Source organism: Bombyx mandarina, chromosome 09 (genome assembly GCF_030267445.1).
Source record: "Bombyx mandarina strain Sakado chromosome 09, ASM3026744v2".
Taxonomy (NCBI): domain Eukaryota; kingdom Metazoa; phylum Arthropoda; class Insecta; order Lepidoptera; family Bombycidae; genus Bombyx; species Bombyx mandarina.
Genome location: NC_143216.1, coordinates 1,287,434 through 1,421,675, shown reverse-complemented (window position 1 = coordinate 1,421,675; position 134,242 = coordinate 1,287,434). Strand labels below are relative to the sequence as shown.

The window sequence follows — 134,242 nt, the reverse complement described above, 5'->3', positions numbered from 1 at the left end:
AAAAAAATGGAATCGCTTCTTTTTAGCATCTTTCATATTAAAAGTCTCGATGATAATTTAAAAAAAAAAAAAAAAAATATTTTTTCGTTTCGTTTCATTTCGTTTCGTCGAGTTTGAATAGTTCTAAAGAAGTTTCACTTCAATATATACTTTTTACTCACAAAAGTTTCATTTTTACCCACCAAAATTTCATTTTACCCCATTTGGGGTAATTTACCCCGGTTCCCCGACCGCTGGTTTAGAGTGTAGACTTACGTGGATCATCCTGGAAGACGGCATCCTACCGGAGGGCGAGGGCACGACGTCGCCCGTCACGTAAAACCTCTCCAGTCCCTGCATCACGGTGCTGAACAGCATGCTGCAACAACACGCGACCGACGTTAATCACAACGCAACGTGATCTCGTGCTACAGACGGCGTTAGTGTAGTCGTAGCCATTGTGGGTCTGTCTGAATCGCGCTAACGATATTTTCAAGATAAACTCGACCTGCCCTTGGTTTTTTTAATTTTTTTGCCAGTAGAAATCATCGTCGTCCGTACATATCGACGATTACAAATCAAGTCGACTTTAGCGATTCTACTTTCATCTATAGTCATCGCTTAGCTCCAGACAGGCCGTGAGTTCGTTCTAGCTGAGTAAAAAACACAACGCGAATACACTTACTAGCTGTCGTGCTCCAAATAATCTTCGTCGAGTATAATTTTTAATTTGTCACTGAAACAAAAATAGAAAAACACTGCGTTATATAAACATAGTTAAAGTGGGGACTTCCCCGATTCGCGCCATCTGTTGACGCTCCAAGCGTAACTAAACGTACCTCAATAATAATAAAAAATGCGATAAATAATTAAAACGCAATGTCGCCGCCAAAAGTTTAATTTACGAATTTAAATTCATTAATCCAGTTAAAATACTCTTTAGTGTTGATAATCGAAATTAGATCAAGGAGTTTTCGAAACGAATCGACGAACTTATCATCTTCTCACTCTCATATCTATACTAATATTATAAAGAGGAAAGATTTGTTTGTTTATTTGTATTGAATAGGCTCCGAAACTACTGAACCGATTTGAAAAATTCTTTCACTGTTTGGAAGCTACACTATTCTTGAGTGACATAGGCTATAATTTTGTTTGAAAAAAATTAGGGATCCTTACTAAAACTCCAATAATGTAACCCAAGATGTAAAAAAAATCCCTAAAATATTCTTTACATCGCGTGCCCTGCGAAAACTATTGATGATAGAATAAAATAATGTACTACGACTTTGTAGAACACATTATTATTTACAAAAAGTGTCAGGACAGCATATGTCGAACTATTATAGTTATGTCACGATAAGTGTTCTTTTATTAAAAAAAATAAAAGTACTTTAAATTTTGTTGAAATTTTTGTTAAAAACCCGAGCGGAGCCGGAGCGGGCCGCTTATCAAACATAAAACTGTTAAATGAATTCAAAATTATCTGGTTGTTATTTAACCTGCGCTGTTGAACACTTCTCTCCCCACTGTGATGCCGTGACACAAACGAGGTCTGGACCTCAAGCCACAGCAAGCGAGTCCAGTCCTCGGAGCGGTACCCACCTGATGGCCCGGGGCGCGAACTTCCTGTCCAAATACAGCTCGAAGAGTAGCGGAGCCAGTATCTCGTGCATGCCCTGTCTGTAGCCCACGTGCGAGTGCGAACGCGCCCAATAGAAGAGGACTCGGACCTGAAATGATATAAAATATATGTTAATTCATATAATACTAGCGGTCCCCCGGTAGTCGAAATTCGACTACAATTAATTGAAATTATAACTTTACTAGCTGTACCCGTCCGCTTCGCTGGGCATTTAAAATTAACATTATTATTTCTCACCCCCACAAAGAATCTCATCATTAACGCCCCCGTAACTGTTTTAGGGAGTCCAACACTCATATAAATATTAGCCTATCCATTAAATACATGTATTTTCTACATGGATACCAAGTTTCAAGTCAATTGGATGCATGGTTCAGTAGTTATAACGGAACATCCGTAAAAACCATTGTAGATTTATATATTAGTATAGATTATGATTCTATTGTCAAAGACTATTTACTATACTTGTATTATCACAAATTTCGCCAAGACTACGCTTTAGACAAATATAAAAACAAACAATATTTAATCTATTCTCTATTTGACCACAGACAGTTTGACGATGAACAAGTAGTCAAATACATGGTATTGTGTGTAATGTTTTTTTATTGATGTAATGTATTTTTTATGAATAATTAAAAAAATGTTAACATTCTGCACTCCTTCTCCATATTCTCTATAAGTTCTCTAAAATTTCATACTCCTCCGTCAGCGAAATTTTCGTAAAAAGAGGTGTAAAGTTTTTGCTTCACGTATTAATTTAAAGATATATCAATTGATAATATATATGTAAATTGATATTATATTTGTAAATAAATAAAATATATGTATTTTGACAAAAAATATTATTATATAGTTTAATAAAATATGTATAGTCTGAAAACTAATAGAAAATAACGCTTTAATAGTAAACCGAACTAAAAAAAAAACCATGGCTCTTAATCCTATCTGTTCTGGTCTGGATATTAAGGCAAATTAATAAAATTATTGTCACTGTCATCGTCGATGAGATTCGGTGACTAGCTCTTTTCTATTTTATACGCCATTTTTATATACACAAATATTATCAGAAGGTGTCAATAAAAATGCATGGTACACAAACAAAAAAACAAATAAAATGCCGCGGATAAGTGCACAAAGGATGAGAACCGCAGCTGATCTCCGTGAAACATAGGATCCAAGTTATTTGCATTAAATTTGTGGGTACCATCACCACTATCCAACCAGCTTCTGCCGCGAAGTGTTTGTGAATAGACTCAGACTCGTTCAGCATTTTAGTTTTCATTGCTCAGTGCGCTTAGTGCGAATTTTTTAACGTTCTCGATAGCGTATAAGTTAAATCAAAATTGTATGGAGTTGGAATGTTAGCCTTACTCTGACCGGGTTCTGACCCCGGACGGAGATCGGACGTCTGGATTTTTAATTATTAGTTGAATTATGGATGAATGAATGGTAAATTATATAATATTATAACTATGCACTGCACTAAAATTCGCATGTCAAATAATGACAAAGCATACACGCTGCTTTTAATTTATGTAATAACTCATTTTCACTATGCTTGGCGAATAAATGATTTCTTTCTTTCTTTCTTTCTTTCTTTCTGGTGTAAGAGTGCGGGGGAGTCGTTTAGTGCGGTAGGGCCCTAAAATTCCTTGGCCCCGTATTGACGATCTGCAAGGTGTTGGGGCAGCCAACACCTTGCAGATCGTCAATACCCCGCGCGCCCCCTAAGCGCGGCGACCTCGTAGGAGGATCGGCCCCCGGCCCGAAAAAAAACCGCTGCCACTAGGGGACGCTGTTCCAACCGCATACTTTCAGTTACTTTTACGCTATCGAGAACGTTAAAAAACTCACACAAAGCACACTGAAGAATGAACGGCTTTTAATCGACGAGCTATCGCGCGCTTGTGAAGCAGTTTATGTGACGCAACCACGTATTCAATTATCGCTTTTATCAAACAGAGACTAAATAATATTTAATTTACCATCAGATCCTGAACGTCTTTCTCCCTAAAGTAAAGTTCATCAGGAAACGTCCTCACGACGTCTTGGAGTATCACAGTTTTGAGTTCGTTGTCGCAAAAGTGCTGTCGCCAAGCGCTCTGTCGGGTGATACAACTAATTTTACACTAGACGCTTCCGGCTCGACAATATCGCGAGCGTTTTCACGAGAAGTCGCTTGTTCTAAAACGGCTTTAAATGAATTTGTTATTGTCTATCTGGTTCTGATCGAATGAACGGCCTGACTGTACTTTCCTTGTATAATTTCAAGGCCGTCATCGCCACTTTTACTGGTGGTAGGACCTCTTGTGAGTCCACACGCGTAGGTATCACCACTCCGCTTATTTCTGCAGTGAAGCGGTATTGCGTTTCGGTTTGAAAGGTGGGGCAGCCGTTGTAACTATACTGGGACCTTAGAACTCATATCTCAAGGTGGGTGGCGGCATTTACGTTGTAGATGTCTATGGGCTCCAGTAACCACTTAACATCAGGTGTGATGTGAGCTCGTTCACCTATCTAAGCAATAAAAAAAGTCATATCTCAAGGTGGGTGGCGGCATTTACGTTTAATCACTTAACACCAGGTGCGCTGTGAGGTCGTCCACCAATCTGTGCAATAAAAAAAAAGAACAGTCGAACCAAGTCATTATTGCTCCGTCGCAGAAATAATTGGGGTCGCGTTCCTACCCGTGCGGGCTCACAAGACGATCTACTACCAGTATTTACGTAAATTATAATTTATGTCGGTTTGATTTTTATTACAGGATGTTATTCCTTCAATTTGGAAGTAATTCGTGAACATTTATTAAGTACTTATTTCATTAGAAAAAATGGTACCCGCCTGCGGGATTCGAACACGGGCCCTGTCGCATCGCTCGATACGAGTGTACCGGGCGTCCTATCCTTTAGGCCACGACAACTTCTACCTTTCTAATCTTCGTGTGGGTCAGCATTGAACACCAAGCAGAATAACAACAAGGCTTTATGGAGATGCAGAATATAATTAAGCCAAACATTATACCTTATCGTTCTGAGAGAGTGGGTCATCCCCAATCACGGCTCTCGGATCCATCGATAATTTCACTTTCAAGTCATCGTAGAAGTTCCTATGGCACTTTAGGCTGAAAGCACAAATTGACATTTTATTTAGGTCTAATTTGGTCGGTAATTTGTTTTGTTTTCGTATGGAAACACGAGTAGACCCTTAACACTAGTATAATAGTCTAGTATAGTAGTAGTATTTAGTATACTTTAGTAAGAGGGCTGTTCCATTTTTTTAATCACAGTTTGACTTGGCAGTTGAAGTACACATGACACTGGTACCGTGCGCGCATATAATACACAATACAGAATATGATTCCCAGTGATTACGAAAAGGTTATAGAACGGCAGATTTATTTTTTATTGCACTTTATTTATCCCTAACCTATGCCGTTAAAAACGTTTTAAAGAAATGCTCAATAACTTTCCAATGAGCCAACTTAAAATGTACCTTCGACCAATTCTATTGATTTCAAACTCTTTGCTACACCACAATAGCTTTAGTTTGTTTCAGATAAATATAATACCGAGAAACGATGTCCGCATTCGGAGGTGGCAAAGCGTTCAGCATAATAGCCCAGGCCAGGCTCCGTGGACGCAGGAGTCGATGCTCAATAGCCGCTTTCTGAAGCTCCTCCAAACACCACAGCGGCTGTTCCAGGCTGGTGGAAGTATGTTATTGAGAAATCATTATTCATACTAATAATACAGATGTGAGAGTGTCTGTTTATTCTTCTTTTACATCTAAACGAAGCAACGGATTGAATGATATATATTTTTTACGTGACAACGTCTTATAATTCGATGGAGCTGACTGCACGCACGAAAATACATTACTAATGAGGCGTTCCATTTAAGGCTTGAAGTGCAAGCGAGAGCGCGCAACGAGCGACAAAGAGGCACAATCGGCCTCCGCGTTCGACAGCGTTCGACATGTCTCTCTCCTACTTGAGTGAGCGATGCATCCGCGTGGACAGCTGCTATACAGTAATAAATTTACATGTTTTCGTCAACTATGAAGTTCAGTGAAAAGTGGTGTCAATTGTTTATAGCAACGATAATTGCGATAATTGAAAAATTAAACCATTCCATCAGTATTTTCTTATGACATTGTCACGTTCAACTATCGTCAGTAAACCGACTTTACAGACAACTGATTTTTTTCTTTTTTTTTCTTTTTTAATATTGATGTATGTGTCCCTAGCATTTCTGATGCCCATGAGCGTCAGTAACCAGTTATGATTATGTGGGCTGTGTGTTTGTCTGTCTACAAATGCTATTCAGAGTTCAGTTCTATTGAATCTTTCCTTATTTCTTGAAGTTAAAAAGTAGCAATCACGCTGCAATGTGTCTGTTTGCTTTCTTTTACACAAGAGAAAATTTATAACAACTGGATATGTTTTACATATAATTGAGAAATAAATAGCAAAATCGCCAGAACATAAGTTTTGTAAATTTAAATCATTAAACTAACCTGCAGATTGTTACGCAAGCTAAGATTTCTGTATATTTAGGTAATACAAAGAAAAAAGTCAAGGTCATTCTATTTTTACTTGCAGATGAAATACAATTTAGAAAGGCTATTCACCCATATCTTTTCAATGTTATAATGTCATAATCAGTAGAATTAACACTTTTTTAATTTAATATTTTATAAATCAAAATCAAACGCATAACTGCTTCCTGGCAGGAATAGACAGAGTGGTGGTACTTACTGGCCTCATAAGACACTCTACCACCAGTGTTTAAGTTTTCTTCTTTTCATTAACAGATTTTAGTGCTAACTCCAATGAAAAGTTAAGCTTACAAGCCTTTTGCTGGTAGTTTGCTTTGAGTTTGAAGTCACACATTTATTACAACATAAGTTTCTACAACCAGAATGCATAAAAATATGATGGACAGAAAATCAGTACTCAAGATGTTATTGGAAGAGGTAGTTAGGTATTAAAATATAAGGATACAAATATGATGGACTGATGATAACTTAACTGAATCTACCCTTAAATCAAAACTAGCAATAAGTTATCCTGTCACTATGCTGCAGAGTGAGTATATTCTATAAATTACTCTATAAAATAGTCTATGTTCATATCAAAATATAAAAGAAATGTACTTTTGTGGTCCTTAGTCTTTATATTGTGCATCACGCATTGAATACAAAATATATTAGAAACATTGAATTGAATTGAACTTATATAAAAAAAAAACATGAATAGTAAACGACAATTTTTATCCTTGTAAAAATGTAGGTCAAAACTCTTTATGGTATAAGTATGAATCAGATTTTAAATGTATATCCATTGTTTAAAGTACTTTGGTAAGTAATAAGGTTTTAAATTCCTTATATTCTATTACTTAGACATGTTTCAGTCATAATAAAAATATTCCATACTTGAATTTATTACTGAATTGATACATACTTGTTTGAATTAAAAATAAGTCGAGTACTGATAATGAAAACTTACTCGAAATCAATCCCTTCCGTACCATTGTTTGGTAGACTAGGTGTTTTCGCTGAATTCAGGTCCTTTAAAGATAAAATATTCAATTTAATTTTATGCCAACGTTTTTTTTTGCTTATCTTTACTCCTTATAAAATTTCGAAGGTGCAATTCATTACCATGGTTTCTTTATTTAAAACTCGTTATCATTTTTAGAACGATTCACTTTTTAGAAAAACTAAATTTTGTACATAGTTCAATCTTTTCGTGAATAGATGCAAATTGTGTTCATAAAATCAGCTGCTTTAGTCAATAAACCCTCAATAAAAATACGCACACAAACAAAAAAAGCCAAACTAAACAATTTTAAACTTTATCCTGAAGTTTGGTCATCATAAACATGTCATTGTCTGTCAATGTCATATTAAGTAGGTTTCATACTTCAGTGGTCCAATCCAAAAGTATTATCTGTGCTGTTGCTAGAGCACCGTATGTCGTGGACGGGTACCTACCTTCATGGAGAGCAAAGTTTAGTGAATTGTTTGGTTTGTTAATGCGATGTTTGTGTTCAACATGTAATAGCAGTCGTTTATTAATGTTTTAGCATCTGTGACAGGGCAAAAATGAAACAAAATTGCAAAAGTGACTTCTCTTAAAAAAAAAATCATTGAAGTCTCAGTTTAAAAAAAACATCATTCTATGAGACTGTATTTCATACGACCTCATCTCGTTTCATTTAATTTCAATTTTCATCCTGTTGATTACATTCTTAAATAAATAAACTTCTCGGCACTGATTACAATGGCACCGATAGAAGCCAATCGCCTTATTAAAAAAAATTACAAGAATGTGTCGTAGCGATGAGCCCCATTCGGTAATACAGTGTATTAAATGAACCCATTAATTTCATGCACCGACCATTTTTCTAAAGTCCGTCTGTCTTTCAGTAAGGTCATAGTAAATTAAACAGCTTCTGGCATAGTCAGTATTGTCAGATTTTATAAATGTAAATTAATTAATGTTGTAAAACAATTAAAAAGTTTGCAAATCAGGTAAATGTAAAATACACCTTGCATGTTACCTTATAAAATACCTTGGAACCCAAATGCACATCGAAGTCGTCGAAATATGTGCATCGTGTTCCATTATTATTATTTGAACAGTGTCACCAATTACTCTTCCTACAATGTGGAAAGAAATATTAAGACAGTGTCGGAATGGGGCTAACGACATTTTCGATAAGTTTGCAATATAAAATTCAAGTTCCGAGTTCGAACCGTTATTATGTATATCACGTAAAAACGCGCTTAGTGTAGATCTCCCAAAAAAGAAACCCTCTTTACCTATTAGAAGTTACAACAATAATTAATATAATTGTTAATACAATTTACCTTGAAAGGAATTCAGCTTCGTACAGAAAGCGAGACCGTAGACAGTTGCTAGTTTAATTCTAAGTAGACTACGTGCATCCTGTGTGGACTAGAGCAATGTTGCCAATCTTTTCGAACGGTAAAACTGTTTTTCTTTTACATTACTTTACTGCTTGCGAAAAACTGTGTAGTTTACGATCCGATGTACAAAAAAAACAAAGTTATAAGTGTATAGTTTTACAAATATTACCTGATGTTCTACTTTGAATTCGAACAAAGTCAAATCAAAATCAATTACTACGATAGCACATTGATTCTTGTAGATTTTAGTTATATTTTAGCTAAAGTTGTACCGGATGGCTTTAAGGACCAATTTAGATGAGAAATGCATATGAAAACTGATGGGATTTGGAAAAAAGATTTAGATTTCTGTGAATGTGCAAGGCTGGCAACAGTCCGACTGATAGTTGACCCGATTTGGCCCCGTCCGCTCGTCACTTCGTATAGCAATCGCATTATTTTTCATGCGCATAGAAAATAAGTCGTAACAAAGTTTTATTAAGTCTGTGGATCTATATCTTTCTTTCTCGCTTTTGAGTTTTAAATGCATCGGACAAATGCTTTCTCGTTTTTATGATTCTTGAATTGGGAAACAATTCTCGTAATTTTGGAGGCAACTTCGTGTCAATGAAATTTAGTGACAGAACTTATGAATTGTGAATGTATAGCTTCAGCAGTGGCACAATGGTGTGCGCCTTCGTGATGTTCGTTTTAATATCGTTGAGCGGAATGAGATTCCAAGAAATGCTCCTCGTCAGATTTCGATGACCATAACAATAACTTACGGGAACGATGATCGCTAATCTGCCGTTGTTGTTCGCCAATGGCAATCCGATACCGCTTTCGAAGATCAGAGCCGGCGAGCTCGAGAGGTTTATAACATTTATGGTGACATGTTCCTGGGGTCACGATACAGCTAAGGATATTCGACAGCCTCCATGGTGGCCCAGCAACGTCGAGTTCACGCATCCCTTCGTGAGGCCTGCAGCTGTGCCCAACGATTGGGAGCTCAGGTTGAAAAATGTTGTCAAAAAATGCTATGAATACCACAAGAGTGCATTTCTGCTGGTCTTTTCAGCGCAACTGTCGCGATACCCCCGTAACCGTCTTTTGTACGTTGACAACAAGGATCACACAACATCCCTTTATTATATACCTAGTAACCGTCTATTGGTTACATTCAGAAATGAGAATATAAACTATGATAAGGATGTACAAATTGAAGACGAAGAACCTGTGGTGAGAGCTGCAGACATTTATTTGTGTGACAATTGTGATAGTCATTTTGATAATTTAAACAATTTACAAGTCCACGAGAGACTGTGTCATGGTGACAACTCTCCTGCTGGCACGAGTGGTGGTTTACCAGAGTTCTTAGCTGCATTGAAGTTAAAACAGGCTACAGATGTTCAATGCTCAGGGTCTGAACATATAGAATATGAAGCAAGACCTAAGAACACTAGGAACGCTGCAAATATTGACCGTGGGCCACCTTATCCCTTTTCATCATTAGCTTACATTAAAAATGCTAAAACATTAGTACAGAGAGATACAAGTTATTCAAGGGAGAGAATTGAACGATACTGTTGTACTTCCACTCCCCTTAGTAAAAATGTAGTTAGTAAAAATAAACATCAACAATTCCCTGTAAGATATAAGAGGCCTATAGATTATTGGCACAGAAAGCATGTGTTCCCCGACCAGAGAAATAAAGATATATTAGATCTTAAAGCTCAATTGTGTTTATTGAAATGCAGAGCCCTCACTGTTAATGTTGAAAGAATGTCTGAAGAAAAAATAGAAGACTATATTCAACAGTGCAAAAATAAATTGGAAAGTGAACTACAACAGAAACAAGAAAAAGATGTTATATTTGTGGACAATATAGACACTGATCAAGGAGAAGATGAAGAAACAAAGATTGCAGACCCGTTGAGAAGATCTGAAGTAGAATGTGAAGTGATTGACCTTTGTTCTGATGATGAGAGCAGTAGTAGTAATGAGAATTGTGACCCACGTGCAGGTGTGGCTTGTGTGATGAGAGGTGGAGCAATTTTGAGACGAGCAGCTGCATCGACACCACAAGCACTCCCTGCTGATCCATGTGGCGCCAGGCATCTCCCAGCAGTACTGCAACCTCACCCCAATCCTCAACCTATCATACTCATAGCCCATACATTTAATAATCTACAGACTATATCTTTAGAGTAATTTTTATTGAGTTATTGTAGGTATGTTGCTGATACTATTTATTATTCATAACATTTGTACATTTAAGTTTGTATACTAATTGAATTAATTCCACACCACTGACTAAGTTGAGTTGATTTGACTATGCTTACAGCAGTGATATTATTTTTAGTAAGAAAATGGTGGAACATCTTAACACAAGATGGCGTTTTGAAGCATGAATATAAAATGGCGGAAAACAAGATGGCGGCGTTTTGGTATGAAGCTTTGTATTTAAGTTATTGTCATACCTGTTTGAATTGATACTCAAAAATTTATACATAGCAGTTAACGTATTTTATGTATTTAATTTGTTTATTGTATAGCTCTAAGGACTAAAATAATGCTGAAAAATATTTTTCAAATAGTAAAATGTAATGATTTTGTATTTGTTCTTTATTTGTTTGAAAAGAAGATGTAAAAAAAGAACTAATAGTATAATATAACCTCAGGAATATCAGAAGCACAGTTCATGCATATAATTTATATGGGATATAAATTACATATATGCATGAACATTATGAAAGCAATATTGGGTTGCCAATTCTTATTTTAAAAAACCTAATAATAATAATAATAAAAAAAACTATGTTACTCATATGATGATGATCTATGAAGTTCAATGTGAGCTACTAGTCCAAAAGTGGGCTTAGTTAAAAAACGATATTACGTTTCTTTTTGTCATACTAGTATCAAAATCACTTAGGAACGTCCATAAACTCAGCAACTGGTATGTTATGATGTCAATTATAAGTATGAAATCTATGTTTCACATATAAAATCTATTTTTCTAGTTAAAAACTAGCGCACACAGTTTTTTATTATGCCGTATCATAGGCCATAGGGTTGACTCTATCACATTAAAATCGTATTAATATGAATTTAAAAAACAAAAAGAATGATATTAAATCATTTCATAAATTCATAAGTTTAAGAACATGAAGTCTAGTTGTGGGGTTATCTGTCGAATCACAAAAAAGGAATGCATGTAATGTTTCATGACGACACCGCCATCAACCGTATCGCTTCGCTCAAAAATAATTATTGATGCTGACTTGGACATTGTTTCTAAGGATTTTTTTAAAATTTTATTTATTCTTTATTAGAGCCATACACCTATTAGGTTAAGTCTGCTTAAGGAAATTTTAAAGAAAAAATTCCAAGTCGTTCTGCCTGGGGTAATAGTTACTGTAGTAGAATTATTTTGTTCGTGCAGTTTGGGTCATAAATTATCGGAGCGGTGAAGCGAATGTTTCGCTCTCTCTTCCACTCACGAGCCTTATAGACGAGCATAGTGATGCGCATTATTTTTTTCGATAAGCGATATCGATAGTGTATTTAGTTTTGTCATTTTGTGGGTTAGTGATAAAAATGAAAGTAAAAATTTATACTTTGTAACTTTTCGGGATCTATTTTCATTTCAGTGAAAATTTTTAACACATTGTTGATAACAACACGTGGAAATATTATTTTGAATAAATTTACCGTTTTGGTACAAAACAAAGGAGTAGCCATGGTGTCACTAAAGAAATTCAGAGAGCGAATGCATAAAAACACATTTCTCTTCGACAGCAAATGACTCATAACGTAACATGTCTCACCACCCTTCGTATACCGCCCCGCCGCCGTGTACCTGCCTTCGATGACTCATTTGTTTTTATCTTTTTTTTTTTTTTTTTTTTTTTTTTTTTTTTTTTTTTTTTTTTTTTTTTTTTTTTTTTTTTTCCTACCTAAGCTGAGAGCCTTGAGAGGCTATGTCAGCGTAACCCTAACTTTAGTAGGTGAGCTCACGGGGCTCAAACCTGACGATGTTGCTAACACGAACCCTAGCAAGAGTCGTGCTTCGCAGAATCTACCACCGGATCGGAAACGCGACCCACTGAGAAGATCCGGCGAGAAACTCAGTGGGCTGTGTCTGAGAGTTAATTTACTCGTCGAGCCCTTCGTCGCAAGCGACGGGTTCGACGAGAACGGTGACCGGTGCTTGAAGTACCTAGAAGCACCGTTAGTGGATCGGGCGGATCCGAGATGACGTGTTTTGGGCGACGTCGACTGCTTTCCATTCTGTCCGCAGGATCGGGAATGTAGTTACCGGCGGCCACGATGAGAGGGTTCTCGTGTCGTGCCGCTTTATCGAAGTGGCGCATGGACGCCGACTGCAGATACTTACTGATGGACTCTAAGTCCAGGTCGTCATGGAGGTCGACGTTCCTGACGAACCACGGGGCTCCGACGGCTATCCTGCAAAAACGGGATTGAATAATTTGGAATGATTTCAAGTGTATGCGGGCCGCGTGAGCGAACACTACACTTGCATAGGTCATGACGGGGCGTATGCAAGTTTTGTAGAGTGTCACCTTATTTCTAAGGGACATTTTACTTCGCCTACATATCATCGGGTAGTGTTTTTATCGATAATGACGTTGCGCCCGCGCAACATGCTCACCGCCCTAGCCGGGCTATGTTTTATGACCCAAACTGCACTGACAAAATAATTCTACTATAGGGTAAAAAAAACACCACACTGAATACCGCCGACCTTGAAAGGTGATGTTGAAGTTTCGGTTGCATTGTTTTTAACTCTGGATATTCATTGTCTGCCACTATTATTTTTATCTGCTACGCAACATTATAGTGCTGCCAAATTTATAAAAATCATGCCATCTTGTTGAAGGAAACTGTAACGTGACTGATTAATATTTATATCTTGTAGAAAGTGTTTAAAAATTCCCTATTTATTTCTCACGTACATAGGTTATTTATTAGGGGATTTTGAAACAACTGAATTGGTGTTAGTATTAAAAACACGTTTAAGTTCCTCGTAATATGGGGTTATTTAATTTTTTTATTAACTTGCAACATTATTCATGTTTTGTGTTCCAAATACTGTTCAGTGTGCTTAGTATGAGTTAACTTTCTCGATAGCGTAAAAGCTAACTCAATTTTGTATGGAGTTGGGACATTTGCCTACGTTTGCCGCTAGGGGCGCTGTTCCAACTGCATACAAATTTGAGTTAACTTTTACGCGATCGAGAAGTTAAAAAACTTGCTTTTTTTGTTTTTTTTTGCCTACCTATGCTGATAGCCTTGAGAGGCTATTTCAGCTTCACCCTAACGTGTGTAGGTGGGCACACGGGGCTCTAACCGGATTTTTGCTAACACTGACCCTAGCAAGAGCAGTGCTTCGCAGAATCTACTACCGGATCGGAAACGCGACCTACTGAGAAGATCCGGCGAGAAACTCAGTGGGCTGTGTCTATGGGTTAATTCGCTCGTCGAGCCCTTCGTCGCAAGCGACGGGTTCGACGAGGACGGTGACCCGTGCTTGTGGTGCCTAAAAGCACCGTTAATGGATCAGGAGGATCCGTAATGACGTGCTTTGGGCGACGTCGACGGTTTACCATTCGTAAAAACTTGCACTAAGCACACTGAACATTGAAATTCCAAAACTGAAACACTGTTATTGCGTAATTAAACAGCTATGATTTTGAAAACACTTCGCAATAGAAGCCAATCTTTCTAAAATAAATGAATTTAATCTTGAGTAATAATGTAAGACACTCATGAGTTCCTATACGAATGGTAGGACAGACGTTTCAATATTAGGCTTTCGGTCTCATACCTCAAGGTCGAAAACGTCTTGTCGTTGTGATATCCACCGCTTGTCTATGTGCTCACTTAAATTGAAAATGTTTGCGTTAAAGATAGATTTATGTGTTAAAATTCGCCCATTTTTATTTAATTGGTAATTAATATTTTTTGGTTCTTTTTTTTTATGAAAAATTCCGTATTTTTCTTACCGTTATGAAAACGAATCACTTGATTACTGAAACATCTATAATATATACAGTGCAAGCTATACAGAAGGTTTACTGATAACCAGAGAACATGACACATCTATAGATAAATGACCAGCCTCGGAGATATCTATGCTATGTAAAAAAATAGGGGTTCCTAAATTGTTTATTTAAATTGAGAAATTAATTAATTGTTTTTAACAATTTTAATTTTAATTTGAGACTATAGCTGTACTCATTAAACCTTCTTTGTGCTGTTGAATACAAAAAATCGGTACCTTTTGCTGCCTTTTTTAGTATTAGTTTTTAATTTACAAAAAACAAACATGTTTTGTATATAAACATATATACGACATATGACTTAGTAAAATTTGTAAATATAATATGATAGTAAAGTTTAAATCCTCGTTGGATTAATGAATATTGTTTAATTTCTTCCATACGTGCGTAATTACATAGTAAAGGTTAACACGATTGTAATTGATTGGAGTTGAGTCTTGTAAGTGTCCACTGACCTCTTAGCCAGCCAACGGATGAGAGAGCATTAGACACAAAGAAAATAATTCAGTATTTTTACCCAATAATATCTCACCTGATAATATTGAAACTTGACAAATGTATTATTCGATTTTGTCTAACAGACTTGACAACTGTCAAATCTATAAATCGAGTATTATTTTGTCTGATAATAATAATTATCAAGTTGTTAATAATACTTTGGAAAACGTTAAATTTCAAGCATGTAAACAGAAGCAGAACTAATAGAACAGAATGCGTACCTATCAACTGATTAGGACGAATTATGTACCGAACGCCTGTGAAGATAATCTAGTTTATTTTGGTTTTTAATGGAAATATTTTCAGTAGAATTGAGGAGTGATCAGTCTCCACATGAAATAACCGTGAAGCCACGGGGACAAGGTTTTTCAATCGAGATTAATCGATAAATTATCAATCGAATAAAACTGGCTTAAAAATCACTATTTATTAATATGATTATTTTATTACAGAAAAGTTAATTTTTGAAAATGCTGATATGAAATAAATCTGAAATGTTTATATAAAATATATTTTTTTGGTGATGAATTCAGCGCTAATCTTATTATAGACTATATTAACTTTTCACTTCGATTCACGGAACTAACTTGTACAACAATAATAACAATAATGTAACAATAATCCGAAGAAAAAAATCGGTATGATTTTGGTTCAAGTAATTTCAAGTTCAGTAATTGGAAAACTACCATTAAGTAATGGTTAATTACAGAGCATAATGCGACTCAGTGACGCACAATGCCGAATTATGCTGAAGCTTAGTTGAGCATTATGCCGCATAATGCGCTCTTGTGCTGTAATTGGATAACGGCCGAAGTGAGCGAGATAGCGGGCGAAATTAAGTGTATTTATTATCTATGGCGAAATGTCTGCTTCTGTTAACACGCTTGCGACTAAGAAGTATATTTTTGAAAAGGTCTTAAGAAGAACTGATTTAGACATAAATGTATATTTAAGTTCGTAAATAATTTATCCGTATTTTTACTAAAATAAAACGGCGTCACTAAAATTGTCTGTCTTTATTTTATTTAATCAAAAAGTGAATTGTAATATCGATTGCGATGCATTTTCACCACAGTTTATTTTTAGTTAATTTTATTAGGTATAGAGGTTAAATGGTTGGGTGCCTTATCTAACCGCGACGGGGCAATGCAAAGCCGCCGTCGCCCGAAAAATGTTTCGTCAGATTCCCTGGATTCACTCTCCGTGCTTTTAGGACCCTCAACCACCGGTCACCGTCCTCGTCGAACTCTCCGTCGTAATCGACGAGCGAACTAACCCATAGACACAGCCCAGTGAGCTTCTCGCCGGATCTTCTCAGTGGGTCGCGTTTCCGATCCGGTCGTAAATTCTACGAAGCATTGCTCTTGCTGGGGCTCCCTGCGTGCGCCGTATTCCTCAGTGCTGAGGGTCGTCACCTTTACGGAGCACTTTTGTTAGGACTATGTTCCTCCCTTCCTCCCTGTCCACGCAGTGGATAGCAACATTGATACTTAAGTCCAAAGTCGTCTTAATTTGATCGGACTAGCGCATGGGACTACGCCCTTTAGGCCCCTTTCCTTCCACTTTACCGGTGATGAGAAGTCTTTCGAGATTGTCACCCTTTTTCCTGGCAACGTGACCGAAAAACTAAAATCCTACGTAGGCAAATGGTGGAGAGTCTAAAAGAGACGCTTAGTTCTTCCAGGATTGATGCGTTTGTCCGATGCGCCGTCCAGGGAATCCGCAGCAATTTTCTCCAGCACCACATCTCAAACGCATCGACCCGACTTCGAATTATTGCGGGGGCTAGTGTTAGCAAATTCTTTCAAGTTAAGCCTGTGCGCTCACTTACCCGTCCGGGTGTATCTCGAATAGCTTTTATGCTACCAGCGAATATGTAGGAGAAAAAATGGGTGTACTGGTTAAAAGTTTTTATCCGAGCCCCTAGATGTCACAATGAGAATGTAACCACTCACCTTGAGACGTTACATATAAGTCTCAACTATAGCTGCTGTCTCATCGTTCAAATGTGACTCTTTACAGCTTCTCTAAATACATTCTCAAATCAATGAGCGATCGATTTGGAGGACCTGTGAGCTCAAGATGTCTACCACCAGAAAATCAATAAATTTATACGTTTTAAGATAAATAATTTAGAAAATATAATGATTCGTAGCAAACAAGGGTTGAAGTTCAAATCTTGAGGCAGGTCATCTATACTAATATTATAAAGAGGAAAGATTTATTTGTTTGTTTGTTTCGAATAGGCTCCGAAACTACTGGACCGATTTGAAAAATTCTTTTTCCATTAGAAGCCGACATTGTCCCTGATGAACATAGGCTACTTTTTTTAATTTTTTTTTAATATTTTTTTTTTTGTTTCATATGTGTTTTAATGTTTCCGAAGCGAAGCGAGGGCGGGTCGCTAGTTATTTTATAAAAATGAAACTTTAAATCTTTTAGTGCTGAGCTTAGTTTCACATATTTTACAGAAATTGCTAAAGGATTTTTGAAAAGAAGTACTTTAAAAAGAAATGTAACTCAACAAACATTAATGTTAAATTCACAGAAAAATAATTTTAAACGGATTATAAATGTAATTAACTTATTAAAAATGTTATACAAGCGCGCGCTAAGAATGTCCGTATAGGTACCGATAACTAATACCTACAATCAAACTGGGTAAATAGTCAGTATTCCGACGCTGTGCACTTTATACGCATTAATAGAGAGTCGATATATCAACAGTTCGTGCTCAAAGGGTAAATAAGGTTTTTTTTCTTGCAAAGCGTTCGGTCAGGTTTGAAGGATGGAATAGTTGTTTAGTGAAATCTGAGACTCGACTTCTTGTCAACGCGAGTCGGCCATGGGCTGCGATAATCGCAATGCCAGGTCAAGGCCAACTTTGATCTACTTTGCCCGTCTGAGTTTGTTTTCATTTTTCATCCTTAAATCAGATTGCTTTTGTGATAGGGAATGATGTGTATAAGAGATGCGACATCTTCAACATTTATATTATATATATTTTGAATTATAAATAGAAAAATAAATATATAGACACACTCAAACACAGCCCACTGAGTTTCTCGCCGGATCTTCTGATCTTCTCAGTGGGTCACGTTTCCGATCCGGTGGTAGATTCTACGAAGCACGGCTCTTGCTTCGTTCGTGTTAGCAACGTCGTCAGGTTTGAGCCCCGTGAGCTCACCTACTAGTAAATGTTACACTGAAATAGCCTCTCAAGGCTCTCAGCTAGATAGGAAAAAAAAAAGAAAAAAAGGTTGCGCTGGCCTGTAACAGGTATACTACGCGCGTGCGTTCGAGTGCCACGCATTCACTCTCGCTCTGTCTCTTTCTATTCCATGGTAGCGTTAAACGTTTAACGTAACCTTGTTGGAAGACGCATTAGAAGTTTCACTTCAAAAAAGTATGTATATTTTTTTAATAAATGAAATGTTATTTTGTTCCTTCATTATATAAATAAATAATCGTTGACAAATCACACACGGTCATCTAGTCCCAAACTAGGATTCGCTGTACTATGGGAACTAGAGACTGACTTAAATACGTTTAAAAAAGCACATTAACAAATATGTCTTATATGATTGTGCCGATTATATAAAACATATTATGTGACAGAGAGTGAGTATTGGGATGACGGCTGATAGAAAAGAATGGAAGAGAAAATTAACTGTGCCGACCTCACCTAGTGGGATAAGGTGGAGAAAAAGAAGAAAATGATTGTGCGGATTGTTTCTTGAAGGGTTGCATTTATTACTTGGCCTGGTTAAAAGAATACGGTGACCCGGTTTTATTACATATAAACTTCGTCGGTAGTCGACAAAGATAAGCACTTTTTCTTAAACATTATCAAGCCTTCGAAGGCAAGGTCATTTTAATTTATTGCTCGAGGTGTTGTTTTGTTGATTTTTAATAACTTAATTTAATTTCGTAGTTTTAGATTAGACGTTTGTTGATAGCGGTCGAGGTTATTAAATTGTTATAAAAAATTTAGTAGGTAGTTTCTAGCGCGCTACACTAAACTTTTTCTTGACAGTTTTTTTCCCCTACTTATGCTGATAGTCTTAAGAGGCTATTTCAGCTTCGCCCTAACATGTAGGTGAGCTCACGGGGCTCAAACCAGAGTGTCGTTAACACTGGCTCTAGGAAGAGTAGTGCTTCGCAGAATCTACCATCGGATCGGAAACGCGACCCACTAAGAAGATCCGGCGAGAAACTCAGTGAGCTGTGTCTGTGGGTTAATTCGCTCGTCTAGACCTTCGTCGCAAGCGATGGGTTCCGGACTTTGTCAGTAGCGACTAGCTGATGTGCGGGATACGAGGCCGGCAACCGATGCCTAATGGCTTGATCACACGTACCGAGCAAATGGGCGAGACAGTGCTCTCGGCCGAGTACTCGGTGCGTATAAACATAGCGCCGAGCGCTCGGCCGAACGAAGTAGCGAGCCAGTAGCTTGACTTCCGTTCTACTTACTAGGCCGAGTGTATGCTGTCCCGCACTGTCTCGCTCGCTCTCTCGGCAGGTCTGACCGTGTACCGTCTCGCCACTCGGATACATGATTGTTATCACGTCGCCGCGCGCGCCGTTTTTGACATTTTTATCTTTAAAACAACTCCAAATAAAATAACAATACACCATGTCTGAAAATAAAAAATAAATCAAATAAAATAACAATCCAGTATTGCTCTTTTTCCAACAATTCCTTTAATTTTTCTGCTAATGGTGGAATGAGTAACTTTATATATTTTCCAATAATCTTTTTACGATCCATCGTGTCCGAATTAAAGTCTCACTAGAACTGAACTGACTGTGCTAATTTCAAAACACGTGTGATCAGTTACTCGCTTACATCACTGTCTCGGCCGAGAAATATTTTACTGTCTCGCCCGTTTGCTCGGTACGTGTGATCAAGCCATATGGGATTTATCATACTAGCCATAGATATAATACACTTAATTTACTAGCGAACTGCGAGCGTTCTCAAAGCGGAGCGGGCGCGCAACGAACACGCCGCGCGTGCGCAGCGACTCCCTTGCGCATGCGCAGCGAGATCGCTGTCGTATGGCGTAGAGTGGCGTAGACGCCATTTTGTACTGTCTCTTACGAATGCCAACCCGTCTACCATGCTCCACTCCAGTCCGTGCGTCTTCATGACTTAAGTCAGTAGTAGGTACTTCGTAGTAACAAAACCAACAGACTCGTTGGAATCCATTTTGTTACTGAGTGTATTGTACGTCGTTAACTCGCTACAAAAACGCGACGAAAACGTTGCGTATCCGTCACGCAGCTGCTCCCAAACCATTAGTATGATAAGGCCCTTAGTCATTAGTTTCATAAAAATGCTGTATTCGAATTACAACACCTTTATATAATGTAATTCACGTAGTTAAGTCATAACAAAAAAAAAGTTCTTTAAAACCAAATTAAATAAAAAATAATTTAATATTTTATACATAACAAGATCGGTTACGTGATACAATGAAAATAGTTTATAATGTCCGCGGGTGGAATCATATGTCTTCTGTGCTGACTCGGTGGTGCGAGTTGAGGGGCCGCCGGCTGTCTTCGTCCGAGCCATAGATGACGTCCTCGTCCGAATCGTTGATCATCGAGAAGGCGGGATTGTCTTTTGTTATGGACGTTTCTGTAAAACACATTGCAAGCGTAACCTTTTTAGGATCTAAGTTTCCTAATTAGCTTCATTTGGATAACAGAAAAACTTTAAATAATAGTAAAATAATTCCACCTAAATTGTATTGCATGTAAGCCCGCACGCATGGCTGGAATAGCTCACTTTTTTTTCTTTTGTTTCTTTTCCATCTGTGTTGATAGCCTTGAGAGGCTATTTCAGCTTCACTCTAACGTATAGGTGAGCTCACGAGGCTCAAACCGGAGGTGTTGCTAACATTGGTCCTAGCAAGAACAGTGCTTCGCTGAATCTAGCATCGGATCGGAAACGCGACCCACTGAGAAGATACGGCGAGAAACTCAGCGGGCTAATAGCTCACTAAGCTACGAACGAGATAGGGAAAAAAATTCTAACCATCCATACTTAAACATCGATACTAATACGATGTACAATACTGGTGGTAGGACCTCTTGTGAGTCCGCGCGGGTAGGTACCACCACCCTGCCTATTTCTGCCGTGAAGCAGTAATGCGTTACGGTTTGAAGGGTAGGGCAGCCGTTGTAACTATACTGGACCTTAGAACTTATTATATATCTCAAGGTGGGTGGTGCATTTACGTTGTAGATGTCTATGGGCTCCAGTAACCACCTAACACCAAGTGGGCTGTGAGCTCGTCCACCCATCTAAGCAATAAAAAAAATACAATTAGAGAAGGTACATCTAAAATATTATTTTTAAACCACATTTCTGTATTGTTATGTTGTGACGTCATCGTATTACGTTGCTTTCATTGTTTACAGAGTGCAGCCACCCGGAGCGACGCGATGACGTCATGTTTTGACTTAACGAGATTTGTTATACAGAGGCTCGCGGGAAAATTGATTATTATGAAATTAACACAATCGGGTCCTTTAGAGGAAAGAAGCTTTTAAACATCTTATTGTGGTTTAATTATAAATTTACCCAAATTTATTATTATTTAATGAGTGTTTGTTGGTTTTTTTGCAAACCGTATCAACTGAGTTCTTTACTATAATGCCAAAGGTTTCGTTTTAAAAAATAGAAATGAACGAAAACTAAACTATGTTTTTATGTGAGGAATCACACGACGGATTGATTAATTTGAAATGATTTCTTTGTGTGTGTTGAATTTAAAACGATAAAGTTCTTATGTTAATAAATTTGTAGGTACACGACAAAGGGAAGATTTTCCACCGAGCGGGTGATATTGCTCGGCAGACCGACGCGACGGTCCGAATGTTGTTGTTCGGAACTTGTATATTATATGCGAGCTTAACTTAAAAATGTCGTAAGCGAGATTCAGGCATCTGTCAAATATCTTGCGTTGTATGATGGCTACCCGCCACAACTCAGAAATACCAAGTCAGGTCATAAATTCTGTCACATGTTTAATGTAAAATAATTGAAACAAGTTTATTCATTATGTAACCATTCATATACCAAAATGAACTTAACAAAACATAGATTCTTATGACACTAAAGTTTATTCAAAATGACCTCCGTGATTTTGAATACAAGCCTTCAATCTGCGCGGCCAGTCGTCTATCGCAGCACGAACGAGGTCCATGTCAATATCGGCGGCTGCCTTAATCAAGGATGTCTTGAGTGACTCCAAATTGGGATGAGGCTTTGAGCACGCCTTTTCCTCCAAGTGTTGCCATATCTTGTAATCTAACGAATTCAAATCTGGACTGGAGGAGGGCCAGTCTTCGTGCCGGATGAAGTCGATTTCACGCGCCGCCAGCCAGTCTTGTGTGCTCTTCGCTCTATGAGCTGGCGCCGAATCTTGTTGGAATACCCAGTGCCTGTTATTGAACATGGTATGAGAAACAGGTTCCACAAGGTTCGTCAGGACTGTATTTTGATACACAACTGCATTCGTTTTTACACCTTTCTCACAAAAATGTATCTCTGTTAAGCCCCAATAAGAAACTCCCAACCATACCATGAGCGAGGATGGAAAATGACCTCGTTGGACACGCGGAATACGGTTGCTCGGTTCTTCACTACTGTGTGCGTACACCTTATCATTTTGTTTGTTGTAGCTCTCTTCTACGGTAAACATTTTTTCATCCGAAAAAAGAATTTCCCGATATTTTTTTCCCGCGTACCGCTTCAACAAAGCGCGGCATCTCTTCAGTCTCAGGTCCATTAGACGAGCATTCAAACGATGTCCTGTTTTTCTTCGACATGCCCGAAGCCCTAAGTCTTCATTTAACACCCTTTTCACCGTGGTTCTGCTTAACCACATCTGAAGGGCCAACAGTTTCTGCTTACGTTTGGGATTTCTTTGAATTCGCGCCTTCACAGCTTTTATCACTGCTGAAGTCCTAACAGACCGAGGGCGACCACTTCTTGACCTGTCATCTACACTAGAGTCTTCATTGTATCGTTTGATGGTACGATAAACGAATCTTTTGGTTATATTAAAATTTTTCAGTATATTCAAAATTTGAATTGGCGCGTAACCGCAACGATGCAACGCAATTAACTGCAGCACGGTCTTCTTTAAGCGTCCACTCCATATTTAAAAATGAGTAAAATTCTAAAAGTATACATTTTTATTTTCATGAATAATTCGAAATTCGAATTCAATAAACTTTTTTGTGGCCAGCATTCTAAAAGAAAAGTTTTTACTGTGTGACAATACTTATGACCTGACTAGTTATATTTAGATTTATAATTAATTGAATATCTTATTAGTATGTACACTATTAAGCAGTATATAATTGTTAGTTCAGTTAGTTGTGTCTTGTGCAAGTGTTGGTAGTGGTTGGTTACCGTGGGGCTCGACCGTGGGCGGCGAGTACAGGTACGCGAGCGCGTAGAGGTCGAAGTTGAAGAGCGAGTAGAGCGCCATGAAGGGCGCGGACGTGTCGTGCGGGTGCCGCGCCGCCCAGTGGTCCTGCAGCGCCGCGCCGCCCCACCCCCGCGCGCACACCGCGCCCGCCAGCGCCGCCGCCGCGCCCGCGCCCGCCGACACGCAGCGCAGTCGCACGTCTGCAGCGCGCGCGTGCAGTACAGTGCACACGGGGACACAGGGAGCACAGGGGTCACAGGAGGCACAGTGCACACAGGGGACACAATGCGAACAGTGACTCCCTGCTGAGCTAATTTTGAATAGCTCAGACTTGAATGAGAATTTAAATTAAACCCCTTTAGTTCTTTTTAATAGATAATATTTCTTTAAATTTACTAATTTTTTCGTAGTAAGTTGGTTATTTTTATGACATTCTAATATAAGATGCAAAGTCTAATATGAGGTTGTAAATGTATACAGGTATTATATTTTCAGTCAATATTGAATTAAAGTTTCCGCGTCTCCGTACAGGTAGGTACCACCACCCTGTCCGATTTTGCCGCGAAGCAGTGATGCGGATGATTGGAGGAGTAGCGTAGCTGTTCGACTTCAGAACTTAGATTAAGTCCTTATGTCTCAAGATGACGTTTACGTTGTTGTTGTCTACGGGCTCCAGTAACTCAACAAAAGTGTCTAATAAATTAAAACATGTGAATATTTAGTCGTGTGGTAGGTTGTCGTTACGTAACGTGCGCAGGCGGGTAGTTACCAAAAAACGGCATGTTCCTTAAATCACTGTAGGCCTTCACTATGAGTATGAGTAGGTACAGGAAGTACACGGCGAGGCCCGTGAAGAACATCGTCTTTACGATCTGAAACAAAACGAGGATGGTACAGACGGACGATTATTTCTTCCAATACAATTTTGAAGTTAAACTTCTTTAGGCACGTTGTGAGTACAACTTAACTCGCAACAGACTCGTTACGGTTAGAGAGAAAAAAATATACCATATGAAGAGCGAGAGTGACAAATCAACAGAGCGTCTCGAGAACCACTGTTTACGGGCGTCGGCCACTATATGGCTTGTTATTAGTTTCTTATTACTCCGTACACGTCATTAATATATTAACTATCTTATATTTAATTTAGCTTAGTGACAGCTATTGGATAATATCATATAAGCTACTATATTGCAAGGCTAACGGTATGAATAGTTTAGTTTCTACACACCGCAAAAGAAGTTTCACTTCTTTCACGTGCAGCACGCTGCACGCTGCACGTGCTCCAGTTTTTTTGTTACATATAGGCCCTTGGGTTTGGCCCCAGTGTTGTCCGGATTCTCTAAGTAAATACGAACCTAGCTGGTGCTCATGAACTATTTACGAAAATCCCACTACGAACCCACAGAACTTATTTCCACGGTAGCAGTACCACCTAGTCCCCTGCACTGTGCACCGCCAACCTTTCCTAGTGCGAAGTAGTCGCGTGTCGTATGGCGGGACAATCGGTAATACAATAAATCATCCATTACAGATAATTGTTAATACTCTTCTCTTCTTCAACCCGTGTCCACCCAATGCTGAGGTCTCTTCGCGCTTCTTCGTTTTGGTGACGCGGAACGCAATGTAATGCAATTACTAGAATTACAATTATTTTGTCCGTGCAGTTTGGGTCATAAAAAATCGGAGCGGTGAAGCGACTATTTCGCTCTCTCTTTCACTCACGAGCTTTATGGACGGGCATAGTGATGCGCATTCTTGTTGTCGATAAGCGTTATCGATAGTGTAATTAGTTTTGTCATTTTGTGGGTTAGTGATAAAAATGAAAGAAAAAATCACTAATCGAACATTCACACCACATATCGCCGCAGAAAGTTAACGAGAACGGCAGAAATTAACACTTTGTAACTTTTGGGGATATCAAGTTGGGGTTATTGTTGTCTTGGGTATGTGAAGGGTTTTTTCAGGTCTTGTATAATATGAGTCGACTATTATCAAAGCCGGCAATCTGACTTTTGGACAATTATTGGTAAATCAGAAAAACGAATTATTGACTTTGTATTCCATTGGCAGTCACAAAACTCTTCGGAACGACATCTTAGATAAATAACAGGTTAACTATTAAACTTTATTTAATGCAGGTTTTGAACCGTATTCTTTGAAGGAGACGATTATATTCAAATCAATCTGTATTGACATATCAATAACATTTTTTTTTCCAAATGCACAGATTGCCACCTTTGATAATAGACGACTCATATATTATAATAAATAAGTAAATTACCGGATAGTTGGGCGACATCATGTAGTTGAAGGTCGGATCGTAATACGCGTAATATTTCTGCCAGACGGTCACGACCATCGCCGGCGCCCACACCGAGCCCACCACCACCAGCTTGAACAGGTAGAACGACACGAAGCCGCGGTCGTTCTGTGAACAAGAACACGTGAACCTCAGCCGAGCCCAGTCGGGTCAGTCAGTGCGCGCGGCAACGTGCGTCCTGGCTCATACTCTCGTGCATAAGTAACGCGGAGTACGTTCATGAGTGATCGTGCTATGTATAAGGAACTAGTGACGGTAGTCACAGAAGATATATGATGGATGCTTGAATCGTACTAACTACAATTTCAAAATAAGCTTAAGCAACTTCCGAACAACTACATCCGAATCGTGATGAGTAACTTCACCCTCTCACTGGAATAACTTCCCTTTGTCACTACTCCTAATATATATTGATCTCAGTGGGTCGCGTTTCCGATTCGGTGGTAGATTCAGTGAAGCACTGCTCTTGCTAGGGCCAGTGTTAGCAACACTCCGGTTTGAGCCCCGTGAGCTCACCTACACGCTAGGATAACGCTGATATAGCCTCTCAAAGCTTTCAGCATAGGCAGGGAAAAAATGTATATTGAATAATTATGTATAAACTAGTGGTAGCACCTATTGTGAGTCCGCGCGGGTAGGTTAATAGGCAGGGTGGTGGTCACCCTGCCTATTTCTGCCGTGAAGCAGTAATGCGTTTCGTTTTGAAGGGCGGGGCAGCCGTTGTAACTATACTGAAACCTTAGAACTTATAACTCAATGTGGGTGGCGCATTTACGTTGTAGGTTCCTACCAGTAACCACTTAACACCAGGTGTGAGCTCGTCCACCCATCTAAGCAATAAAAAAAAGTAGTCGACACGGTAATACGGTCACCTGTCGCAGCCCGTGGTATTGTGCCAGCCAGGACAGCATGAGGCCCGCGAAGAAGGTCGCCTGGAACACCGAGTCCATCAGCGGCGCGAAGCAGCTCGCCGACACCAGTCGCAGCGGGAACAGCGGATCTGCACACCGACCACACTCTCTGTAACTTGACCCTGCTTAGAGATGTTTCTAGCGTGCACTTTGTAATGCCATTGTCAGTAGACGGCCCTAAACACGTCATTACGGATCCTCCCGAGCCATTACCGGTGCTTTTAGGTACCTCAGGCATCGGTCACCGTCCAGCTGTACCCGTCGCTTGCGAAGAGCTCGGCAAGTAAATTAACCCACAGACACAGCCCACTGAGTTTCTCACGGGATCTTCTCAGTGGGTCGCGTTTCCGATCCGGTTGTAGATTCTGCGAAGCATTGCTCTTGCTAGGGCCAGTGCTAGCAACACTCCCGGTTTGAGCCCCGTGAGCTCACCTACTGGTTCGGTGAATTTAGAATAGTCCTTCGAGGTTACTAGAGTAGATAAGAGGAAAAAAAGACGAGCGTACGGCCAACGCGATGGACACCGTCGTTCATGGATACCAGAAACTTACCAGGCACAGCTAAACCGTTATCTATTACTGAAGACTCGTCACGGCTCGTTTGAAAGGCTGCTGTACACTAGAAGGATTTTCTACGAGCATAATACGTCTTCTAATGTGCACTCGGCTTAAAGGGTAGGGCGAACCACACTGAGTATGGATAAGGGATCTATGCAGGTTGGCTGGCGAGAGCTAGAGGATAGTAGCCGAGGATCATGCCCGGTAACATGCAATTGGAGAGGTCTATGGTCAGCACTGGATTGCTATAGACTGATGGTGTGTTGGGGCCGAGGCGCACCCACGTACCGTTGTAGAGGAGCAGCATCGGCAGCATCACTGACAGCCAGCGCTGCTCGATCGCCCAGTCGTGGGACGGATACTTCCTGAGGGAGTGCGTGAACCAGCACTGAAATATGATTAAATAAGACAAATTACAGTAAAGGGGAAACGTTTTCGAACATTTAAAAACAAAATTAGTCAAACTCCTCACGGACACTCCTGTAGTTAGAATGTCGCGAGCCCGCAATGTAGATGGGATCAGTGGAGGTCACGCAGTCATAAACCCCGCGCATCAGCCGATTTTAAATTGCGTTACGTTTCTTAGTTTGTTTTAATTTATCGATAATTTTTGTGTTCACACGTCAGGATCCCTTGCACCGCGTGTTGGATTTTATTTATCTATACTATTATATAAATCTACAGTGGCTTTTACGAATGTTCCGTTATAACTACTGAACCATGCATCCGATTGACTTGAAACTTGGTATCCGTGTAGAAAATACATGTACTTAATGGATAGGCTAATATTTATATGAGCGTTGGACTCGCTACATCAGTTGCGGGGGCGTTAATGATGAAAATCTTTGTGGGGGTCAGAAATAATAATGTTAATTTTAAATGCCCAGCGAAGCGGACGGGCACTGCTAGTCTCTTATAAGGTTGCACGAGCTCTCGGCCCGCCCGGTGCTAAGTGACAGTTAACATAATGTGATTGCCATCTCGAGAGGGTATGTTACAATTGTGTAGTACAGTGACTGATTTCCGGCAGAAATAGAAACGATGCCCTACCTCCTGTACTAAACCTGACGATGGCTTTTAGTTTATTTTAATATATATTGTATAAAATGTTATTTGTTTCTAAATATAATAAAAATAGATAATTTATTTCTTTAACTCACCGTAACAACAAATGTGGCTAACAGGAAAATAAATCTGAACCAAGTCTCCATTTGCGTGAACGCTGGGTTGTACATTTTAAACTGAAAAATACGTAATTCAAATTGTATCGTTTATATTCAAGGCGGCGACATTAAAAAACAACTTTGATACTAGATCGAGGCCTTTGGCTTTTTTACCGCTAAGTCTCGAGGCTTAAGTTAAGCTATCATTGCGATATACCTACTGTGAGCTTCGAGAAGGTTAATGATATTGGGTCACTTAGCAATTACGCTAAATGCCCTTTCGGTAAATTATATTAATTTACTGAAACCCTCAACTATAGTTGAAACTAGTTTTAAGGATTTGCTTTTATTATTCCCGACGTATCGAATATTTTAAAAGTTTCTAATTATGCCTACGATTCGTCAAAACAGAGGCTCTCAAAGTTGTATGTAACTTGAACACTTTTTATTCCGTTGTCGTACCACCCTTGTCAGAGCGGTCGTGGTCCGTCATTCATTATCATTGCTGTGGGCAGATGTTAAATGCTTCACGAGCAATCGCCACTTCTCTCGGTTTGTGGTGAGCCTGGTACTCATGCAACTGCCGATTTGACTTGGTGGGTCCATCACATGGGCAACCTTCCACGCGGTCTGGTGCCTTCCACGAAACGACAAGGCGCTCTATGACTCCATTTTTTATAATGGTTCGTTTTCCGTCGAACGTCGATCCGGAAAACTTTGAGTATCGCTGGCGTACGTACATAGAACACAATCTCCCTCATGTAGTAACGTTTGTGGAACTCCCCGAGCCCGTAGAAGCGAATGTTCAGTATGTAGTGAGTGTACTCGAGCGAGGCCAGGTGCAACACCATAACTTCCTCGCACAGCTGCTTGTGGCATTTCAGATGTTGTGTCCTACAATGTTTATTTAATAATCAATTAACATATCGCGCTAATGGCTATAGCGATAACAAAATAAGTAGCTGTCATTTTTCGTTTTAAATGAAGTCATCTTGTAAGTACCCACAGTGAAATGTGTTCGCTCGTGTTTGCGGTTACCGGGAAATAACAAGATTTATCAAGTTAGCCCTTTTACTTCCATGTAGGTCACCGGTGTCCTACGCGTAGCACTGAAGTAGTTATCTCGACATCTGTTACTAAGCGCCTGGATTGCCTTCTTTTGTTTATTAATGTACGTTTTAGTCTCTTAGGTCTCTTAAATTTTTTTAGTATCTTAGTATTCTTAGTATCTTCAGATAAGTCTTTCCCAGTCTACTAGATATTCCGGCGTCTTAGTAACAGAAATCTACACAAATACTTCAGGGCGCCACGCAAGGCACCGGTGATATACATGACAGTCAAAGGGTTATGGCACTAATTAAAAAGTTCTACTATCAGAACTTTATTATGCTGACTATTTTCTAGTTAGCCCTGTCAAGACCGAGATTTCAAATACTTACGTATTCGTGGATTCGTTTTCTGGGAGTAAGTTGATGGTGGAATGGTCGGCGCGAACGCCGTCTATAGATATACTAATCTGGAAGCTCTTGTCGAATATTTCCTCTGAAAAAAATTAAGCGTATAGTCGTATCGGCGCAGTTTATGAATGTTGAATTGGGAGTTACATATTCGGACACAAAATTGTGACTTTGATTATGTTCAAAAGTGGTTAATGACAATTCACGTCGCTATGTTTAGGGGCTTCGGAAAGTCTTTGAGAGCTACTGGGCCGAACGTCCGCTACACGCCGAGTCGACGCAAATCAAAACGATCAGTGCATGTGAAAGTTTTTAGGTACTGACCAATGCGTGGCCGAAATAAATTAGTGAATTAATGAAAATTTTGACCAATGTAAAATGAGTGGAATAAAACGGGCGGACGATTTCTTTTGTTTGCTTATAATGTTTGTTGTTTGCATGACCAGCTTGTACCATGTTGTTGTACCAGGCTCACCACAAACCGGGAGAAGTGGCGATTGCTCGTTAGGCGCACAACATCTGCCCACTGCAATAATACTGACTGACGACCACGACCGCTCTGACAAGAGGGATACGACAAAGTACATGTAAACATACATAGAACGTTAAAAAAACGAGTTCCATACTTACTCAATAGTTCACCCGAGGACATAAGACATGACATAAGACATTGCTAAATTTTAAAGTTTATTAAAAAAATTTTTGTTAAATACGTTGTAACCATTTACGTAGGTAAATGAATTGTGTTAATATAACCTAATTTAATAATTTATAAGCTACTAGATGTCTATGGGCTCCAGTAACCACTTAACACCGGTGGGCTGTGAGCTCGTTCACCCATCTAAGCAATAAAAAAAAAGCAATAAAAAAAAAATATTAGCTGACCCGGCAGACGTCGTAGTGCCTCAGCCGATAAATAAAAGACCTAAACATTCGTATAAAATAAACTTAAAACAAAAAAAAAAGGAATCCGTCCGACGGATGTTGTTCGTTGATGTGTCATCAAAGGAAAAACAAAATTGTTATTTTTATTTAATTCCGAGCATTTTCATATACCTTTTAAACCTTCTCTGGACTTCCACAAATAATTTAAGACCAAAATTAGCCAAATCGGTCCAGCCGTCGCGTCGTCGATTTTTAGCGAGACTAACGAACAGTAATTCATTTTTATATACCTAGTCAGGTCATAAATTCTGTCACATGTTTAATGTAAAATAATTGAAACAAGTTTATTCATTATGTAACCATTCATATACCAAAATGAACTTAACAAAACATAGATTCTTATGACACTAAAGTTTATTCAAAATGACCTCCGTTATTTTGAATACAAGCCTTCAATCTGCGCGGCCAGTCGTCTATCGCAGCACGAACGAGGTCCATGTCAATATCGGCGGCTGCCTTAATCAAGGATGTCTTGAGTGACTCCAAATTGGGATGAGGCTTTGAGCACGCCTTTTCCTCCAAGTGTTGCCATATCTTGTAATCTAACGAATTCAAATCTGGACTGGAGGAGGGCCAGTCTTCGTGCCGGATGAAGTCGATTTCACACGCTGCCAGCCAGTCTTGTGTGCTCTTCGCTCTATGAGCTGGCGCCGACTCTTGTTGGAATACCCAGTGCCTGTTATTGAACATGGTATGAGAAACAGGTTCCACAAGGTTCGTCAGGACTGTATTTTGATACACAACTGCATTCGTTTTCACACCTTTCTCACAAAAATGTACCTCTATTAAGCCCCAATAAGAAACTCAACCATATCATGTGCGAGGATGGAAAATGACCTCGTTGGACACGCGGAATACAGTTGCTCGCTTCTTCACTACTGTTTGCGTACACCTTATCATTTTGTTTGTTGTAGCTCTCTTCTACGGTAAACATTTTTTCATCCGAATAAAGAATTTCCCGATATTTTTTTCCCGAGTACCGCTTCAACAAAGCGCGGCATCTCTTCAGTCTCAGGTCCATTAGACGAGCATTCAAACGATGTCCTGTTTTTCTTCGACATGCCCGAAGCCCTAAGTCTTCATTTAACACCCTTTTCACCGTGGTTCTGCTTAACCACATCTGAAGGGCCAACAGTTTCTGCTTACGTTTGGGATTTCTTTGAATTCGCGCCTTCACAGCTTTTATCACTGCTGGAGTCCTAACAGACCGAGGGCGACCACTTCTTGACCTGTCATCTACACTAGAGTCTTCATTGTATCGTTTGATGGTACGATAAACGAATCTTTTGGTTATATTCAAATTTTTCAGTATGTTAAAAATTTGAATTGGCGCGTAACCGCAACGATGCAACGCAATAACTGCAACACGGTCTTCTTTAAGCGTCCACTCCATATTTAAAAATGAATAAAATTCTAAAAGTATACATTTTTATTTTCATGAACAATTCGAAATTCGAATTCAATAAACTTTTTTGTGGCCAGCATTCTAAAAGAAAAGTTTTTACTGTGTGATAATACTTATGACCTGACTAGTTATATATAGATGTTCATAATTAAAGCGAGTTATCTGCAGTCAAACTGCGTAACCAGTTTTGCGGGGCATGGTTTAAATGAAAGTGTGTAACTTTTTATGAATAAATATACTACATACATACATACCATCATTATTCTCCGTGAGTATTTCGGCGAACAGCCACAGTTGCTGCACTCTGGTGCCCAGGGCTGGGCTGTGGAGGTGGAAGGGTCCCTGGTATATCATGCTGCCGTTATCCAGCACACTGCTCGCTGTTATTGACGTAGTCAGCGTAGGCGAAGGCCCTGTTGACAATTGTTAATGGCCTTCACAAAACAGAAATGGGTAAGTGGCGTTTGGTGTTCATTTATTAATATTATTACGCGCTGAGGCTCTTGGATCAATAAAAATTCTACCGAAGTACAAATAACAAATCTATTAACACTTAGAACACTTTAAAATTCTTAATTCACTTCAACTTCACTTTAAAAAAAATTCAAGTTCTTTACGTGCTTATATTTAATATCTAATTTACCTGCCAGTCCTATGAAAACTCCGAGACCGAAGCAAGCAAAAAATGCTATAAAAACCATCACGAATTCCCCTTTGTGCATTGAATATATCCTCATTTGAACCGACCTTAAAATGTAAAACAATATTTAGTACTGCGGAATCAAGAAAGGTACCATTATTTGGCAAAGGCATTGTCGATGTTAGTCTAAGGGACTATTCCGGCTACTGACTGGTGGGTGATTTCATGGGACTCAGCCTGAGAGAATTTGCCGACATTGGCCCTAGTAAGAGCAGTGCTTCACAGAATCTACCACCGGATCGGAACCGCGACTCAGTGAGAAGATCCGGCGAGAAACTCAGTGGTTGTGTCTATGGGATAGTTCGCTCGTAGAATTCTTCGCAGTATTCGACGAGTTCGATAAGGACGGTGACCGGTGCTTGAAGAGCTTAAAAGCACCAAGAGTCCATACCTACTTGGTGTTAACTATAACAACGATTTTAATGGATTAAACAACCCCAATTACATATCTTTGAAATTATTCTGCTTCTTTACATTTAGAATGCTTGGCCTTTGTGAAGAGCATATTAAAATATAATATGTTTGGCGAAAAATGTTTTTGGCGTTTGTTCATTTATTACGGAAAAAAAATGTTTTAAGATTTGAGTGAAATAAGACTATGTTTATATAGCGCATTTTAGACATATATGTATATATCTTTTATTTCATTGCGAATTTTCTTCCATACTCAATCAGAAATTTTACGTACCTTTCACACCTGTCATGGTGATATGCCGGAGCTATATATTTGTTGAATTCGCTGAACAAGTCGCTGAATTGCGAAAGCGTATTGCGTATTTTGTAATTCCATCCACCGGACGGCAAATGATAGGAATAACCGACATTATTAGAATCCATTTTACAAAATGTTAAATTAACGTTATATAAAGACACGAAACATGAATAATAATAACACGTAAATTGTAACAAATAAGCTATGCCCTACATGCGGCTTGTTTACAAGCGCGGTATCGATTTTCGCGCGAGGGTAGCCATTTTCCAGACATGGCGCTATCTGCGTTAAATGAAACGTTGTTTTCACAACATAATTAAAATTATTTTCGTATGTACACCCTTAGGTTTGTTTTATGAAGGTACAGATTATTCATTCTTTGAGGAATATCATATAAGTGCATACATAATAATGTAGATGTCTATGGGCTCCAGTAACCACTTAACACCAGGTGGGCTGTGAGCTCGTCCACGCATCTAAGCAATAAAAAAAAAGTAGGTACTATTTTCTGGCCCCAGTATTTAGATGTGACCCAATTTATAAAATTCAAAAATGCTAAAGGCACAGCTAAGCCTCTGTTTATAGTAACGTACCTACTTGATTTTATTTAATTCATTATTCCCTATAATTCCAATGTACCTAATAAAGAAGCCGTCTAACTGTAAACCTTTATAGACTTAATAAAAGTTAAATTGGATGAATTAATTTACTTAGTTAATTAGTCATTAACATAATTAGTTAAATGAATTATTTTATTACAAAACATTTTTTCAGGACAAGATAGAAAGCGTAAAGAATTTTTAGAATAGAAACAATTTCTACTCGCGCAAGGTTTAAAATAAAAGTGACGATTTATACAACATTAATAATTGAGATCCTTATATGTGCTTAGTGCAAGATTTTTAATCTCTGGATCGCGTAAATGTTAATTCAAATTTGTAAGGAGTTGGACAACGCCCCTAGGTTTCCTTTTTTTTATTTATTGCTTAGATGGGTGGACGAGCTCACAGCCCACCTGGTGTTAAGTGGTTACTGGAGCCCATAGACATCCACAACGTAAATGCGCCACCCACCTTGAGATATAAGTTCTAAGGTCTCAAGTATAGTTACAAGTATAGTTCAAGTATAGTTTCCTACGAAAGCACATTGTAAGAGCACGTATCTTTTCCACATAAGTGAAGACTTGTTACAATAACAATGGTCATTCGTACTTAGGAACGCCGTGGGTCGGAAATTGACAATATCAGGGGTAAGGTTAAAATAAGGAATAGATGTTTTAGCTGTAAACTTCAATGACGCAGTACATTAAATGAATATATTGTAAGGACTTGTTCAATGCGTATTTTGAATTAAAAACAGTATAAGAATTTAAAACTTATTATTTTATTTATTATTTATTATTATTATTATTTATTATTACTATTTATTATACTATTGTTGTTTAAAAAAGAGAATGTATGTGTGTTTAAGTGGCGCCAATAAAGAAACGAATCTAAAATGGCGGCGGCGATCATGCGCTCTCACTCTAAACTATTGCTATCTTTGCAAAAAAAATTTCAATTCTGAATTTGTTGTCGAGTTCGAGTTTTTTTACTTTCGAGTTGTGCGACTTAGATGACTGGCAGCAAAAGTGTCTACGCAAGTTGCATCCCAGATAAGACACCTCCCCTCTGCCAGGGCATAAAGTAAAGTATGTACATTCTCATTTGTTTTTTATATTTTTTTACAATAAACAACTTATTCTTTCTATCTTTCTTTTTATTTGTTGACCCTACCATCTGTCAGTGCCGGTACATAGACGCCATTTTCGATTCGTTTCTTTATTGGCGCGGCATATACCTATGTATTTTCACCTGAAACTCTAGAACCGTTAGCCCAATTGTTATGAAACTGAATAGGTACATATAAAGGGTGACATGACCACTCCGACGAACACAGTTACGTTAGTGCCGGATAGGTGGCGTTGGTGGCAGGAATTGGTAAATTGCAAAATTATTGATTTCCGCGTGGTATATGTCACGTGATCCTGCGTTGGTAAAACGACAGGTTTATTTGTTTTTACTGAAGATGGCAAAACTAAAAATATTGAATACTCGAGTGAGTGCCTTAGAATAAGAAATTCCATAAACAATAAATAAAACAATCTTTTTTTTTATTTACGTTTTCAAATGGACGAAGTTTTTAGGCGAAGCGAAACGCACCCGACACCAACTATTTTGTTATAAAAGTGTTCATTATTTTGTAAAAATTAAATATTCGACAAAGTTACTGTATGGTTGTGGCCACACAGCCGGAGAAGGAATTTTGATTAATAAAGACAAAGTTATTTTCAATACTATTTATTCTTCATTATTCACAAATCTCCATTTATATTTTTTTAAACTTATTCTACTCCAAATAAATATCTAAAAATATTATAAGTACTTATCTAAAACATTTGTTAGCTCAAAGCCAAGCTTAAGATGTACTATGTACAATGACTATGTTAATAGTACAACAGTAGTAACTTATTATAAAAAGCCTCAATAATGTGCTCCATTCATATTAAACATCAATAAACTAGATTTTTGTGATGAGTTCAGTTTTACACAGAGATAAAAAAAAAACTTTTTTAAATTTATTGACAAAATAATTATGACATAATTACAGACAAAATATTTTAATTACATCGCTACAATAGTGTTGTAATGAGTTAATATTTTACGAATTTGTCATTTCCATTTAAATAGTACAACATAATATACAGAAGCAAAACATATTAGCACTAATTTAAAATTTGTGGGATTTTTTGTATACTGTGCTATCTCTGCAACAAAATGCTTACTTAAAGAATAGACTCCCAGCCGGCTTGGCAGCAGAAGCAGGCAATAGGCAATGCCAAAATATAATTATTAGTAAATGGATTCATATTCGTTGAATGTTACTTGATAAGTCTGCTTCTAAAAAACAATTACCACACGCATGTATGAAGACCACAATGAATACGAATGTTTAATAAACACAACATAATTAAAATCACAATGGCACGTAAATTATTTCATTAGAAACTCAATTTATATATCAGTGCCTCTTCATTACTAGACAGTGAGGATATTTCACCCTTTGCCATAGATTTTGTTGGCTAGCAACACTAAGGAAACAAATTTATACTGTCATTACTACGGATAGTTGGAAATAGGAACTCCACTTTATAGGTTCGTTTTAAGAAATTCATAAATTATTTCCGAAACGTCAACTTGACCTTAAAACTATGACGTCATCGATGCGAAAGCGCGAGAGAGATAGCGAGATGTTTCCACTGGTACAGTCGCCAACAATTTAAGACTAATTTTGTTATTGAAATTTAATAGTATCGCCTCTTACATTTAGAAGACTGTGCAGAATGTTTATAAAGTTATTTTATTATTTCTCTTGGTAAAATTGGTAGACGACAATTTGATATATTTGAGTCCAGGACAGATTGAATCGAGTTCGAAGCGACATCGTTCTCCTTAATTTAATGAATTATTATTTTCTTGTAGTAACATTAAATATATATTATAAGATCTTCGATGATTAAACGGTAGACATTATTATTAATACATATTGTAATACAACATTTCATTAAAAAATTTATTAAAATTAAATTATGCAATTAAACAACGATTTCTTTGCTGTCCGTACTAAATTAATATCGGAATGATTTTAATTCGCTTAAAAATCTAGTTTTGGTCTCCGTCGCGCGCGCTCAACCGGACGGAGCGGGAAAGGGACAAAATTATTAAGTTTTCATTTTAGTTTTTACTTAGTATTAGATCTTCGTTTTTCTGCCGTTGCTCAGATAAAAATTTAATGACGACATATTCTAAAATGAATAAAATTGTTTATTTTTGCATTTTGAGCATTTCGACGCTTGAAAGGCAAAAGTGACTAAGCGACAATGCGTGAACTTTACAGTAGACTAATTTAAAGTTGAAATTAATTTAAAATATACATGAGAAATACCTGAAAAAAATTATATTTTAACGAATCTAGCTGTAGGATTGAAATGATTTTAATAGACCTAGAAATATATTTTTTTTCGCGCATCGAATATGGTTATTGCCTATCATTTATGTACAAAGCAGTTATTGTCGCTTAGTCTCGTTTGCCTTTCAAGCGTCGATTTGTTTTAGTGATCTCGACATGTAAATGTGACCATGACTTGAGCACTAACAGTAGCGAGTTGCGTGATACAAACATCTAAATGAGGACGCATAAATCGTTCGCAGTTACGTTGTCGTGTTGCTGGCTGCACTCGGTGTACTCGGTGGAGCCGTGCTGATGTCCATGGTCGCGTTCGCCGGTGCTTCGGTGGTCGATGCGGTCACTGCACCGCCCTCGGTCGTTGTAAGTGTACCTGAAGTAAAATTGGATGAACATTTTTATTACTTCACTAGCGGCCCGCCCCGGCTGGGTTACATTATAGGAGTTTTAGTAAGGATTCCTATATTTTTTTTAAATATAATAAATATAGCCTATGTCATCCGGGGATAGCATAGCTTTCCAACAGTGAAAGAATTTTTCAAATCTGTTCAGTAGTTTCAGAGCCTATTCAATACAAACAAACAAACAAATCTTTCCTTTTTATAATATTAGTATAGATAGTATAGATAATTACGTTTTTTTATTGCGTAGATAGATGGACGAGCTCCCAAACTATTTGGTGTTCCTGAGGCCATAGACAACGTAAATGCCGCCACCCACCTTGAGATATAAGTTCTAAGGTCTCAGTATAGTTACGACTGACCTTCAAACCGAAACGCATTTTTGCTTCACGGCATAAATAGGCAGGGTGGTGGTCCCTACCCGCGCGGACTCACAAGAGCTCCTACCACCAGTAAAGCCGTTTGATTTGTTGGCTAAGTCTGGTAGATACCAGGGCTGATGGCCAGCACAAGGTCAGCTACAGATCCTGCGTGGGTTGGTGGCGGCGGAGGCCCACCTTGCGTGTAGTCCCGCAGCCAGCGCGCGATGCCGGCGGAGTACTTGCGGATCCAGTGGATGCGCAGCGCCGCCGTGTCCACCAGCTTCTGCAGCGTCTGCGACACCGGCAGCAGCCGCTCCCTGTGCTTCACGGCGAAAGCTTTAAGCTGCGGATTCAGATATTGATTGCGAGAAGTTAGGATGGCTTACACGAACAGGGAGGGGGCATGGTATCAGTAGTTATAAATATTTTAGGAATAGATATAAGTAGAAGGGTTATTTTGATAATATCTTGAAAAGCACCCCGAGCTTTTATACAATAAAATCATTTTTTTTACACTATTTTTAATTCAAATTTATTAAAATTTATTTATTTATTTGTTTGTTTTTTAAATTATTATTTATTTTTCATATTTTAGTTGAGTTTCAATATTTTCAATTTTTATTTTAAATATTGAATTGTCACCGGTCATTAATAAGTGTACCAAATTTCGAGTTAATCTGACGTTTTGAAGGGGGTCAAAATCATGTTCAAAGATTCCGTTACATACCAACATAAACACGTCTGTAGCTAATAAAAGCGTATTAAAAATGTGTCTCGTCTCGCCTCACCCTGGCCAGCTCGTCGTCGGTGGTGATGAAGCCGAAGGCCCCGTTGAGCACGGTGGGCATGATGAAGGAGTCCATGTCGGCGAACCGGGCGTGTATCCGCTCGAAGTGCTGGTAGAAGTACTCCTGCGCCACCCGGGACCCCGCCCCCGGCTCCACGCCCCACGCCGCCGCCGCGTACTGCTTCGGCAGCTCCGACAGACTCTTCTCCAGCAGCCTGCGCGGGTCGCGACGTTAGCCTAGCTACACGCACGCATGCTGGTGGTAGGACCAGTTTTGTGGTCGTCGTGGCCTAACGGATAAGACGTCCGGTGCATTCGTGTTGAAGCGATGCACCGGTGTTCGAATCCCGCAGGCGGGTACCAATTTTTCAAATGAAATACGTACTCAACAAATGTTCACGATTGACTTCCACGGTGAAGGAATAACATCGTGTAATAAAAATCAAACCCGCAAAATTATAATTTGCGTAATTACTGGTGGTAGGACCTCTTGTGAGTCCGCGCGGGTGGGGGTACCACCACCCCGCCTATTTCTGCCGTGAAGCAGTAATGCGTTTCGGTTTGAAGGGTGGGACAGCCGTTGTAACTATACTTGAGACCTTAGAACTTATATCTCAAGGTGGGTGGCGTATTTGCGTTGTAGATGTCTATGGGCTTCAGTAACTACTTAGCATCAGGTAGGCTGTAAGCTCGTCCACCCATTTAAGCTATAAAAAAATATGCCCGCACGCACGCACACGCACGCACGCACACACGTGGCGCTGTCCCCGGACACACTCGCTCGCCCGCCAATAACACCTCAACCGACCTATTCACACTTTAATTAATGATTTTTGTGTAGTCGAGTTTTTTGTTTCATTCAATAATTTATTTTATCCCACATTTTAAAATCATTTGAATAACTTTTTATTTAGCCCATCCTATGTATCTCACCCACACCTACATAGCTTTTGAGGGTAAAAGTAAAGGGGACCAACTCATATTTTGAAAAGGGTCCGCCGAAAGGTAGCCAATTAAGATTGCGCCACAGTAGCAAGTGAAATAATTTTAGAAATAGCGCCATAAACTACCAGACTTAATTTTCACCCAGCACACTTCACTCTGTTTATAACAGTTATATTCATATGACTTCCACTTCCTACACTAGCGCTATTTCGGTGAATTTTCGAACTATAGTTTACTGTTTACAGGTGAACACATTTTCAACTTGTCTCTTATGCAAGATGATGCTCCTTAACTCTACCCTCCGTACCTAAAGCGGAGATGAATCTGATGACATCTTTCAAAACCCGTTCAAATGGTGAAGTTGTATTTTTTTTTATTGCTTAGATTGGTGGACGAGCTCACAGCCCACCCGGTGTTAAGTGGTTACTGGAGCCCATAGACATCTACGACGTAAATGCGCGACTCACCTTGAGATATAAGTTCTAATGTCTCAAGTATAGTTAAAGCGGCTAAAGGATTGAGTAAGAACGAGCTGAAAGATTTCCTACATAATGAAACAGTTCAATCTTGAGACGGTGAGGTTTTCTGGTGCAAGACAGGAGCAGCAACTTACAGAACGATGAGGTTCTCCTCCCGGGTGCTGGGCAGGTTATTGATGATGAGCGCCTTGAGGCTGGGGTCGCTGGTGTTGCGGAACACTTCGAACAGGAAGTCGAACTCCTGGCGGCCGCCGTGCCGCAGCGCCATGTTCAGCACCAGCGAGCGGAGGTGGCTCGGGATCCTGCGCCGGGACACTCGTCGTCACATACAACTATTGCTTGTGCGCACAAATAAGGTGATACTTAAAAATGTTAAAACAATATGCACAAAGGCGAACTTAGCTCATTAACCAGTTTTTTTTTTCAAATTCAAATTCAAAATCATTTATTTCAACTTGGATGCCATCAAAAACACACTTGTTGAATGTCAAAAGGTAAAAGAAAATGTTAACTCTACCACCGGTTCCAAAAAAAGCCACAGTCCTGAGAAGAACCGGCGAAACAAACTCAGCGGGCTTTTTTCTTTTTTTTTGTATTTTCTCAACTATTTTCTTCTTTTTTTTTTATACAAGAAAACATATTTACAGTATACGAAAAAACAAGTCAAAAAAATACAATTCAAATAAATAATAATAATAATGAAAAATGAAAAGGCCAGGAGCGAACGCCTCATTCCCACGTAGTGCCATCTAGTAAAAAATCCTTAACTTTATAATATGCCTTGTTGCACAAACGTTCCTTGACAGTTTTCTTAAATCTATGAACAGGTAGTAGTTGAACGTTTTGTAGGATCTTGTTGAAAAGTTGTACACCCAGCCCCCTGAAAGAGTTGCTTATTTTCTTAATTCGAGCCGCCGGATTTGTTCCGCCGTTGGAATGAAATTTTCGAATACCAGTTCACAGAGATGACAGTGGTTAGCGCGTCCGATAAAAATGAGATGTGAAAGAGCTTTGGTGAGTCAAATATTCTGGGGGGTGATGAAGGCGTGGAGGCTCCGATGGCTCGGGGGTGTAGTGCGGATGTGGCAAGACCGGGCTGTGAACAGGGCGGCGCCTCGGCGTATGGCGGTACGGTCGTGCTGCGCGTGCCGAGCGTAGCGCTCGTAGCACTGATAGCGTGCCGAGCGATACTCACAGGTTGGTGATGCGGTCGTGCTACGCGTGTCGAGCGTAGCGCTCGTAGCACTCGTAGCGTGCCGAGCGGTACTAACGGGTTGATGGTGCGTTCGTGCTACGCGTGTCGGGCGTAGCGCTCGTAGCACTAGTAGCGTGCCGAGCGATACTCACGGGTTATAGATGCGGTCGTGTTACGCGTGTCGAGCGTAGCGCTTGTAGCACTGGTAGCGTGCCGAGCGGTACTAACGGGTTGATGGTGCGGTCGTGCTACGCGTGTCGGGCGTAGCGCTCGTAGCACTGGTAGCGTGCCAAACGGTACTCACGGGATGGCGGTGTGGTCGTGCTGCGCGTACCAGGCGTCGAACTGTGCACGCGCCCAGCGCATGCAGCGCGGCGCCTCGGCGTGGCACTCCTAGCACTGGTAGCGTGCCAAACGGTACTCACGGGATGGCGGTGTGGTCGTGCTGCGCGTACCAGGCGTCGAACTGTGCACGCGCCCAGCGCATGCAGCGCGGCGCCTCGGCGTGGCACTCCTAGCACTGGTAGCGTGCCAAACGGTACTCACGGGATGGCGGTGTGGTCGTGCTGCGCGTACCAGGCGTCGAACTGTGCACGCGCCCAGCGCAGGCAGCGCGGTGACTCGGCGTAGCACTCCCACATCAGCAGGTTCTCGATAAGGAAAGCCTCGTTGTCGTCCTTGGGCTTATCCAGGCCGTAGTTCAGTCTCTCCAGTTGGTTCTTCAGCAGTATCCTTATGAAGTCCTGTTTTCATTCATTTAGATAGAACTATTGGAATTTCTTCTTAGGTTTAAGCGTAAAATAGATATATCTAGTTTAAAGTACTTTTATAAAATATTTATTAGATGGGTGAACAAGCTCATTGTTCACCTGGTATTAAGTGGTTAGCAGAGCTCATAGACACCACATCCACTACCACCAACTCAGCTTGAGTCAGGAGGTCTGAACAGAGTTATTTTTACCATCAGCACAGAGGTCACCAATATTTTAGTTGAAATGAAAGTATGTATAGTAACTTGGAAGTAAGTGTATCCGGCGGTGGTCATCAGGTTGTACTTGAGCGCGGCCATGTTGTTGAGCAGCTGGTCCCACAGCACGCGGCCGGGGCGGGCGGCGGCGCAGGCGGCCAGCTGCAGCGCGTGCGCGTAGTCGAGCTGGGCGGCGCGCGCCAGGTTGAAGGCGTCGTCGACGAGCTGCGCCGCGGCGATGGCGGACCGCAGCCGCCCCTCCCGCAGCGCCGCCGCCAGCAGCTGCCAGTTCCTCTGGTCGTAGTTCACGCGGTAGTAGCCTGCACAACAACGTACGGGCTCGCGACGTTCTTCCTGGACCACGGACATTGCCGGCCATGACGCGTTCAGCTCTAACACTAAGAGTAGGCTCAGGGAGCCCGGCAACCGTACTCGTCGAACTCGGCAAAGAGAAGTGCAACCTAAACTAAATATCAGCCCGCTTAGTCTTGCCAGAACTTCTCAGCGGGTCGCGATTCCGATCTGGTAGTAGATTCTTTCGCGAAGCAGCTGCTCTTTAGTTTTTAGGTCTCCTTTGGAGGCGCTCGGGCAGCTGTTAGCTAATTCGACCCCTCCTGGCTGAGCCTTCGTTCGCCCACCTGTCCTGGTGAAACTGGAAAGGCCCCCGGGCCACCAGTAATCCTTCAACTTAACAAAAAAAAACATTGCCGGCCCAAATTATTTTTTATTTTCTTTGTAGGCAAACGAGCATACGGCCAATCTGACGGTAAGTGGTCAAGGTCGCTCATGGACGTCAGTAATGCCAGAGCAAGAGCCAAACCGCTGCCTACCATTAAAACTGAAGCAACTGAAACTTTATATTATTGAACTGGAAAATGATTAAGACTTTGTTTTATACTGATTATGAATTTAGTTAACATTATTATTATTTCGTATATTGGATGCGTTTTCCTACATCCTGTATGTGTTTCATGGGTGCATTGTTTGATAATTGTCTAGACTCTAGAGTATAAGTCGCGAACAGTTACGCTGGCATAGCCTCTCAAGTGTACCAGATAAGGTAGAAAAAAACAGTATTAATTAATATTTATACAATCGACCACGAAGCCCAGCGTGCTCGTCGTGATGTCTATGGGCCTCTTTACACACTTAAAACATAACGCAAGTCCTGAAAACTCGTGGGCGTCTATTGAAAACATATCGTGATTTCAATATTGACGGTTCGCGTGAAGGAATGCCAAAAACCTTCGGAGACGTTGAATTCGAGACATTGTTCGAGGGGGATCCGTGCCAAGCGCAAAACCAGCATCAGGTATTAGGAGTTACTCGTCAACCCGTTTCCGAGCGATGTCATACGATGGGAATAACTTGAGGAAGGCAAAGAACTTAATTATGTTCCTTTTGAGTTTCTAGTTTTTTTTATGATTCTTTTATTGCTTAGATGGATGGACGAGCTCACAGCCCACCTGGTGTTAAGTGATTATTGGAACCCATAGACATTTACCACTTAAATGCGCCACTCACCTTGAGATATAAGATTTAAGGTCTCAAGTATAGTTACAACGGCTGCCCCACCCTTCAAACCGAAACGCATTACTGCTTCACGGCAGAAATAGGCAGGATGGTGGTACCTACCCGTGCGGACTCACAAGAGGTCCTACCACCGGTAAGAATCAGGCATCTGTCAGATATCTTGTGTTCTACGATGACTGCAACCACAACTATGTACTTATATCAGTCCTTGGTTCCTGTAGTACAGCGAATCCTAATTTGGGGCCAGACGTAGCTCACCTATGGCATGGACGTTCAGGTACAGCGCCTGCGTGGAGTTGTAGGGCACGTTGAAGACGCTGATCCTGTCCTTCAGCCAAGTCTTGGGCTTGGTGCTCCACTCGTCCAGCGGAGCGTCCACGTTCACGTAGCTTATCGGAATATGCCACAGCTGATCCACCATCGATTGGTAGGGGTCCTTTGCGCTCGTGAACAATCTCTGTTGGGTAAAATGGCTACTAACAATTTTTGTGCTTAAATTCTTTTCTTGAGCTTAGGACGTTGATCAAAGCCGAATTGGCGGTAAACTACAAATCCAAACCAATGAAAAATCATCTTCACTTCATAATTTAATGAACTAATCTCGAGTTTAGACAGTAATAACATATTTATGATTTTAAAGTAATTGAGCCCTTTAATAAAATCTATAAGTTCTAACACTATTTGTACCAATCATAACGCATGACGTCATATGTAAGTAACCGTTGTTTTAGTGTACCCCAGTACTCGTTCAACAATCGAAATTCGACCATAATCACTCCCAAGATTTAGGTTCGTTATAAGTATTACATTATTTTTCGATCATTATAAAAAAAAAAGACAATAACGCTAAAGCTCGTCAAAAGCTAAAAATCAGTTAGCGAGTAACGTATAGGTAAAATGTACTGCAATTGTTTTTTTTAAGGCAGATACTATTGTGTCGGGTAAGGCGGCGCGTCCCGCGAGTCCGGGCACTTGACTTCATTTTTATTTGTAGTACATTGCGTGCGATTCAGTCAGTGTTGCTCAAATTTCTGTTACCACTACCATTGCGGCCTTCGTTTTCTCGACCTATTTCAGTACACCCTGTACAAGAACTGGTTACAAAAACACGCGGCTCGGTGACGCCGGCGTATTGGCTCCGCGCATCCTACTGTATTTCCAGATCAGTACAATCTGACATCGAGGCTTATAAAAGTTCGCCCACACTCTAGAAATAGTGGTAAGCAAACACAGATCCAGATTTCAAAAGGATTCGCTATATTGATTCGAAAGTTGGGGCAGCCGTTGTAACTATGGTCCTCGACTATCGCCTCGACGACCCGTCGGTCGGGCGTCCTCGGGGTGGCGCCGCGTGTCTGGTTGTAGTGTTGACCGCGGGAACCCCCCTACTCTGACCGGGTTTTGACCCCGGACGGAGATCGGACGTCGGGTGTAAGAGTGCAGAGGGATCGTTTAGTGGGTAGGGCCCTAAAATTCCTTGGGCCCGCGGTCTGCTCTCAACATCTGGCAGATCGTCAAGTCCCACATACCCCGCGCGCCCCCTAGGCGCCGGGACCTCGTAGGAGGTTCGGCCTCCGGCCCGAAAAAAAGAAAAGCCGTTGTAACTATACTGAGACCTTAGCAATGATATCTTAAGGTAGGTGGCGGCATTTACGTTGTAGATGTCTATGGGCTCTAGTACCACATAACACCAGGTGGGCATAAGATGAATGGTTAATTAAAAGTGCCATTGATGAATGAGCACGTTCCATTACCTGCTCTATCTCGACGGCGCCGGTGTCGTAGTTCCTGTTGGCGGTGACGACGGGGTAGCCGGCCTGCCGCGTCCAGCTGTTCATGAGCCGCACCACGGACTCGCCGTCCGGCGCGCGCTCCGAGCTCACGGCGCGAGACATGGCCGCCCAGAGGTCGTTCTCCTCCGCGTTGGAGAATTTCCTGCGAACCGTTCATCATCATCATTCTGCCGCCCTTCTCCCAGTCGCTCCACAGTCTCCTTCCATACTCCTCTATCATAAACCATTTCTTCGCTCACCAATTTATTACAAACTAGCGACCCGCCCTCGCTTCGCTTCGATTAACCGGAAGAAACAGACAGACAGACATACAGACAAAAATTGTAAAAAATGTTATTTTGGTGTATGTACCGTATATAATATATTCATATGCATGTTGTAAAAAGCTGTTATTTCAATATTACAAACAGACACTCAAATTTTATTTATATATATAGACTAGCTTTTGCCCGCGACTTTGTCCGCGTGGAATACTTCACAAATAATGGTTTATTTTAGAACAAATTTGGTTAGCATAAAAAACGTTATAGTGAGCCAACCTTAACGTATAGACATATGCTGTCGCGGATTTTTTTTAGATCTTTTAAAGGGGAACAATTCTGTCATACATTATTTTAGAGAAACTTTAACTCGAGCTATATATAGCCTTCCTCGATAAATGGGCTAGCTAACGCTGAAAAAATTTTTCAAATCGGACCAGTAGCTCCTGAGATTAGCTCGTTCAAACAAACTGTTCAGCTTTATAATATTAGTATAGATTTCGTCTTTCACGCAATCCTGCAAAATTCTGAAAACCGTTGTTCTGCCTATAGAATATATAAAATTTTAAATAGAATCACTTAGTTTCTGACCTGCTGGCTTCTAGCGGGAGGATCCGCGCATAAGTCCCATGTTTACAGGAGGCTCTTACAGCTCGTGTCTTGCCAAGAACTCACCAGTCGTTCAGATAGATGACCAGCCCCTTGTGGAAGAGTTGCTCGGATATCGTGTGGTTCAACATCCGGATCAAGTTGGAGCCCTTCGTGTACGAGATCTCGTCAAACTTCTGCGATATCTCCGACGCGTCCACCACCTTCTTGGAGACGGGGGACGTGTTCTTCAGCGCGTCCGATCGCAGGAGATCCATCTTATCTCTCGAGAACGACTCAAACATGTTCCACTCCGGTTCGATCTGTCGGTGTGAGAGATAACTTGAATCATTTATTTAATGTTGGATGCTGTTGGGACACACACGGACTGGTGACGTGATAAATTGCAGTCACTCAGCCAAAGACAAACGGAACAGACAAATACATACTCTCAACCCCGGTTCCAAGCAGTAATGCGTTTCGGTTTGAAGGGTGGGGCAGCCGTTGTAACTATACTGAGACTTTAGAACTTATATCTTAAGGAGGGTAGCACATTTACGTTATAGATGTCTATGGGCTCCAGTAACCACTTAACACCAGGTTGGCTGTGAGCTAGTCCTCCCATCTAAGCAATAAATAAAAAAAACACACCGGTGACAGAGATCGTACTTAAGGCTCCCAAAAATCATCCCCTCAAATTAATTGTGGTATTAATGTGATATCAAATTGGTTGTACATCGATAAATAAATATATGCCGCAGTTTGGTTCGACGAGTTTTAATTGAACACGCAATCGCATCTAGCCATCAACCTTGGTATCAACATCGAATGATAATACCAACACCAGGGGTAACAAATATAATCAGTCAATAGATGCTTTATACAAAAACGTTTATACAAAAAAAATTATACAAAGCAAATCAAATCAAAAAAAAAAAATTCAACATAAATGAAAGTACATATTTGTTGAACGTCAAAGAGAACTACCGCCAATTCACAAAAACTAGCCTCCGTCCTGAGAAGAACTGGCAAGAAACTCAGCGGGCATGTCTTTTTTATTCTTTTTTTTATTTTTGAATATATTTTTTTTTATATAAATTTTTACAATGAGTATTATAACGTAACAATTATTGAAATGCCCGGAGCGAGCAACTCATTCCCACTTTGTGCAATCTTCTAGATAATCATTGACTTTATAGTAAGCTTTATTGCACAGATGTCCTTTAATAGTTTGCGATACAATACACTGCGAATCCCTTACGTGATCAACTCCAAGGTACTCGATGTATGAAGCGAACCCCTCGTTGAGCCACAGGTCCGTCCACCAGCGCATGGTGACGAGGTTCCCGAACCACTGGTGCGCGAGCTCGTGGGCCACAGACACCGCAACGTTTTGCTTGTCGCGCGGTATCCCTTCCGCTTCGTCGTACAACAAAGACATTTCCCTGGCAGACATTATGAACTGACATTGTTTACTGGTGGTAGGACCTCTTGTCAGTCCGCACGCGTAGGTACCAACACCTATTTCTGCCGTGAAGCAGTAATGCGTTTCGGCTTGAAGGGTGGGGCAGCCGTTGTAACTATACTGAGACCTTAGAACTTATATTTCAAGGTGGGTGGCGGATTTACATTGTAGATGTCTATGGACTCCGGTTACTATTTAACACTGGGTGGACTGTGAGCTCGTTCACCCATCTAAGCAATAAAAAAATTAAAATAAAAGTTACGGGCATGAATATGGTTATTAATTTTTTTTGTTATTTAACGTGAGGATTTTATCACCAAGAACCTTACTGTTTGATAATCAGTCATAATTAGACAAATTGACATAATTATTTTGATTAGAACGCTGAAAAGCATTGAGAGTGGATCTAGAGGACCCGAAATGACGTGTTTAGGGCGATGACGGCTTTTCCCCCTCGCCTGGGTCGGGTATGTAGTTAGCGGCGGCCATGATAGGAGGGTTATCGTGTCGTAATAACCAGTAATGAGGAATGCTGAGGGTCGTGGCCTGGTCTGACAACTTTCTCCTGGATTATCCTGCGCCATTCCTGCCTATCTTCGGCTGTGTGGATAGCAACGTGGACAGAAGTGTTGAGAGCGGAGCGTATCTAGACCGACCAGCGTATATTGGACTTCTGCCTCTGGGTCTTATTCCACATACTACCTGGAGCCACTACGGTCACCCACAGTGCGTTTCCAGAGGTTTTTTTTGCCACGTACCATCCGTCTATGGAATGAGCTCCCCTCCACGGTGTTTCCCGAGCGCTATGACATGTCCTTCTTCAAACGAGGCTTGTGGAGAGTATTAAGCGGTAGGCAGCGGCTTGGCTCTGCTCCTGGCATTCCTAAAGTGGGCAACGGTAACCACTTACCATCAGGTGGGCCGTGTGGTCGTCTGCCTACAAGAGCAATAAAAAGAAACTTACCTGGTCTGTTACCAGCAGCTTCTAAATTGTCAAGTAACTATAGTAATTAGGTAAATGTCAATTACCTGAAAGTGATAAGTCCCCAGTTCTCCATGGCCCCGCTGGAGAATTCCGGTATCGCGATCATGTCTAGTTTGTCCAATACGTACGGAACTCCAAAAACATCCTCGTAATAATTGAGCAGTTTCGGTGTGATTCTTAAGGCGTAATTGGCTTTGCTTATCAGTTCCGGCCTTGCCCATATCCGTATTGGTTTCGTGACGTTGTCCTTGCTCACGTAACTGGTCTCCAGGGATGTGAAGTCGGACAGCACGAAAGCGACAAGGTAAGTCGACATATCCACGGAACGTTCGAAGTGCGTCCATTGCCATTTCGGTGTTTCGGTGCTGTGTGCAAAATTGATATTGATTTATTCAAATATAATCTTTTAACACCGATTTATATTGTGCGTGAAGTCGCGAGCCGAGCTTAGTGCTATTAAATCTATGTATATATACAAAAATGAATTGCTGTTCGTTAGTCTCGCTAAAACTCGAGAACGGCTGGACTGATTTGGCTAATTTTGGTCTTGAATTATTCGTGGAAGTCCAGAGAAGGTTTAAAAGGTAGATTGATATTTTATGAAAATGCTCGGAATTAAATGAAAATAACAATTTTGTTTTCCCTTTGATGTGTCCCGCATCGGACGGATTCCTTTAGTTTATTTTAAGTTTATTTTATACAATAGCTTAGGTCTTTTATTTATCGATTGAGGCACTACGAAGTCTGCCGGGTCAGCTAGTTAAAGTTATAAATTAACATGTTTTTGATAAGAACAAGGAATTATCATTTAAATAGTGTCAATTCATTCAATGTCAAGTAGACTCATTTTATTTGATAATAGTAATTTTGGTTATATATTTATTATACAAAATGGGGTCAAGTTCTAGCTTCTTGACATGTGCGACAAACGTTTTACATAAGCATATAAGTTTTAATGTAAATAAGATTTTTTCGTGTACATTATTTCTGCATAGCTGGTTTATCATATAAGTCAGGCTCTTTGATAAGTGAGTCTAGAACGTTTTCTACTAGCCGAGATTATCTGGATGGCTGAGCTATCATAATAATGCTATTTTTGGCAAATACTAATTAGTACACCATTTATTAGAATAATAGGCTATATTTGCATTTAGCAATATATGCAATTGGCAATATATGGTTTTTGGTAATTTTGCTATATATGCAATTATTTAAAAACAAACAATTATTGTCGAAAGTACATAACTTAAAACCACTTCAAATACAGAACATGTAACTAACTACATGTTATGTATTTTTTAGTTATAATTAAAAATTCTACAATTTACTTAAGTAAATCAAAATTACACTGCAAGGTATTATCAGTTTGACAGACTAGACATTTCATGAGTCTCATGATTTCATCAATGAGTTACTGTAAAAAATATTTGGAATTAGTCATTATCTTTCTCTAGTTTCTTTTATCGGTAGCGTATATATAAAAAATTACTACCCAATTAAAAGTGAATCTTAAAATTTAGAGTTTTATTTATAAACGTAATATCTTAAACAGACAGGAAAATATTTGAATGAGGAAATAAACAACTACTTACATAGGCTCCTGTGTTGCTACCTTCATGTTGGATAAAACAGTTAAATTCTGAGGATGTGCTATACTTATTTCGAATTTGGCTTTGAATGCTGGTTCATCGAAGCAGGGGAACACTGAACGTGCTGAGGTTGGTTCAAACTGAGTTACTCCTAAATATCTAAAATAAGTTACAAAATCAGAACAGAAGAAAAGATGGGTTTTCCATTACAACGTCTATGTAACTGGTGGTATTTCAAGTAAGCTTGTCCACGCAACTAAATAATAATAAAAAATTAAAATTAAAGTAAGAATTTCGTGATATTATGTGAATCATAGAGGACTGGAACTCTGATCATAATAATTTTTTATTATTATTCCTGAGTGTCATTTCAGTTGTAGTGCTTTAAGTTTTACTAGCATATTGAGTAGGTTTAACAGTGTCACTATAGTTTTTACTAGCGACCCGCCCTCGCTTCGCTTCGGAAACATTAAAACACACATGAAACCAAAAAAATAAAATAAAAAATAAATAAAAAAAGTAGCCTATGTTCATCAGGGACAATGTCGGCTTCTAATGGAAAAAGAATTTTTCAAATCGGTCCAGTAGTTTCGGAGCCTATTCGAAACAAACAAACAAACAAATCTTTCCTCTTTATAATATTATAGTATAGATATAGATTATTTTTGTGTTCAAAAATGGCATTTAGCATAATAATCGAGTCATCAGTGTCTCAAATGAGTAAAGAGAGAGGGGAAACTGTTAAATAAGACAAACTATAATAAATAATGTAAAGTACCTGTTTTCATTGTTGCTATCAACATATGTGCTCTTATAGAATCCAGTTAGCGTATTTGTTATATTTCCACTGAATGATAGCTGTAGAGTGTAATCCACACCAGGAGTAAGAGCCGAACCTAATGTCAGTAGCAATCGGTCACCAGTACCAACAGATGTGCCTATTATTTGTACACTGCGTACACTGCTATGTGTTATTTGAGTATCGACTGATATTGGGTTTGCTGTAGTAGTAATTGGAGTAGTAATCATTGGAGTTGTAATAATTGGAGTAGTAATAATTGGAGCAGTAGTTTCATTGATAATTTGGGACGGACTTTCAGTAGTTGGTGGTAAATTTGTGGTACTATTGTCAGGTGTTGTTGTATCACTAATACTCTCATTTTGTACATCACGTTTCACCTTGGTGTGTATTGTTTCAACTCTTTCATATATTTGTTCAGTGAGCTTTGAACTATTTATGACCAGTGCTTTGGAATGCAATATTATCTCTTTGACTCTGCGATTCGCTTTTAAGGTGATGTGCACATCTCCACTGAAGTTTGCTTTGTCTAAATCTGCCTTAATTTTGAGACGATAAAAGCTGGGTGTGACCGATGTGGGTAGTCTGAGATCTGGTGATGGTTTATCTGATACCCCAAATGGTTCGGCTTCATTCCAATATTCCGTAGATTTATTTGATATCTGTAATAGTGAAATTTATTTATTGTGCAACAGTGATGTTAATTTTGATCTTAAATTTAACAGTTACAGATCATTTTTCTATAACGAGCGGTAAATAAGGTTCATATATGATTTCAGTTTAAAATTAAAATCTGGTAGTCTTGTTAGAAATTAAAAAAAACATTAAAATATACAATTTTTTTTTTTGGGATGGGTAGAAATAAAATCTACAGCTTTCAAAAAATTCCATTCTTTGGTATTATTTTTAATAATTTTTTTCTATACTTACAGTTTCTTCAGCTTTTAGTTTAACCGCACAAAATAATATAAAAACTGATCGCAAAAACATTTTGTATGCATCTATTTAAAAAATAAAATTTCTTGTAAAATATCACAGTTGGATAACGTGTGGGTATATTTCACTAGTTTGCACAATTTTACCTATTTCTTATGTTAACATTAAAGGGTTAATTAAAAACATTTAAGTTTTCAAAATCAATTTGCTAATACCATTATTACAAAAATTCAAGCGAGCCGCAACTTAGTGCTGTCAAACGTTTTAACTGTCATTTTGAAATTGTCAATAAATTTCTTAGGTCTACGCAAACGCCGCGCGCCGCTCGTCAAGGAAAATGTTTTTACACAAATATAACTTTGTAGTACATAACATAATAAGGAGAGGCTCACGCGAAACTGCGAAATATATCATTCTCAGTTTCACTACCTAATAATAATTGTTAATATTTAATGTTTACATTAAAATGATAACGACTCAATAACGATATCAAATCTACAAGTTTGCTAGGTACAATTGGGTAAGATAAGAAATCCAATTAAATTTTATTCGATAAATTATCGTATGTTAAAACCCCTTTGTTAAAGTTCAAGTCTTTCTTCAATAAATGTTACCATATTACTATATTTGTGATGAATAGAGAGACGAGAGACAGAATGTAGTAAATTTTAATTCGAGTGCTAAAGGGCGTTCTTGTCAAAGAAAAAAATCATTGATAATTTATTAACTCAAGGTATGGCACTGATAGCCATTTTTATATAAGTTACTAACACATGATTAATGTTTTTCTTTATAATCTACCAAATCGAGGGCCCTTAATCTACTCGAAACAAACATAATAATTCCCACATCCCAAAAAAAATTCATATCAAAAAGTAAACATTTTGCATTGTTATTTAATATTGTGTAGGTTGAATCGTTAAATTCTGTACCTACTTAAGTTCCTGAGACTTTTTTTTAGGAAGTTCAAGAGCCCTTAGTGAAAACAGATTTTAAAATGATTACTTTCGTTTTTTGACATCAGCGATGCAAAGGGTGCATCTAAGTCACGGATGTTATGGATTATTTTCCACCTAGTTTAAAAACCAATTGTTAAACCATTTTGGTAATATCGCAGAATAGATATGAGAGATACGACTTTTCTCTGCAATGTATAAGGATGCTTTGAAATTTTTTGGTTAGTTAGTATGTTTTACATGTATGTGTGTTTGGAAACTTCTTGATGATTGAATTTCAAACTTACCGTATAAAAGGTAACGAAATGGGCTATTATTCCTACAATGATAGCTGTTAGAATGGCGAATATAAAGAAAGCTACGCAGATACAGTGGGAAATGAACACCCCTCCTCTTCTTTTGTATTGGATGTCATCGGGAGCTTGCGATTCGAACGCCAAAAACTGGTGACGACTCGATGATAGTGTCATCTTCTCATATCATGCTGTACAAAAAGATAGATATAGAAATAATTATTAAAATTATAGAACCTTATTCACCGGTAGGGTGTCTTGTGACCCGCACAGGTAGGTACCACCATCCCGCCTATTTCTACCGTGAAGCACTAATACGTTTAAAGGCTGGGGCAGCCGTTGTACTCTTCGATCAATAATAGGTTGTACTGTAAAAACGGAGACTTAGAACTTAGAACCCATCTTCTCAAGGTGGGTGACGGCATTTACGTTGTTGACCTCTATGGGCTCAGGTAACCACTTAACACCAGGTGGGCTGTGAGCTCGTCCACTCATCTTAGCAATAATAATAAAAATTTCATTAAGGCTAAGGTATTTCTTATTGCAATGCTTCAAAATAAAATACTCTTTACATGTTAAAAGCATGATTTGGCATGCCAAGTCAAAATTGTTAGAGGCATAAAACATGGATTTGGTCTTATTTTGTCAATGTTATAGCTATAGAACAAAAATATTACATAACATGATAACATGGATCTTCTTTATCGATCACGAAGATGCTTTTGCAAAATTATTTTGGGTTTACTTTGGGAGACTATTTGTTTAATTTTTTGTCATCGATGACAGACAACAATATAGCACACCCGCTACCGTCGTCTACCGACAATGGCAATGTCAGGGGCACACCGCACAACCAAGCCGCTGTCTGCTGATAACGTCACTACAACGTGCATTTGAAATAACTTATAAATAAACAGCTACACTGTGTTTTTGGACCACCTTAGTGGAGTATCACAAAAGAGGGTTATTTATTCATGTTTCTTAATAAACACATATGGCATATTAACAATATTCGGTTAATCCTTTACGAATTTTAATGTATGTTAACATAGCCAAAGAAGTCTGTTGTCGCGCTGAAGTTTCAATATCTGCTTTGTGTATATATTTTTCATGAATGAAAAAGCCAGGCAAACTAAGATCACGAAGACAGTATAAGGTGTCTAGGCTTTGCCAGGTTTAAAGGTGATATTCCTACGTCTGTCTTTAAAAAAATTAGCCTGCCAAGCTCTGAGTGAAGACGATGAGTTTTTTAATATTTAATTTTACTATCTTAACCCGTCACAGTTTACACTACAGTCATTGCTTCAAAATGAAGACACGACAATCTGTATCCAGACTTGTAATTGCGATCCCGTCCAGTCATCGTTCTCGTCGAACCCGTCGCTTGCGACGAAGGGCTCGGCGAGTAAATTAACCCACAGACACAGCCCACTGATATTCTCGCCGGATCTTCTCAACGGGTCGCATTTCCGATCCGGTGGTAGATTCTGCGAAGCACGGCCCTTGCTAGGGTTCGTGTTAACAAAAACGTCAGGTTTGAGCCCCGTGAGCTCACCTACTAGTTCGGTGAATCTAGAATGACCCCTCGAGGTTAATAGAATAGGTTGGGCCCCCCTCCTGGCTGAGCCCCCTCCTGGCTGAGCCTTTGCTCGCCCACCTGTCCTGGTGAAACTGGAAAGGCCTTCGGGCCACCAGTAATCTTTCAATCATAAAGAAAAAAAATCGATCCCGTGATTCAGCGACACGCGATCATTTCGCGATCATTTCACGCGATTACAAACGCTATTAATGGATGATGCAACGTGACCGTGTGTTTATTAAATGCAAGTGTAGGTATACTGAGCATCTGGTAGTTACAGATTGGTCTCGCCGCGCCGCCCGCCTCCCACCGCGTACACATTTGTGTTCATTATGTTTATTACGCACGTATTGTTTGGTTTGTTACGGTTATGCAATCATTTTTATTAAGCGCCTTTAGGTATACGTCGGTAATAAAATTACGAACGTCATCATAGGATTTAGATTTAAAAAACTCGTTAGCAAATCCCATCCCCTCATATTTGAGCCATTGCTGTTGTAACAATGTTAAAAAAATATATATCAATTTGAACAAAAGGATTATAAATTTGTTGTTATCTATTACCGATTCATGATACCTTTGAATTAATTTAATTACCTACCTAATTTAAATTCACACTTTTTGTGATGTTTAGGTTATAGGTATTCATTGTATTTTTATAGTATATGTTCTACAACTGGCTTTTTAGCTTTAAGACATAGGTTATTTAATCTTTCGCCTACTATGTATTATTGTTATTAGATATTTTAAATAAGTAAATCTTACACTCAATGCTCCCACCTACTTATTGCCCACGATTTTGAGGTTAGTGTGAAAATGTGATGATCATCACAGCTTAAAAAAATAACTCAGTAGGTAATTAAATACTGACCATGTGAAAATTAATAAAAAAACTAACATGAGAAATTTTAGGGTGGTAAATCTTATTTTTACCTTAAATCAGTAGTACCATACAATTTGAATAGAATTAGTTTAAATTTGATTTTTGCTATTTTTGGATGTTGTAGGTTAGCAAACCAGCTTACGGTCAATATGATGTTATCAGAATCTAAATAGACTTAACAGACACCGAAGTTTCAATGCTGCTGTCAACTTTAAGACACGGGCCGAAGGTTCAGTTTTATAGATTTATTTATTTAACTACATATATATGTACCAATAATACGAACATAATATGTATAGAAAATGATAAATATAATAAACATCTAGGCAATTATTCTGCTAGGTGGTAATTTTTATTTTAAATATCGCTTAAGGGCCGGACGGAAAATATATCATATCCATTAAAATTTTATTATATTTAACGAAAGTGCATATATATTGGATAAGTTCGTTATTATAAATATTTTCCGTTTCGGGTTGGAATGAAATAAATAGTTATCTGTCAGTCAACTACATAGTCTAATCTAAATAAATTAAAAGTAAAATTCGCAAATTAACATATACAGAAAATGGTGGCATTGTGATTTTTCGTGTCATTGAGAAGACACATCAACCGTACCGTTTCCTTATTTTGTCAATTTCAGCTTCTAAAGATGGCTATTACGTTGACTGCGCGTGAAGCGAGATATAATGACACTTTTGTAACAAAACGTTATTTCTTAGCATTGGCAGAAGCAGTAGATCGAATTTCTGTATAGCTTGTTATTGTTTTCAAATATGTAAATAGGTACTTTGTTTCTGATGTTATTGGCTGCCTCATTAAATGAGCCACTGCTTCGCGAATACCTACGCGTGTTCACAAGATGTTAAATACAAAACAAACAAATGTAATCTAAGCTGTGTTAGTTTGTGAATACGTAGGATGATCAAATCCATTTTTCACCGACTTCAAAAAAGGGAGGAGATTCTCAATTAGAGTTTAATTTTTAATGTGTGTTATGCACAACTTTTTTATAAGTGAACCAAGTTTGAAGTTTTTTACTTGAAAGTGGTCCCATTTAAATTTTATCAAGATATGTCCGGCAGTTTTTGAGTTATTGTTTTTTTATTGCCTTGCAGGCAGACGAGCATGCGGCCCACCTGATGGTGAGTGGTTACCGTTGCCCATGGACGTCAGCAATTCCAGGAGCAGAGCCAACCCACTGCCTACCGATTTTTTATCTCCGAAATTTTTATCTTCATAAAAAAATTCCGTAATAATGCATATCTAATTGTCTTTTATGATGACATAATGATATTTTTATTGCTATTGGATGAATTCCAGTTTTCGTTTTCTTAAAATTTTGTAATAAGCACAGGTAATATTGGAATCGTAATCAAAGACAGGCGTGCTGGATATTGGGGATAAATCGAACGCGAGTTTTGTTATCACTAATCACTATACCACTGAAGCGGTCGCATTACGAGGAAATTTTACAGATCTTTACTAAGCTGTTTCCCGACAAGCAAGGTAATTTGCAAATGAATGCTCACTAGTCAAACGCAAATTCTAATGACATGTACCTACAAAGAACGTTTGCTGTTCACCGTCTGTCTGAAGGTTACCATCACGGCGACGTAGTAACGTCAAAACTGACAATAATTTCATATCGCTGGGTTTTGATTTTTTCAATTTTATTCATACCTACTAGAGAATCCGTAGTAGTCGAAATTCGACTATAAGTAATTGGAATTGTAAGTTTGTACACTATTATGATTGTAGTTTATACTTCTATAATCACAAATTTCGCCAAGGCTACACTATAAAAAAATATGAATAAAGACAAACAATATTTAATCTATTCTCAATTTGACCACAGACGTCAAGAACAAAAGTTTGACAATAAATAGTATGCATGCGTGTGTGCGTCAAATACATGGTATGTAGTGTGTGTAATGTTTTCTTTATTAATTTAATGTATCTTTTATGCATTATTTAAAAAAAATATTAGCATTGTGCACTTCTTCTCTATATTCTGTATAAGTGTGGAAAATTTCATACTCCTCCGTCCCCGAATTTTTCGTAAAAAAGGGATACAAAGTTTTTGCTTCACGTATTAATATATAAATGTGACCACTTGTGATGCGAACTGTTTTTTATTTTTTTATTGCTTAGATGGGTGGACGAGCTCACAGCTCACCTGGTGGTTACTGGAGCCCATAAATATCTACAACGTAAATGCGCCACTCATATAAGTTTTAAGGTCTCAGTATAGTTACAACGGCTGCCACACCCTTCAAACCGAAACGAATTACTGCTTCACGGCAGAAATAGGCAAGGTGGTGGTACCTACCCGTGCAAACTCACAAGAGGTCCTACCACCAGTAATTATGCAAATTATAATTTTACGGGTTTGATTTTTATTATACGATGTTATTCCTTCACCGTGGAAGTCAATTGTAATCATTTGTTGAGTACGTATTTCATTAGAAAAATTGCTACCCGCCTGCAGGATTCGAACACCGGTGCATCGCTAGATACGAATGCACCGGACGTCTTATCCTTTAGGCCACGACGACGACAATGTTGCGCCGATCCCAGGTGAGTGGGAGAAGGGCAGGAGAATGGTGATGCACTGGCGGTCGTATGTCAGTAGAAAACATGTCTTTTTATGTGACGTACCATCCGGCTTTGGAATGCACTTCCCTCTTCACTGTTTCCTGAGCGCTACGACATGTAATTCCTCGACAAGGTTTTCGGAGAGTACTCAACAATAGGCAGCTGCTTGGCTGTGCTCCTGATAAAGCTGACATCCATGAGTAGCGCTAATCACTCACCATCAGATTTGCCGTGAGAGTTTATTTATATTGGCAATAAAAAAATAGATTAGACGAGCTATAGCTTTATGATGTCGTTTTAGTATAGCAGCACTTTATTTCGTCCCGTGGGCATCGTAAAGGTTAACACCTTGGCTGGGGCAAGTAAAATCATAAACCTTCATCTGTGTGCTTAGTGCGAGTTTTTTTACGTTTTCGATAGCGTTAAAGTTAACCCAGATTTGTATGGAGTTTTTAGCCTACTTTTGCCGCTAGGGACGCTGTCCCATACAAATTTGAGTTAACTAATATCCTATCGAGAGCGTTAAAAAACTCGCACTAAGCACACCGGTGCGACGGCGAGTCGAAATGCGCTCCCAACGATGTTTCCACCAGTGCGGTTTTTCTCGACACACTAGCACTAGGTTAGATTAAAATGCTAAGCTTTGCGAAGTCATACTGTATACAATTTATGGTATACGGTGTCGAACTCTTACATTTGAAATAATCGGTACGCACCAACGAGAGGGACGTAGTTTTCTTCAACCGCACCAGCTGAAAGTACTTTAGGGGGCCGATATGGGCCTATTCCGCAGTGAAGGTGCTATCAAGACACTCGGGGAATTTTTCACTCGAAGAAAATTTAGCATTAGTAGTGTTACTAGTGTTTTTCTTTTTTTTCCTACCTATGCTGATAGCCTTGGGAAGCTATTTTAGCTTCACTCTAGCGTGTAGGTCAGCTCTCAGGGCTCAAACCGGAGGTGTTGCCAACACTGGCCAAAGCAAGAGCAGTGCTTTGCAGAATCTACTACGGGATCGGAAACGCGACCCACTGAGAAGATCCGGCGAGAAACTCAGTGGGTTTATTAGTGGTAAGTCGTATTATTTACTCACTCTTACTGTTTGGGAATGGGATATGTTTACGGTTAATAGTAGCCGCTATGTACTAGATAAGCTTTTCCACCGATCTACGCTATTGAAGACTCGTTGCCATCAGGAAACATATTGCAATGTTGTAGAATGTCGGTCATGACCTCATATAATTTTATCACGCCATTACAGTGTATGTACATTACCGGTTTATTCTTATTATTATTATTACATCAGACGCAGAATGTTATTTTGAACTGCATAAATAGTCCATGTGGTTTTAGATATGTCTATTATAAAGGACAAAAAAGAAGAAAGACGTCTTATTATTTAATTTTGAAATTGATTTATTTTGATTTAGTTTGTGTAGGAGCTTAAATACTAGACTTTTAACTCGGTATCTCGACGAACCTAACGCTCGAAGATTTGTGTGTTACGTAAATTTATTTTAAAATTGAAATCAAAATAGTTCAGGAGTTTCCCAGATCTTCTATTCTATAGTGAACTATAGTTTTTGCTTACCTTTTTATTAATTTACTATAAAATTTATTATATTAACTATGATTGTTATTGTGTACAGTATCAATAAGTAAATTGATTAGATTGTACTTTTCTACCCACCTATGTAAAGCTCACCTTCTTTAAGAACGGTTAGCTGGTAGATAACTCAATTGTTGAGTTAAGCTCGCCATTTTTATAACTTTTCGTAATTATTATATTGTTTTAACTGTGTGTGTACAATAAAGAATAAAGAACATATAAACTTAACCAATAAATAGTTTTAAAAAAACCTTTTCCTTTTTCATAGGATAGAACTTGATCGATAAATGGTACCGACTTAATCACATAAGGCACTATAATCCCGTAAATCGATGTTTATGACTTTTGTCCAATATCCTTCTGTTATCATAAATGTGAAGAAATAAAAAAAAATGGATATTTTTTACTCAATCGTGCATAATAATTTAAAACCTTTAACAGCGTAAGGTAGTATGAGAGCGAGACATCGCGTAGTGGGTCGATCATATCGATCGCATTAGTACTACGAAGAATTACAGTCGATGGAAGGAATGCGCGTGTAACAACACGCATAAACATTTATAAAAAAACATAACATGAAGTAAGCTATTATCAGCGTCTGTTTAACCAAATAATTTGCTAATCATTAACGTAAATTAGACCTTAAAATCGACGTGTTTAAATGCTATTACTGCTTGAAGCTTTCTGATTGCTGCATGATTATCGTGGTTCCGGAGCACCGTGGCCAATTCGCATGCAGGCTGTGACGATAACGATGCCTTTTGCAACACGATATTATCGACATGTGGCTAAAAAGAATTATTTAACAGGGCATTATGGTGTAAAATTACATACTTTACATTTGCGCATCGAAGTTAACGATATTTGAACACTGCCTTTAAAAACCTTGAATAAAGGGCAGATAGATTTCTTTTTCAACCACAAGTTAAAATCGCCGAGTTCATAGTCCAAAGTGAAGTACAAAAACCTCCGAAAAATACTCCGAATAAATATCAAACAAATAGAACCCTAATTTGGTCACGTCAATTTGCTCGGAAGCACGAGCGTGTTCAGTGTGCATAGTGCAAGTTTTTTAACGTTCTCAATGGGGTAAAAGTTAACACAAATTTGTACATGCAGTTTGAATAACGCCCTTGACTGCGAACTTAGGCAAACGTTCCAACTCCGCAAAGATGTGAGTTACTTTTACGCTGTCGAGAACGTTAAAAAATTCGTACTAAGCACACTGATCAAAATACGAACGCGAAGTAAAAACGAAGTAAAAAAAATTGCACTCGAGAAATTAAATCTGTTGTGAAGTGAATATTTATTCATTTACAACGATTAATTCAAATTAGCCGGTCTGTCGGAACCTTTACTTTATTTTCTTGTAACAATTTATAATCTACACACAATAAAGTTATATTGTTGATTGAATATTATTTCTAAGCCGCGTGAGGGAAGTACACAATGTTTGTGGGAGCATTTTTAAGTTTTTTATTTCTTATGCGGGTAGACGAGCTCACGGCCCGCCTCGTGTTTAGTGGTTACCGGAGCCCATAGACATCTACAACGTAAATGCCGCCACCCACCTCGAGACATGAGTTGTAAGGTGTCAGTTACAGTACAACGGCTACCCCACCCTTCAAACTGAAACGCATTATGGCTTGAGTGCAGAAATAGGTAGGGTTGTGTTACCTACCCGTGCGGACTCACAAGACATCCTACCACCTATAGTAGCATAATAGATGTTAATTTTGATAATCATTGATATCGTTATTTAACGCAACCTATCACTGAAGATACGTCTTGGGCCCGGCGGAGCGCATGCTGGCGGTCTGTCCCACATGAGAGGCAATACCAATGTTTGCCAGAGCCAAACTTTGTAAACCCCATCGTCCGGAAGTCACGGTGGCCGTGGTGCCATCAAGCAAAGGTTCGGCAGGAAATGATGGCCACAGGTGCTGCCCAGTAAACGCATCATCTTGCCTTCTATTCAACCAGTCTCATCAGAGACTGATATGTGAGTTTGAGGGCGATATCAGTATTTAGTTCATTCTATTCCGACACGCCCCACCTATTGCCGCAAAGCGTCGGCGGAAAACCAGCGATTTCAATATATACATAATCTAATGCAAACCGGTCGATTTCTTGTCTTTTTTTTCATTTTTTTTATTGCTTAGATGGATAGACGAGCTCACAGCCCACATGGTCTTAAGTGGTTACTGGAGCCCATAGAAATCTACAACGTAAATGCGCCACCCACCTTGGGATATACGTTCTAAGGCCTCAGTATAGTTACAACGGCTGTCCCACCCTTCAAACCGAGACGCATTACTGCTTCAGCATGCATGCATGCAGAAATAGGCGGGGTACCTACCCGTGCGGACTTACAAAAAGTCCTACCACCAGTAACCACTAGTTGTCTTAATGTTACTTATTGTTGATGTATTTCTTTAAAAAAACCATGGATTTTACGACCTAAATTTACGTATACCTAACACCTGGCATGAGATATGAGACGGTCGCCAACAAAATTTTATCTAGATAATAAATTACAATAATTATCAAAAATGTTTTGTTTATACAGAGATAGCAATGGCGTGCAAATAAAAAATAGTTAATTCATTATTCTAGCACATTACATCATATATCACGAACAGTCTATTTGCTTAATAAGTCAGCATGGATATGTATCACCGACCTGATTATTTTTGTCGCAAAGGAGTAATGCAGTTTGAAGATTGGGATAGCTGTTTGTAAAATAATTATACTAGTCAGTTACGAATTCACTCAATATAGGTGGCGGTATTTAAGTAATGATGTCGATGGGATACTGTAACTATACAAAGGCAACAAAAAACAAAAAGTGTGAGCTATCATAATCTCAAAATATTTATTTATTTGCTTAAAATATAGTAGGTACTGATATATTGTTGTAGCTAGATAATTTTTTATATATTTCTTTCGATTGAACCTCGTTAAGCTGTGGCCAGTTCCGCCAACGATGTATGAAAAATATTCCCTTATATATTCTAAAATTATTCTATAAAACATACAATATAAAGATAAAATAATTACGAGGACAATGAAATGAAGAAATTAGCGAAATAGATCAAAATTATAGATATTCCGCCATACACGCGACAATTAATTTTTAGATTAAACTCAAAATCGAATAGAGGGAGGGTATTTAAATGAATAAATATTTTCAAACAAGAAGGGTCGTAATATATGCAATATGAGCAGAAAAGAATTGATTTCCTAAACAAGTCATAAATACATATTGCCATTGAGTTAGTACTTTTTTATTTATTTTTTATTGCTTAAATGGGTGGACGAGCTCACATTCCACCTGGTGTTAAGTGGTTACTGGAGCCTATAGACATCTACGACGTAAATGCGCCACCCACCTTGAGATATAAGTTCTAAGGTCTCAACGTCAGGTTAAAACGGCTGCCCCACCCTTCAAACCGAAACGCATTATTGCTTCATGGCAGAAATAGGCAGGGCGGTGGTACCTACCCGTGCGGACTCATAAGAGGTCCTACCATCAGTAATTACGCAAATTATATTTTGCGGGTTTGATTTTTGTTACACGATGTTATTCCTACGCTGTGGAAGTCAATCGTGAGCATTTGTTAAGTACGTATTTCATTAGAAAAATTGGTACCCGCCGGCGGGATCCGAACACCGTTGCATCGCTAAATACGAATGCACCGGACGTCTTATCCTTTAGGCAACGACGACTTCAAGGAGAGGAAGAAGCGCAATGGAGTGTTAAAACTGCGTCAGATGAGACTGCTGTCTTCATCTATCCCCTGGTTTTTTATTGTTATACATCGCGTGGACCGTCATAAAATGTAAATCTTAAAATATTTTATGCGTTTAATACGTCAAAAGCAGCAAATATAAAACTTATAAATTTATACAATTTAGTAGATAAAATTGACGATTCGTGTCAAAGCACAATATTAGTTTTAACACTTAGTTTCCAGGTAACAAATACAGATTTGAAAATGTTTCATAAAAAGAAATAATCACAGAGCTAACTGAAATACAAATTCCTATCAATCATAACCTATGCTACGTAATAATTTACATGATGAATCCGATTGCGGGTTATACCGAATTAACTAATGGAATATTAATAAAAGAAATGATTACTTATTGGCTTGCGTATGGAGCACACGTGATAAACGTTTAATACTTTACAGAAACTGGTAAAAAATCTGGAAGTCATTTTGGAAATAATATAAAATTGAACACCTACCGTCATCCAGGTCGGAATAAAAGTCTGTAGTAACGAAAAAATTATAAACACTAAAGATTTTTAGACTTGGAAAACGAATTTCAATTCACTAGAAATTTATAATAGAAAAATTGTGTTACTCGTAAGACTTGCGCACGCGCGACCGAACTATGGCGATATGTACACCTGCTATGAGAATACTTTACGTGTATACCAACCGTTATAACACTAACCGCAGACCACCAGCGTTTTGGTTAAACGGCTGTATCCACGAGAGATCACATCTGTTGGTTACCTGTTGAGAAAAGTGTGACGTCGACCGACCTTGCGATAATGTGGTCACAGTTTATATTGCTTTTGGATGTGTTTTTTCTCTTCGCTTCTTTAGAGGCAAATGAATTGTTATTATAACGATTCACGTGATACATTCAAAAATAAAACCAATAATGTTTTTACCAGAGGATTATGGTGTGCGGACTATTTGATTTGGTATTGAACTAAAATGAATATGATAAATACGTACATCATTAATGCGATGCTGATATTAAATGAAAATTGATAGTGTATAGTGTTAATACTGTCACTGTTAATAACATTTGCTAAATTTACGTTGCGGAATCTACAAATTTTAATGAAACTATTATTCAGGCAATCGTGTAGACTGTTGAACGCATCGATAGGTACATTATGTCAGCCTATCAAAGTGTTAGAACGAAATGCTTGAAGAATCGTTTTTGTAATAACCGTCTTAATTACCTTTAACCTTTAAGGTTTAATCTCGCGTCGACGATCGGTCAGTTGTCGTGAATACAGATACTGTAAAGCATTCCGTCACACGTCATCCTCTTCACAACATCTTCCCTACCTATTCGGTGGTAGTCTAACTAGCTGGGAGCCAACTACGTCCGGACGGGTAGGTGAGCTCACGGGCTCAACCTGAGAGAATTTGCTAACACTAGCCCTAGCAAGAGCAGTGCTTCGCAAAATCTACCACCGCATCGGAATCACGGCCAACTGAGAAGATCCGGCGAGAAATTCAGCGGGCTATAATTCCGTCGGAAATAATAAATACAATGACAAACAAAAAATGCAAGACTAAACCGTATACAGTTTTAATTATGTCCACGGTTCGCGGTAACCCAAAAATTATAATATTTATTTTGCTGTTCGTTCCCTTAGTATTATTCCCCGAGAAGAACACGAAACAAACAACTGTAGCAACTGAAGTTCCGACAGAAAATATCTCTAATAAAAGTCGACCTAACGTATTCATTTCTCGGTTTCCGTTCATACTCGTAAAATAAGAAACTTATTTAGAATGATTTTCGGTGTGTCTCTGTGTGCTATATATAACTTTGATTTACTCATAAAATGTGTTTGCTGGAAGTTTGTTAATGTAAAAGAAATCTATTTTTTTTTAAAAAAAACCAAAAATCAATTAAGCAAAGGGATGTAGCAGTGGTGTGTATAGACAATCCAGGAGGAAGCAAAGGATTAGATTTGAACGGCCTAAATGCAGCCTACGTTGCTTACATGATAATTATGTTATAATACTTCTAGATTGATGAAGGATTTTATGACCCACCTCGTATTTAGTGAACGCCGTTCGCACATTGAGACATGAGGTTTAAGACCCAAGGTCCTTCTATATTGGCTGCCCCACCCTTCGATCTGGAACGCATGATCTCTTCGCGGCAGCTACACGATGTATCGTAATATTATTATCCCCCAAAGAAAACATTGATGAATCGCCCCGTCCCAGCACTAAGCACAGCCCTATCGTATTACTGCATCACTATCATCTCTGAATGTCATGTATGCAATTCGTTGGCGTATTTAATAAAATGAACAAGACAATTAAATCAATTCATAGCTGACTGCCAAGCGATCATTTGGTCGTCATCGAGGGCAGATGCAGGTACGTTTGTACATCTCTATTTGTTTTAGCTCAAATAATTCTTGTAGGAACCTCAACACTGACTCACCAGCTACAGCTGATGAGTTTTTTGGATAGCTGGGTACCGGAGTCTATAAGCATAATGGTACTATCCACTTAGAGAACATGGTAGTCTCAATCATACTCTATAACGGTTTAGCTGTGTCGAGGCCTAAGATATCATCACCATATCTCGTAAAAGTCGACTAACGTATTCACAGGAGAATAGTCACAAGGTTGTTTGAACATTATACCGGCGTACTGTGATCACCAACCGGCACTTACTGGTATATAGCGTATTATCAACCCGCGTGGAGGGTACCAGTTTGCTTAGTGCGAGTTTTTTAACGTTCTCGATAGCGTAAAAGTAGCTCTTGTACGGAGTTGGAACGTTTGCCTACCTTTGCCGCTAGGGGCGCTGTTCCAACTACATACAAATTTGAGTTTTCTTTTATTGCTTAGATGGGTGGACGAGCTCACAGCCCACCCGGTGTTAAGTGGTAGCTGGAGCCCATAGAAATCTACAACGTAAATGAAGTAAAATAAATGAAGTAAAATTGGATGAACATTTTTATTACTTCACTAGCGGCCCACCCCGGCTGGGTTACATTATAGGAGTTTTAGTAAGGATCCCTAATTTTTTTTAAAATATTATAAATATAGCCTATGTCACCCAGGGATAGCATAGCTTTCCAACAGTGAAAGAATTTATCAAATCTGTTCAGTAGTTTCAGAGCCTATTCAATACAAACAGACAAACAAATCTTTCCTCTTTATAATATTAGTATAGATAGTATAGATAATTACGTTTTTTTATTGCGTAGATAGATGGACGAGCTCCCAGCCTATTTGGTGTTCCTGAGGCCATAGACAACGTAAATGCGCCACCCACCTTGAGATTTAAGTTCTAAGATCTCAGTATAGTTACAACGGCTGCCCCACCCTTCAAACCGAAACGCATTACTGCTTCACGGCAGAAATAGTCAGGTGGTGGTACCTACCCCAGCGGACCCACAAGAGGTCCTACCACCAGTAAGAAAGAAAAAAAAAACTTCAGAGGTGTCAAGGGACAATTAGTGAAGGAATTGTAATTTTTTTTTAAGTTATAATAATAAATTACGGCATTATGAAGAAGAAAAAAACAATACTATGAACTAAATTACCTACTATTGTTGAAACGCTATCTCGAGAAACTGTACTCATTACGCGAACCAATCGGATACGAGCAATGTCACGCGATAAGCGCCTACACGTTGATTGGTCAGAATGACGAATCTAAAAAGTGTCGTGACAACTTTTCGTAAGAATTTTTTCCGTCTATCCCCCTTTCACAACGCGCGATAAGGAACTTCGTTCCAAAAATTGAGTTAACTTTTACGTTACCGAGAACGTTAAAAAACTCGCACCAAGCATACATGATCCTGCCTATATTTCTTATTATTTAGTGTTCAACTGTCTTACAGCCTTCTTGGTGTTATGTGGTTACCGTAGTCTACCTACCGGAGGTTACCTTGAGACTTGAAGTCTCAGTCCTATAGTACAACGGCTGTTCGGCCTTTCAAACCGGAACGCATTACGGTTTCGCGGCAGAAATAGGCGGGGTGTTGGTACTTACTTGTTCGGGCCAAACCAATAGTATAGCCACAGCCATATATTTTAAAGTGTACTTTCCTTCATCAGGCAAAGCAAGGTTTGCTTGTTTTAAACAAATTAAACAGTTCTTTGTGATCGGCGAATCGAGTTGACCCTTATAACTATAAAGCAAGCTTTAGAGGCAGGCCTGCTTTATTGCTTGCCTCTGGCGGTTTAATAAAAATACAGCCAACAGATATCCACTCTTTGATATGCGGGTTCCGTACAAATATTCGTTTATTTAGATTTTAAAAAAAGTAGATATTGATTACTATTTGACTATCATACCTACTGCTAGTGACCTGAATGGGTTATAGTGTCTTCACGGAACGTGTAGTGGAGCTCATGGGGCTCAGCCTGGGTGACTTTTCTAACAGGCCTTAGAATAGCAGACTGGTTTACCAACTATTTAAGGAACCTTATTTTGCAAATGTCGTTAGCACGATCGAAGTTTTCTCCGGGTATCTTCTATTCTATTGTTAGTCCCACTGGAATGTAGATGTATTTTACCCACAAATGAAAATGCTTTACGGTACTACTTAATCGTGAGTTTGTCTAATAACTCTTTGTCAATGGTAGGAGAGGGGTATAGTTCAGGTACTGATATATTTAATCTTTGTAAGTCTGAAGTTGAGTTGTAGTAATAATTCAATTGTACCCCAGGATTCAGATTCTAGTGTGCAGCCGTAGTGTTTGGAATATTGGTGTTTTTTTTTGGCCTTGTAGGCAGATGAGCATACAGCCCACCTGATGATGAGTGGTTACCGTCGCCCATGGACTTCCGCAATGCCAGGGGCGGAGCCAAGCCTCTGCCTACAAAAAAGAGAAGTGTTTTTAAAAAGCCTGCAAAAGCATAAAAGAGAATGCGGTTCGTTGTAAAATGGGTTCATATCAAATAAGTTCACTAAGTCGAAATACAGTTGAGACTTGAACCGCATGTTTCTATGAGTTTCAGTAAGCGCATAACGTAAGGCTAGGTGGTGCGATGACCTCCGAAAATTGGCCGGCAAGAAGTGGATAAGGAGAGCCGTAGACCGGGCTCAGTGGTGGGGATTGGGAGAGGCCTATGTCTAGCAGTGGGCGACTGTGGGCTGTTGATGATGATGATGATGATGTAAGGCTAGTTGTGAGCTCATTAACCCAATAAGACAATAAAAATAAATATATCATTAGTCAGAATTGCGTTTCAAGATTAGCAGGGTTTGTCTAATTTTCTATCACACTCGGGTACCCTAAATTGTTATGCGACTACACCAGATGTCGCGTATTGATATCAAATGACCTTTCCTAGCGTATGTACCTTGAAGAAGAAATTCTCATATCCGAAAGCAAAAGGTCAAATTTTATTTGTTGAGCGAACAAAACCTCTTATTGCAATAGTTTCATAGTGAACTTTTATTGCGTTTAAAATAAAACATGTTGCCATGTAGTTGGTGAGTGTATCGCCTACCCGATTGTAAGCGGTCAGAATCTCTGTGGTATATCAACAATGCTAGAAGCAGAGCCAAGTTTTTACTTTCGCTGGGGATTCTTGTCAAGGGTTTTGATGTTTGAAGGAGGAAATGCACGAGGGAAATGCATGGAGGGGCCTCAATTACACAGCCGATGGAACACGCCAAAAATTATCTCTGAAAACATTGTATTTGATTGTACTCCATAAATTGTTTTGACAAAATAAATTACTTTTACTGGTGGTAGGACGTCTTGTGATTCCGTACGGGTAGGTACCACCACCCTGCTTATTTCTGCCGTGAAGCAGTAATGCGTTTCGGTTTGAACGGTGGGGCAGCCGTTGTAACTATACTTGAGACCTTAGAACTTGTATCTGAAGGTGGGTGGCGCATTTACGTTGTGGATGTCTATGGGCTCCAGTAACCATTTAACACCAGGTGGGCTGTGAGCTCGTCTATCCATCTAAGCAATAATAAAAAAAAATCGTACAAGAACATTCGGACCGTATATCTACCGAGCAGTAGCATATCCGCTCAGTGGAAGATCTTCCTTATGACGCTTTCATCAAATAATCGTTTGCTGGCACTTCACCATAAATGTCAGCGAAAGATACACGTGTAATTTCAACATCTCGGTTTCATCAACATTTTGTTTTATCTTTTTAACAAAAGCCGAAGCGTGGCTTGCTGATCTTAAACAATTCTTAGGAAATCATTTGAACAATAAACGCCGTCATTGCTACGCAAGTATAACATCTTAATCATTAATTATAGTTATCAGACTATCAGCTGTTGTTATGCGTGTCATTATCATTGTCAATACGCTGTCAACACGTTGACAATTTTTTTCAATATTGGAATGAAGTTCCTTATGGGACGATGCGGAGGGGTACCCTAACTGGGAAAAAACGTCCGTAACGTAAGATTTTTATTATTTATGTATAGTCTTATTATGATGCCTATACAGTGTCTAATGTAAAGTCTACGTGATGACGGTTATTATTATTATTCATATAAATAGCTGTTTCTTTGTATATTATTTATATTATAATATATTTTTTATAAATCATTGTGAATAAAATAAAGTTGATAGCTTTGTAAAGTAGTTTTTTATTTATTTTTATCAATAAAAAAAACATAATAAAAAAATTATACCCGAATAATTATTTTCTTTATATCTCGAATAGAACTTAAAATTAATATTTTTTTTATAAGGAACTTCGTTCCTATCCGGTGTCCCACGACACTACACATCTTTTTATTGTGACAGATGTTAAGTTGCCTCCTAGCCCCCATATAAAGTCTGTCATTCATGGACAACTCTGCCTTTAGTTAGGTTTGATGAATTGAACAGATTGAGTTCGATCAAGCTGACTAAGGTACGGACTGACGGACTGACCGAAAAGTCTGTTTACCCGATCCGGCGGCTTCAAGGCTTCAATGTCATTTGAACTGGGTAGATGGACTGGCTGAATGACGTTCCACCCAGGGTTAGATTCTCACTAGAGAGTTCGAAGTTCGAAATCGGAAATTAAAAAGGTTTTTTTTATTGCTTGACCGGTGGACGAGCTCACAGCCCACCTGGTGTTAAGTGTTCACTGGAGCCCATAGACATCTACAACGGAAATGCGCCACCCATGTTGAGATATGAGTTCTAAGGTCTCAGTATAGTTACAACGGCTGCCCCACCCTTCAAACCGAAACGCATTACTGTCTTACGGCAGAAATAGGCGGGGTGGTGGTACCTATCCGTGCGGACTCACAAGAGGTCCTACCACCAGTAAAAATGTTGCTAATGTTTTTATTGCACAGACAGGCGAGGGAGCATTCAGCTTATGTGGTTTCACATGGTTCTTCCTTGTGGGTATCGCTTTCGACGAAGTGGTCATCACTTCAGGCGTCGGTGGCAAGCTTCACAAGCCGCCACTCCTCTCTGACGGCCGCTCTCCTCGTGTAATGATGATGGGCCATTCAAATGGTTACCGAAGTTCATAAAGGTCACAACGTGGACGCCACCACTAACCCTGAAAGACAAAGCCGAAGTGTGAATCTCTGGAAATTTTCATTAAAAAACTCGACATCATCATCGAAATTATTAAGTGTATTATCTATCGACTTTTGTCTTTTACCGGATCAAAGTCAGGACGATTTCCGCAAACGTCTTAAAAAGACAATAAAAAAAAAAACAATAGCGAAAACCTCTTTGGATAAAGATTCCGAATATTTAGCCTGGGTCCGGTAGAGCACGTTAGTTAAGATAACCAAGCCGTATTTATTTTAATCCAGTATAAAATATAAGTCTAACCTATTTTCACAATAACGAATTATAATAATGTATTCGCGGAATAATTTAAATGTTTCGCCAATACAAAACTAGATTACATATTATATTTTTTCCTAACATGAAGGTTACGAAAGTTCAATGACACGCGATTTGATATCTCTGCTGTTTGCTAATCACTTGTGACGTCACTGGTTTTAATTATTATAAAAATAGTCTACAAATCTAATTGAGTATGTCTTTGAAACGGAAAAGCGGGCGCAGTTTTGCAAGAGCCTTTACTACCTATATATAGCTTTTTTTCTCAACATTTGATTAGGGAAAGTTTTCTTTGAAATCTAAGTATTGAACTACAAACGTGTCCAAAAAAGCTATTGTTTGATCTAATCTGTGATTTTTCGATTATAGTCTGTAATCTGAAGCCTGTTCTCAACTAGGCATTACTACGAGTATCATACCCGACTAATGGCTGTAAAAAAAAGAGTTATTATCTGGTGGTAGGACCTCTTGTGAGTCCGCGCGGGTAGGTACCACCACCCTGCCTATTTCTGCCGTGAAGCAGTAATGCATTTCGGTTTAAAGGGTGTGGCAGCCGTTGTAACTATACTGAGACCTTAGAACTTATATCTCAAGGGGGGTGGCGCATTTACGTTGTAGATGTCTATGGACTCCAGCTACCACTTAACACCAGGTGGGCTGTGAGCTCGTCCACTCATCTAAGCAATAAAAAAAAACATTACTTTTACTTCGTAGAATATTAATTTTTTGAAACACTAAAACATTGCTACGTCACATAATACCTTTTTAATTGTCTAGATGACTATACGAAACACAGACTTATTAAAAAAATCTGACTGCGAAATTTACTTACCTTTTTTTAGTTTTTAATATTTATTGATATTGTTGCATAAAAATGCTATAAAATCTACAATATAATTTCAAAATTATCAATCACTTAATTTTATTATTATATGCATCATCGTAGTTCATGGACTAACAATATGAGTGACACAAACAGCTACGTCAGTTTGAACAAATAAATATTGTTTTCTTAGAAAACAACGTGGAAGTATCAGAACATCAAATCGATGTCTTATGATATTATAACGTCGCATTTGTCAAAATCCTTTGCTTACCTACACCGCGAAGCATTATTAGAAATATATCATCTACATATTAATACGTGAAGCAAAAACTTTGTATCCCTTTTTACGAAAATTACGCGGACGGAGGACTATGAAATTTTCCACACTTATAGAGAATATAGAGAAGAAGTGCACAATGCTAATTTTTTTAAAAATAATGCTTAAAAGATACATTAAATCAATAAAGAAAACATTACACACACTACATACCATGTATTTGACGCACACACGCATGCATACAATTTTTTGTCAAACTTTTGTTCTCAAATTGAGATTAAATATTAAATTTATGAGAAAATTTGGAAAAAAATTAGTGCACATAAAAATGTACATAACATTTCGAAAATAATCGATGTAATTATGCAAATAAATTTTGTGACTAAATCTAGATATATTTTATTTTATTTATTGGGTACCAACATGTAATACATCGGCACAGACCATTATTACATGTCTCATATACATTGATTTCACACTAAATGCTAACACTGACTGTATGCAATGAAAAAAAAGCGGTTCATTGTATAAAAAAAAAAAGAAACTATATATAACATTACATGAAGACCTTAAATTATTATACATACATATAGATATGACGCTGGCTATAATCAAGGTTTGTGATTGGATCTTATGTTACAATCCAGTATGCGTAGCTATTTTTTTAATACTCTCTACGCCTTTGGAAAATTAAGTGCAGGGTCGTTTTTTGCTATTTTAAAACGGAAGGAGTTACTATAAATGTCATATCTATTCCAATCGCGAATAAGTCATATTCACATCTCTCAAGATGTACGCCAATATTAAAGTTCTAATGAATATAGCTTGAGTCATCGCTTTGTATAATATGAGCTGTATGCTCATATACCCGAAGTTTTTTTTTTATTGCTTGTATAGATGGACGAGCTCACAGCCCACTTGGTGTTAAATGGTTACTGGAGCCCATAAACATTTACAATGGAAATGCGCCACCCACCTTGTGATATAAGTTCTAAGGTTTATTTCTTATTGAGTCTCTTATTTGTGAGATCTCTTTGGATTTGATTTGTCCTCTTTACTTTCACTCTTCGAGCTTATCATAGTATTGTAATACACTTGTATACTTTTCGGTAAGCAGCAGTTTGGCTCTGCCTCTGGCATTGCTGACATCTATGAGCGACAGTAACCACTCACCATCAGGTGGGCCGTATGCTCGTCTGCCTACTTCTTCTTTTTCTCCACCTTATCCCACTAGGTGGGGTCGGCACAGCTAATTTTTCTCTTCCATTCCGTCATCTCAAGACTCACTCCTCTCTCTCTCATATCGTCATTCACACACTCCATCCATGTCTTCTTCGGTCGACCTCTTCCCCCTCTACCTTGCACTACCATTTCCATACATCTCTTAGTCACATGCATCTTCTCTCTACGCATCACATGTCCATACCACGCTAACCGTCCTCTCCTTAATTTGTTGCTTACCGGGGCCACTTTCACACTTCCTCTGATATACTCATTCTTTATCTTGTCCATTCTTGTCACTCCACACATCCATCTCAACATTCGCATCTCTGCCGCATGCACTCCTCTTTCATGCTTTACTTTCGTCGCCCAACACTCAGATCCATACAGCACGACAGGTCTAATGATCGTTTTGTAAATTTTTCAATTAAAAATATATTATAATGTGAAAATGTAAGTTTGTTACAAAAGTGTAGGTACCAAACGTGTATTGTAGCAATAATGGCTAAATGGATTTGAATCAAACTTCGCACAAAGATAATTCCTAATCAAGACTAGCACATATGATGTGTTTAAGCTCCGTGTATTTCGGCTATAACAAATACTACTGTGTGTTCATTTATCCATAGTCCATAAACGGATCTGGATATGTAGTGATAGTGTTTTGCCCGCTGAGTTTCTCGCCGGATCTTCTCAGAGGGTCGTGATTCCGATCCGCTAGTAGATTAATTCGCGAAGCAGTTACTCTTAAGTTCTTAGGTCTCCTTTGGGAATACTCGGGTAGCTGTTAGCAAATCCCTTGCTCGCCCACCTGACCTGGTAAAACTGGAAAGGCCTCCGGACCACCAGTAATCTCTCAAACATTTTTATTTATTGCTTAGATGTGTCGATGAGCTCACAGCCCACCTGGTGTTAAGTGGTTACTGGAGCCCATAGACATCTACAACGTGAATGTGCCACACACCTTGAGATATAGTTCTAAGGTCTCAGTATAGTTACAACGGCTGCCCCACCCTTCAAACCGAAACGCATTACTGCTTCACGGCAGAAATAGGCGGGGCGGTGGTACCTACCCGTGCGGACTCACAAGAGGTCCTACCACCAGTGTAAAAAAGTGCTGATAACTTAAATACCACAGTTTGTCACAAGGGACTTTTTGGTTCGGGAAATACAAAAAAACAGCAGCTTTTATGTTTACCGAGTTGCTACTTTATAGCCTAAAAAGGCAGGGCAAGTCTAGTGTTAAAAAAAACCTAAATTATTATCTCCGACCTAAAACGAATACACACCAATGACAGACAAGTTAAAAAGACGTATCCGTTTTCATCGCAAACACCTTCAAATGTACACGTAAACACCAAGCATAATAGAATCATGTCGTTTCGTTGGCGCAAATTAGGTACATCCTGCAATTTGTCTCGTGGTGAGGATCGGATCGAGAGGGGCCGGTCCAGAAGCGGTCTGCCACTCCGACAGACCTCAAGGCACGTGAGTGATATTGCAATATTTTTTAAGATCGTTTAAATGTTATAATAATAATTAACTCGATTTTTATTTTAAATAACCAATACGTTTTATCATAATCTTCCGCTCATAATATCTTCAATATAAAAGTAGAATTAAAAAAAAATCTATTACATTAAAAATCAGTGTCTGTGTGATCACAATATTGGTATTTAATGATTTCGATATTTCTCACTACTTTGTTTCATTAACTTGTTTAAGCTACATGATAATGACCATGTTACATATAAGTAATTTCATAAACACAATGACTAAAGTTATTAAATAAATTCTTACATCTGAAAGAATTTGTTCGAGAAACCAAAGTTGTTGTAACAAAATTTTGCGCGAGTATAGTAAACACGATAACCATTTAAAACAGAAAATAAATTCGTAATTACAAATGAAACCGCCTATTTAAAATTTAGGATTTCATTTCACGATTTAATATTCTCAACTTTTAAATACTTTACAGTTTCGCGGTGTAAATAATAAAATGTAAATAATAAACGCGATATCAAACAGCAAAAGTAGCTTTAATTACACCAACGATTCACAAAAACCGAAGTGAATACAATAATTGACACCGATTCAACGCTTTAATAATGCCTAAGGCTAGGGGTGCACACGAATGTTCACAGGTACTCATAGTTGGTGGCGTTGCTGATGGTAGTATTGTGCTGTAGCCCGCATGGTTCCGTACCACTTTCCAGTCAGTTTTTTTTGGGCTTGGTCTAATAAGTCTTGCCCACTTCAAAGGTTATCGGAGCCAATTGTGTTGGTTCAGCTGCTAATCTATCATATAGGCTATTGAGAACTATTGTTTGGGGACATCTTCGTGTTCACCTTAGTATGCGATCACCATTTGCAATAGGAATATCCATTTACAACATTACGACCTAGTGCCGGATCTACTCTTATCTTTTACTGGTGAGTCCGCACGGGTAGGTAACACCACCCTGTCTATTTCTGCCGTGAACCACTAATGCGTTTCGGTTTGAAGGGTGGGGCAGCCGTTCTAACTATACTGAGACCTATGAACTCATATCTCAAGATGGGGTGGCTGCATTTACGTTGTAGATGTCTTTGGGCTCTAGTAATCACTTAAGACCAGGTGGGCTGTGAGCTCATCCACCATCTAAGCAACAATAAAATAAATAAATAAAAAACTCAGATTATATTTTGTGGCCGCTAATTTTCACTAACTTCAAAACGTCTGATTGAACTTGAAAATTTTCCGTTTAAAACGACAAAACAATAATTTATTTTAATACTTTTGTCAATATTCTAAACACATTTATTGGTTTTCTAGTTGTAGATTCCCTACTTTTTTTTACACAAAATTTCAATTATATTCAATTAGTATTGTATTAATTTCTTAGATAAATTAAGTACCTTACAAGCAATTACCCAAATCTATGCTATGCTATTGTCGAGATTAATTTTATAAAGAACTAGCCTACTACTACTACTACTAGTCGCCTGCTTCGCTGAGCATTTAAAATTAACATTATTATTTATTGTCATTATTATTAGGGAGTCCAACACTCATATAAATATTAGCCTATCTATTAAGTATTTTATTTTCTATATGGATACCAAGTTTCAAGTCAATCGGATGCGTGGTTCAGTAGTTATAACGGAACATCCGTAAAAAACCACTGATAGATTATTTTTGTTTACATTACTGTAATGCTTTTTTCCGGCTACATGAAAAGTTACTTAGTAATACACGTTTTTTATTTTTATTTTACAGGACGTGGAGGATTAGAACAAGATGAATATAGAAGTGATCCTGCTTGCGGCTCTGGGAGCCTGCGTGGCGTATTCCCTCCCACCGGAAGAGGTTAGTTATTACTACTCGGCACGACTTGTTAGCGTTTAATAAGATTACAATGTTCAATTGACTGCGGACTGTTTCGTTTGCTTCTTTTATTGGTCAATACACTTAGAGCATTGTAGATGTATCACATGGTCTTATCCGCAAATATACTTTTCAACCAGATCTGGAGCTGCGAAGAGTCGGAACTGTTTATAGCTGAACCTGTCTGCCTATCTAGTCCGCTATAAGCTTTAAAGATATAATAAGCTCTTCAGAGGTCAAGAAAGCTGTTAAAACGAATGACCAATTTCTATATTTTTCAATCAAATTTCAATCATGTCTGTGATTCGTAAATATTTACGGTGAAACCTATGCAAAAATGTGTTTTGAGTTCATTACACTAGGTTGTTAATTGCTTGGTAGATGTTCCTCCTTGTTGGTAACTGGCTAATAATTTGTTTTAATATTTTATTTTATAATTTTATTTTAATTTAATAGGTGCTTAAATGAGCACATTGAAGTAATATGATATCGCTTAAAATTAAAAAAATACACTTTAATAGTAAGCCTAACTTAAAATTATCCTAACTTAAAAAGGCTAACTTATAAAATAATAATAATATTCAGTAATAAAAATATAATATCATCTGCCCTTTAGGCCTTTTAAATAGCCCCTTAGGCTACCAACGATTAGATTATTTAGAAGTCTTAAATTTGATGAAAATGAAGCTTGAAAAATTACATTAAATAGAGGTCAAGTCAATAAAAACATATTAAAAGGAATTTGGGAGGTAACGACAAAGAGAAGATCTTCCACCGAGGTGATGATCTTGCTCAGCAGATCGACGGTCCGAATGCTGTTCTTCGGAGGTTGTGTATATTCAAACTTATCTTGAAAATATTATTAGCTAGATTCAGGTATCGGTCAAATATATTGTGTTCTATGATGGGATTTGCAAATCTAAGAATCCATGATACATCAGAAAGTGCTAAGTGCAGTCAGTTTAGTGGCCACTATAACTATTAGCGAGTTCATCAATTAGCTCATCTTTTGGGAATCAATAAAGCCGGCTATTTCTGGTATTACATGTCTTTAAACAGTTATTTTGTCGATATACTATGTTCTCATGAATGATTTGTTCCCATTAAAATCTAAAGTAAAAATGGGCCTGTTTCGTTCGTGAAAGTATTTGTTATTAGAGATCAGGACAATCTTGACAATTTCTGTAGTAAAACATTAATGTGTTCCAGTTTTGTAAGTCATTGTTTTATTCAAATTTTCATTAATTCGTTCATGCTTTCATTCATTCTTTCGATCTCAATTCAGTAGAAGCATAAGGTACTGAGTTAACAGAGTGACCAATACACAAACAATTATTATTTTATGAAATTAAAACAATTACAATTTTGTTAATAATTGCATCCTCCAGGTATCTGCTAGTCACATTATCAAAGCAAGAAGCATCGACCTCAATAACGCATATGGGCTCGCTATGGAAACCCGTTTGGAGAAGATCGTGGAGCCGACTGGATACAAGCTGGACTTAGAGCCGTTCCTCGACGACGGAGTCTACAGAGGAACCGTGAAAATCCAACTGAAGTGGCTGCAAGAGTCCGATGAGCTCAGTTTGCACTGTGACCATGAGCTTGGCATTAGCTTTTGGGACGTACAAGCGTATCCAGCGTCTGACGCGTCAGTATTTGATCATTAACGAGTCACTTTTAAAACAGTAGGAGATTTGTAGCACCCACTTGAAATAGCATCTCCCTTAGCTTGAATTTGTCGTAAAAGACGACTAAGAGCGAACGCACAACACCGCTATTGAATATTATGCCAACGTACTGCAGTGTCCGGTATCTACTGGTGTTAGGGGGTATTGCAATACATATTGCTTACGAGGGTGGGGCAGTCGTTATGTAATACGATTATGATGTAGACCGCATGTCTTAAGATGGATGAGGGCATTCGCTTTGCGATGACTATGGACCCTGGTATAGCAAATTTATACCAGATATGAGCTTGTTCACACATCTACGCAACAAAAAAAGCTGTAGTTTATTCGAGAATTGTATTGTTAATTCGAGAAGCAACGGTTCGTTTTTCTGGTATTGCCGTCGACCAGCTACCCAACGAAGTGGTCCGTCCGCAACCGTTTACTTGGGTAGGTTATCGGCTCATTTCGGAGGATTCTTTTTGCCATGTACCATTTGGCTTTAAAATGAAATTCCCTCGATGGTGTTTCCTAAGCGTTATGACAATGTTTAGCCCACTGAGTTTCACGCCGGATCTTCTTAGTGGGTTGCGATTTCAATCCGGTAGTAGATTCAGTGAAGTATTCCTCTTGCTAGGGCTAGTGTTGCAAATTCTCTCAGGTTGATCCTGTGAGCCCATCTAGCCGCCTGCAGGGAGCTGGAATAGCCAATTAGACTACCAGCGAATAGGTAGGGAAAGAAAAAGTCAATGTTCAAAAGAGGTATGCGGAGAGTACTCACTGTAACCAACGACTTGGCTGAACTTTTGGTATTGGTGACATCAATGAGCAACAGTGACCACTCACCAAGTAGGTAGGTAGGTTTGCGGTAGGCAGCGGTTTGCGGTAGGCAGCGGCTTGGCTCTGCCCCTGGCATTGCTGAAGTCCATGGGCGACGGTAACCACTCAGCATCAGTTGGGCCGTATGCTCGTCTGCCTACAAGGGCAATAAAAAAAAAAGGTAATATACTCCTCTGCTGAAGACTGATTTAAATTCTCTTGTTCTGCAGTAGTAGCATTTGAAGTAGATTTCTTACGCAGATCGTTTCGATAGAAGCTTTCTCGTGTATCTTTTTAAACATCTGTTTTTATGAGTACACGACATCACAATATGGATCCTGCTACTCACCTTCGTGTTGCGTTTCATTTTATTTAATGGAAATATTTCAGTTATAGAAAATTTGGCTATTTCAAGTAAGAAAAAAACGGACTGAATAAATATAAATAAATGGTCTAACGCATTAGTCAAACTGCGACAGTGTAGTCAAACAAACTGTGAGACCTCAACATATTGTTAGTTCATGTCCAAATAAAACAAAAATTTCTAGAAACTTTTCTTTTAAATTGACGGTAGTCAATTCAAATGTCGACGAATAAGATCTTGATCGTCCGTGAAAACTCAAACTGTATTAAAATTATTGGCAATAATAAAATGACAATAATAAAAGCGAGATTAAGTTGTAACAGTAGTTTTAGCTTTTTAGTTTTTACTGGTGGTAGGACGTCTTGTGAGTCCGTACGGGTAGGTACCACCGCCCTGCCTATTTCTGCCGTGTGCCACGTGTAATGCGTTTCGGGTTGAAGAGTGGGGCAACCGTTGTAACCTGACGTTGATACCTTAGAACTCATAACTCTAGGTAGGTGGCGGCATTTACGTTGTAGATGTCTATGGGGTCCGGTATCCACTTAACACTATGTGGGCCGTGAGCTCGTCTACCCATCCAAGCAATAAAAAAACAGCTGATTTTTATGTCTTATCGAATTGAATTTAGTGTTAATTAAAATTTCAGGGAACATCCAGTAGAACGTGTCGTTGTGAAGGAGCTTCGTATGGACGTCAAAAAGCCGATATTGACTTTGTATTTCGAAAAGCCGATCCCCAAGGGAACCGAAGGTCATATAGAGTTGACGTATCGAGGCAATATTCACATGGGTGTCACCGAGGGATTCTTCAAATCCACGTACACGACAGATCAGGGTGAAGAGATGTATGTAACATAATAGAAATATAATTTAATAGAAAACTAAAAAAAGAAAAATGCATGTTTAAAAAAAAGGATTGTGTGGTTTTATGAAACCGCGGTAAAAGTGAAACCTTTTTTCACATTATGGACATTTAACTCTGACAAACAACATTTACATTAAACACTGGCAAAAACAAACAAAATAGCGTGGAGCACTGGCACAAATGAGTATAGTAAGCGGCACGTAAGTTGGCAAGGTTTTGGTGTAGTGGGGGTAATGTCACGCATAGTGCACATTGCAACAAAAAAATGGTCACTTTTATTGCTCGCATAGTATTTAATTTCATTTTTTAAAATTTTTTATTTGCCATAATTTATTTTTAAGCCTGTGTGTTTAGAAGAAAGTTAAAGAAAAGAGAGGAATTCGTGAAGTGTATTAGGTGTTATAAATAAAATACAATTAAAAGTTAAGAAGTTTACTTAAAAAAATATACTTAATATTAAAAATTATGTGTCGCCGTCGTCACTATCATTTTCTAATAGTGCTACCCCTTGGATTATATTTATGGTAGCACCTGAGCTGGTAGAAGAAGTTGGCTCCTCATCGTCGACATAACGAAGAGTCGCTGTCGTCACTGGTGTAAATAATAAAACGCTCAATGACTGAATCGACTATATGGTCATTGGTATTTGGTCCTGGCATTGCAAACAAACTTAAAACAATAACACTCGTAACAAAAACTAAATTTAAAACAATAATAACAACTCGTAACTAAAAACTCAAGATAAACAAAGGGTTCTTACAACTTTAGTAGGCGCATGTGTAACTGGGAGCGAACGGAACGTGGACGCGGTGCAGGAGGGGAGGGTCGACTGACTCACCAATCGCGCGCCCGGAAAGGTGCTACGTCTTTCCCGTTCGCATCGACTTCTGCGCATCTAGCGACTCTTGCCAAGTTACGTGCCGGGGACTATAATAGTTTATACACTACACGGTCAGCTGCTGGGAACTATAGCCGCCGCCATATTGGCCTTGGCTGCTCTGACGAGCGCCTTTCACTTTATCCCTACTCCGCAGCCGACCGTCACGCGACATGCAACACACAGACGAAAAAGTTTGAGACGATGTCATAAAAGTTTCAAAATACAAAAAAAAAATGGTTTAAAGAACTTGGGTGCGTATTGGTAGAATCTTGCTATCTCACTCTGATGTACGTGTTTTAATGCCGGTGACGTCATAAACAAAGTTTTCTTATGCAATCTGTATGTTAGAAAACCTTCCTTGGAAGTTGGAACCGGAGTTGAGTCGGAGTTGGAACAGTTACCTACGTTTGCCGGCAGGGGCGCTGTTCCAACTCCATACAAATTCGAGTTAACTTTTACGCGATCGAAAACGTTAAAAAACTCGCACTAAGCACACTTTTATATTTGAAAACTAGCTGTGGGCAAACTCATTAAACTAGAGGTCCCGCAGTAGTCGAAACTCGACTATAATTTATTGGAATTGTATGTTTGTACACTATTATGATTGTATTTTATACTTCTATAATCACAAATTTCGCCAAGACTACACTATAAAAAATATTAACAAAGGCAAACAATATTTAATCTATTCTCAATTTGACAACAGACGTCAAGAACAAAAGTTTGACAATAAATAGTATATATGCGTGTGTGTGTCAAATACATGGTATGTAGTGTGTGTAATGTTTTCTTTATTAATTTAATGTATTTTTTACGCATTATTTTAAAAAAATATTAGCATTGTGCACTTCTTCTCTATATTCTCTATAAGTGTGGAAAATTTCATACTCCTCCGTCCGCGCAATTTTCGTAAAGAGGGATACAAAGTTTTTGCTTCACGTATTAATATATAGATGTGGTAACTTAGTCGTTTCTGGATAGATTATTTTTACGAGTGTGAAAATGGACGTGAGAACCTTTTTCATAAATTACCGATGCTTGTTGGCGATGCGTGTTTGGAGTCGGCAAGTCGGAGTCGGAAATGGCGTTAAATATTGTTTATTCCAAAGTTAGACGCGTACTACAGTGAAATGACGAAAATTCCCGTCAGGGATTCCTCAGTAATTGTATTTTACTGCGTACAATTTTACATCTTCAAAGAACTAGTCGTGTAAGGAAATAGGCAGCTTATTTTGTGCACGTTAAGACTGCAATTCCCATTATCCCGGAAGCCGTGGATGTTTCTGCTACGTTAAAAATTGAGTTAAATTGACTATAACGAGTTTCAAGGAAAGAACAAAGCATCTGTTAACAAATTGTGAGCGCGATTCTTCTCAAGTACTGAGTCATACAAAACTTGACACTCATCTTGTACGTTCCTTTCAATATTTTTTTGAAGTTATACTTCTTTAGGCGCGTTATGAAAAATTGATGAGAGTGAAATTTTACGATGCGCGCGCACCGTGACACAAAATTAACAGAAATGAAGTTGCCCACTAAATCGCTCATTACAATACGACCGACGTAACTTGGCGAGTCTGAATATAGCCGCAGGTGAACTTTCGCGCATGTCCACTCGTAAAAAAAAGTGTTATTAGCATTCATTTTTTAGTAATATAAATGACAAAATTATTATTTAATATAATTCATACTAAATATTATTAAATTCTTAACGTTAAATATTTATTATTAATTATTTAATATTAAAAAAAAAAGAAATAAATTTAATAAAAATAAAGTATAACTTCTTACGCGCGTACATAAGTACACGCATCCTTTTTATATTGCTTAGATGGGTGGACGAGCTCACAGCCCACCTGGTGTTTGGTGGTTACTGGAGCCCATAGACATCTACAACGTAAATTGTGCCATCCACCTTGAAATATAAGTTCTAAGGTCTCAAGAATAGTTACAACGGCTGCCCCACCCTTTAAACCGAAACAAGATTCCAAAGATAATGGCAGCATTCCCCCTTTGAATAGCTAGACTAATTCTGTGTCCGAGGTAGCTGCCAGCTCTTCGGTCTTAAAAGGCCTTAGAGCACTAGGACCCTACCCTAGGTCTCGACACCGAATGGGACAAAAACCGATTTCTTGGGCGAAGGAAACGATTTAAAAAAAAGAAACTGAAAATGTGTCTGTTTGAACAGTATGGTAGCAGCCACACAGCTTCGTCCAAACAACGCGCGGCGTATGTTCCCCTGCTTCGACGAGCCGGGATACAAGACCCCGTTCGAAATCAGCGTAGCACGACCCCGGAACATGGTAGCCCTCAGCAATACTCCGATCGCGAGAACCGAGAATATGTGGGTATATGAAATTACACCAAAATTTTCTTTGGCATGTTAGTAGCTCCACAATCTTATCTGTTATTTCTCGAAGTATTGGGTCACAGTCGTTAGGTACTGCAGTGTATCACAAGCTTCATATCTATATCAAATTAGGCTGCAGCCGAAGATACTGTATTGCGCCAGCCCTGAGTCTTCATAAGTTGTTGAAAAGAGGTGCTCATACTAGGGTTGGCACAATCTATTTCGTTCACTAAGCAAGTGGTTGAGATGTCTGTATTAAGTTTAAGACTCGTTATTATATCGCGTTTCACACGACAATTCCACTTTACGTTCGTATGAGTCCTTGTTCAAATTTCTACCAAAGTACGTATGCAATGTGGAAGATATGGCTGAGCCTTAAGAAGCTCCAGTATTCCTATTGTATTCTAGAACCGGAGAACCGAATGCAGTGACGGATTACTTCGAGGTAACGCCTCCGATGTCCACGTTTACTGTTGGTCTAGTCATCGCCGATTTAAAGCAACTGGGTAACACTGTGCATTACAAAGATGACAATGGAAACGATATTGGTGAGTTAAAGATAGATACATGTAGAATACTTTGAAGAGAGCATGTTGCAAATTTGCAATAATCATTTGTTGCAGTTGTTTTTTTGAAAATACTCTAGTGTTTTCAGTTTTTATTTAAACGATTATTAAGATCGTTATTTAGTCGATTTGATAATACGCCGCACTGTCGCATCATCACATATCGTATCTTATGTAGATTCGGGGCTTACAAGAAGTAACGAACAAGTTACAAATACTCATTATAAAATTTAAATGAAAAAAGAAAGTAGTAGTATAGTTTCAAAAACTTTTTTATTTTATTGCTTAGATGGATGGACGAGCTCACAGCCCACCTGGTGTTAAGTAGTTACTGGAGCCCATAGACATCTACAATGTAAATGCCGCCACCCACCATGACATAAGAATTGTAAGGTCTCAGTATAATTACAACGGCTGCCCCACCCTTCAAACCGAAACGCATTACTGCTTCACGGCAGAAATAGGCAGGGTGGTGGTACTTACCCGTACATACTTGCAAGAGGTCCTACCACTAGTAGGACCTTCACCTTCTACGTAATTAATTTAGAACTTTTCGCATGTGTCAGAACTGCGCGTGTGGGGACGAAAAGAATACCTTCAAGCGTTGGACGGCGTCGGCGAGAAATTCCTCAAAGTGTTCAGTGAGGTAGCGAACATGTGGCAAATTCCTTTACCGCTAAAGAAATTGGATATGGTCGCATTACCAAACTACCAGGGCGTCAGGCCGGCTGATAACTGGGGCCTGATAGTGTTCAAGTAAGTACGTTTTTTTCGTATCTGTATTTTATTGGCGTTTTATTTGATTCACATAAGTAGACAGACGACCTAACAAACCAATGACAATTAGCACCTTGTGATATCAGATGATAGTATTTGGGATTGGATACTGGTGATACAGATTGGGATTGGATACTGGTGATAATGTTGATACATTGCATACCAGAACTCACGATAAATTTAGGAAGGAGGGTAGGAAGGTTAAGTGCCGATGAAGGGGAGTATTCGGTTCATAAAACCAGGGTAGCATACTCGCGATCATATCTCGACATAAGAGATTGAATACAATGCTTCTTTTTCGAAATTAAGCTTTTTATTTATTGCTAACATTTTTGGCCATGCCAGCGGGATTTGAACACCGGTGCATTGCTATATATGATTACATTTCAAATTTCAATCCATAGTACAAATTTAAATAAAAATACTTCTTTAAATTATTTTTCTAAAAACTTTACCGTAAAACAGATTTATGCAAAGAGGATCCTTATGTTTCTGATCGAAAAATCTTTGTTGCGATCGTTTTTCTCGCTGCTTGTGTACTTAATAAAGCGTGTCTTATCACCGATATCCTCCGGGTTCTTGTTGAAATTAGACGAAACAACGATATTTAAGTCTCGTCACCCACAGGTGTCAATGCCCCATTGTTATTCGACTGATACTAATAATCTCGTTTATTATGATTATAATAATATCCTGGGATAGTATCTGTATTTACTCAATAATTCTGAGAAAGGAAACGTCTCCGACAATAGTCATTGTATGATTACATCGAATAAAATATAGTGTTCATAGCTACATATATCCTGCGGACCAATTTAAAAATCGGGCAAAAGCAAGGCTTTTTTATTCCATTTTTTTTATTGCTTATATGAGTGGACTAGCTCACGGCCATCCTGATGTTAAATTGCTACCGGAGCCCATAGACATCTACAACATAAATATCGCCACCCACCTTGAGATATGAGTTCTAAGGTCTCATTATAGTTACAACGGCAGCCCAACCCTTCAAACCGAAACGCATTACTGCTTCACGGCAGAAATAGGCGGGGTAGTGGTACCTACCCGTGCGGACTCACAAGAGGTCCTACTACCAGTGATTGCGCAAATTATAATTTTGCGGGTTTGATTTTTATTACACTATGTTATTCCTTCAGTTTAAGTCAATCGTGAACATTTGTTAAGTACGTATTTAATTAGAAAAATTGGTAGGTCCCGCCGGCGGGAATCGAGCACCATTGCATCGCTAGATACGAATGCACCGAACGTCTTATCCTTCAGGCCACGATGACTTCAAATTTTAATTATTATGTATTCTGTAATTTTAAGTTCATGATCATGCAAGTGATCATATCATGGATAGTTTAAGAGCTTTTATACTCGATCATTCTCCCACAGAGAGAGCGAGTTGAGCAACTGTAAAACTGTCCTTCTAGTCAATGAGGTACTGTACCAGTGGTTGGGAGTGTACGTGACTCCTGCTTGGTGGTCCGACGCTCATATAAACAAAGCCTTAGTCAATTCTTTGGCTGTTGAGATTTATTTTAAGGTAAGCATCTATATTGTACTAGCTGACCCGGCAGACTTCGTAGTGCCTCAATCGATAAATAAAAGACCTAAACTTTTGTATAAAATAAACTTAAAACAAACAAAAGGAATCCGTCCAACGGGGCACACATCGAAGGAAAAACAAAATTGTTATTTTATATTTAATTCCGAGCATTTTCATATTTATTTACCTTTTAAATCTTCTCTGGACTTCCATAAGTAATTCAAGACCAAAATTAGCCAAATCGGTTCAGCCGTTCTCGAGTTTTAGCGAGACAAACGAACAGCAATTCATTTTTATATATAGAGATTAGTAGAGGTATCAAAATTGTTAAATTTAGTTCAGGTCGTAAATGGTACCTGTTTAACGAATTTTGCTCTTTTTCTAATAAACGTTTTAAGTTAGGAACGATGTTTATTATCTTTTTTCGGATACAGTTGCCCTATCTCGTTTTAAGGTGATGCCCACCTTATGTTAAGTGGTTACCGGAGCCCATATACACAACGTAAATATGGCCACTCACCTAGAGATATGAGTTCTAAGGACTCAATATAGTTACAACGGCTGCCCCACCCTTCAAGCCGAAACGCGTTACTGCTTCACGGCAGAAATAGGCAGGGTGGTGGCACCTACCCGTGCAGACTCACAATACATCCTACTACCAGTAAGCACTTTTTAACACAAAGAGGAAAGAATAATGTGTAACCCAGCTTACATAGTTTCTTCTAGCCCAATGATTTTCATCTCTAATTTATGATAATCTCATCAGATCAACAATGGCTCTGATATGGACGGAGACCGGCCCATCGGTGGCCTTTACTCTATTTACTATGAGTACAGCAAACGTTATCCGCATTCAAGAATAACTGGTATAAAGCAAGACGCTATTGCGACCAAAATAACATTACTGTTCAGGACTTTGAACTATACACTCGGTGGAAATACACTGAAGAAAGGCTTAAGGACTTTCTTGCTTGAACAGTAAGTTTTAATATTATGTTATTATTCTGCCGGCATTTAGGGCTTAATCTTTTGATGAAAATCAATTTAATTGGACAGACTAGCATCTTGTTTAGTACAGATAATATACCTTTGTTGAACATGTAATTCCGAATAAAAACATTTAGATTGTCTTTTTACCAAGCAATGGCACTTGTTAGGTGAGAGAGGTTGTCTTTGTGGCAGAAAAAGATAAAAACAAAACTAAGAGGACTTCATATTGGTATTTTGTTGTAACAGCGACGAAATTATAATCTAAAAATTGTGCCGTAGAAGTAATTGAAAATTGCTAACAAAGTTTTGAAAAATTATAAGAGACTAGCTGACCCGGCAGACTTCGTAGTGCCTCAATCGATAAATAAAAGACCTAAACTTTTATATAGAATAAACTTAAAACAAACAAAAGGAATCCGTCCGACGGGGGACACGTCAAAGGGAAAACAAAATTGTTATTTTTATTTAATTCCGAGAAATTTCATATTTTTATACCTTTTAAACCTTCTCTGGACTTCCACAAATAATTCAAGACCAAAATTAGCCAAATCGGTCAAGCCGTTTTCATGTTATGTAGTGACAACGGAAAACGGGTTTCATTTTTATATATATAGATTAAAGGTGTTGATGGAAATTGTAGAGGGAGGCTCTGTAAAATTTTTGTTAGGAATTAGTGTTGGTGGTTGACATGGTATATATATACCAGATATAAATATTATAGCCGAAAGGATTGTTGGAAGTCAATTCATTTTATTAATTTTGGATCAATTGTATTTGAAGACATGAGTGGATGAAGGGGATATGATACAATTTGTTAATTTTGAGAAAACGGGCAACAAACTTTTGTTACATGTACTTTTTCTTCGTACATAACTCCTTCATCACATGCAGTTTCTAAAAAATAGCCTTTAAGTCTGGAGTTTTAAGGTCTAATATGGTTTATAGGCTATTTGCCTACACCTTCATTCAATGTAAGCACTCAAAAATCTTAAATATGGTACTTAACCCCTTCATCCACTCATGTCTTTCTTCAATTCTTAATTATATTTTTAGTAAATACAAGACTTTTGTTGGTGACGACATATGGAATGCGCTAACTAAATCTGCTATTGACGACGGTAAAATCAGCAAAGACATAGATCTGAAAATTGTGGCCAAGAGCTGGATCGAGAAAGATCGATTGCCATTTCTGACTGTTGAAAGGAAGAATGATGGGAAAACTGTTGTGCTTACTCAGGTCTGGATTTTTTCATTATTAGTTGGTAACTTTTTAATGACAATTGTAAGTTAAAAACTGACACGATTATAGAAAACTTAAGAAAAGTCTAATCAAATCAAATCGAATCAAATCAAATCAAAAAAAAATTATTCAACATAAATGAAAGTACATAGTTGTTGAACGTCAAAAGAACTACCGCCAATTCACAAAAACTAGCCTCCGTCCTGAGAAGAACTGGCAAGAAATTCAGCGGGCATGTCTTTTTTTTTTAAATATTAGATTTCTGTTTTTTAAATAGTAGATTATTTTTTTTAAATAAATCTTAATCTTAATCACAGAATCTTAACTCGGTGGTATTACCCTAGTAGAAGCAGAAGGACTCTTCTGGAAGGCTTTCATTACATGCCTTCCAGTTTCATATTCAACTCAGCTAGGTGACACACAGTAATTTGGATTTCAATATTAAATACGACATTTCGAAGATAAAATTGTTTAAAAAAAATTTGAATATAGGCAAAAGTGAAGTTAATAAATTCAGCCCGAAATAGTAAACGAGGGCTAAACTAACTAATCTGATATGATATTTCTCAGTCTTATCTAATGCTTCAGCTACTTCGTTAAAACATTGTAGGTTATGTAATAAAATGTTTTAAAGGTAGCAAGAGCAGGTACTTGGATAGGATTGTATTGCAAACTGTGAACGTCCTTAAATTGAAATGTGGTATAGCAAATGTCCCAATTTTATTGAGAGTTCCACCTGATGTGTCGCGGTGGATATTGATTTGGGGGTATAACAGAAATACTGTTAATAACGCGACCATAAATTTTACATATTTCACAGAAAGTATTCCTACGAGATCGTCCACACGACCTTCCAGATGCGGATAGGTTGACGTGGTGGCTCCCGGTTGTGATCGTAAGAGAGGATAATTTGGACTTTAGTAAAACTACCCCATTAGTTTGGATGAAGAACGTAAAGGAACTGACTATCAATGATATGCCAACCAAGGACAAGTTCATTATTATCAACCCCGAAGAGATCGGTACGCAATCCAACATTCTACATTACAAATATAAAAGAGGCATATGGAAAACGTATCGAGAATTTGAAATTGGTGTTTAATTGAGTGATCATTCAAAGAGTGCCTTCTCTACCCTAATAGGATTCATAGGTTAAAGCAAATCTTCATTAAAGGTTACTGGTGGTAGGACGTCTTGTGAGTCCGCATGGGTAAGTATCACCACCCTGCCTATTTCTGCCGTGAAGCAGTAATGCGTTTCGGTTTGAAGGGAGGGGCAGCCGTTGTAACTATACTGAGACCTTAGAAGTTATATATCAAGGTGGGTGGCGCATTCAGGTTGTAGATGTCTATGGGCTCCAGTAACCACTACACCAGGTGGGCTGTGAGTTCGTCCATCCACCTAAGCAATCAAAAAAATATGTAAATAATCATTTATCTCAGCATGTCATGAGCAAGCATTTTACGATAACCCTCATTATTGTCAATATTTCTTGACTACTCTTTTTCAGCATAAAATTTTTCTATACTCCTGCCGTAATGTGAGTAATAACAGGAAACTAAATTTATTAAACAGTGACAATCTAGTTTTACAGAGAGTGTTCAAGATACATATTTACCATCCCTTTGTCACTGGCAATAAAATGCTAACGTTGCACAGATTAAGTTAGACGAATTGCGATCTTACGTAGTATTCAATTATAAATTAGAAGTCAGGCTTCTTCGAGCTTCTGGTAACATTTCCGTTTTTTTACTGCCATTGTGGGTGAACGAATTACGGTTCTCCTGGTGGTAGATAGCTAGCATCGGTAATGGGCAATGCCAGAGGCACAGCCAGTCAATGATATGTAACTTCCTTATTTTCCTACTTAAATCTCGTTGTGATCTCCTTAAGTATTTCGAAGTGAATATTTTTCTGCTGTTCTAGTTATTTCTCAAGTTGGGAGTCATTCTCATATCTTAAATTTGGCGACGGCAATCACATTATGATATTTGCCATCTACTAGGGCGCGCACCATGCGTACTTAATCCTTAACCAGTTTATCACTGTTGTCAATGTGCAGGCCAATCTAAATTCTAATCACTACATAACATTGTACGGCTGCTAATTATAATTTTTTTCGTGCAACATTCCAGCGCCTTACCTTGTGAACTACGACAAGGACACTTGGTATCTCTTATCCAAGTTCCTGCAGAGTGAAAAGCGCACACAGATCCCAGCTATAACCCGAGCCAAACTTTTACACGACGCATGGAATTTGGCTTATGCCGGTGAACTCTCCTTTGCCACTGCGCTGAATATGACTTTATTTTTGAAGACGGAAGAAGACCATTTGGTCTGGGAGGCTGTGTTTCCTATGCTGGATCATGTCGGAAGGCATATTTGTATGTGTATTCAAGGAAAATTCCAGGTATAATAGACCACTTTTTTGTCCGTTCACCTTTGAAGGAACATGGTAGTTAAATTAGCGAAAAAAAAGAGTTTAACAATTTGAATAATACAAGCCTATTTGATTACTTTTCCAAGTATACCAAATCGTTGCCCACTTGATGTGTTGTAAGTCTGTACGGTATCATTAGCTATAATTATCCTACCTATCTCTGCTGCGAAGCATTCATGCATTCCGGTTGGAAAGATGGGGCAGTCATCATGCAATAAAATGAAGAATTCGACCTCAGTCCTCATGGTGCGTGGCTTTCAGTCCAGTCCAGTAAAAAGATAGTTTTTCGTTTTTGTAGTTTTAAGGGTAGATGCATCTCGACTGTTCTGGCTGAGGATAAATTAGGAGGAGGCACTTTTTTCTCCTCTATTTACTGAAATGAATGAACGAACTCACAACATATGCACTGGTGTAATATATTATGGTTACTGGAGCCCGTATTTCTACAAAATTATAACATTAACTTATTAAAAATGCTTCCGTAAGGCCTGGTCCGTAAAAGGCGAATTCACTGCGATTTTCTCGTGCATATAACGCGCGACCGTTTCGCCCAGAAAGAGCGTACCTACGCGCGAGCAATCGGGGACGAATTTAGTCAGTACGAAGCTTACCGTCGCTGGAAGAGACAAAAACGGAGGGAAAATATAATATATTTAGTACATCCAATTCTTAATGATAGAATCACACATAGTATGTTTGTCTTTCTTTTTTCCTCGGAGTCATCATCTTTTTCAGAAAATAATAACACCAATTCTTCCCAAGATTTAGGTTTTGAAATTCGGTTGGCATAATCAGGTGATTTTAAATCCCATATCGCCGGTCGTTTTTCTATTTCGTCTATAAACAATCCCATAGGTATCAAAATGTTGGCGCTTCATTTCCCTGAATACGTGCACTCGCTCTGGAGTTCGCGCGTTAGCTGAGCGCCCGGTCACCGTCCTCGTCGAACCCGTCGCTTGCGACGAAGGGCTCGACGAGTTAACTAACCCATAGACACAGCCCACTGAGTTTCTCGCCGGATCTTCTCAGTGGGTCGCGTTTCCGATCCGGGCTGCGAAGCACTGCTCTTGCTAGGGTCAGTATTAGCAACTCTTCGGTTGAGCTCCGCGAGCTCACCTACAAACGTTAGGGCGAAGCTGAAATAGCCTCTCAAGGCTATCAGCATAGGTAGGGAAAAAAAAAAAAAAATTAGCGCAACAAGGCGTCCCTAGTATCTCGACTCGCGCGCATTACGCGCGAGTCGAGAGTCTGGCGTAGTGCACGTGATTTACGCGCGTATTTTGAATTCGCGCGTTGCTTGTGCACGCGATGTATTGGTGCCTAGTATCTCACTGACGCGCGAATCATTTTGCGGCGAATTTGCCCTTTCTGGACCAAGCCTAAGGCTTGCGCAAGCTCTTACACAATATTATTTTTTGCAAAAGAACTAAAATTTAAAGTAACAAAGTAGAAAATGAGAAAGTCGGTCATTATTCATAAGGTTCAATTTTCACAGGCATACGGTAGACATCTTTTATTGCAAATCTATGAAAAACTAGGAAAAGAAGAGAAGGAAGGCGAAGAGAAGTGGAAAACGAATCTGAGGTGCACTGTGAAAAGTTTTCTTTGCAGCAACGGGTACAAGCCTTGTGTCAAGGACGCCCAGGAACACTACGCTAAATGGATGCAAGCTAAGAATCCTGATGAAGGAAACCCGTAAGTTTTTTTATTTTTATTGCTTAGATGGGTGGACGAGCTCACAGCCCACCTGGTGTTAAGCGGTAACTGGAGCCCATAGACATTTACAACGTAACTGCACCACCCACCTTGAGACATAAGTTCTAAGGTCTCACTATAGTTACAACGGCTGCCCCACCCTTCAAACCGAAACGCATTACTGCTTCACGGCAGAAATTGGCAGGGTGATGGTACCTACCCGTGCGGACTCACAAGACTTCCTACCACCAGTAAAGTATCACGCAATTGCCGTAAGCAGAGCCATCAGGTCGTATCTGTTTCTTGAGAAAATTACTTCTATCGCGTACTATATCTTTAGAGACTTCTAGATCGATTATTTTTAAACACATCTTATCCTAAAAATATAGTCTAATGTAAGGCCGGACTAATAAAATCGTTGTGTTAAAATCGGTCTTGGATTTTTTGCCGAGAACACGAGGAGTGAAGTTGTGTGAATTGGTTTATTTTGTTAATTTAGTGCTTCTTCATTGATCGTGTATCAATGTGTATTAACGGTTACTTATTAATCGTTTAGAATCTGTGAAAGTGCACAAATGTAGACAAATGAAACAAAGACGCTGGACAAAGCTTCTTGAGGTCTTGCAAAATGTACGCTGAAAAGTCTCAGTAAATAACCACATAATATATACCTAGTCAGGTCATAAATTCTCTCACATGTTTAATGTAAAATAATTGAAACAAGTTTATTCATTATGTAACCATTCATATACCAAAATGAACTTAACAAAACATAGATTCTTATGACACTAAAGTTTATTCAAAATGACCTCCGTGATTTTGAATACAGGCCTTCAATCTGCGCGGCCAGTCGTCTATCGCAGCACGAACGAGGTCCATGTCAATATCGGCGGCTGCCTTAATCAAGGATGTCTTGAGTGACTCCAAATTGGGATGAGGCTTTGAGCACGCCTTTTCCTCCAAGTGTTGCTATATCTTGTAATCTAACGGATTCAAATCTGGACTGGAGGAGGGCCAGTCTTCGTGCCGGATGAAGTCGATTTCACGCGCCGCCAGCCAGTCTTGTTGCTCTTCGCTCTATGAGCTGGCGCCGAATCTTGTTGGAATACCCAGTGCCTCTTATTGAACATGGTATGAGAAACAGGTTCCACAAGGTTCGTCAGGACTGTATTTTGATACACAACTGTATTCGTTTTTACACCTTTCTCACAAAAATGTACCTCTGTTAAGCCCCAATAAGAAACTCCCAACCATACCATGAGCGAGGATGGAAAATGACCTCGTTGGACACGCGGAATACGGTTGCTCGCTTCTTCACTACTGTGTGCGTACACCTTATCATTTTGTTTGTTGTAGCTCTCTTCTACGGTAAAAAAATTTTCATCCGAAAAAAGAATTTCCCGATATTTTTTTCCCGCGTACCGCTTCAACAAAGCGCGGCATCTCTTCAGTCTCAGGTCCATTAGACGAGCATTCAAACGATGTCTTGTTTTTCTTCGATATGCCCGAAGCTCTAAGTCTTCATTTAACACCCTTTTCACCGTGGTTCTGCTTAATCCCATCTGAAGGGCCAACAGTTTCTGCTTACGTTTGGGATTTCATTGAATTCGCGCCTTCACAGCTTTTATCACTGCTGGAGTCCTAACAGACCGAGGGCGACCACTTCTTGACCTGTCATCTACACTAGAGTCTTCATTGTATCGTTTGATGTTACGACAAACGAATCTTTTGGTTATATTCAAATTTTTCAGTATGTTAAAAATTTGAATTGGCGCGTAACCGCAACGATGGAACGCAATAACTGCACCACGGTCTTCTTTAAGCGTCCACTCCATATTTAAAAATGAGTAAAATTCTAAAAGTATACATTTTTATTTTCATGAACAATTCGAAATTCGAATTCAATAAACTTTTTTGTGGCCAGCATTCTAAAAGAAAAGTTTTTACTGTGTGACAATACTTATGACCTGACTAGTTATAGTATATAGATTGTAGACCATATTTCATATCGTCTTATCATGTTTCATTGCATTTCATCCCAATTGATTAAAGTCTTCAATTAATTAATTTCATTGGATTTCGCTTCATGTTATTTTTCATGCTATAACAGAATGTAAGAAGAAAATGTAAGACTTTTGCTTAAAAGTCTCGTTACCAGGCCGTAAAATCTACAATAAAATAACAATAAACGGTCCTCTCAATAAATCCTCAAATTATTTCAATATAATTTGAAATTACAATTAATCAAACCAATGTTTAGATTTCGGTGAAATATTCCGTGGTTAAGACATACACATATGCATATGATTAGATAGTCAAGTTCATAATAACGCTAAAGGTCACTTGAAAAGGTCGTCTATTTTGGAAACGTGGTTTTACATTTATGTTGAAAAAGGGAAAATGTTGGGGAGTAACTGTTATTGCTGTAGATCATTTGATGAATTCACAGCTGCAGCAGCAGGTTTTTTTTTTATTGCTTAGATGGTTGGACGAGCTCACAACCCACATGATGTTAAGTGGTTACTGGAGCCCATAGACATCTACAACGTAAATGCGCCACCCACCTTGAGATATGAGTTCTAAGGTCTCAGTATAGTTACAACGGCTGCCCCACCCTTCAAACAGAAACGCATGGCAGGTCGCCATGAACGGAGTTTCTAGTTCGAATGAAAACAGCTGTCTTGTCCAAGTGTTGGTTTAATACTACTCTATTATTACAAATTACAAGACTTATATGTACTACACTACAACTGCTTCACTGCAGAAATAGACAAGGTAGTGGTATCTACCCGTGCGGACTCACAAGACGTCCTCCCACCAGTAAAAAGCTTTAAGTGTTTACAGGAGCCAACAGATGTAAGCGCTATCGTCCACGTTGTGACAACTGAAAGAAGTCTTGAATATATTGTAATAATAATGTAATATAGCAAGGCTGTCTTACTATTCGAAAAAAATTGCTGCTTCGCGACAGAAATAGCCAAGATGGCGATGATTTTTCACCGCCGTATTGTTAAGTTCATGAAAGCAGTTTATTTTAAACTTCCTCGTCCTGTCAGAGAATAGTCAATAATTATATCATTACCTTTTAAATTATTATATCAATGCTTTCCCATGTTCTATGTCAAATCAATTACAAGACCAGTGTGGGTATGTTTCATTAAAGAAAATGGCTTTGTGTTCGCGTAATTCACGATTTTCTGCTAAATTACCATTCTATTATCCGCCGCGTGTAGGATATCCGTTGGTTGGGTTTGATAAAGATCACGCTCGTATTCAAAGGTAATTGTATAAGACGACGATTCTCTTGAGAAGATTGACTGAGCTTTGATAAATTTATTTCTTTCGGGATAATGATGATAATTTGTTTAGTGACTTTACGTTAGTATCAAGCTAGAAACTCATTGACAATATCACCACCTCGTAATATGTTGGAAAATTAATCCTTTGACTGGCGTGTAGGTCACCGGTGATCTACGCGGCGCACTGAAGTAATTATGTCGATTTTCTCTTCGATTTTCTTACTAAGGCGCCGGAATATCTAGTAAACTCTGGGAAAGACGAACTCAAAGATACCGAGAATGGGTCTATATCTAAGGGGCGTAAAATATTAAAACATACATTAACAAATAAACAAAAGAAGGCAAAGTCAAGCAATCCAGACGCCTTAGTAACAGAAATCGACATAATTAATTCAGTGCGCCGCGTAGGTCATCGGTGACCTACACGGCAGTCAATGTGTTAAGTTATGACACGAGAACATTGTTAGGAAAGAATCTTATGTTTAATAAATATAAAAAAAAAACAATTTTGCAAGTTGCATTTTAAGTGAACTAGCAATGTTATTTACAGCATTTTGCAATTAAATATGAAGAGCGCAATTTTACGTGTTACCGATATAGTTTTGACGGGCTTACTTTTTTTTAAAGAATTTTATGACCTGGTAACTAAGACCTTTAAGTCATGTCTTATTTTATTATAATTTATATTCTTAATTCATGAAAAATGATAATATTGAGTGAAATGAAATGAAATGAAGATGATTAATTTGAGACATTAATCAACTGGGATGAAATTAAATGAAATGAGATGGTATGGGATGAAATATAATCTCAATAAAATGGTGGTCATTTACTGAGATTTTTTCGGTGGACTTTTTGGAGGATTCTGAGAAGTTACGTCCAGCGGCTTTGTTTCATTTTCCCACATTTGTGCACTTTCACAGATTCAACAGTTAATAAACCACCGTTATGGCACTTTTAAACCTGAAGAAACACTAAATAGACAAAATAAAACAAATCACACAACTTCACTCCACGTGTTCTCGCCAAAAAGTCCAGCGAGCTTTCTGTATCTCTACCACAGACTATATGTTGTGGCTATATCTATAGTCTATTAAATCACCACGCCCGCATCAACTGCTTAGCCACACAACCTCATTCTAACGTCCTAATTATGTTACTTGTTCATGAATAGAATTGCAAACCAGTACATTGGCCCGGTCTTCACGTACGGTACCAGAAAGGAATGGGAATTTGGCCTTCAGCGCGTCATCAACTTTCCTCCGTCGAGGAAGCAAAGTGAAAGAACTTACCTCCTGAAGACTTTAGCTGGCTGCCCCATTGAAGAGTACAAGATTAACAGGCTCCTGAACATAACGCTGCTGGAAGGAAACGGCAACTTCACTGATACGGATCTCTTCCTCATATTCAGTATGCTTACTGGTGGATCACAGGGTTACACGACCCTGTTCCATTTCTTGAACAACAATTGGGCAGTTTTAAAGGAAAAGTGAGTACAGATATACTTTCGAATGAACTACTAGCTAGTATTTTGGTGCCAAGTACCAGTATCTAGCTTATATCGTGTAGCAGTTATGGGGTCGGATTTTGTTTACGGTAGGCAGCAGGTTGTTTCTGCCCCTGGCATTGTTGACAGTATCATCATCAGGGGCCCGTATGGCTCGTATGCCTACAAGGGCGGTAAAAAATCTAGTTAAATGGGTGGACGAGCTCACAGCCCACCTGATGTTAAGTGGTTACTGGAGCCCATAGACATCTACAACGTAAATGCGCCACCCACCTTAAGATATAAGTTCTGAGGTCTCAGTATAGTTACAACGGCTGCCCCACCCTTCAAACCGAAACGCATTACTGCTTCACGGCAGAAATAGGCAGGGTGGTGGTACCTACCCGTGCGGACTCACAAGAGGTTCTACCACCAGTAAAAGTGGTGGTAGGAGTGGAGTAGCGACATTTAAGTTGTGATGCCTATGGCCTATGTAAGTATTTAATATCAGATAGACCATGAATACATCCCTGTTGTTCAATAAACATACTGATAGCTTCTTTAACTACATTCGCGTTCAGGAAATGAAATATAAAACTAATTAGCCATGTACTGAAACAGGGCTAGCCTCTCGAGACTAATGCGTGACTAGGGTTGAGAATGAAGAAGATTGTGTTCATTTTTTGGTTCGATATTAGACGCGCATGTGACGTAGTTTCAAATCTAGTCCTTAATATTTCACGTCAAATATACGAAAGTCTTAAGCTAGGATTTTTCTTGTGTTATGGGTCTATTGGAAATATATACGAGGCAGCAATATCTTACACACAGACCGCGTAATGCAAAACATTTACCAGAACTCCTTATTTAAATTATAATTACTAGATGATGACCGAGCTTTGCTGGGTTTTTTTTTTTGATAACGCCCTCTTGTCGTGTCTTTAAGGCGGTTAGTTGCCCTCAATTAAGAAAAATAGTATTATTATTCGCCAATAGATGTCGGAAAGAGTCATAAAGTTGATTATCGATAAAGTTGATTATTGAAAACACGAATAAAACAACATTTTCTGAAAATAAATCGTAGCTAGATTGATTTATCGCCCCCGAAATCCCCTATATACTAATTGAGCTACAAGAATTGCTCGTTTAAATGTATAAGATTTTACGAGAACAAAAATATGTCAATTCTCCAGGTTCGCAAGCAAAACGAATCTATGGGACAGTCTGATTTCGGCAGCCACTGGACAATTCACGACCCAAGAGGGACTCGATCTAGTGTCCAACTTATACGTAGCTCACCAGGGCGAATTCGGGTCTGCCGAACACATCATAGAGACTTCCATGAAGAAGATACGCGAAGAAGCCAAATGGTCCATCGAGAACATACTGGTCATAGAAAAATGGCTCGATGACTATCTAGCTAGATACGGAGTCAAAGACGAATTGTTGGTTCAAAACAAATGATATCACGAAATTTATAAATTCGATGGGTTCTTACGATTTAAAAATTTATTGAAATGCATTATTTGGTTTATTTAAAAAGAAATGCGTCTTTAAAGGGTTCAGAAAAAAGTGTGTTCCGTGAGTTCAAAGCTATTTGTAAAGTTCTACTTCTACTCATATTATCCATCTCATATTATCCATATAGATGCACAGCACTGAAATAATGGGAAATCAATAAATTTTAAATTAGTAGCAAGAATCCATCGCGTTAGCATTCCTTACATTAGAAATTGCTCTTTAATGAATTGTATGACTTTATTCTTCAGTTAGTCACTTTTTTTTCCTCTAATATTAGGATGACGAATGTTTATAGATGTTCATTATGATATCATTGTTTATAGGATAGGTGTACTTGTAGATTTTGCATACAATAATTGTAAATCTAGAATTTATTTTAAACAGGAATTTATTTGTAAAAGCACTTGTAAACTTGTGTGTTTATAGTTAATAAATTTGTATAAAAAAAGTATTTTTGTTTTAGTTTCTTGCTAAGTTCGTATTTGCTTGAAAATATTGTTAGCTACCTGCGGGATTTGAACACTGTTACGATTACGTCGTACACTTCCTTACAGATCCATCAGATCCGATAACTCTTGCATTAGACGCCTTCAGTTCTAACGCTAGGAGCCGGCTTAGGGACCCCGGTAACCGTACTCGTCGAACTCGGCAAAGAGAAGTGCAATCTAAACTAAACATCAACCCGCTGAGTTTTTCACCGTATCTTCTCAGCGGGTCGCGATTCCTATCTGGTAGTAGATTCATTCGCGAAGCAGCTGCCCTTGAGTTGTTAGGTCTCCTTTGGAGGCGCTCAGGCAGCTGTTAGCTAATCCCACCCCTTCTAGCTAAGCCTCTGCTCGCCCGCCTGTTCCGGTGAAACTGGAAAGTCCTCCGGGCCACCAGTAATCCCTCAATTATAAAAAAAGCTGCGTCGCTTTATACGGTACACCGGGCGTCTTATCGTTTAGACCACAACGACTTCTCCCTTTAAATATATTGTGTGAGATACAGACAATGTTAATGATGTGATATTTCGTCAGTTTCCGCGAGTCGTAGAATAATTTAAAACTAATGACAGAGATATAGTATAGATCAGACATAATATAGACAGTATAGATCTTAGAGAATAACATTATGAATTAAGGTCTCTTCAAACAACAGACATTTCTCATGAATTCACCTAAATAACGTCCTTTTTTTATTTTTTATTGCTTAGATGGGTGGACGAGCTCACAGCCCACCTGGTGTTAAGTGGTTACTGGAGCCCATAGACATCCACAACGTAAATGCGCCACCCACCTTGAGATATAAGTTCTAAGGTCTCAAGTCTCAAGTCACAACGGCTGCCCCACCCTTCAAACCGAAACGCATTAATGCTTCACGGCAGAAATAGGCAGGGTGGTGGTACCTACCCGCGCGGACTCACAAGAGGTCCTACCACCAGTAATTACGCAAATTATAATTTTTCGGGTTTGATTTTTATTACACGATGTTATTCCTTCACCGTGGAAGTCAATCGTGAACATTTGTTGAGTACGTATTTCATTAAAAAATTGGTACCCGCCTGAGATTCGAACACCTGAGATTCGAACAACATTCGTCCTGTGGTGTTTTTAGTTATCGATAGTGTGTAGGGCACGCACGAATAGCAGAGGTTAGCTTTCCAGATCAGTGACCAAATTACTAATTATTGAAACGCAGAGTTTCCAGCGAACGTAAACAAGATCGGAATAATATATAAATACCCCGATAACTTCATAATAATATACTCTCGGTTCAGTTTGGTCGGAGACTAACATATTATCTCTCTGACATTTGATCTATACGCCGATAAATTGTATCATGGATATCCGATCGGCAAAATGTTGAAATCACCGTAATCGTTAAGAAATAAAAAGAATAATAATTTAATAACTAAAATATATTATTAAAAGGAGTCCCTTTAGGCAAGGTTCCGAAGAGCTGGCAGCTACCTTGGAAAAAGAATTAGTCTAGCTATTCAAAGGGGGAACGCTGCCAGTATCTTCGGAACCTTGCCTAAAGGGACTCCTTTTAATAATATATTTTAGTTATTAAATTATTATTCTTATTATTTATTAATATTATTTTAATATTATTAATTTAGTATTAAATTAATTTATTTTCTTATTATTAGCGTAGCACGAGTAATATTTATGTAATGTAATAAAAAAAAAAATCGTTAAGTACATGACGTGAATTTTACTTGAATATAAGAAGTCGAAATTAAAGCAGTCGTGAAATGAATTTGACTCGACATTTCAACTACCTCCAACCTTCGCTTACCTGTGTAGATTTATTCATCAAAGACGTAAATCAATTCCAAATAGTTTTTTATTTTTTTTTATTGCATAGATGGGTGGACGAGCTCACAGCCTACCTGGTGCTCAGTGGTTACCAGAGTCCATATAAATCTACAATGTAAATGTCGACACCCACCTTGAGCTATGAGTTTTAAGGTCTCAGTATAGTTACAACGGCTGCCACACCCTTCAAACCGAAACGCATTACTGCTTCACGGCAGAAATAGGCAAGGTGGTGGTACCTACCCGCGCGGACTCACAACAGGTCCTACCACCAGTAATTACGCAAATTATAATTTTGCAGGTTTGATTTTTATTACACGATGTTATTCCTTCACCGTAGAAGTCAATCTTGAACTTTTGTTAAGTACGTATTTCATTAGCCGAGTATTATTCCTAAAAGTCTTATAAATTCGTTCGAAAGGCAAAACTGACACGAAAATAACATGACTAACTTAATTCGAGGATTTTAACGTGTCGTATTCATGAACCTAATGTATTACCGGGAACTGATAATAATAAATATTGTTCGCATTCACTGTATTGACATAAAAAAACATTTACTGTTTATTAGCGATCAATCCGATTCGTTCTCGCAAACCCGTCACATGTACATCGCAATTAGTAAATTAGAAAATCGTCTGTGGATAATAGAGATAATTTGTTTATAGGATATTAAGTTAAAATAGTGTGTGTGTGTGTGGACTGCGAATTTGTCGTTATAATCTCAGCTGTGTTGCGAATGACCCGTGAGTTCAAGAGTCCAGAAATGCTGCGTTGTTTACTTCTAATTATCGGTGAGTACAGATTTAATTGATCTCCAATTTCGTTATGAGGGTTCTAAGTTTCTTACGAAAGACGTTTTATGTTCGCTGTTTGAAATCGAACGAACGAATTTCTCGTAAAAATTTCGACAAAACATTTCATTAAGTGAGCGTTATACTATAGTAAACTTAAAAATTTGACTCGCAACGTAGTGTGTTGTGCAATATACTATTTTCTTCTATTTCTCTGATAAATTTGTTATATTTTTATGTTGCGTTTAAGTGTGTATATGATTACATATGTATGTGAATATACACGCAAATGTGTATGTGTAAATTTTATATATATATTTTTTTATTGCTTAGATGGGTGGACGAGCTCACAGTCCACCTGGTTTTAAGTGGTTACCGATGTCCATAGACATTTACAACGTAAATGCGCCACCCATCTTGAGGTATAAGTGCTAAGGTCTCAAGTATATTCACAACGGCTGCCCCAATCTTTTAAACCGAAACGCATTACTGCTTCACGGCAGAAATAGGCAGGGCGGTGGTACTTACTCGTGCGGACTCACAAGAGGTCCTACCACCAGTAATACAGTACTTGATTTTGTGATAATTGCTTCAAAATTGTATCTTGAATGTGATAGTTTGAGGAATAGAACGCGGCGTTTAGTCTGAATATTGAATTAATAATTAACGTAACTGGATATTCGAATTTCTGTTTAGAAAACGGTTTCCTATTGTTTATAAAATTATACCTAAATGTTTGTTCTATTGAACTATTGTACGGAAAGATGGGTTTTGATTTTTTATCAACCAGACGTCTTCGGCAATAGTACGAATACGAATTCTCTGCCATGCCATTAATGTCAATGTCATGATAATCAACATGTCAACCGTGAGCACTGATGAACAAACTTGACTGTAGTTGTTGGTACACAGAGAATATTATTTAATATCTATATATTAATACATGAAGCAAAAACTTTGTATCCCTTTTAACGAAGATTGCGCGGATGGAGGAGTATGAAATTTTCCACACTTATAGAGAATATAGAGAAGGAGTGCAGAATGTTAACATTTTTATTTGACACAACACATATACACACACATATACTCTGCGTTTATTGTCAAACTTTTGTTATTGTTGAAAGTCTGTGCTAAAATTGAGAATAAATTAATATTGTTTGTCTTTAATACTATATATCTATAGTGTAGTTTTGGCGAAATCGCGGGAGAAATTGGCGAGTGTTTGACAATAGAATCATAATAATGTTTATAAAGAAACCGACTACTGCTAGTTCTATTTAGCTACTGGTGGTAGGACCTCTTGTGAGTCCGCACGGGTAGGTACCACAACCCTGCCTATTTCTACCGTGAAGCAGTATTGTGTTTCGGTTTGAAGAGCGGAGCAGCCGCTGTAGCTATACTGAGACCTTAAAACTTATATCTCAAGGTGGGTGGCGCATTTACGTTGTAGATGTCTATGGACTCCAGTAACCACTTAACACCAGAGTGGGCTGTGAGCTCGTCCACCCATCTATGCAATAAAAAAAATAAAAAACTATTTGAAATTGATTTACGTCTTTAATGAATAAATCTACACAGGTGAGCGAACGTTAGGGATACTAGAAATGTCGACTCAAATTCATTTCACGACTGCTTTAATTTCGACTTCTTATAATAATAATAATAATAAGCCTTTTATTCCATACAAATAGTAGGTTGCATACATATTTTAAATATAATATAAAAAAATATATATAAGGAAGAAAAGAGAAGAAGAAAAAAAGTACTGATGTTATTACACGTGTTTCACTTAATTTGCTTCCCTTCTCTCTCTCCCTTCCGTTTCCTTACAAAAGTATAAATCTAGACAAGGTTTTAAAAAAATATATAGAAGTTTGTTTGCATGGACCCCTCCTCAAGTGAAGGTGAAGGCCTCCTCTAAAGAATAACAGCTGTTTTTTTATTAAATTCTGACGTTGTAAGTTACTATGTAAAGCTGATCTTTCTTCTCTTTAGTTGAGTGAAATATTTCTTGGGTTTGTGTTCCATTTTCTTATTATTGAAGAAGTTTGAGATATCTTCCTTAGAGGGTTATGGTCTTGATCTTCCACGGTGACCAGCCGGATTGGAAGATGGTTTTTGTTGCTTCGTTGAAATTAATTGAATGTTGCATCGTTGAGGGAGGGAGCAGTTGGTTGCTATGAATGTAAGTTATTGGTTGTATTGTCGTTGGTTTGGTTATGTGGTGTGTTGACGTTATTGCCTACTAAAATAGCTTAGAATACTAGGTTTTAGAACTCCTTCTGAGACACTGTTTGATCTAGGTATAGATGGGTTTGCTTGTTTTATTTTGCTTTTCTTAGTGGATCTTGTTGTACTTTTACGAACTAGTGCTTGAGAATTGGGATTTGACACTGGTGAAGTCATCAGTGTTCTTTTGTTGTTTGATTTTAATAAAACAAGTTTATCGTATTTTATCGTGATTTTATTTCCTTTCTCGCGCTCTCTATTTGCTTCTTCCTGTAGTTCTTTCCTTTTTTCTAATATGTATTTAGGGTAATCTTCGTTCAAGTAGTATTGGGTATCTATTAATAATCTTCTTTGCTTGAGAATGCTGACTTTTGAACCAAGGGTAGAAAAGGTTAAAATTATTGGTCGCGGTTTATCACATTTTTTTCCCACTCTCCTTATTTCCTGAATATCTCTACAATCCAATTTTAAGGACAATTTTTCACTTATGAATTGCAACATATTTTTCTCCAAATTATGATAGGATTTCTCACTCTCTTCGATACCGAAGAAAATTATGTTTCTTTGTCTTGCTTGTCTTTCCATAAATTGAATCCTTTTTTCTTGTTGTTCAACATTTTCTTTCAAGGTTTGATGTTTTTCTTCCAATATGGTAAATTTCTCTTCTAATTTGTTGGTTATGTTGAGTGTTACTTGTTCTGTCACCTTTTCGCCATTTTTTTGAATTTCTATTTTTTGTGCGTTCAGTTCTTTTTGAATATTTTGTAAGGCTTTCATAATTTCCTCCATAGGGTCTGTTTGTTTTGTTTTGGTACTTGTTGCGTCCTCTAGTAGAACTAGATATAATTTTTTTGTGTGTAAATCGAACGTAATTTGCCTTTTTCCTAATAGTTGGCGTTGTTTCGCAGTTTATTTTCTATGACAGGCGAAATTGCAGACTCATTCAGGAAAGAAGTTATGTTTTTCCAAAAAAGGAATAACTTACGCGATTTTCATTTATTTGCACTCCGGAACTTTCATAGATTAACACTAATATAATTTAAATTCCTGGATTCGCGAGAAAAAACTGAAAAAGTTCTTAGATTGTCGTTTGTTAAAACTTCATTTTTTTAAAGTATTTTGTGTATTATTCGTTAACTTGGGACCTTGTCTTCACTATATAGTCATATTCACTAGTTTATTTGCCACTTGTACGATTTTTTATCACTAAATTCACTTTAAATTATATTTTTAAATAACTTTTTTACGGTCTATGTTGTTACCGCGTCTCAGTACCGCCTATCCTCTATCCGACCGACTTCTTATATTCAAGTAAAATTCACGTCATGTACTTAACGATTACGGTAATTTCAATATGTTGCCGATCGGATATCCATGATACAATCATATCAAATCAAATCAAATCAAAAAAGTTTTATTCAACATAAATGAAAGTACATACTTGTTGAACGTCAAAAGAACTACCGCCAATTCACAACATTCTCCGTCCTGAGAAGAATTGGCAAGAAACTCAGCGGGCATGTCTTTTTTTTTTGAAATATTAATTTTTTTTATAATACTAGATTTTTTTAAATATTCCTTGTTACAATAAGTAATTATAACATAACAATTATTACAATATTGAAATGCCCTGAGCGAGCAACTCATTCCCACTTTGTGCAATCTTCTAGATAATCATTGACTTTATAGTAAGCTTTATTGCACAGATGTTCTTTAATAGTTTTCTTAAACCTATGTATATGTAGGTTCTGAACATCTTGTGGGATTTTGTTGTACAGGCGCACAGACAAACAATGATATAATGTTATGTTTTTTTATTCCAGTGTCCTGCCTCACATCGTACTCGCTGTGCGGTTCGTGTCCTCCGACGTTGTCCGTGGACATTTGCGAGCCGATGTGTGGTCCCGGTCAGGAGTGTAACGGGACTCAGCTCTGCTGTCCGACGCACTGCGGTGGAGCCATGTGTGTTGATGCGATGACTCAGAGGCACTTTGTTCATTTAGGTAATATTCTTATTTGTTATTCCGTGATAAGGGTTCGAGTCCACGGCGCGTCGGGTTTTAAGTTTATATACATCACAGCGTGAATGCGGCCATCCTCCTTAAGACATGTGGTCTATGTTTGAATGTATACCATACCATACCATACTACCTGGAGCCGCTGCGGTCATTCGCAGTGCATTTCCAGAGATCTTTTTTGCCACGCATCATCCGGATTTGGAATGAACTCTCCTCCACGGTGTTTCCCGAGCGCTATGACATGTTCTTCAAACGAGGCTTGTGGAGAATACTTAACGGTAGGCAGCGGCTTGGCTCTGCCCCTGGCATTGCTGAAGTCCATGGGCGACGGTAGCCACTCACCATCAGGTGGGCCCTATTTTCATCTGCCTGCAACCTACTAAGGGCAATAAAAAAAAAGTATGGTATACACGAAAGTGCTCACGAAACATGAATTTAATAAAATTACGAGTATTTATTTTAGACTTCGCTTCTACTTACGTTCCTATCTCAACCTTTTGACTGCCATTACTGTAGTAATTATGTCGATTTCTATTACTAAGGTGCCGGAATATATTACAGAAGACGAATCTGAAGATACTGAGAATGAATCTATTTCTAAGAGAGCTAAAAAAACTAAGACATGCATTAAAAACAAAAAATAGCAACGTTAGGCAATCCATACTGTTAGTAACAAAAATCCACACAATTACTTCAGTGTCACCGGTGACCTACATGGCATACAAAGGGTTAAGATCTATTTCGAAAGTTTACTAAAATATTTACAATTGAGTGCTTAGAGCGTGGACTGTATTTTGGTGCTAGCTTTAATAAAAACTAGATTCAGAGCGAAAGATTTTTATTTTTTAATGCACAACACGCGCACGTACGATCAGTTTTTTTTGTAACTGCAACTAACGGTGTTGCCATACTTATTAGTTTGTTCCCACATTTAAAAACAATCATATACATTTTTATGTTTAGGATTGCCCTAAATATTGAGCAAATCATTGAGAATAAATTCTGTATATTACAGTAAAGAAAGGTAATTGCCCCGAGTTTCCGCGCGGCCCGTGGATCTGCTCCCATACTTGCACCGGCGACTCGGACTGCCCTCGTGCCCTCAAGTGCTGTCACAACCGCTGCGGGGTCCTCACCTGTCAGAAGCCGGAAATAGATCCCGAACCATTTGTTGAACTGCCATAGATCTAATTTTGAAAATACCTAGGTATATATCTAAAAAAAGAGTGTTGCCAGAATTAGGTTTTATGGAGAACCGTAATTATAAGTATACCACAAGATTCTCTATATATTTCATTTGCATTAATAGTATTCGTTTAGATCTTTTACAAAACCCTTCCAGTTCCGACCTATGGTTTAGTTTATCTTAATATCAGAGGCAGGAACAAGGAGACTGGAGTGCAAGGAGAAAGAGTTTGTACCTATCTTACGTCAATGTTGTGTCAAAAACATCCTTTCTTTGTTAAAGCGGTTCTGTTCTTTCTTTCGTTGTGTCTAAGGCTCAAGTTGCTATAATGATCGCCGACCTTCTTTAGACGATTTGACTTGTAGAAAAAGAATATCGTAAGAATAACCTCGGATGTATGTACCTACTTTTTGCACGAATCAGTTTCATATAGATTTTTGTCTTTTTTCACACTCTCCTAAATGCATAGATAATACGCAAGATTTATATTAGTTTGGAAAAAATTGATATCCGACCATTTGGTGATACGCGAGTAGTTTTAATAAACAGGTATATTTCATTCGATTCTCCCCATCTTACAACATAAATAGTCTAGTTAAATTTCATTAAATTAACTTAAAAACAGGCCTCCAAGACAAAAGAAAGTTTCTTGAACGTCAACTTAAAAGGCGTTCTCATTAGCGCCCAGGAGGACACTTAAAAGAATTTAATTAACTGTACTAAGGTGCCGTGAGGTAATTTGGCGTCGAAGTAAAAACTGACCTCGACATTTTTTACACGCGGCGTCGTCTCGCTTGGTCCGTAGGCAGTTGGTTAAACTGACGAATGTTGGATTCGTTGATTTTGATCATACTTTATGGTTAGTTGAGAGGAGACGACTTCTCATTCAATTTTATTTATTTACTAGCGACCCGCCCTCGCTTCGCTTCGGAAACATTAAAACACACATGAAACAAAAAAAATTAATAAAAAATAAATAAAAAGAGGAGCCTATGTTCATTAGGGACAATGTCGGCTTCTAATGGAAAAATAATTTTTCAAATCGGTCCAGTAGTTTCGGAGCCTATTCGAAACAAACAAACAAACAAATCTTTCCTCTTTATAATATTAGTATAGGTTATATAGTATAGAAGTAAGAAGTATAGATTACTTTATTCTTTCATCAATAGTTTTCGCAGGGCACGCGATGTAAAGAATATTTTAGGTGATTTTTTTACACCTTGGGTTACATTATTGGAGTTTTAGTAAGGATCCCTAACTTTTTTCGCAGGGCACGCGATGTAAAGAATATTTTAGGTGATTTTTTACACTTTGGGTTACATTATTGGAGTTTTAGTAAGGATCCCTAACTTTTTTCAAAAAATATTATAGCCTAATTCACTCGGAAACACGGTAGCTCCTAAACAGTGAAAGAATTTTTCAAATCGGTTCAGTAGTTTGGAAGCCTATTCGAAACAAACAAACAAACAAACAAATCTTTCCTCTTTATAATATTAGTATAGATTACTTTATTCTATCGTAAATAGTTTTCGCAAGGCATGCGATGTAAAGAATATTTAAGGTGATTTTTTTACACCTTGGGTTACATTATTGGAGTTTTAGTAAGGATCCCTAACTTTTTTCAGAAAATATTATATCACTCGGAAATACTGTAGCTCCTAAACAGTGAAAGAATTTTTCAAATCGGTTCAGTAGTTTGGAAGCCTATTCGAAACAAACAAACAAACAAATCTTTCTTCTTTATACCTATAATAATAATATTAGTATAGATTTTCACTTCAACTTCTCATTTATATACACAAACGAGTTTGTTCTGTAATCGGTTAATTAGTTGAGAAAACTGATAGAGATGTAACAGTTTATTGTAAAATCCAATGATAGAGTGTCTTAATTAGGAAGAGTAACCCATAGACACAGCAGAATTTCTCACCGGATTTTCTCAGTGGGTCGCGGTTCCGATCGGGTGGTAGATTCTACGAAGCACTGTTCTTGCTAGGGCTAGTGTTCGCAAATTCTCTCAGGTTGAGCCCGTGAGCTCGCCTATCCGTCTGGGCATAGCTGGAATAGCCTCTTAGGCTACCAGCGAAAAGGAAATAAAAAAATTAAAAATAGGAAGAGTAACCTATTTTATTATACGACTCTATACAATGAGTAGACAAAGTGTAGATGCGACATTTAATATTCGATACAGAATACATTAGGGCAAAGATTAAGCATTGGAGAGTTATGTGCCTACGCCACAAGTATACGGCTTCTATAATTCTCTATGGTTAACAATGGTCGTGGAAAATAGTAATGAAATGGGTATAATCAAATTAAAGCAAAATATTTCAGTCAAAAATATAATTTTTATTTTTAATTTAAAGATCTTCATGTGGTCCCTTAAATATTTATTGTTAATGTGAGGTAATTGTAAATACTTTTGTTTTATCAAACCACATGTGTCAGTGGCTGAAAAGGCATTTTCGAACCTCCTTGCTGGTCGCGCAGGTCGTTAGTTCATTTTTCCGTCTCAAGTAATAGTGAACCCGGGGACAGAAAAAAACAAAAATATTATTAATAAGTTTTTATTCGTTGTTAATCTTGTCATTTTCCGGCTTTCTTCACTACTGACATATCATTACAGTCATGTCAATGCTCATGGTAACTCACTGCTTAAAAAAAGGAGTATAGCTTAGAAAATCGCTTTTCTATAGGTAATGTTTGATAAGTTCAAATTTCCAATTGTTAAATAAATGCACGTGCAAAGGTAAAAGCTAGAATGCTTCGAAAATACGACGGAGTACAGATAGTTTTTGACGCGCCATCAATTACCCTTTGCAGCCCTATCGAGGACAGGCGTCGCAGTAAATAATACTGAAATAACGGCATAAATTTAATTTTAATGGAGTTTAACTAGAGGGGAAATTTCTTGCGTAGTTAGGCAGACGGACATGGTGCTTACAGACACCAATGTCTATGCTATGCAGAGATTGTCAGAACAAGACTCTCACAAGGGGACCTGATCGGCGATTTTATTTATTGTCGGTCATGAAATATAAAATCGAAATCAGTTTTTAAAGTTTTTCCAATAAAAGCCTGAAGAAAAGCCCGAATCATTAGTGATTGAAACGAGCACTGCCATTCTTTGTTTCTTTAGAAGCCAAGCAAATAATTGGCCGGCACTTCAACGTTGAGATTTTCACTGCTACAGTATATGGAGACTTATTATATGGAGTAGGATATATAGGATAGGAGTGGAATATAGTATATGGAGATTTACATCTGCTTCCAGCGTATTTTCAAGTACTTTAGTCACATTGCTCGTAAAAACCCTGATAGCCTGGAGAAGTAGCTGGTCGAGTTGACGGGAGAAGATCACGCGGAAGCTCACCTACCTGCTGGACTGATCTGGTAAACACGCTTACCGGCCTGCCAATAACTGAGGCTATAAATATCGCCAAGGTCAAGAAGACGTGGAGAAACATAGTGTATCGAGTGGTCCACATTTCAAGCTAGACACGACCATCAGCAATGAAGAGATCGACTAAGGAAGGAGACTGCCCTAAGCATGTCATTACGGATTCTTCCGATTCATTAACGGTGCTTTTAGGTACCGCAAGCACCGGTCACCGTTCTCGCCAAGCCCGTCGCCGGCGACGAAGGGCTCGATGAGTAAATTAACCCATAGACACAGCCCACTGAGTTTCTCGCCGGATCTTCTCAGTGGGTCGCGTTTCCGATCCGGTGGTAGATTCTGCAAAGCATTGCTCTTGCAACACTCCGGTTTGAGCTCCTTGAGCTCACCTACACGTCAAAGAGAAGCTGAAATAGCCTCTCAAGGCTATCGGCATAGGTAGGAATAAAAAAGAAGGAGATATTTACATATTGTGACTGTCTTTCTTATTTATCTTAACAAATAAAAATAGAAGCATAACCATTAGGTTAACCGCAAATGGATGAAATCTAGTTTAAAAATAAAGGAACGCGACTAGGAATCGTAGACACTCCTCGCGTTCAATATAAATGGTATTAATTAAGCCGTTGAGTGCGAGAAACGTATGTGGGTCGTACAGCCGAGCTGATCAAAATAATGGCTGCCGGTGATTGGACCGGGATCGACTGACTTTAGTAGAGGAAAATCGAGACGCAGACCTTAATTCAATATGTGAGTTACGCTGACGTAGAGACCTAATGAAGCAGGGATTATTACTGGCGATGTCTCAGTTCGAGGTAATGAGGTCTTTTTATCGGGAGATTAGGGGTTTATGAATGCCTCTTTCGCTCTTTGAACGTTTCGTTGGACTAGCGGTTAGTGCAACGGGCTTTGCCATACAAGTTCCATTCCTAATAGTAGAAGGCAGTCAGTTTGTTTAAAAAAAAGTTGGTATTTGATTCTTATGTTAAGGTGCTTATGTTATCCATAGCACAGGAGAAAATGTTAGCATGGGACCATGGTATCGTGATCATTTAATTTTGGATTTGAGCAGATGGAGGACTGGAGCAGATCATCAGCTCAGTAGATCAGCAGGCATCCGTGGGATTAGATCATCATTAGACCTCATAGAAGCTGTCACAACAATGACCAGTATTGCTTTGGGGCATAAGGCTGAAATCATGTGAAAGTTAAATATTGTATTTCCAAAATTCATATTTTTTAAATTGCGACATAAATTTTAACTGTATTCGCTTTTAAAAATAATGCGTTATGTTAAATATTCTGGTTAAAGCTGACATTTCGGGTAAAGTAACAAAATTGGGAACTTCCCAATGGGAAGCCCCTGTGACGAATATGGGCCACGTTACAGGTAACGCACTGGCGAGCAACTTTCTGTTGTTTGGTACAAGACAAAAACTTGGAGCGAGTGTTGTTTTTATTTATTAACCTGTCGTTAATCACGACTATACTAAATTAGAACGCTTCGTATAGTTGAAGTCGTCGTGGCCTAAAGGACAAGACGTCCGGTGAATCCCGCCGTCAGGTACCAATTTTTCCAATGAAATACGTACTCAACAAATGTTCACGATTGACTTCCACGGTGAAGGAATAACATCGTGTAATAAAAACCAAAAGCGCAAAATTAGAGGTTGCGTAATTACTGGGGGTAGGACGTCTTGTGAGTCCGCGCGGGTAGGTACCACCACCCTTCTTATTTCTGCCGTGAAGCAGTAAAGCGTTTCGGTTTGAAGGGTGGGGCAGCCGTTGTAGCTATACTTGAGACCTTAGAACTTATATCTCAAGGTGGGCGGCGCATTTACATCGTAGATGTCTATAGGCTACAGTAACCACTTAACACCAGGGGGGCCGTGAGCTCGTCCACCCATCTAAGCAATAAAAAAAAATCCTTTACCACATACATTGGTTACATTAATCACCAGTGAAAAATTATCCTACTCCTCTGTAACTATAGAAAAATGTACGAAAACCATAGATTTGTTTGTACTAATAGCACACTATCGTTTCTACATTGATGTTATTACAACAACTTTCGCTAGAGTGCCAATAGAAACAGATAAAAACGCGGTAATGCACATACCACATACACACCGGCCAATTTATTGACCATAAAAAATGGGATTTGATTCAATAGAGGCTGATTGTTGCGCGACTTACTATTTTTTTGCCTTGTAGACAGACGAGCACACGGCCCACCTGATGGTGAGTGGTTACCGTCGCTCATGGACTTCAGCAATGCCAGGGGCAGAGCCAAGCCGCTGCCTACCAAATCTGTTTCTAATTGTAAATCTAAATTATCCTGGTCACCCACGTAAAAACCAGTAAGATCGGTCGAGCAACTTTAGATAATTTTAGGGACAAACGCACGCACAGAATTTCAATACAAAATTAACATAATAAAAAAAAAAAAACGGTTATCGTATGCTTCACTAAAGGCGAATTTACATTACGAAATTAGTGGCGTGAAATTAGTTTTACCAACAGTTTCACGTGTAATTTAACACTTTCGTAATGCATGCATTCATTTCATGCATGGAAATTAGTTTCGTGCCCTGCGCGATTTTTTGGTGAAATTAATGTCATGCAACTAATTTCATAGTGTAGACGCGACGTGAAACTAATGTCGCGAAAGGGCCTGCGCTGTGCGGACGTGTGTATTGTTAGTTCGGATGCGCTTCAAGCGTTGAAAATGGCAAACCAACGATGGAGTACATATAAAAATATAGATCTTATTAATGAATATTAGCGACAAGGGTGTCTCTGGACCCGAAACACCTACAGTAAAAACACAAAATTATATTCACTCATTCGATGTGTAATAGTTTTTATAACTCTCAGGATCTTCATGTGCTAATTCAGAGACTAACTTCATTGCACCTAAATGCCTTCTTGTTGACCATCCTCGAATCTACCAACTTTTTTTTTCTTGATAGTCTTTTTTTTAAGTTTATAGGTATATAAGTATTTCTTTAGCTACATTGAATATAGCATATAGCATAGAATATAGCTTTGATGGTGATGGCGCCATGGTTACTGCGATACTGTGAATTTCGCGACACAAATTTTTTGACGAAATTACTTTCGCATATATTGAAACTACTTTCGTGAAACTGAGCTCAACATGCATGACACTAATTTCGTAATGTAAATCCCGCATAAGAGATAACGTGATTATATTATATTGAAATGTTTAAGTGAAATGCTTTAATAACGTTAGATTGCAGTTGACTTCTTATAACTTGAGCCACGCCGGGGTTGAGGGTAGGCGTTCACGTTATTTCGGTTCTCGAGCCTTCCATGAGCGCCAGTCTAATTGTACTCGTACAAGGCTTTCCAGTACACTGAACGTACAAACCTATCGTTGATTGGTGGTTAGCGCTGCCTGTTTTCACAAATCTATATTCATAATAATATTTTATTCATATGGTATGGTAAAAAAAAAAAAATACTTGAGTGGAGATCTCGTACTGGACGTAATAACGTTTTTTATTTTATTTTATTGTTTAGGGGGGTGGATGAGCTCACAGCCCACCTGGTGTTAAGTGGTTACTGAAGCCCATAGATATCTACTACGTAAATGTGCCACCCACCTTGAGATATAAGTTCTAAGGTCTCAGTATAGTTACAATGGCTAGCCCACCCTTCAAACCGAAACGCATTACTGCTTCACGACAGAAATAGGCGGGGTGGTGGTACATACCCGTGCGGACTCACAAGATGTCCTACCACCAGTTATTACGCAAATTATAATTTTGGAGGTTTAATTTTTGTTACACGATGTTATTCCGTCACCGTGGAAGTCAATTGTGAACATTTCTTAAGTCGTATTTCATTAGAAAAATTTGTACCCGCCTGCGGGATTTGAACACCGTTGCATCGCTAGATACGAATGCACCGAACGTGTTATCTTTTAGGCCACGACGACTTCAACGGCCAGACAGCCAACGAGGTGTACCGATGACCTGGTCAATGTGGTTGGTAGGGACTGGATGACAAAGGCAAGAGACCGAAGAGAATGGGGTGCATTCGAAGAGACCTCCACTCAGCATTGGGTGGACACAGGGGTGAAGAATAAGAAGAAGAGAGAGTATGGTCGACCTCCTTCAGTCGTGTGCCTCGTGTCTAAGCGAGCCAATACTCTAATTAGTATCGATTGCAATCGCTGTTGAAACAAAAACTACAAAAAGTATTTAAAAAATCTATCATTAAGCACATTTAATTCGTGTTAAGTAACGTTTTATTAGGAATAATTGAATGTTGATTGTGTAAAGAGATAGTAATTTAAGCAATGGTCTCTGTTGTTGTTGGGGCTTCATTTTGACGTCTTGAAAAAATCTAAATACCGAGTTACAGCAATGTTTGGTATGGTTCAGTCATTACAGTACCTACTCATACCTAAATGTGGCGGTATTTATCATACTAAAATAAAAGTATTTGACAGATGCCTGAATCTCTGAAAGTTTCGAACAATACCTTTCGGACTCTTTGACTACTTCCCGACTCCAGCTTTCGCAAGGGCCAGTCAACGTTGACGCTCTAGACACGTCCTCACGGATCAATCTGATCCAGTAACACTATTATTAGACGCATGCAACTCCTTCAGAGGTACTCGGGCAGCCCTGCTGGCTGAGCCCATTTTCGCCCACCGGTCTTAGTGAAACCGGAAAGGCCCCGGGCCACCAGTAAGCCTTCCTTCCCAAATAATAATAAAATATTCGGATCGTCAGACTACTGAGTAATTCCACCCGCTCGGTGGAAGATATTCCCTTTGTAATTATTCCCAAATAGGTGTTAAACAATATAATGACAGTATGCCTACTACAAAAGTTAGATTTCGGGTCTAGGATGGGTGACAGCATTCACTTTTCTGATATTCACCCGCTACTATCTCGTTCCAGACGAGCCGTGAATGTTTACCCGTGCAGGGCAATAAAAAATCAAAATAGTACGCACTCGTATCGAGCCGCCATTGTCGAGTTTCACCGCTGTTGTGTTTTGTTTTCCTAGCACGCTGTTATGCAGTGATTGCAGTCGTCGCGTACACACTAGAACCCTGTTACTTTACATGGGTACGGTTCGCTAGTGAGTTCCTGGTTTTACGTCCTCTGTTTCAGGCCTGCTATGATAAAGTGCCATGATTGCATTAAAAAGTTTTGTTAATGAGGCTTTTGTTTTCGTGTATTCGTTGAATTTGTTGTTTTTAATTATACTTAACTATAATCTTGGAGCTGATACATTAGGTTGAGTTTTAAATTACAAACTGCAGTAGTATATTTGAATGCAATAAATCTGGTCAATCATGCTGGCAAGTCTTAAGAAGTCTTGCATTTGTTAAAGTAGTACAGGTCAACATTCGAACCCCACTGAACTAAATACATTATGTTTATCTTTTGCAAAAATCAGCTTATACAAATGCATAGGTTTTGTTTTTTTCAAACTTTTTTGAGTTTTCGCACTCGAATTGTTTTGATTAAATTGACATTTTCCAAAACAGTCACGTTTATACATAATATATTAATTTGAGAAGTTACAATTATTGATGTCGATTCGACACAAGGTCACGAAATACCTATACATATAAAAATAGGCAAAGAAAAACACTTAGGTATATTTTTTTCTCTGTTTTCTCTCTCTCTATTTTCTTTCTTTTGTTTATTTGTTGTTTATTTTACTATTCTTAATATTTTTTGGTTGTGAGCGATTTTTTTTTAAACTGTATTCAGTTTTATTTCATAATGTTACCATAGAGAAAATTAAATCCCTAAAACAAAATAAATTTAATCCAGAAGTGTTAGTATTTATGGTTGAATGTCGGTTGGGTATCGACTAGAGAATTCCTCCTTTTTTTTTCCTACCTAAGCTGAGAGCCTTAAGAGGCTATTTCAGCGTAACCCTAACTTTTGTAGGTGAGCTCACGGGGCTCAAACCTGATGACGTTGCTAACACGAACCCTAGCAAGAGCCGCGCTTCGCAGAATCTACCACCGGATCGGAAACGCGACCCACTGAGAAGATCCGGCGAGAAACTCAGTGGGCTGTGTCTGAGAGTTAATTTACTCGTCGAGCCCTTCGTCGCAAGCGACGGGTTCGACGAGAACGGTGACCGGTGCTTACCTAGTACCTAAAAGTACCGTTAGTGGATCGGGAGGATCCGAGATGACGTGTTTTGGGCGACGTCGACTGCTTTCCATTCTGTCCGCAGGATCGGGAATGTAGTTACCGGCGGCCACGATGAGAGGGTTCTCGTGTCGTGCCGCTTTATCGAAGTGGTATTCCTCAAGGTTAGCGACACAGACATGAAATGTTGTATTGCATTCAGTAATTATAGCTCATTCTAACCTTCACTATGACATGGCTACTGCCCCAGAAAATGGATTCCCAATCACGGAAGAATCGACAATAGAGACACAATATTATATTTGCATTCAAAAGCGATATCCAGTTCTTATTGTATGGAACAAATACTCCTTGGTTGGTTTCATAATACTTGTGTCTATAAATAGATACAGAATTGACTAGATTCACTTATAGGTACCAGTTAGGGTTTTTTGGTTTGGTGGAAGAACGAGTCCACTTAGTGTTAAGAGAGGGGTAACTAACTAAAGAAGATTTACTGGTGGTAGGACCTCTTGTGAGTCCGGACGGGTAGGTACTACCGCCTTGCCTATTTCTGCCGTGAAGCAGTAATGCGTTTCGGTTTGAAGGGTGGGGCAGCCGTTGTAACTATACTGAGACCTTAGAACTTATATCTCAAGGTGGGTGGCATATTTACGTTGTAGATGTCTATGGGCTCCAGTAACCACTTAACATCAGGTGGGCTGTGAACTCGTCCACCCATCTAAGCAATAAAAATAAAAAGATAGAGAGAAACCACAACGTGAATGCCGCGTACCTTCCTTGATACATGAGGTCTAAATCACAATTGAACTGCCATGCGACTGTCCCTATTCAAGCAGAGCAACTTTTGACAGTGAATTATTTTTGTCAATTGAATAACACTTGATCATTATTTTATGAAAGTTAACTCAAAGAAACGAACGCCCCACGTCTTGTTACAATAGTTATTTGCGCTTTCACAGTTTCCAGCGAGACAGTTTTCCGATATCGGTTTTACAAGAGAATGTGTTTTTCGCTGTAATATCTTAGCTGAACGATTCACTGATGAAACTGAATCTTGAGACGTTTTTTTTATTTCGTCTGTCTTTTATACAGAGGCCAGTAAAATAATTGTTAAGATTTATCGATATTAATAAAATCGTAAATGTTTAAAGGTATTGAGTTTTTCGGTAGATGTAGAGATGAAGTTCATGGTGCACCTGATGAATAATGGCTACCGTAGCGCATTGATATCACTATGCCAGACACCTTAAAATACTGGGAAGAAACATGTACACGTTAAGAGATTTTTTTCCTCTACCTATTCGCTGTTAGGGATTATTCCAGCTTTACTGGTGGTAGAACCACTTGTGAGTCCGCACGGGTAGGTACCACCGCCCTGCCTATTTCTGCCGTGAAGCAGTAATGCGTTTCGGTTTGAAGGGTGGGGCAGCCGTTGTAACTTTACTGAGACCTTAGAACTCATATCTTAAGGTGGGTGGCGGCATTTACGTTGTAGATGTATATGGCCTCCGGTAACCACTTAACACACCAGGACTGTGAGATCTTTCAACCATCTGAACAATAAAAAAAAAAGACCACCCGGGCCGATAGGTGAGCTCACGGGCTCAACCTGAGAGAATTTACTAACACTGGCCCTAGCAAGAGCAGTGCTTCGTAGAATCTATCACCGGATCGGAAACGCGATCCACTGAGAAAACCCGACGAGAAACTCAGTGGTCTGTGTCTATGGGTTAGATTAATAGTGTGATGGTCGAGCAAAGAGCAACGGATATCCGGAATGTGTCTTAGCTATAGCCTAGATTCTTAAATCATTTAGGGATTAAGTGTAGAGGGTTGATAGTAGCTACATATTTTCTTAGCCACTCGAATGGTAAAAAAGCGGTTTAAAAATAATTGTATTTTTTGTTATCACGAATCTCATCAAACGGTTGTCGAAACTATTAAGCTCTGCGCGATATGATATTACTTTCTTTTCTTAGTCAGATAATAAAGACAAGAACGTATCTAACTATATTTGTATCACATTACTGTAATCAAAATGCTATTGTCTAAAATCTAAATCTCGGTGAATTTAGTCCACTATTGTTTTTCGGCCTCACCACTAAATGTCAAGCCTCGGTTCTGATGTGCTCATGGCTGCCTTTGAAATGCTAATTGCTGACAACAGAGGGCCTATGTCGGAATCGAAATTAGCGGTTTGCGTTGACCGGCTGCTGCGTTTACTGCAACAAAGTAATTGTTATACGACCAATAAAATTCCGAACGGTAATTGTTTGTGGTGATTTCAGAATCAATTTATAGTAAATTTATAGTTGCTTAAAGCGTCTAGAATCTATTCTGTTATTAAATACTGGTGGTAGGACCTCTTGTGAGTCCGCATGTGTAGGTACCACCGCCCTGCCTATTTCTGCCGTGAAGCAGTAATGCGTTTCGGTTTGAAGGGTGGGGCAGCCGTTGTAACTATACTGAGACCTTAGAACTTATACTTTAAGGTGGGTGGCGCATTTACGTCGTAGATGTCTATGGGCTCCAGTAACCACTTAACACCGGGTGGGCTGTGAGCTCGTCCACCCATCTAAGCTATAAAAAAAAAACATGGAGGATACTATCATAAAGTTGGTAGGTTTACCATCAGGATTTTGAGCTGTGGATCATTCATCATTCTTTTTGCAGTCACCTGGTGTCGGCGCAACATGTTTTCTTCCTCCTAATTCTCCTCTGTCATATACCATATCTTCGCTCACTCCTCTTTTATACATATCATCTTTCACGCAATCCATTAATTATTTCTTAGGTCTACCTCTTCCTCTAAAGCCTTCCACATTCATAGTTAAAAATCACTTAACAATCTCATTGTCATTTCGTCTCATCACATGTCCATACCATCCCAAACGCGCACTTCTCAGCTTCTCTGTCACAGGTGCCACTTTCAGACTTCCTCTAACATATTCATTCCGTATTCTATCAATTCTCGTTACTCCACACTCGCAACATTCGCATCTCTGCAGCATGCAATCGCCTTTCATCCGCCACTTTAACCTGTGGATCATTATATACACATACTGGGTATTAGTTAAGCTCTATTTGAAGAGAGACGTTTTAGAGCAATGCCAGTGAAGCTTTTAGAGAGCTTGAAGCTTGAGTCTTGATGAGCTCGGACCCTTTTTAAATTTACTGAATTCAATTTCGATCTGTCTGTTAATTCAAAATGTGGTAGATATGAGCTATTTTGGTGGGAGAACTTTTTCTGAATATCCTCGGCCTATGTGTGCAGCCGAATGGTGTCGTGCATTTCTTCACATAATACTTTTCCTATAATCATTTACCTCACACATCGATGCTTGGTCTGTGGGATGTGTTGTGTGAAATTTATGTGCGATATTTTTGCTTATTTCTAGAGCGCCTAAAGTACATTTTTTACGTACAAGAATAGGTAAGGTTATTAAGACTTTGATTTGAAACGAGGCAGCGGTATTCGAGTTTTTGTGTCTATGATAGACAGGCGACCTGCATTACATCATTCAGTTCGTGAGTGTATCTGTCTATATATACATATAACAAGTATCAGTTTATTATTAGTATAAAATTTTTTAGAAGGAGCGATAAAAATTATTCTCTTAATTTTTTTGTAATATTGATTTTTTTATTTCTGATGTTTTTAATATAGTATTGTTTACATTGTTCGAACGTGGATTTTTTGTTTAATTATGTCTGCAACACGAAATAGGGAAACTAGTGAATAGCCTATTGATGGTCCGATCACTACAGTTTCACATTGCACGCTTCCATGCTTTAGTTAGAATCCATAATAGGTCACGTTAGAGGAACAATATCTCTGGCCTGCAGCGTTGCGTCAGGGCGAGTTCAAGATTAACCGAATATTCCCTGAATACGTTAACAAAATTCAGATATTTTATGTTAAGACCAAATTAAGACGATCTGTTCCGAAGATAAACATTTTTTTTTTGTAATTTCTCAGGCTCTCGCGAGCTCTGATCGAAGTTAGGATTACTTTTTGCAGTTTTAATTTTGCATTTGTTTCGCATTTTATATCTTCGTAGTCGCGAATGCGAACGAGCCTATATATTCTATGAATAGCGTGCCTATAGTCTATGAGTATATAGGCACGTATAGCACGTATATACTACTGTATTATATACTCGTAGTATATAGGAGTATATAGTTTTTAGAGCGTGGACTGTATTATTGTGCTAGCTTCAATGAAAACTAGAATCAGAGCGAAGGAATTTTATTTCTTGATGTACAATACTTGCACGTACGACCAGAATATTTGTGCAACTGCAACTAACTGTGTTGCCATACTTATTAGTGTGTTGCTACATTTAAAAACATTTATATAAAATTTTATGTTTAGTATTGCCCTAAGCATATACGGCCTAACGGAAACCATAAATGTTTCATTATAGTCAGAAAGCTTTGGAATAAACGGAAACCTTAGAAATATAGCCTTAAAACGTACAGGGAATATTTTTTGCAAACGATATCAGGGGAGTACCGGCATTGATGACCTAGTTTCGTAACTCAAGCCTTACGTTATGAGTCTGTACAATGAAACGCCCTATTAAATCTCTTGAAGCAATCATTAACATAAAATGGACGGTTTATTCAGTGACTCTGCTATTTGAAGCACGGTCTATCGATGACGGAAGACCAGTTTTTTACCAGTTAGCGGAAGACCGCTTTTATTAGCTTCATACGTATGTTAGTATGTAACGGAATCTGGTGGTAGGACCCCTTGTGAGTCCGCGCGAGTAGGTACCACCACCCCGCCTATTTCTGGATTGAAGCAGTAATGCGTTTCGGTTTGAAGGGTGGGGCAGCCGTTGTAACTATACTGAGACCTTAGAATTTATATCTCAAGGTGGGTGGCGGCATTTACGTTGTAGATGATCATGGGCTCTAGTAACCACTTAACGCCAGGTGGGCTGTAAGCTCGTCCACCCATATAAGCAATAAATAAATAAAAACTATGAACATGATTTTGACCCCCTTCAAAACGTCGGATCAATTCATGGTATACTTATTAAGGACTGATGACAATTTAGTATTTTAAACAGTTAGACCCGTTATTTCGTTTCCGCAGATAAAACAACAAAATCATTTGCGGACCTTCTTTTTTCACTTAGCAAATTGGAAACTGTTGTATTTGCCACACTAATAAATAATTTATGATACATAATGCTACTTAACCTACAAAATGAAAAATATATAATACTTTTAGCAACGGCTTAATAATTTAAATAAATAAAAAAAATACAAAAGTGGGTAGGAACGATCGACACAGAATATTAAATCTAAGACAAGTGAACGCTGCGCGCGCTTCTAGCAAAAGTGATCCGAGGTGCGGTGATGTCCCCGCTGGTCGGTCGGTTGCCCCTCCAGATGACGTCACGAGTTCACGTGAGTGCTCGTCGTCAATGGCTCCGCCCATCGACTTTGACTTAAGAGGGAGTCGCCTCTAATACGGCCTCTCCTGACTGGTGGACGTCCACGTTCACCTGGATGTCATGACCGTCTTCAATCTCTGACGATGCAGGACTCACTCTGTGCACAGCGTTGCTATCGGGGTGTTCTATGATATCGTCATAGAAATAGATTGTTTGCATTACAATCATGATTTTGGTACCATGAACCATTAGTAAAAGTTAGTAGTTTTTGTGAGCATTTTACATCACATTTCAGTGTGTTCATGTATAGTAGGCTCTTGTTGAGTTACGTTAGATGTACTGACGACACGGCACTGTTACCATATCGGGTGTATAATATACTGTGAGAGTAAAGTCTGGTTGACATGGCCAAGTTAACATGTCAAGCTAATACACTCGTAACGTGAACTGCGTTACCACGTCACACCTTTACGTGAACTTTGTTACCACGTCACAACATATACGTGAACTATGTTACCACGGTACAACATCTACGTGAACTATGTTACCACGTAAATCTCTGCGTGAACTATGTTACCACGTTACAACATCTACGTGAACTATGTTACCACGTAAATCTCTGCGTGAACTATGTTACCACGTTACAACATCTACGTGAACTATGTTACCACGTAAATCTCTGCGTGAACTATGTTACCACGTTACAACATCTACATGAACTATGTTACCACGTAAATCTCTGGAAGCATGCAGTCAACCCCAAGAATGTTTGACATTACGCGTCACTGGTGACTCAACTAGTGCCTGAACCCTACGAGGACTCGGCCTAACCTGACCTCCACCAAAAATTAAATCAAATCGTGAATCTGTAGACTAGCGTTCGCGAGTCAACCAGAGGGCCCATTATGCCCCGTATCATTATTAAAGTTCCGAGTTTGTCAGTCAGAACTCTGACCATCTTAAGACAGAGCAACGATCTCCTGGCGCACTCGACGTATGAGGCAAAGCAATCTGATGCTAATTGCATAGCATTATAAAGAATATTGGCATACTCTAACTTTCGCGGACACAACGGCTTAAAGTCTTTTACGAAGTTACCCCACGTCCGGTCACTAGACAATCACACGTGTAACCAAGTACGCTCATCACTCTTAAGACAGCCCAAAACTCGTGACAAATACTCAGTGCCTTCCCAGTTAAGGATCTAACCCATTCTACTTCCTTACACATTGTGTCTATCTATTGCACGGCAGGGTAAAACTTAGAAATAAGGTAACCATGAGCTCGATCTGAATTTACGAATCTAATAGATTCGGTTAACTTCCGTGCTGATGTGGTAGTTGCCTTTTTATTGTCACAACGCGTGGTGGAACTATTTTACATCTATTCTCAAACGCGGGTACAATCGACACGGCGATGGAAGAACACGGCGTCCCGTTTGCATGATCACCGACCTGGACAGTCGGACTGTTGTCTAATTGACGTATTGATGGAGTTTGCCGACTAGTAACATTTTGAACCCTTCGAATGCTATTTCCACCCACCGAAACTGAGCATTCAGTCTCGAGCATGTTCTATCGGGTCAATAAAAATAGACCGTAAGGTCGGTTGTGATAAAGTCGTTGAGCTAGTTACTTGGTGATTTATTACATTTCATAAGAGGGTATCCGACAAAAAAAAATCTACTTCGCACCAAGGATCGATATCATTAACGCTGGGGTCAAAATTAGAAATATAAAAATGGTTCGACCTTACTTTGGACAGTGCACTTAATGCTCCGATGATCCTGTCTGTAGCGTCGTACGCGCGGGACTCTGACGGCGGCGGTGATGTGATTCCCAACGCCACCACGGGTCCGGCGCCACCACCGTCCGCGGTCGAGGGACGTGCGTCTTCTATCTGCGACCCTAGCGGGCTCGACTCACGCGCAACGTTCACATTTGAGTTTTAAGCAATTAAACGCGCCAATATTATTCTCCAATATTGGTCTCGAACATTCGGCGAATGCGAGCGTCCTCCTACCCTGCTTCCAGTTACACGTATATCGGTCATTACTTTGTTAATTTAATGCAAATTTTAAAAATAAACTGTACGCCAGGATAACCCAAAAGCGGATAGGGCACAAGCCCTATCCCACTTCTGATTTTAGCAACGGCTTAATAATTTAAATAAATAAAAAAAATACAAAAGTGGGTAGGAACGATCGACACAGAATATTAAATCTAAGACAAGTGAACGCTGCGCGCGCTTCTAACAAAAGTGATCCGAGGTGCGGTGATGTCCCCGCTGGTCGGTCGGTTGCCCCTCCAGATGACGTCACGAGTTCACGTGAGTGCTCGTCGTCAATGGCTCCGCCCATCGACTTTGACTTAAGAGGGAGTCGCCTCTAATAATACATTAAAAAAAAATTAAAAACATGCATTTCTAGAAAATCGTACTAAAAAACCAGAAAATATTTTTTTTGTAAAAAAAAACAAAATATTTTTTTTGTAAAAAAACGTGGGTTGCTTTTTAAGACTTTTTTTTAAAATTTTTTTATTGCTTAGATAGGTGGACGAGCTCACAGCCCACCTGGTGTTAAGTGGTTACTGGAGCCCATAGACATCCACAACGTAAGTGAGCCACCCACCTTGAGATATAAGTTCTAAGGTCTCAGTATAGTTACAACGGCTACACCCGATCAGACTCACAAGAGGTCCTACCACCAGTCATAAATATATTATCAAAATGATAATCCTTTTAATCATATCTTTCAATAATTTTGATTACACGACGTTATTCGTGTGTACCTTGTAATTGAATGTGTGCCATTTACATATTTCATTAGAATAAAAAAACGGTATCTTTGCGAGATTTGAATGCAGTGGACGTCTTATTCTTTAGGCTACGAGGATTTCAAAAGTGGTACTGAACTTGATTTTTTTTAATACCTTTGTAGGCAAACGAAGATACGGATTGTTTTTTGTCTTTAATGCATGTCTTAGTTTTTTTTAGCTCTCTTAGAAATAGATTCATTCTTAGTATCTTCAGATTCGTCTTCTGTAGTATATGCCGGCACCTTAGTAATAGAAATCGACATAATTACTACAGTAATGGCAGTCAAAAGGTTGAGATAGAAACGTAAATAGAAGCGAAGTCTAAAATAAATACTCGTAATTTTATTAAATTCATGTTTCGTGAGCACATTCGTTTATACCATCCTTTTTTTTTATTGCCCTTGGTAGGTTGCAGGCAGACGAAAATACCACCTCTTGATGAGTGGTTACCGTCGCCCATGGACTTCAGTAATGTCAGGGGCGAAGACAAGCCGCTGCCTACACTTATAATATTTGAATATAAAACAAATTATCAAAAATATTCAGTGAGAGTTTCTTCAAACAGAAATTTGTATACAATTTTTAAATCACATTACAACACAGTTAGCTCGAAACGCAATAACAATTGCAATTTCATTTTCGAGTCTGAGTTATTGGTCTTTTTGCGCCAAGACGGCAGGTGCCGGCTGCATAACTAGGCAGTCAATTAAACGCTAATGACTGACGGACCTGCTTCGAATCTAATTACCGGTCCAGACTTATCGAGGCGCCGCTGTTTGGGTTATAAGCTTTTCTGCTAATCATCAATTATTTGTTTGTCCACCGGATTATGTTCTATGCTTGAAAATTGTGAATTTAACGTAGATTTGAAGTCGTCGTGGCTTAACTAATAAGACGTCCGGTGCATTCGTGTTGAGCGATGCACCGATATTCGAATCTCAGGTGGGTACCAATTTTTCTAATGAAATACGTACTCAACAAATGCTCACGATTGACTTTCACGGTGAAGGAATAACACCGTGTAATAAAAATCAAACCCGCAAAATTATAATTTGCGTGTTTACTGGTGGTAGGAAGTCTGTACGGGTTGGTACCACCCCGCCTATTTCTGCCGTGAAGCAGTAATGCGTTTCGATTTAAATGGTGGGACAGTCGTTGTCAGTCGTCACTATACTGAGACCTTAGAACTCATATCTCAAGGTGGGTGGTGGCATTTACGTTGTAAATGTCTATGGGTTCCATTAACCACTTAACACCAGGTGGGCTGTGAGCACATCCACCTAACTAAGTAATAAAAATATATATATATATATTTTTTTTTTTTTATTGCTACCGATAAAGAGCGCGGCTGTGACACCGGCTTTGTTGATATCTATAAACATTACGTTTGGATGGGCTGTAAACTCACTTATAGTCTAAACTGGTCTAAGTCGAAAGCACGGTAACCCTAATATCAAACGAACCGTTAGCTGTTTTCAATACGTGCCTTGCGTGTGGTAGTCATTGAAGAGAGGCCTTATGTAGTGACATTTAGCTAAAGGTTACGTCAAAACTGATATTACGTGAAAAATGGGAATAGGGCTGCCTCTATACTTCTTTCATACGTCTTATTGACACGCTTCTATTAACTTTAGCTTTAGTTGTGTCAATCGATCTGTGTAATCTTTTGAAGTAATTTTCAAAACTTCAAGACGTCCGATTCATTTGAAAATTTGCAAATTCCTTAAATACCGATAGCCATACAATCATTTCATTACCTTCCCGTAGTATCCTGACTAGCGTAGGTAGAGTTAAAAATCATTATTTTCTAGTTTTTAGAGTTATTCATTTATTTTTTCTTATGACCCTTGTAGGCTGACGAGCATACGGCCTACCTGATGGTGAGTGGTTAGGTCGCCCATGGAATTCAGCAATGCCAGGGGTAGAACCAAGCCGCTACCTACAATCAGCCTATTTTCTATTTTGTTATCAATTTTCTTTCTTTTATGTTTTTCTAATATTTTTCTATAATCTGCCTATTTTCTAATCAGACGAGATTTTTTGTATTATTTTAAATTAAACTTGTGTACACTTTTACGCTTAAAATATCTTCTGATAAGCAAAATGTATCTATTCCCAATAAACATTAAAGTATTTTCTTTTTAGTTGACTTTGATGCGCGCACTATTGCATGATGGCTGATGCCGGGGGTCAACGACATCACGACGTGATTGCTGTCTCTCTGTTCTTCAGACCAAATAGAAATCTCAATTACGTCGACTTTCCTACTCTTTTTTGATAACATGTAACAATTTCGCAGTAGGATTTTCGCAGTGCGTACTGATAGCCCGCATGCACGCATGGAATTAGAGAGAAAGCTATGTAGTATTTTTATAGAAAACAGACTTCAGTTGGAATAATATTCCAATATCGACGAATAACAACTTAGTCGTCTGTGACCACGAGAGCTGTTAAGCGTTCGATCCATCGGAAATAATATAATAAATAGCATAAAGTAGGTACATTAGTGAGGGTATTTTTTGATCTTTTTAATAATAATGATTGCTAAGTGCGAGTTGAATAAAAACAGAAATACATTGAACTGACAATATTACCTAGCACATGTGCTTAAGTTCATAATTTTTTTATTTTTTATTGCTTAGATGGTTGGACGAGCTCACAGTCCACCTGGTGTTAAGTGGTTACTGGAGCCCATAGACATCTACAACGTAAATGCGCCACCCACCTTTAGATATCATTTCTAAGGTCTCAGTATACTTACAACGGCTGCCACACCCTTCAAACCGAAACGCATTACTGCTTCACGGTAGAAACAGGCGGGGTGGTGGTACCTACCCGTGCGGACTTACAAGAGGACCTATCACTAGCAGTAATTCGCCAGATAAATAAAATCTTGATGTCCTGATGGCCTGATGGTCTAAACAGAAGTTGCTGTGGCCTAGAGGATAAGAAACCTGTTGAATTCGTATTAACTGATGTGACTATGCCAGAGTTCTAATCTCGCAGACACGTACCAGTTTTTCTAAAGAAATACATACTTAACACTAGTTCACTAATGACCTCTATGGTAAAGGAATAACATCATGTCATTGTAACAAAAATCAAACTAGCAAAAATTAAAATTTTCATAATTACTGGAAGTCAGGTGTCCTGTGAACTTGTATGGTTGGGTACCACCTGCCTGTTTCAGCTGTGAAGCAATAATGTAAACATAATAGACAATTAAAATGCGATTAAACCGCAAGCGTACTTTTAATTTGGTAGTCAAAATTAGGGATACGTTAAAAAGTTTTTTTTTTGCACTAAAACCTGATGTGTGGACGAGCTTAGGGCCTAGGGAGTATTCACCTCAACCGTCTTCATACATGAGGCTGAAGTTGTCCTACTCATTGATTTGGGGCGCAGGACTGTCTCTGGGCAGAACAGGCAGGCTATGATACTCGCAAGTGTCTGCCTAGAGCAGCGGTCGGGGAACCGGGATAAATAGCCCCAAATGGGGTAAAATGAAATTTTGGGGGGTAAAAATGAAACTGTTGTGAGTAAAAAGTATATATTGAAGTGAAACTTCTTTAGAATCGTTGTGATTTCAAACTCGATGAAAGGAAATGAAATGAAACGAAAAAAAATTTTTTTTTCAAAATTATCATGGGAACTATAGAGATAGATAAATATGAGTATGCCCGGAATTAAATATTTTTAAATATTTACTAACAATTACGCCACGGTAACTGATCCCGTGATAAGTTCGTAAAGAACTTGTGTTACAGGTACCAGATAACGGAAATAAATGTAATATTTTTATTATACACATACATATATTTAATATACATCCATAACCCCGGAAAAGACATTTATATTTATCATACAAATATCATCCCTTGGCGGGATTCGAACCCGCGACCCCCTTGTGTAGTGACCATGTCACTTACCACTACACCAGACAGCCGTTAAATATAATATGAAAGATGCTGAAAAGAAGCGATTTTGTTTTTTTTTGTTCTTCGCTATGGGGTAATATCAACTTGCACAAAAATATTTTGGGGTAATAATTAAAAAAGTTCCCCGACCGCTGGCCTAGAGTACCTACACCTTATAGCCAGGGTATTTGATGTTGCATTTTGGTATAATCTGATGCTCATACATTGTCATGCTAGATTATCTCACTCTTCTTAGCAATCATACGTCTTACTGATGAAGGCAGCTGTAAGTCGGCTTCTTCTCAGCTATTTCTCAACAAGTAGCTTCGATATTTCATTTATATTGTTTTATCCATTCACCCTGACCTTCGGTTTCGTGACAAGCGCCCCTAGACTTATCCCACTTTGTACTTGAACTTTGCTTTTACGAAGGTCAGAGCAAAATGAACGGAAGAAACGGTAAATTATTACGACGTACCGACGTTTATAAAACGGCGAATCTTTACGTTGCTTCGGTGGGAACTTAGCGGATAAGCGTTTCGAGACAAAGAGAGTGATTGAAGTCAATAAATCAACGTTGATTAGATCATCTGCCGTTTGTATTTGTTTATTTATTTAATTAATACGTGAAGCAAAAATTTTGTGTCCCTTTTTACGAAAATTGCGCGGACGTAGGAGTATGAAATTATAAAAGAAGAAGAAATTATAAAGGAAAAGACATTTATATTTATCATACAAATATCTTCCCTTGGCGGGATTCGAACCCGCGACCCCCTTGTGCAGTGACGTCTTTGAACCTAGACTCAGGGGATTTGTCAGATGTGTGAAGGATATCCCATTTAACAATGGCTAGTTATCAATATAATGTTTGTGTTGGTTGTATTGTTGTCTACTTATGTGGATACCGTTTTTTTTTCTGTTTTGGAACTCGTTATTTTATTTTTATTTGTAATTTGTAATTTTGTTTTCAATAGCCAAAGCTATGTACATTGATACGGGTTTGCTGAGTGCACATATCATTTAGATTTCAATCCGGATTAGGTTTAGGTACTGCTTGTACGCTTTAGCTAATATGTACTGTAACGATTGTAATTTATTTTGTGTATCAATAAATAAACAAAAAAGATCAACTTCTATCAAATATAGTTACTTATGGATTCCGCAAAAAAAAAGCAATTGTGTAATTAGTGGTAGAAGAACCGCGCGATGGAAGATTACTTAAGGCGAATTTACATTACGAAATTAGTGGCATGAAATTAATTTCGTGACATTAGTTTTACCAACAGTTTCACGTGTCATTTAATACTTTCGTAATGCATGCATTAATTTCATGCATGCAAATTAGTTTTTTGGTGAAATTAGTGTCATGCAACTAATTTCATAGTGTAGACGCGACGTGAAACTAATGTCGAGAAAGGGCCTGCGCTGTGCGGACGTGCGTATTGTTAGTTCGGACGAGCTTCAAGCGTTGAAAATGGCAAATCAACGATGGAGTACAGAAAAAAAATAGATCTTAATGAATATCAGCAACAAGGGTATCTCTGGGACTCGAAACACCTACAGTAAAAAATCAAAATTATTTTCACTCATTCGAAAATAGTTTCTATAACTCTCAGGATCTTCATCTGCTAATTCAGAGACTAACTTCATTGCACCTAAATACCTTCTTGTTGACCATCATCGAATCTACAAACTTTTTTTTTTTAGTCTTTTTTTAAGTTTATAAGTATATAAGCATTTCTTTAGCTACATTGAATATAGCAAATTATAACTTTGATGCTGAAGGCGCCATAGTTACTGCGATACTGTGGATTTCGCGACACTAATTTTTTAACTTTCGCATATATCGAAACTACTTTCGTGAAACTGAGCTCAACATGCATGACACTAATTTCGGAATGTAAATCCCGCATTATCATTTACTGCTGATGCTTTAGGGGTCGCGGTACCATTGTCTAACCTATTTTTGTCGTGAAGTAAGCTTCGGTTTATATTTGAAGGGGCACAATTTCGTGTCTCAAGACGAGTAGTGTCGCTTATGATGTGATGTCCGCTCACTCCGATCACCACTTATTACCAAGTGAGCCTTTCTGTGTCTCCATTCGGTGTAGGGTAAGTTTATAGGTGGCCTTAAGCTGAGCACGAATTCAAATATATAAAATTTTGTAGTTGTAGCTATACTTGAGACCTTAGAACTTGATTACATTCACAAGTAGTGGGTACCACTTTCCACCTTGCCGTTGATGATTGATTCTTCGTATAATAGTCTGCCATTATGAGCAATTTAACAAAAAAAAAACATTGGTTTGCCAATAACAAATGTTTTAAAGTAATTTATGTTTTTAAACAGTCACTGGCCATTTTTTGTTTGAACTGAATTTTGTTTGAATTGAACTGAATTGAATTTATTGGTGGTAGAACCTCTTGTGAATCCGCGTAAGTAGGTACCACCGCCCTGCCTATTTCTACCGTGAAGCAGTAATGCGTTTCGGTTTGAAGGGTGGGGCAGCTGTTGTAACTAAACATGAGACCTTAGAGCTTATATCTCAAGGTGGGTGGCGCATTTGCGTTGTAGATGTCTATGGGCTCCAGTAAGCACTTAACACCAGGTGGGCTGTGAGCTCGTCCACACATCTAAGCAAAAAAAAGAAAAGAAAAAATATTGGTATTATCCAAACTAGCCATGTTTACCTTTTAAATTTGTGTCCCGTGCATATCAGTGTTTGCTGTTAGAATGATTTTTGGTCCCGCGGGAACGTCTTCGGATCCGGTAACCTATTTACGTTCAATCTTCATACGTAAACATTTTACACCAACTTTCGCGCGATGTTTCGCTCGTGATTCGATTTCAACATTTCAAATCATATCTGAATCTTGTGTATTAACATGGAAAAAGAACACGTTAAATATATACAGTAGATTGGGGGAAACCTTTCCAAATCCAACACAAATTTTCAATGCTTTTTCTTAGAGTATAATACCAATAAGATTGAAATTAAAATGGTACATAGTACATTACAAAATATACAAAAAAAAACTGACAAAACTAGCTTGACCCGATTCACCTTGGCTTTGGGGTAAATCAGGGTACGTATGGGCACGATAGTTTTTCGATAGGGCTGACACTATTTAGTTGTTAGGTAGGTACCTAACTTTAGGTAATTGACTTTTTAATATTTTTAATGAGTTACAAAACTTTGATGACTAAATTAAACTATTTAATATTCTTAAACACTAAATAAAAGTCATTTTCAGTTCAACAAAATTAAATCTAACAACTCAAAAAAAAGTATTGTGACATTCCAGGTTTGTACCTATTCTAACTCTAGTCTCTATTCCCTCCAACCTATGTGTTTAAATTGCGAGCCATCGGTTAAGCTGTTTACAATTTAAAAAGCTTGCGCTGAGAGTTTCCCATAGACGATTGTGCTTAGTTTAGGCAGGGGATTCTTAAACTAACCTAAACCCAAAGCTAAATTGCTTTTTTTATAGCT

At 38.6% G+C, this 134,242-nt stretch overlaps 6 protein-coding genes and 1 pseudogene across 9 annotated transcripts in view; 3 read left to right on the top strand and 4 right to left on the bottom strand.

Annotated features, from left to right (window-relative positions):
* The window catches only part of TBC1D5 (TBC1 domain family member 5), a 14,350-nt gene extending 6,853 nt beyond the window's left edge, over positions 1-7,497 (bottom strand). The window contains exons 1-8 of the mRNA XM_028180345.2: positions 7,289-7,497; positions 7,134-7,195; positions 5,196-5,330; positions 4,649-4,748; positions 3,613-3,729; positions 1,585-1,712; positions 665-715; positions 256-358 (exon numbers count right to left, since the gene is read on the bottom strand). Coding sequence (XP_028036146.2) covers positions 256-358; positions 665-715; positions 1,585-1,712; positions 3,613-3,729; positions 4,649-4,748; positions 5,196-5,330; positions 7,134-7,195; positions 7,289-7,291 — 699 coding nt within the window. The 5' untranslated portion in view covers positions 7,292-7,497. The remainder of the gene's footprint in view (positions 1-255; positions 359-664; positions 716-1,584; positions 1,713-3,612; positions 3,730-4,648; positions 4,749-5,195; positions 5,331-7,133; positions 7,196-7,288) is intronic.
* Positions 7,498-8,922: 1,425 nt separating this feature from the next.
* Positions 8,923-11,364, top strand: ova (ovaries absent). The gene is made up of 2 exons (XM_028180349.2): positions 8,923-10,770; positions 10,902-11,364. The coding sequence occupies exon 1, from the start codon at positions 9,332-9,334 to the stop codon at positions 10,748-10,750; it is 1,419 nt and encodes a 472-aa protein (XP_028036150.2). The 5' UTR covers positions 8,923-9,331; the 3' UTR covers positions 10,751-10,770; positions 10,902-11,364.
* A 9,182-nt stretch (positions 11,365-20,546) lies between these two features.
* Positions 20,547-33,999, bottom strand: LOC114247372 (transmembrane protein 181). Its single transcript, XM_028180327.2, has 12 exons — positions 33,723-33,999; positions 32,978-33,081; positions 32,589-32,747; positions 29,967-30,069; positions 29,268-29,421; positions 28,525-28,605; positions 27,653-27,752; positions 26,769-26,896; positions 25,858-26,004; positions 24,343-24,445; positions 23,555-23,773; positions 20,547-20,767 (listed from the first exon to the last, which is right to left on the bottom strand). The coding sequence occupies exons 1-12, from the start codon at positions 33,869-33,871 to the stop codon at positions 20,634-20,636; spliced, it is 1,581 nt and encodes a 526-aa protein (XP_028036128.1). The 5' UTR covers positions 33,872-33,999; the 3' UTR covers positions 20,547-20,633.
* Positions 34,000-36,069: 2,070 nt separating this feature from the next.
* Positions 36,070-65,250, bottom strand: LOC114247365 (puromycin-sensitive aminopeptidase). 3 transcript variants are annotated; one of them, XM_028180314.2, is made up of 15 exons: positions 65,004-65,250; positions 54,079-54,275; positions 51,879-52,561; positions 51,104-51,259; positions 49,556-49,876; positions 48,323-48,506; positions 47,149-47,384; positions 46,175-46,355; positions 44,679-44,877; positions 42,936-43,207; positions 42,467-42,663; positions 40,860-41,027; positions 39,303-39,516; positions 38,710-38,857; positions 36,070-38,124 (listed from the first exon to the last, which is right to left on the bottom strand). In XM_028180314.2, exons 2-15 carry the CDS (start codon positions 54,259-54,261, stop codon positions 37,997-37,999), a joined length of 3,270 nt encoding a protein of 1,089 aa, XP_028036115.2. In that variant the 5' UTR covers positions 54,262-54,275; positions 65,004-65,250; the 3' UTR covers positions 36,070-37,996. The 3 variants fall into 3 exon arrangements, with proteins under 3 accessions (XP_028036115.2, XP_089585781.1, XP_028036118.2); XM_089729655.1 differs by having other exon boundaries at positions 65,201-65,237; XM_028180317.2 differs by lacking the exons at positions 54,079-54,275; positions 65,004-65,250 and adding an exon at positions 52,830-53,171.
* A 10,817-nt stretch (positions 65,251-76,067) lies between these two features.
* On the top strand, positions 76,068-100,564 carry LOC114247383 (aminopeptidase N). Of its 2 annotated transcripts, none has more exons than XM_028180338.2 (15): positions 76,068-76,133; positions 77,905-77,994; positions 79,401-79,663; positions 81,512-81,709; positions 84,798-84,953; positions 85,368-85,507; positions 86,092-86,281; positions 87,698-87,848; positions 88,618-88,829; positions 89,895-90,078; positions 90,902-91,103; positions 92,217-92,491; positions 94,017-94,216; positions 98,690-99,004; positions 100,195-100,564. In XM_028180338.2, the coding sequence occupies exons 2-15, from the start codon at positions 77,926-77,928 to the stop codon at positions 100,463-100,465; spliced, it is 2,826 nt and encodes a 941-aa protein (XP_028036139.2). In that variant the 5' UTR covers positions 76,068-76,133; positions 77,905-77,925; the 3' UTR covers positions 100,466-100,564. The 2 variants fall into 2 exon arrangements, with proteins under 2 accessions (XP_028036139.2, XP_028036141.2); XM_028180340.2 differs by having other exon boundaries at positions 76,071-76,129.
* A 2,812-nt stretch (positions 100,565-103,376) lies between these two features.
* Positions 103,377-109,146, top strand: LOC114247398 (whey acidic protein). Its single transcript, XM_028180354.2, has 3 exons — positions 103,377-103,619; positions 107,672-107,851; positions 108,882-109,146. Exons 1-3 carry the CDS (start codon positions 103,565-103,567, stop codon positions 109,049-109,051), a joined length of 405 nt encoding a protein of 134 aa, XP_028036155.2. The 5' UTR covers positions 103,377-103,564; the 3' UTR covers positions 109,052-109,146.
* On the bottom strand, positions 105,432-107,129 carry LOC149502287 (uncharacterized; annotated as a pseudogene).
* Positions 109,147-134,242: the final 25,096 nt, after the last annotated feature.

What these genes read in the sequence shown, in the direction of transcription:
- ova (XM_028180349.2), top strand. Translation starts at nt 9,332, where the DNA reads ATGATCGCTAATCTGCCGTTGTTGTTCGCCAATGGCAATCCGATACCG.
- LOC114247372 (XM_028180327.2), bottom strand. Translation starts at nt 33,871, where the DNA reads ATGGATTCTAATAATGTCGGTTATTCCTATCATTTGCCGTCCGGTGGA. An exon ending in AGTTTTCATAGGACTGGCAG is followed by an intron (nt 32,748 to 32,977) that starts GTAAATTAGATA and finishes AATTGTCAACAG; the next exon opens with GGCCTTCGCCTACGCTGACT. An exon ending in GCCCACGGTCGAGCCCCACG is followed by an intron (nt 20,768 to 23,554) that starts GTAACCAACCAC and finishes TGTGTTTTACAG; the next exon opens with AAACGTCCATAACAAAAGAC.
- LOC114247365 (XM_028180314.2), bottom strand. Translation starts at nt 54,261, where the DNA reads ATGACACTATCATCGAGTCGTCACCAGTTTTTGGCGTTCGAATCGCAA. An exon ending in GATAGCAACAATGAAAACAG is followed by an intron (nt 51,260 to 51,878) that starts GTACTTTACATT and finishes AACTTATTTTAG; the next exon opens with ATATTTAGGAGTAACTCAGT. An exon ending in AGTACCTTGGAGTTGATCAC is followed by an intron (nt 47,385 to 48,322) that starts GTAAGGGATTCG and finishes TCACACCGACAG; the next exon opens with ATCGAACCGGAGTGGAACAT.
- LOC114247383 (XM_028180338.2), top strand. Translation starts at nt 77,926, where the DNA reads ATGAATATAGAAGTGATCCTGCTTGCGGCTCTGGGAGCCTGCGTGGCG. An exon ending in ATTCCCTCCCACCGGAAGAG is followed by an intron (nt 77,995 to 79,400) that starts GTTAGTTATTAC and finishes TGCATCCTCCAG; the next exon opens with GTATCTGCTAGTCACATTAT. An exon ending in CTGTTGAGATTTATTTTAAG is followed by an intron (nt 87,849 to 88,617) that starts GTAAGCATCTAT and finishes TAATCTCATCAG; the next exon opens with ATCAACAATGGCTCTGATAT.
- LOC114247398 (XM_028180354.2), top strand. Translation starts at nt 103,565, where the DNA reads ATGACCCGTGAGTTCAAGAGTCCAGAAATGCTGCGTTGTTTACTTCTA. An exon ending in TTGTTTACTTCTAATTATCG is followed by an intron (nt 103,620 to 107,671) that starts GTGAGTACAGAT and finishes TTTTTATTCCAG; the next exon opens with TGTCCTGCCTCACATCGTAC. An exon ending in GAGGCACTTTGTTCATTTAG is followed by an intron (nt 107,852 to 108,881) that starts GTAATATTCTTA and finishes TGTATATTACAG; the next exon opens with TAAAGAAAGGTAATTGCCCC.